This window comes from Podarcis raffonei, chromosome 7 (genome assembly GCF_027172205.1).
Source record: "Podarcis raffonei isolate rPodRaf1 chromosome 7, rPodRaf1.pri, whole genome shotgun sequence".
Lineage (NCBI taxonomy): Eukaryota > Metazoa > Chordata > Lepidosauria > Squamata > Lacertidae > Podarcis > Podarcis raffonei.
Window position 1 is genome coordinate 68140019 of NC_070608.1, and position 144179 is coordinate 68284197.

The 144179-nt window shown below is 43.0% G+C and overlaps 1 protein-coding gene and 1 long non-coding RNA gene across 2 annotated transcripts; one reads left to right on the top strand and one right to left on the bottom strand.

The window, feature by feature from the left end:
• Positions 1-36944: 36944 nt before the first annotated feature.
• Positions 36945-84027, bottom strand: CDH20 (cadherin 20). Its single transcript, XM_053397078.1, has 11 exons — positions 83768-84027; positions 71519-71813; positions 68846-68965; positions 65950-66117; positions 62520-62707; positions 58536-58789; positions 54134-54270; positions 51741-51862; positions 49046-49163; positions 39323-39574; positions 36945-38542 (listed from the first exon to the last, which is right to left on the bottom strand). The coding sequence occupies exons 1-11, from the start codon at positions 84020-84022 to the stop codon at positions 38043-38045; spliced, it is 2409 nt and encodes an 802-aa protein (XP_053253053.1). The 5' UTR covers positions 84023-84027; the 3' UTR covers positions 36945-38042.
• A 37506-nt stretch (positions 84028-121533) lies between these two features.
• Positions 121534-122012, top strand: LOC128417866 (uncharacterized). Its single transcript, XR_008331575.1, has 2 exons — positions 121534-121727; positions 121886-122012. It is a non-coding gene; the product is annotated as an uncharacterized LOC128417866 (long non-coding RNA).
• Positions 122013-144179: the final 22167 nt, after the last annotated feature.

Consider the following 144179-nt stretch of genomic DNA (forward strand, 5'->3'; position numbering starts at 1 on the left):
GAAGTAGAACAGACTTCTGGAACGGATTCAGTTCGGCTTCCAAGGTAAGACTGTAACAACAACAACAACATACTAGCCTTCCAGAAGACCATCTTTAGAGCACTGAAGAACTCAGTTTGATTTTTTTTTAAGCAGAGCAGCATAATATTTTATTAAAAATTAAATGAAGCTTTTCACTAATAAAATAAAATAAAATAAAAATCCTGGTTACCCAGAAGGTTACCCATGTGAAAGTGTTGTCCTTGGGCTGATAAAGCATCCCTTGCTATAGAAAATAAGTGAGTTTAGACTGCCATCTCAAGACATGATCCAAAGACCTCCAGCCCTCCAGGGCCTTCATATTGTCTCCTGCCCAAAGAAATGCACCATCTGTTTCAGAAGATAAGTACAGAAACAAAAGAAGCTGGCCTATATCAAGTGTTCTCTACTCTGACTCTCCAGGGTTTCAGCTCCCTGGAGATGCCCAGGGATTGCACCCAAGTCCTTCTGCATGCCAAGCACCTTCTCTGCCTTCCCCAGCACAGTTCTCTGTGCACAGAATCTTTGCCTGTGTTAAGCTCATCCTCTCCCAACATTTCTCTGGCGAAAACAGGGACGTCCCAAAAGCTTTCAGTGGTGTATTAGACAGCTGAATCACAGCATTAAGCTGTGATAGAGTGGGCGGAAGATTAAGAGTCTTTAAATATTTGAATTAAGTTTTCAAATACTGCTCTATGGCGAGCGATAAATACACATGGCAGACAATGACAACACATTCTTGCAGATCGCTCTGACGCAGGGAGAAAGCTGTTCCCAGATTCACAAAGAGAGTTCCCATGCCTTTTTTGTTTAGTTTGTCTTCATCTTAGTCATGCTACAGGTTTATCCGGACTCGATAATATTTCTGTGGTCTTTTTTTTACTATCTTTGTAATTACTATGTAAATTACAGACTACGCTTGAATGTTTGAAGTGAGGCATTACAGATAATTTCTGGGATGCAGGTCCAGTTTCTATGGCAATCTGAATAATTATGAATTAATTGCTGGCTGCTGTCATGGCGCTTGGCGATAATTCCAAGTTGATAATATTGTTAACCTACAGGGTTATGCTTTATTCATGTCTTCGGTACCTGTCAACATGCTCTCTAGGATTCTTCAGGAATCTTTTAAGACTCCTAATTGGGGTGTTTAAAATAAGATAGTGAAATTATCCCAAAAAAGCAACAAGCTGGCATGTAGCTTGTTTTCTCTAGGCCAGATGTAAGTTTGATGAAGGCACGTGAGGCCTTTCTGGAGTAACAGAGGCTACATTCACACTATACATTTAAAGACCCTCCAAATGTCCCTATTTTCCAGGGACAGTCCCAGATTTCCAAAAGCCGTCCCGGTTTCACATTTGAACCCGGAATGTCCTGCTTTTTTCCTTAGGGATGTCCCCATTTTCATTGGAGAAATGTTGGAGGGTATGGAGTTATGTGACCCCCGAGCCAAGGAGATCAGTAACTATGCAACTTTTATAAGACATCTGAAGGCAGCCCTGTATAAGGAAGTTTTTCAATGTTTAATATTTTATTATGTTTTTATATACAGTGGTGAGGAACGCAGGTGACGCTGTGGGTTAAACCACAGAGCCTAGGACTTGCTGATCAGAAGGTCGGCAGTTCGAATCCCCACGACGGGGTGAGCTCCCATTGCTCGGTCCCAGATCCTGCCCACCTAGCAGTTCGAAAGCACGTCAAAGTGCAAGTAGAGAAATAGGTACTGCTCCGGCGGGAAGGTAAACGGCGTTTCCGTGCGCTGCTCTGGTTTGCCGGAAGCAGCTTAGTCATGCTGGCCACATGACCTGGAAGCTTTATGCCAGCTCCCTCAGCCAACAAAGCGAGATGAGCACCGCAGAGACCTCTGGGAAGAGCCATTGCTCTTGAGATTGATGCAGACATAGACTTTTAGGGGTGTGCAGATAATTGACTTTTAGGAGTGATAGTTTAGAATTGGTGGAGTTGTTCCTTCCCACTCCACAACAGCAAATCCACAAGGGACCCCTGTCATGATCTAGAATCCTTTCATGAAGCGAACCTCCTAGGAAAATTTATGGTCCAGACGTGCATCTTAATCCAGGAGAGACATAATAAAAAATATTACTATCCATAATTTACAGAGCAGTTAGCATGCAATGTGTGTTCGTTCTTATCTTCACAGGATTCCCATGTGACAAGTTAATTTCTCCCTCTATTGTACAAATAAGGAACTGGGGCTGTGAGCTCAGGCATTAAGCCTGTAGGTTAGCTGGAATCTGAACTCAGATTTTGGAGATTAAAACTGTCCGTTTACATGCAGCAGGCTCATATGGGGCAGGTTTTCTTACCATTCAGAATGCAGGTGGTTGTTGTTTTTTCATATTTAAATCATATTTCATATTTCAATATTTCTCTTGACACTTATCTCTGCATACATAAAATGAATTCACCAGGGAGGTTAAGCTAGACTAGAGTGTACACAAAGGGTATTTTGGGGGAAAGGGATTAGAAAAAAAGATGTGGTCTCCCTTGTGATTTTGGTTTTTGTGTAGATTGCAGACTGCAGTTGGCATCTGTTGACTAGTCATGTCACTCTAAGAAACTGAAAATTAAATTTGGGTGCTTGGATTGTTCCTTCACATGATGATCTGAGCCCGCCATTTTTGGTCAGCCCAGAGTGGCTTTTCCTTGCACTGCTGTGGGCTCATAATGTCATATCATAATGGGCTATGGGCTCATAATGTCATATTTTGGACTCACAGCTGTTCATAGAGGCGCAGGTTAATTCTGTGTCCTGGGCAGCTGTCTATCAGCTCCACCTGGTACGCAGGCTGAGACCCTACCTGCCTGCAGACTGTCTTGCCAGAGTGGTGCATGCTCTAGTTATCTCCTGCTTGGACTACTGCAATGCGCTCTACGTGGGGCTACCTTTGAAGGTGACCTGGAAACTACAGCTAATCCAGAACGCGGCAGCTAGACTGGTGACTGGGAGCGGCCGCCGAGACCATATAGCACCGGTCCTGAAAGATCTTCATTGGCTCCCAGTACGTTTCCGAGCACAATTCAAAGTGTTGGTGCTGACCTTTAAAGCCCTAAACGGCCTCAGTCCTGTATACCCGAAGGAGCGTCTCCACCCCCATCATCCAGCCCAGACACTGAGGTCCAGCACTGAGGGCCTTCTGGCGGTTCCCTCGCTGCGAGAAGTGAGGTTACAGGGAACCAGGCAGAGGCCCTTCTCGGTAGTGGCGCCTGCCCTGTGGAACGCCCTCCCAGCAGATGTCAAGGCAATAAACAACTATTTTACTTTTAAAAGACAACTGAATACGGCCCTGTTTAGGGAAGTTTTTAATGTCTGATGCTGTATTGTTTTTAATATTCAGTTGGAAGCCGCCCAGAGTGGCTGGGGAAACCCAGCCAGATAGGTGGGGTATAAATAATATAGTTTATTATTATTATTATTATTATTATTATTATTATTATTATTATTATATCTAAGAGACTACCTCCTTCTCAGGTTTTAAGATAAGGAGAGGGGTCTGTCTCTTGGTAGTTCCACCTCCCTCAGAAGTTTGTTTTTTGGGGTGGGTGGGTTGGGGAGAGGGTGCTGGCCCTGGAGAAGGGATTCTCGGTGGCAGCCCTTAAATTGTAGAATTCCCTCCCTTCAGAGATGTGTCTGGCTTCTTTGGTACATCTTCGATGGAAACAAAAATTAGAATGGGACCACAAGGGTCATCTAGTCCAACCCCCTGCAATGCCAGAGTCTTTTCCCAATGTGGGACTTGAACTCACAACTCTGAGATTAAGGGTCTCATGCTCTATTGGCTGAACTATCCCAGAGTTTCTCGAAGACACAGCTCTTTACCTTGGGCACCCGGGACGTGTGTTTTCAGGACCAACCCTATCTCCGTGACTGTAATCTGTTTTAGCTGCTTTTAGTTCCAAGTGTTAAATCACAGTAACCTGCCCCAGGGACATGCTGGTGAAAGGCGGGCGATAAATTACATACAACTACTGTACCTAAGTGCTGTTTCTGGCTTTGCACTGAGCAGCTGATTTTCTGGGCCTAGTTCAGGAAATGTGCTTATTATCGATTCAACAGAGGTGTTTTTATGACTGTGGCAGTGCGGGGCAAAGTTAACCAAAAGTTAACCCAGCAGTACAGAGGACAGCTCCCTGTTTGAAAGGTTGTTCTACCCAAGTCCACTTTATAGACAGTGGACCATAAGAAGACAAAGAAGACTCTTGAACTGACTATTAACACTTTGCACGTGAGCAGGAACACCAGACACCTGGTCACCAGGTCTTCCCTGGTATGGTGAGATGAGGAGGATGATGATGATGATAATAATAATAATAATAATAATAATAATAATAATAATAATAATAATAATAATGATGATGTTATTATTTATGCCCCACCCATCTGGCTGGGTTGCCCCAGCCACTCTGGGCGGCTTATAGTACATATAAAACATATTAAAACACCAGACATAAAAAGCTCCGGATCATAGCTGTCAACTTTTTCCTTTTCTTGTGAGGAATCCTATTCGGAATAAGGGAATTTCCCTTAAAAAAAGGGAAATGTTGACAGCTATGCCCCGGATACAGAGCTGCCTTCAGGTGTCAAGGGAGGGGAGGAAAAGGCCATCTGCTTCTATTCAGTTTGTGCTGTGTTAAAGTAGTAGTGCTGCTAATAATAATAATCATAAATGAGGAAGCTCTGCTCTTCTAGGTAACCTTTGTTGGGATCTGTCCGTCTCTATTCAAATTACAGCCGTGATTTCTGAATTCGGAGGTTTCCATCACATTTTGGTCTGGCGTGCATAAAAGCAAGTTGCAAAACACCGAATGCCAAAAAGTTAACACGTGTCATAATTTGAGGCCCCCTTTGAGCCTGAGGCACCAGGCCAAATGGCGCTTCTGGCAGCAATAAATAGATAGATAGATAGATGATAGATGATAGATAGATAGATAGATAGATAGATAGATGATAGATAAATAGATAGATGATGATAGATAGATAGATATAGATAGATAGATAGATAGATAGATAGATAGATAGATAGATGATAGATAGATAGATAGATGATAGATAGATAGATAGATAGATGATAGATAGATAGATGATAGATAGATAGATAGATAGATGATAGATAGATGATAGATAGATGGATGATAGATGATAGATTAGATAGATAGATAGATAGATAGATAGATAGATAGATAGATAGTATGCGCCCCTATACCCACAGGTCTCAGGGCGGTTCACAACATAAAAGCACAATATAAAAACACAAAATGCATAATATAAACATGTCAATCAGCCCAAGGCCTGGTTAAAGAGGAATGTTTTTACCTGGCACCTAACGGTGTATTATATTTTGATAATTTGCATCTTGCACCTCATTCTTAGGTTTTTTTAAAATTTTGTATTGATATTATTGTTTTGTTATGGCTGATGTGATGGCCAAACAGTTTCTTAATTAAATTTTAAAATTCTCTCTGTGCTCTGAGGTAAAAAGCGCCAGGCAGACCAACGTAAGTTTCCAAATAAAAGCAGTCATGATTACTGGGTATGGCAGCCATTCTCTCTCCTTCTATTCAGTGATTATATTCTATGTATTGTAAGTTTTCTCTTCCTTTCTGTTGGAATTGCTATTTAGATTCCCCCCTTTTCATTTTTATTAAAGGTTGTTGTAGCTTTTTTAATGGCAAATGGGGGCACAGCTGGGTGCTGCTGCCCTACTTGCCAAGTATAGGATAGTAGTTTAGTTGTCGCAGCACAAAAAACACACACTGGTTTTGCTTGTTTGTTTGCTACAGCAGTACAAATTGATAAATAGCATGAGGTTGTTAGTGGATATTTATTTCTCTTTCACTCTTGCCATTAGAAATGAGTTTATTGTATAAAAACATTGTGGAGCTTGGAAAGTTCATTCTAAAAAGGAACTGGTTCTAGTTCAACTTCGACATGTCCCAAAAGGAACTAAACCAAGTTCAGATTTGTCCCTTTGCAAAATGAACTAGTTTGCTTCAGGTTCAGCTCACAGTTCAATTCGAGTTCATCCAAAGGATCCTTGGTTCAATTTCCTTCACAGGATTTAGAATATTACCAGCAGCTGTGCTGAAGTATAAAACATACTTGATAAGACTAAGAAAACACACTGTGGGATGTGAATTGTTTGATTTGTTTTCCACAACGGTTATGATATTTAAGCTTGAAGGCCCATATTGTTTAAAGCCTTGAAATGTAACATGTAAGAAAAAAGCTAGAAGTTGTTCAAATTTCTACAGCAAAACCAGCTTGATTCATGTTCAGTTCAATTATGGGAACTTCTTTCCGGTGTAGTTCAGAGATTTTTGAACTTCTTCAGTGAACTTTGTTTGAACCAAGCTAGTTCTTTCCAAGCACTGAGGGAATTGACATTATTTTACCTTTTAGGCAGCTTTCTGCCACATCCTTTATTGGAATTTGCATGAAGAAAACGGGTGTCTGAAAGGTTGTAGCAACATGTCTCCCCCCAAAAAAAAACACACCCACCAATGTGGAAAGGCCTAAAGAGAAGAACACATTTGTGTGCTTTTTTGGGTCACTTTTGTGTACTTTTTAACACCCTTCTTTTCACACTGCATGCTGTGTTAAATACACATAAGTCACACACAAGGTGTGGGAAACTCATTTGATTTTGAAGGAAGAGCAACTCTGCCAGGCCCCAGACTAAACCATGCTCCTAATGCCAATTTCTTTCTTTCTTTCTTTTTTTTAAATAAATTTTTATTAAGTTTTCCTTTTGCCAATTCGTCACAACAATGTTTACATATTTTCGATTTTCGTACTTCCACCAGCTCCTCCGACAATCATCCATATACACTGTTTATACACATTTTCTATATTAAATATCGCCAATTGGTATTATCCTTTGCTTTCTATTTCTTTTGACAATACATCTTTAACTATCACAAAGCCTCTTTAAATCCCACTAGCGTTATCTGTTCATCACATATGCTTTCCAGATAATCCGTAAACTTCCCCCAGTCCTCGATGAACTTGTGGTCCCGTTGGTATCTGATTTTCCCGGTCATTTTATCCAGTTCTGCGTAATCCAAAAGTTTCATTCTCCACTCTTCAAGAGTCGGTAGTTCTTCTTGTTTCCATTTTTGGGCCATTAAGATTCTCGCTGCTGTTACGGCGTATTGAAAAAGTTTATAGTCCCTTCTATTTATCTCTCTTCCTGTTATTCCTAACAAAAAGGCTTCTGGTTTCTTTATAAAAGTATATTTAAACATCTTTTTCAACTCATTATATATCATTTCCCAGAAACCCTTTACCTTCTTGCATTCCCACCACATATGGAAAAACGATCCTTCTTTTTCTTTACATTTCCAACACTTATTACATGTTTTATACATTTTTGCTAACTTAACCGGTGTGATGTACCATCTATATACCATTTTCATAATATTCTCTTTTAACGCCGTACATGCAGTAAATTAGGATTACTGCCTAATGCCAATTTCTTGCTGTAAATAGCTTTCCCCTCCATTGCCTGGCTTCCGTTTACCCCGAACAGTCTTTTTTCTTGCAATCAGCATTTCTGAGGGCAAAATAAATAACAAGAGGCAGGCCAGGGGAAGGTTTCTTGACAGAAAACCTGGTCTAGAAGGAGAAGGGGACACAGAGGCCTCAACTTCCTTCTCTACACTAATGAATAATGCTTTCTATGGCCATAGCACCCTCTGCCACATGCTACTTTTACTGGGCCTTCTCCCTAGAGCTGGGTGATATATTGATATATTGCCCAAAACTGGTTTGAAGTCCATATCATGATATTAGTTTCATAAATTTTGACCTGGCAATATATCACAAATCATAGTGTGTATGTGTGCGTGCGCGCGCACACGCTATGCAAAAATCACATTGTGGGGGAAAACCGTGAAACCAACTCTAACCCATCTTTATTTCAGACATCGTGACATGTCAGAATATTGTGATATTTAGCTGGTCATCTATATTGCAACGCTGAAAACCAGGTATCGCCCAGCCCTACTGCTCGCCTCTACGTAGCTCCATCTTTACTTCAGATGTTGTAATACATCAATGTATCACAATATTAAGCTTGTGATATATCGTGATGTTGTAAAATCTTCAATCTAAGGCTCCCTCCAGTTTGGTTTTTATTGTTATAGGTGTATTCTGCAACATATCATTGACTCAAAAAAAATGCATTGGTGGGGGACACATTCTGCTTGAATTGTTGTTCTGCGCTATTTCCCCTGCATTACTGCATTACTGTTGTTGCACTCTTCCCACCTGGATCAAATCTATGCTTCCAGGTGCCATAAGAAAGCTGCAGAGATAGCACAGGACAGTGTGCACCCCGGAAATGATCTCTTTCAGCTTCTGACTTCTGGAAGAAGGTACAGGGTTATAAAGACTAGGACTAGCTGCCTGAGAAACAGTTTCTATTCAAATGAGATTTTGGTTTTAAACGCCGTGTAAGGAATCTCTTCCTGCCAACCCAGCAGTTCAAAAGCACGTCAAAGTGCAAGTAGATAAATAGGTACTGCTCCAGTTGGAAGGTAAATGGCGTTTCCGTGCATTGCTCTGGTTCGCCAGAAGCAGCTTGGTCATGCTGGCCACATGACCCGGAAGCTGTACGCTGGCTCCCTCGGCCAATAAAGCGAGATGAGCGCTGCAGCCCCAGAGTCGGTCACGACTGGACCTAATGGTCAAGGGTCCCGTTAACTTTATGGAGTCTCTTTGGGAGTATATTGTATTTAAAAATGGGGTATCAGAGTTTTTAGGGGGCTAACCAGGTTGGGATAGCTGGGATAGCAGGCTTGTTGGTTTCTGAATGTCTTACGTAAATTTTTCAATTTCGTTGTTCTGTATGGGACAATGACAATAAAGATTATCGTATTGTATCGTTGGAGGAGGTCACTTTTGTGCTATAGTGAAACAAAACCCACACCCACCCACAGTGTGGAACATTTGTGGTATGAAACTTTCAGCAGGAAGCAATTGGGCCTGCAGCGACTGGAAACAAAGCAAGTCTGTCCACTTTTGCAGGCAGAAACAGTATCAAATGCAAGATCACATGTAACTGCCCTGGGATCACCAGGAGCACAAATCATGATAAAGGCACAATAAAACGAATGTCCGGAGGGACCCTAAAACCACTTCTGTAGCTACACGACCAACCCACCTGCCAAGTCACACTGATCAAGAACAAAAAGGGCACCCTTAGGGCTACTGGAGGGGTGGTCCTGCCAGCAGCCATCACAATTCTAAGTTGGCATTGCTGTTAAGCCCTTGCCCCCAGGAAACCGACGCAAGCTGATGTAAGCAGGAGGCAGCTAGCGGGAAATTGCTGTGTCAAACCTGGTCCCCTCTAGGAGGCCAGACTCCCGTGGAGAAGGAAGCACAGGTGTAAGGCAGGCAAGCAGCAGATGGCCCAGCATGCACTGGGCAGGTGGTCTGACGGTCTCCATCTCTGACTTGGGCATGTGTGTTCTGGACACTCTCTTATTCCATTCAAAGCCTCGTTGCTCAGAATTCATTTGGAGTACTGGCTGCCTGTGTGTGTATGTGTGTAAATACATACGATATATAAAGCGATAGTATTCTCCTCTCCCATCACCAAGGGATACAGGCATTAGTGAGAATGGGGATCAGCTGCACGAGATACTAAATTAAGTCTGACTTTTCTTTTCTTTTCTTTTAAAAAAAGCAGTAATAGATATCAGGGGTTGTGCTTAACCCTTCCCAGCCTTAGTCTAACCTCTCCAGCCTTAGTCTTGATGCCTAATGCTGCTATTACCATATTGGCTGGAATATGAGCCGCACTTCTCCCCCGCCAAAAAAAATTCTGACTGTAAAAAGTTAAAGTGCAACTTAAATTCACGACCTTACAAAAATGAGCTTTTACGTTCTCACTGCTGAAACAGACATACGGTAAAACAGAATGGGTGTGAGTGCCTGTGGAATTTTAAGGGAGCGGCTTATATCCGGGTATTGTATTTTTTCTTTTTCTGCCTTGAATTTTAAAGGTGCGGCTTATATTTGGGCCAATATGTTGTTTTTTTTAAATAATTTTTTATTGGTTTTCCAACATAAATTAAACACATTACAATTCACAATACATAGACAAACAAACATATAAACACGTATAATTTCATAACCTCTTTTTCTTAAACCTTATTTCACCGACTTCCCCATGCCTCCCTTTTCTGCATCCCTATTTTAAAATTTTCTTCAGCAACCCCTAATTTCAATTAACTTATAATTCACTTTCTTTAATCCTTCTTCTCTTACCCAATCATTTACTGCTGCAATTCTGTTTTACATTACCCATGACATTTTAGCACTCATTAATTTTACAACAGTTCTTAAGATAAACTTTGTATTTCTTCCAATCTTCTTCCACCGTCTCTTTTCCTTGGTCACGGATTCTGCCAGTCATCTCAGCCAGTCCCATGTAGTCTATCACCTTCATCTGCCATTCTTCCAGCGTGGGTAGTTCTTGTGTCTTCCAATACTTTGCTAAAAGAACTCTTGCTGCTGTTGTAGCATACATAAAGAACGTCCTATCTTTCCTTGACACCAATTGGCCCACCATGCCCAGGAGAAAAGCCTCTGGTTTCTCATGAAAGGTACACTTAAGAACCTTCTTAATTTCATTATAGATCATTTCCCAGAAGACCTTAATCCTTGGGCACGTCCACCAAAGGTGGTAGAAAGTACCTTCAGTTTCATTGCATTTCCAGCATTTATTATTGGGCAAATGATAGATTTTTGCAAGCTTGACTGGGGTCATGTACCACCTATAAATCATTTTCATAATATTCTCTCTTAAGGCATTACATGCCGTAAACTTTATACCGGTGGTCCATAACTGTTCCCAGTCAGCAAACATAATGTCATGACCAATGTCTTGTGCCCATTTAATCATAGCTGATTTAACCGTTTCATCTTGTGTATTCCATTTCAACAGCAAGTTATACATTCTTGACAAATTCTTAGTATTGGGTTCTAACAGTTCTGTTTCTAATTTTGATCTCTCCACCTGAAAGCCAATTTTCCTGTCTTGTTTGAATACTTCATTTATCTGATAATAATGAAGCCAGTCTCTTACTTTAGACTTCAATCTCTCATAGCTCTGTAGTTTCACTTTTCCACCTTCTTGTTCTATAATTTCCCAATATTTTAGCCATTTAGATTCCATATTAAGTTTTTTCACTTCCTTAGCTTCCATTGGTGACAACCACCTAGGGGTTTTATTTTCCAACAGATCTTTATACCGAATCCAAACATTGTATAGTGCTTTCCTAACAATATGGTTTTTGAAACCTTTGTGAGTTTTTACCTTGTCATACCATATATATGCATGCCAACCAAACCTGTTATTAAACCCTTCCAGATCCAAAATGTCTGTGTTCTCAAGAAGTAGCCAATTTTTCAGCCAGCAAAAAGCCGCTGATTCATAATACAGTTTTAAGTCTGGCAGGGCAAACCCCCCTCTTTCTTTTGCATCAGTTAATATCTTAAATTTTATTCTGGGCTTTTTGCCCTGCCAGACAAATCTAGAAATGTCTTTCTGCCACCTCTTGAAACAGTCCATTTTATCCACAATCTGCAATGTTTGAAACAGAAACAACATTCTCGGCAAAACATTCATCTTAATAACAGCAATTCGGCCTAACAAGGAAAGTCTCAAATTTGACCATATTTCTAAATCTTTCTTAACTTCCGTCCAACATTTCTCATAATTGTCTTTAAATAAGTTCACATTCTTAGATGTCAAATTAATCCCCAGGTATTTCACTTTCTTTGCTACCATTAATCCAGTTTCACTATGAAACCTCTCTCTTTCAGCAACTGTTAGGTTTTTCTCCAGTACTTTCATTTTCTGTTTATTCAGCTTAAAACCTGCTACTTGACCAAAATACTTGTATTAACTCTAAAACTCTTTTCGTACTAGTGTCTGGCTCTTGTAGAGTTAATACTAGGTCATCCGCAAACGCTCTCAATTTATATTGTTTAGCTCCGACCTGAATCCCTTTGATCAGCTGGTCCTCTCTGATCATGTTTAATAAAACCTCCAAGACAGATATAAAAAGTAATGGGGATATTGGGCACCCCTGTCGTGTCCCTTTCTCAATAGCAAATTCTTCAGTAACCACATTATTTACAATTAATTTTGCTTTTTGTTCAGAATAAATTGCACCTATACCATTCTCAAAACCTTGGCCTACCCCCATCCCTTTAAGATTCTTTTTCATAAAACTCCAAGAGATATTGTCAAAGGCTTTCTCCGCGTCCACAAATGTTAATACTGCCTTAGTGTTAATATTAGCTTCTAATAATTCCATAATATCTATTATGTTTCTCACATTATCAGATAAATGCCTTCCTGGAAGAAAGCCAGCCTGGTCTTTGTGAATCTCTCCCACCAAAACTCTCTTCAATCTTTTTGCCAAAATGTCTGCAAAAATTTTGTAATCCACATTAAGTAATGATATAGGGCGGTAGTTCTTAATCTGGTTCTTCTCAGTCTCAGATTTTGGTATAAGTGTAATATACGCTTCTTTCCACGATTCGGGTGCCTTTTTCCCCTCTAAAATTTCGTTACAAACTTCCTTCAGCGGTTGTACCAGCCATTCTTTCAAAGCTTTGTAGTATCTGGAAGTCAGTCCATCTGGTCCTGGAGATTTTCCCAATTGCATATTTTGAATGGCTCCCTCTATTTCTTGCTCAGTTATTTTCTGGTTCAAAATCACTTTACTTTGTTCAGATATTTTTTGTAATCCATGTTTTTTAAGAAATTCTTCTATCTCTTTCTCATTCACCGGCCCTTGTGCGTAAAGTCTTCTGAAATAACTCTGAAAACAGTTTCTAATCTCATTTGGTCTGTAAATATTCCTTCCTTCATCCTCTAAGCTTGTAACCATATTTAGTTTTTGTCTCTTCTTCAATTGCCATGCCAGAAGTTTCCCACATTTATCTGCCGATTCAAATGTCCTTTGTCTCATTTGCTTTATTTTCCATTCTATCTCCTGATTCATCAGTTCCATGTACTGCCTCTGATAGAACTTAATTTCTCTCAAGATTTCATGGGATTTTGGCTTTGATCTCAATTTTTTTTCTCCTTCTTTTATTCTTTCCAAAATCTTATCCTTCTTCTCGTTCTGTCTCTTCCTTTTTATAGTGTTCTGCTGTATTAAAAATCCTCGCATAACGGCTTTACTTGCATCTCAAATTACTCTTTTCTCCACCTCTGTTCTCAGATTTATCTCAAAATAATCTTTCACAGTTTTCTGGGCCTTTTTGTACACCTCTTCATCTCTGAATAGGGAGTCATTCATCCTCCATCTGAAGGAGCCAGCTGTTGTTAAGTTCATCTCCATCTTTACGGCATTATGGTCGGAGCAGGTCTTTGGGCAGATTTCCACTTTCTTTATCTTTGGTGCCATCCCACTAGTTACCCAAATTCGGTCAATTCTTGTCCAGGTCATTTTTGCTTCAGAAAAGAAAGTTCCCTCTCTCTCAAGAGGGTTCCTTGTTCTCCAAATATCAATCAAGTCCATGTTATCTGTCATTTCAAAAAAAGTCTTTGGTAGTCTCCCATCCTTGGAAACCACCTGTCTTTGTGCTTTATCCATATTTGTAGAGACCACTCCATTCATATCTCCCATCATAATTACATTGTAATCCAAATAGTCCATTAAGGTCTCATGCAATTTCTTGAAAAACTCTGACTTCCCTTCATTTGGAGCATAAATCCCTATTATCAATAGTTTTTCTCCTTGGACTTGTATTTCAATTGCCAAATATCTTCCTTGTTCATCTTTAAAAATTAACTTTGGGGCCAACTTTTCCTTTGCGTAGATCACCACTCCTCTTTTCTTCACTTTATCTGATGAAATAAATTCCTGTCCTAATCTTTTATTAATAAGTAATTTTCTATGTACCCTAGTCACGTGGGTTTCTTGCAAACAAATCAAGTCCAATTGTTCCCTTTTTAAAATATGAAAAACCGCACGCCTTTTTCTGGGAAGGTTCAGTCCATTACAATTCCAACTTAGAAATTGCAGAGCCATCTTGTTGTTTACTTAGTTGTTCCTCCAACTGCTCCAAGCAGTTGTTCTTCCTCTGTCGGTGCTTTGAGCCCAAATGTTAAATTCAAAATGTCTATTACTTCCTTTGCTTTTGTAGTTTGTTCCACCACTTCCTTCAGGAGGTCCTCCTCGTTTCTTTCCAAAAATTGTTCTTTATCTTGCACTGTTTTTATTTTAATTTTCTTTCCTTTGTAGCTAAAAGACAGGCCTTGTGGAAACTCCCATCTAAATAATATATTGTTCTTTTTCAGCAGATTGACCAAGTCCTTGTAGTGAGCTCTCACCTCCAAAATGTATTTAGGAATATCTTTGTAAATCTGCACATAAGAATCTTCAATCTCCAAAGTTTTTTGAAATTGTAGATTTAGTATTTTATCTCTTTCCTCTTTAGATTTTAAAGTTATCAGACAGTCCCTTGGGTTCTTTCTATTTTGTCTCCTGCCCAGTCTAAAAGCAGTTACTATCTTGAATTCTTCCTCCTTCAAATTTACCTGCCAAAATTCCGAAAACTCTTTTGTAAGAAAATCCACCAAATTATCTTTTTCACTTTCCGGAACCCGTCTCAGTCTCAAATTCCTCTCCTTCCTCTGTAGTTCCAGTAAAGACAGGGCCGCCTCATGCTCATCCAGCTTTTTGCAGACTGGTACTAACTTTTCCTGTGTAGTTTCTGCAGAGATTTTAGCTTCTTCAGCAATCTTTCGAATTGTAGCATTTTCTTCAATTAATTTATTTATAGTCTCTGTATTAGATGTGACACTTTTGGTATTTAAATCTAGTTTTGTTGACAGCTCTGTCAGCTGTTTGGAATTTTCTGTGCTCTGCTTAGTCAGAGCTTCCAAGGCTTCATTTATTTTAACTAATGCCTGTGTCACTGGATCCATTTTCCTGCCCAGCTGCGCCTGCTGGAACTGAGCCTGATATTGAGCCCCTTTTCTTTTGGGCAATTTTACTTTTAGCTCTTGTTGTTATCTCTTCTACTGGGCCACTCATGTCCCAAGGTCATTCCCACGGGAATTGCTTTTAGATGGAAAACTCCACTGACCTGTTCTTTACAGTCTGTTTTGTAACTGTTTCTCCACAGCCCTCTAGAGGGAGCAATCCAAAATCCAAAATACAAAGAAACAAGAAGTCCCCACAAAGGAGAAAGTTAGCAACAAATCTTCAAATATGTTTCCGATGATAAAGCTGTCAGTTAGTAACTTCAATAAAGTCCCAAACTTGTAACAAATAAAGTCCCAACTTTGTAGCAAATAGGCAAAGCCCCAACTTTGTAGCAAGTCTCAAATGACAGTTCTCAATCCCGGTGGCTTACTTAGGCAGTCCTTTCCAAGGAATTAAAACGGCAGAAAATTTTCCCTTCTTTACTTCTTTCATGCAGGTTAAACAGGTTAAATCTTCCCCCCTGCTCCTGCCTGCTGAGGGGGAGGTTCAAATTCAATGTCCGGGTTAAATAATTTTAAGATTATTTTCCGTCAAATTGCAGCTTTTTATTCTCGTTGCTTTGGCTGTCATGCAGTCCGGGAAAGGCAGACTTCCTTACTTTTTACCTTTCCCGTTTTCGGCCAAATTTTCAGGATTATTTCTAAGTCCCAAGAACCTTTCAGTCCTACTCACGGGTATTCAGATTAAATTCCAAATTTCAGGAAGGAATCGGTGCTCTCCGTCCATGGCGACGCGGCTTCACTCCACGGGCTGGGTAGCGACTCTCAGCACCACGCTCACACCCGATGCCGCTCCAGAGCCTTTAAAAAGGCTCCTTTGCAGTAAGGGGGGGCGCTTAAGGTGCCCACCGAGTCTCCGTGTTCACAGGCTTCCGCGCCTGTGATTTTAGGGGTCCCCGCTTCGCCGTAGCGGTCAGACCCGAACTCGTGAAGTAGTCTCCCTCTGGAGCTCAGAGGGAGACCGCCATTGAGCGCTGGCGCCGACCGGAAGTCTATTTGGGCCAATATGATAGCTTTAAGCGGGCGAGGGGAGACTTCTATCAAGGCCAGTAGAACCTTTTTTCCTAATTCCTAATTCCATTAGCCACACGATTTTCATAAAGATCAGCATTGTGAATAGAAAGGATAACTCTCTCCCTTCCCAGTTGTTGAAAATCAGCTACCTCAATCTCCCTGGTTTATTTTCTAATGTTGCATATAGTGTCAAATGCATAGCTGTCAACGTTTCCCTTTTTCAAGGGAAATTCCCTTATTCTGAATAGGATTCGTCACAAGAAAAGGGAAAAGTTGACAGCTATGGTCAGATGGTGTTTAGCCCCTGGGACAGAGGCAGACTTCGGTCTTTCAAATTTCAGGGACGCCCTGTGTGAGCCCAAAATTTGGCACCCCTCCCTCTCATTTTCCATTCTGCTCAATTCACTACATCTTCATTGCAACATCCTGTGACACCCCCTAGGCTTGGTGCCCAGTGTGGCAGAACCAGTTGCGCTACCCTAAATCTGCCTCTGCCTGGGACATTAGGCATTTTCTTCTCTTTTATTATTTGCATTCAATTGAACTTCATACGAAAGGTCAGACTCTTGCTGCTTTAATCTGAAAGGAAGAGATTGATATAGAAGATTGAATTGTACCTCTAATTTGACCTGTGATCTTTCAAGCTAAATGCTTTCTTTGAAGAGCTTTATCCACAAATGAAGTTACGGTGTAAAACAGAAACATTGAAAAGAATGTGGATAGTGATTAACAATCTTAGAAAGATAAATTGATGCACCAATTAACCGGCAGAGAATCTGAGAGTGTTTACTGTCTGGCATGTTTTCTGGGAGCTTTCGTAATGTAGGGGGAAAACCAGATATGGTGACTTAGGGATAGATTTAACTTCTCTTTATTCAAACAGATTACCTCGCATAATGAGATTCTAGTGTTTACGGACTGCAGCGCACCACTATAGTTGAACTCTAACCTCTATCACTGAAACAATCCATGACTGATATTGAGGCAACCCTTTTGGAGTGTTTGCCAAGATCTTGAAAGGATTGAGATCTAAATTGTATATTATAGTTGGGGGGAAGAATTTCTGAACTTTCAAAGCCACACATCCCGTTTGGGTATGTGAGTGAGCGAAATCCCTCACCCTCATTTGGGGAAGTAGAGGGTCAGAACAGTCTACTCAAGGGTTTATATTTCACAGCTTTGCACATGCACCAAGAAAGTGCCCGACTTCATATAGTTTCACAGCAAACAAGAAGAGCTTCTGTGAGAGCCTCCGTCAAAATTAGGGGAGGAATTCAGTGTAGCGCTAAGTTAAAGTCACTTGGTGGTGTACTAGTTGTGCTAGCAGGATCAATTGGGCAAGAGAAGCCATTGTGGCTCTCATGGCTGGTTACTCAACAGATTTCACTAGCCCCAATATTTCCTCTTGTGTATACCCTCCAACATTCCTCTGATGAAAATAGGGACGTCCTATTCAATTCATTGGATCATAGAATTGTAGAGTTGGGACACCAAGGGTCATCTAGTCCAACCCCCTGCCAAAGTTGTGGAGCTTTTTTGGGGAAGATTGTGTGCCTTGCGACGAGGAGTCTGCCTGCTACCCTACAGCTGTGGGGGACCATTTTGGCAGCGGGAATCCTGCACGCGCCAAAGCCACAGCGTCTTACAGATGTTGAGTGCCGCACAGCATTTTGTCACCTCCCCTCAGAGGTGACACCCAGAGAGAACCGCCCCCACCTTGCTCCGCCCCTGGCAGGAAGAATATTTGCCTCTAAATATGGCACATTGATTCAAAATAAATAAAGCCTAATTGGGGAACAGAGGACGGATATACTTGGTATACTTACTGGATCATTTATTTTTTGCATTAGAGCAGGATGCTATGTGGCAGCATCTTTCATGTAGACATTGACTGCACCCATAACCCTTCAGATTACAACAATGTGCTGCAGCCACTGAAAAAAACAGGAATTTTTCATCGGTCCTATTGTACCTACAATGTTCTGAAGTACTGCCATCTAGTGGCAGCACTGAGCTTCTTGGTTTGGAACATTATCAAATTGAGAATCACATGCCCAGATTTCTTTCCTATTTTTATCATCTTCAGCATTTTTACGCAAAAAATTATAATGGAACCAGAGCATTATGTATCTATACAGAACAGAGTGATTTAATTCTGCTATGTATTAATTGGGTTTTTTTAATAGTGCAACTGAGTTCAGAGAAGAGTAGTCTCTGAAGATTTCTAGAATCAGGTTTGCGGTCCCTTTTAAAAACACCAGGGGACATCCCTACCCATGTTAAAGCTTATTATTTTCTTTAAGCATATCACACAATTTTCAACTTACTATGTAAGAGGCCCAGTTTGGCTAACGAAGTACAGAAGGTGATAACTGTTTGTCACACTCACGAGTAGATTCTTTGAAATCAGTGGGTATTAGTGCATTGATTCCAGTTTGTCAACTTAGGCTAGGCATACACTGTACCTTTAAAACACATTCTCTCCCTCAAAGAATTCTGGACACTGTAGGTTATTAAGGGATGCTGGGAATTTGTAACTCTGTGAGGGTTAAACAACAGCACAGAAGGTGCTTCAAATGAGCTTTGAAGTGCGTACGCAGCCAAAGTTGGCTATTACTCTGTAATATGGAACTATTAATTTACATTAAAATGAATACAAAATTAGTCAAAACCTCACTGCGTCAAAAACAAACCAAGATGCATTGGGAAATGTTTTGTTTTGTTATGTTGCATACAGAAATGAGTATCCTAGGATGAAATACATGCCAAAAGTGACTATTTTATGTTAAAACATGTACAAGAACTTGTGAACTTTTTGCGTGAAATTTAAATAAATTCACAGATGGATGCAGAAACTTGGTAGGCAACGGACAAAAGAATGAAACAGAAATAAAAGTACTAGAATGAGCACATGCAAAACTGATGGGGACCAGAACAGTGATGAAAGGACAGTAAACAGTAAAGTATTTATTATTTGTTTTATGTTGCCACGTAGGGGAGGTTTTCTGTCTCAAGTGCCAAAATAACTTGACCAGTTTTGGGTGATATGCACGTTGATTTGTGGATTGGGGGGTCGTTAGCTGCTCCACCCCAGGCAGCAAAATGTCCCAGGCCAGCCCTCGCAAGAACTTCATTTACTTCAGCTGAGCGGGCAGCTTAGTGTTCAGAAAGAGATTCATGTGAGCAGCTGCCCCTCCACTGAAGTGAATGGGGACACTGATGCACAGAATGGGAGAGATCATCAGGGGGTTTGGGCTGGGTGTCCATCAATATGCGGAAGATACCCAGCTCTACCTCTCTTTTAAATCAGAACCAGTGAAGGCGGTGAAGGTCCTGTGTGAGTGCCTGGAGGCGGTTGGAGGTTGGATGGCGGCTAATGGAATGAGGTTGAATCCTGACAAGACAGAAGTACTATTCTTGGGGGATAGGGGGCGGGCTGGTGTGGAGGACTCCCTGGTCCTGAATGGGGTAACTGCCCCTGAAGGACCAGGTGCACGCTTGGCAAACCCTCACTCTCGCCTGGAAATCTATGTCCCCACTGTGGAAGGACTTGTGGATCCAGAACAGGCCTCCACAGTCACTTATGGACTCACTGCTAAGACCGTGTTCATGGAAGACCATCTTACTCGGCCACGAGTGATCACCAAAGAGAGAAGAAGAGTAGTAAAAGGCATAGGGCTGAGCCAGATTCAAAGTCAGAATCAAGGTTAGAGATTGGGATTCTCTGCCATGAAGTAATGTTACTGTGCAGATTGTAGCAAGGGGAAAGAGTCACTCACAGTTTTCCTGAGATTTTCAGGCAATCCTTTCTCATTTGTCTGACAGTGACACCCGTGTCATTGCTCAAAATTTTGACGGCAAAGCTCGGCACAGGAACAAAATGACGTATTGGATTCTCCCACACCACCGAAAAAAAGAGATCACTCCGTCAACCCACTTAGCACCTTATTAACCTTTACCTTCAAGCTGTCCATATGCTGCACACATTTTGCCATATGGTGCATGTGAAATGAACATTTCTCAACTGTAAGTTATATATATGCCAAAATACTCTCCTGCTCTGGAGGGTAGGACACAAACCAATGGATTCAAGCTACAAGAAAGGAGATTCTGACTAAGCCTCAGGAAGAACTTTCTGACAGTCAGAGCTGTTTGACAGTGAAACTGTCTCCCTTGGGAGGTTGTGGACTCTCCTCCCTTGAAGGTTTTTAAGCAGAGGTTGGAGGGCCATGTGTCATGGATGCTTTAGCTGAGATTCCTGCATTGCAGGGGGGTTGGACTAGATGACCCTCAGAGTCCCTTCCAACTCTACAGTTCTTTGGTTCTACTTTTTAGAATCATACGGCTGTACAGCAAATTCCCCCTTTGCCAATGAGGAATTGAGAATGAGAGGCACATTTATTCACAGCATTTCAGTGAATGCATGGCTGAGTCCAATAGGGAGCCTGGGGGACATGGGTACTCTACATCTACTTATGCACACCTGGACATGCAGCTCAGTCTAAAATAAATAAAATAATAATGATAATGATAATGATAATGATAATGATAATGATGATGATGATAATGATAATGATGATGATGATAATAATAATAATTGTCAGGGGCTCAGGAGCAGAAGCACAGGGGAGAGAGGAAATGGAGAGCGAAGGGGAGGAATCCGAGGGCAGCGTAGGGGAGTATGACAGTGACCCGAGAGATTCCATGAGCTTCTCCAGCGAATCAGAAGATTCCCTGAAGGGGGCGCCAATGGTCAGGGCAAGGGGGGTCCCAGGGGGGACGCACCAGAAACAAGGGGCCAGCGGGGACTCCCAAAGCAGCAGCGGGAGATCAGGACCAGCTTCCCCACCAGAGCGTAGTGGGGGGGAAGAGTCACATGTGTCAGGACCAGCGTCTCCTCCAGAGGGGAGAGAAGATGAGTCAGGGCTGACCACACCTCCATCGGAAAGTGGGGAAACGGAGGGGAGGTCAGTTCCAGCTAGCCTCCCCGAAGGGGGAAGCAGTGACAGGAGCAGTGTAACGGTCAGGAGGAAGGTTGCCGGCTGGGCGCGCGCGCCAAGTTCGAATTTACAGGCGCGCGGGACAGCAGAAAACCCGGATTGGGAACCAGGTCCTAAAGCCCGCCGGAGGGAGGGGGAAGACTCAGGGGACTCAGCGTCAGAAGAGTCTAGGAAGGGCGAGACCCCGACGGACAGGCGGAACCAGAGGAGGAGAGAGCAAAGGAAGAGGTGGAGCAAGGCTAGAGTCTTAAACTGGTGTCAGGGGGGAGGAGATTCAGACGGAGCTTCAGCGGTCTAGAGTTTGAGACGTAGGGCTGCACGCTGAGGCTGTGAAAGCGAAACTGAACTTCAATAAAGACTTTCGTACATAACAACGAACCGGCGTTGGTCCTTTGTGAGCTGGGACCTCGGGCAGCTCTGACAGTAATAATAATAATAATAATAATAATAATAATAATAATAATTTATTTGTACCCCACCCATCTGGCTGGGTTTCCCCAGCCACTCTGGGCAGCTTCCAACAAAAGATTAAAAACACATTAAAATGTCAGACATTAAAAACTTCCCTAGAACTGCTAGAAGGCCATCGGAGCTGGACCTCAGTGTCTGGGCTGAATGATGGGGGGGGGAGATGCTCCTTCAGGTACCCTCAAGTACCCTCGCCAGGAATAAATGTATAAAAACCGTAAAATAAAATTAAAAAAATAAAATAAACATGTATTTTGAGAGAGTACGTCCAGAAAAGTGTATTTTGAGTAAAAAAAATTAAAATTTTGGGTTTAGACAGATAACACGTTTATCTAGATGTTAATAATAATAATAATAATAATTTTTAATATCCCGCCCTCCCCAGCCGAAGTCGGGCTCAGGGTGGCTAACAACAATAAAATAAGACAACATTTTAAAATCATTTCATTAAAAAATTACTTCAAATCAAATTGAACCCTTTCATGCACACATGTGTGAGTCAGTAACTGTATATTACAACACTCTGTTCACTATCAAGACTGTATGGGCGGTTGGGGAATGTGCTTTCATGCTCTCCCACATGTGCAATTTGCGCTAAGAAATTACTCAGCTTAGGGAGTGTAAATGGAGTGTGTTGTAATTTGTATATGCATGAATGAAGGTCTGCAGGAATGTATATATGAGCGTTGGCGCCACTTATATTCCCAAGCCAGATGCGCATACATAAAATGATAAATATGCCATTTTACTTCTACCTACATTGAAATGCTCTTTCTTCTTTTAATCCTTTGTATGAGACAATCCGTTGTATCCCCTGGGCACTTATTCATCAAAGCAACTTTAAACTTCTTCTTCAAGATCAAATGGGCTCTTTAATCCATCTGCCCACAGCTCAGTGCGCTATAGAAATTAATCAAAAGTATCAGTTAACATCTGCAGCAGGCTTCTTCCTCTGAAGCACTGTAACATTGTTGTCGTCAGTAATTCTCCAAAGGATAGGGAAAAGGAGAAGAGAAGGGGTGGGTAAGGCTTCTGTTGCCTTTGGCCACCTTTAGCCATTATAATTGGTCAACTCCTTCTGAACTATTTATAGCTAGCTAATTCTTGATGTTTACTTCTCTTTTGTTGTTGTTGTTTAGTCGTTTAGTCGTGTCTTTTAATTTCGTGGCTGCTGTCACCATCTGCAGTGATTATGGAGCCCAAGAAAGTAAAATCTCTCACTGCCTCCATTTCTTCCCCTTCTATTTGCCAGGAGGTGATGGGACCAGTGGCCACGATCTTTTACAAAGGTTAAAATTTGAGTAGGGGAATCAATTGAGTGGGGGGGGGGTGAAAGAATAAGTTGACTGTTGAAATATTAAATCAAATGTTGGCTGAAATATAGTCCAAGCCAGTGTGGTGTAGTGGTTAAGAGTGGTAGTCTCATAATCTGGGGAACCAGGTTCGCTTCCCTGCTCCTCCACATGCAGCTTCTGGGTGACCATGGGCTAGTCACACTTCTCTGAAGTCTCTCAGCCCCACTCACCTCACAGAGTGTTTGTTGGGGGGGAGGAAGGGAAACTGGTTTGAGACTCTTTAAGGTAGTGATAAAGTGGGATATCAAATCCAAACTCCTCCTCCTCCTCCTCCTCCTCCTCCTCCTCCTCCTCCTCCTCTTCTTCTTCTTCTTCTTCTTCTTCTTCTTCTTCTTCTTCTTCCTGGGGCATACACAGGGATATGCATACCCCTAAACCTTTTGTGACTCTAACGGGAGAATATATATATATATATATATATATATATATATATATATATGTGTGTGTGTGTGTGTGTGTGTGTGTGTGTGTGTGTGTTCTCTAGCACGGTGAATTGTCAGTTCTGTTGCTACCCCTGATGGCAGCCTCATTTCCAGTCACAGTTTCCAGAGTCTCAGATGGAAGCAAGCATTTAATGGGTGAAGTAGGAGTTGGAATCTAGCATGGTGATTGGTCTGTTTCGTTGTTACCACCTCCGATGGCGGCTTCCTTTCCTTTCCTGGTGTAATGCATGTTCTTTGTACTTTTGTCCATTTACTGTATTTATTTTTCCTGATCTGAGTCAAAATGAGAGTACTCCTAAACATTTTTTTTTAGAAAAAAAGCAAAGGTCCAATCCAATACATACATATCACTTGTGCCTAAAAGGTAAAGGGACCCCTGACCATTAGGTCCAGTCGTGGCTGACTCTGGGGTTGCGGTGCTCATCTCGCTTTACTGGCTGAGGGAGCCGGCGTAAAGCTTCTGGGTCATGTGGCCAGCATGACTAAGCTGCTTCTGGCGAACCAGAGCAGCGCACGGAAACACCATTTACCTTTCCGCCGGAGTGGTACCTATTTATCTATTTGCACTTTGATGTGCTTTTGAACTGCTAGGTTGGCAGGAGCAGGGACCGAACAACGGGAGCTCACCCCATCACGGCGATTTGAACCGCCAACCTTCTGATCGGCAAGTCCTAGGCTCTGTGGTTTAACCCACAGCGCCACCCGTGTCCCACTTGTGCCGTAGGACATTGCAAATACAGTAAAATGCATATTTGTTGTTGTTGCTGTTGCTGGCATCCATTTGATTCTAGAGACAATGGAGTGCGCCTATGGGGGTGAAACCAAATCACTGTGTTAGCGGTGACCTCCCCGGCGTGCATGCCTGGGAAGTGTGTATGAAGGTCCTGTGCTGCCGGAATGGCAAGACCCCCCTCTTGGATTCACTGATGTGGTCCAAAGGAAAGCAGAGCGATACATTTGGCACCAGCTTGGCTTCAGGAGTTGCCGGAAAGAGGCGTACAAGATGCCATCCATCCATCTTAAGGGGCTCTACTTCCAGATTTGTATAGGTTTTACTCCTTTGACTTTTTTTGTCCCGAAGGTGCCCCACAAGGCAGTGGGTAAAAATGTTTATTAGCATAGAGATAAATCAGATAAATGCACCCTCTGTTCAAAAAGCAATGAAAATTAAAATAAAATTAAACACCTCCTTAGATTTAGCTTGCTTGGATGATGTCAGATAATAGCCAGGTATTGAAAGCGTTATTTATTGGAACAATATAAGCACCAGAGATAATTTTTCTAACTGCAGTAGTTGTAGCCTTCTAGAATCTAGAGGATCCAGTCCCATTCAGAAGGTGTACAAAGCCACATGGGACTCTTCTCTCCACACAGATACAATAGGCTGAATGGTAGTCTTGGCATTCTGAGCATGTGCAACCTGTGGCATGCCACATTTTGTTTACAAACTTTCTGGCCCCATGAAAGAGTGCCAGGACATAAGGGTGAAATGTACGTGCAGAATATTTATGTCCCTTTGTGACGGTGATGCTTTTCTTGCATTTATTGTGATTGGGTGACCTGTGCTCTTGTAGTAGCTACACTCCTTCAGAGGTGGGCTGGAAGGAGATTGCAGCCACAACCGTCACTGACCCTGCCGTACACTCTCCCCAAGTGCTTTTGCCTGGCTGGACTGTGCCCTTGAATTATGATCATGCTTATCATTTGTATGAATGGAGGATGGAGTAATGTGAAGCAGAGTGGGACGTTCGTGTGTAGAAAACTTGTGACTTTTATGAGGCTAGAACGTAGCCTGTCTGTACAAAGGGAGGAGTCACAACTGTTGCTCCTCCCACTTGGCTTTCTGGCCCCTCCCACCATTGGGAATAAGCCTCCAGATACTTGTCCACAAAGGGATATGGCCTTTGGAGTCAAAAAGGGTCCCCCACGCCTGATTTATCATCTTGGAGGCACACCCATGCATTGTTCTTCCCATTCGCAGCTGTTCACCTTAATCACGCTGCCACCAGCTTAACCAAATGGTTAGACTTGATTTAAAGCAACACCCAGCGATGCTGCAACTGCAGCTTTTAGATGGAACATAATGAGAACGAGCCATAATGAGCAAATATTTATGTCAATCATGTGGCGCCTCAAAACAATTTCACAATATCCACTTCACTTCCAATTACTTATACAGCCGAGATGTAACGACGATTGAGTAGCTTCTTGTTATAGGGTAATGATCTGCCGATGTCAAAATAGCATTCGCGGAAATTACTTGTGTTGTGCCAAGTGATTAATGAGATAGGCATAGCCTGTTTCCTCCACTGAATGTTAATGGGTGCCTGAGAATTTTCCCACAGTGCCGTTATTGGAAAGCTGGATTCTGATGGGCTTTTATGTACAGGTCATTTTGCATCACAGCCAATCCGATGCCACGTCCGTTCATTAGGACACTGTAGCCGTCTGCTGCTTAACTTTTCTTTCCTCGGCCTGCAAAGACATAGAGTCTGGATAAAATGCTTCTTAAACCTTGTGTCCGCCAATAAGTCATTCAGCACAATCAGGCTGCTTGATGCGTTTTGCGTTTTGCAGAAGTGCTGATCCAAGCCTGGCGAAGGCAAGATAAGAGAACGTGACCCAGAATGAGAAGTAAGCAAGCAAGTTAATGACACCTGCTAAACAGTCCCAGGTGTTCCTTAAAGCAATGATGGTAAAAGTGCTTTTGAAAGGTTCATGCCATTATTATTATTATTATTATTATTATTATTATTAATTGTGCCACACCCATCTGACTGGGTTGCCCCAGGCACTCTGGGTGGCTTCCAACATATACAGTGGTGCCTCGCAAGACGAAATTAATTCGTTCCGCGAGTCTTTTCGTCTTGCGATGTTTTTCGTCTTGCGAAGCACGGTCAGTTGCAACTGCACCTCTTCAAGCAGTTTTAAGAAAAAGGAAACAAACTCGCAAGACGTTTTCGTCTTGCAAAGCAAGCCCATAGGGAAAATCGTCTTGCGAAGCAACTCAAAAAACGAAAAACTCTTTCGTCTTGCGAGTTTTTCGTCTTCCGAGGCATTCGTCTTGCGAGGTACCACTGTATAAAAACATAATAAAACGTTACACATTAAAAAGCTTCCCTATACAGGGCTGCCTTCAGATGTCTTCTAAAGGTTGTTACTCATCTCCTTGACATCTGATGGGAGGGCGTTCCACAGGGCGGGTGCCACTACCGAGATGGCCCTCTGCCTGGTTTCTTGTAGCTTCACTTCTCTCAGTGAGGGAACCGCCAGAAGCCTTTGGAGCTGGATCTGTGTCCGGGCTGAACAATGGGGGTGGAGGCGCTCCTTCCAGTGGATTTACTCTGAGTAGGACTAACATTGGGTATGACCCATGGCCACTGATCCTTTAGTCCAAGCAGGATTTGGATGTGCCAGGCATTCAGAGGTTGTTGTAAGGGCCCTAGCTGGTTAGGGGCATATGCTGGCTGAGTCCCCATGTATGCCCTCACCTCTTTCCCCAGTGAAGCGGAATTCTAACTACATTCAGTTGGATGTGGTTGGAATCCTCCAGGTGATCAGGAGTTCTACACAATCAGCACCCTTGACTTGGGGGGTGGGGGGAGGATCCTAACTGCATTGAACTGAATCTTCCACCAGACCTTTGCAACAATGGAGGAAGGTTGAGAATGGAGGGGGCTGAAGCTTTTGGGGGGTGGGCACATGCCCCATACAAATCATCTCACTCCAGCAATGCTTCTTCCCCCTTAAATGCAGAAAAACACACAAAGGGTCCATGCATTTGCTTTACGCCTAAGAGAGGCAAGAAGCAAAAGTCTACCGAGAGTTAGTAGTTGAGATGGCTTTGTGGAACCTCCAGGCTGAGAGGTTCATCATCATAATGTCCCACCATGAAGCAAAGATGGGAGAAGGCTGGTGCCTTCTTGACCTCCTTCTCGGCTTCCCATCGGTATCTAATTCACCACTGTGGAGAACAGAATGGTGAACTAGATGGACCTTCCACATAACCCAACAGGACTCTGGGGACATCTGAGGAATAAGACTTTCTCTTGAATAATCAGCAAATCAATTCAACACCAATCCTAAATGTCCTCGGTTGCTATGTATCATAGTTGCTGTCAAACCTGCTTGAATGTGTCACAGCCCTTACCTGCTGCTAATAAACATAGAAATACAGTGGTACCTCGGGTTAAGTACTTAATTCGTTCCGGAGGTCCATTCTTAACCTGAAACTGTTCTTAACCTGAAGCACCACTTTAGCTAATGGGGCCTCCCGCTGACGCCGTGCCGCCAGAGCACGATTTCTGTTCTCATCCTGAAGCAAAGTTCTTAACCTGAGGTACTATCTCTGGGTTAGCGGAGTCTGTAACCTGAAGCGTATGTAACCCGAGGTACCACTGTAATGCTAATTCAATGACAAGATTCTCATTTGTGGCATTGTCGAGTTATGTTGTATGTTGTTTTCAGATCTCCGAAAAGTTTGTCCACAAAGTTGAGGCTTCATTGTGTGAATTCCAGACAACTTGTTCCTGGTTTCTTTCTGGGGAGACCAGATGATGTTGACCGCTTACGGAGCATTCTGATTCGTTTGTGGGGGAGGTTAGATGACGTTTCATCAAAGCAAGAGTTGCCTTGTGTTTCCCAGCACATTTCCCCATCACTTTCCTTACTGCAAAAAGTCTGATCTCTTTAGGAGGCGGGTTTGTTTTTCAGGACCTCCCATTCAACTATAGTTGTGCAACCTGAATATGCTGGTGTGTGATCAAATCCCATCTGAAAAATAATGACAGTCTGTAAGCACCCAGTCTCTCTGCATTTTCTTTACCTCCCAGAGTAGCATGAAAATGTGTTACTGAATCAGACCCAAGAGTTCATCTGCTTCAGCATTCTGACTGTGGCCAGCCAGATGGTCACTGAAACCAGATGAAGTATTTTTTGTGAGCTTGTTGTTCCCGTACCCAGTTCTGTTACTACTCAGCTTATATATACGCTTAACTTTTTTAAATGAACTTTTCCCCTTCATGGGTTGAGAGGCACATTATACAGCTGTGTCTCTTTTAATTACAAATGCCATTTTTTTAAATAAAAAAATAAATCTGCAGTGCCCTAGCAAGCAGGAAAACAGCAGGTGAAGCCACATTTGCTGCGACTGCATGACTCAAATTAGTCTTTTGGGGTAAATGGATATAAAGCAATTAAGGTTGTGGCTGTAGCAGCAATACACGTGTGCCAAGAAAACTCTTTGTGAAACAGATACTGATGAGGACAAAAAAGTGTAAGGTTTGCAGATACTCTGGCCATTATTCCATCTAGCTCAATATTGTGGCTCTCTAGGATTTCAGAAAGGAGTCTTTGCTATCTGTGGCTGGAGATGCCAGAGATTGAGACTTCCTAAGTGTAAGGCTCAGTGCGAGAGCATCTACCTTGCATGTGGAAGGGCCAAAGTTCAATTCCTGGCATCTCCAATCTCTCCCAGTCTGAAACCTTATAGCAGGGGTCAGCAAACTTTTCCAGCAGGGGGCCGGTCCACTGTCCCTCAGACCTTGTGGGGGGCCGGACTATATTTTGAAAAAACATACGAACAAATTCCTATGTCCCACAAATAACCCAGAGATGCATTTTAAATTAAAGGACACATTCTACTCATGTGAAAACACGCTGATTCCTGGACTGTCCGCAGGCCAGATTTAGAAGGCGATTGGGCCGGATCCGACCCCCAGGCCTTAGTTTGCCTACCCATGCCTTAGGCAGTGGTTCTCAACCTGTGGGTCCCCAGATGTTGTTGGACTACAACTCCCATCATCCCTGAGCTCTGGCTTTGCTAGCTAGGGGTGATGGGAGTTGTAGTTCAACTACATCTGGGGACCCACAGGTTAGAGAGATGCTGTCAGTCACTGATGGGCCAATGTTTCTGCCAGTGAATGGTTCCATTGTCTCCTTGTGTTTATGCAGTATGTATTTGTTGATTTTAAGGAATGGCTAGCGATAGTGGTTGGTGATTGGTTGGGAGATATTGTAAGAAGAAGAAGAGTTTGGATTTGATATCCTGCTTTATCACTACCCTAAGGAGTCTCAAAGCAGCTAACAACTTCCTTTCCCTTCCTCCCCCACAACAAACACTCTGTGAGGTGAGTGGGGCTGAGAGACTTCAGAGGAGTGTGACTGGCCCAGGGTCACCCAGCAGCTGCATGTGGAGGAGCGGGGAAGCGAACCCGGTTCACCAGATTACGAGTCCACTGCTCTTAACCACCACACCACGCTGGCGATCAAGTGGGTGGTGTGTTTGTGGTGGAAGTGTGGGAATAGAATGGGATGTGTGCTATTGAATGATAGCCTGGCTAGCTCAGTTGGTTAGAGCGTGGTGCTGATGACTCAAAGGTTGCTTGTTCGGTCCCTGTATGGGACAGCTGCATATTCCTGCACTGCAGGGGGTTGGACTTTGATGATCCTCAGGGTCCCTTACAACTCTATGATTCTACAATTCTATGAGTTGCAGGTACAGTCATACCTTAGTTCTTGAACGGAATCTGTTCTGGAAGTCCGTTCGACTTCCAAAAACATTTGAAAACCAAGTTGCGGCTTCCGATTGGCTGCAGGAGCTTCCTGCACTCAGTCAGAAGCTGCGGAAGCCGCGTCGGACATTCGGCTTCCAAAAAACGTTTGCAAACCGGAACACTCACTTCCGGGTTTGTGGTGTTCGGTAGCCAAAACGTTTGAGTGGCAAGGCGTTTGAGATCCAAGGTACAACTATATTGTATTGTGCAGATATAAGGCGGCATTTGGATGCGACGTGTGTATTAGTTAGTGGGGCAAGTGGGGCATTTTGTGGGCTGGATGTGGAATCGCTGGCCCTAAACATGTTTCACAATGTGCTGCTACGTTTTTGTTTTGGGAGATTGTGTTGCATTGCATTGCAGTTTCACAGTTCCGTTATTGTATTTGTTTTTCATTGCTGTATTTGTTTGTTTTTGGTGAACTGCTTCGAGACTATATTAAGTATTACGCAGAATATATGAATATATTAAATAAGCAAACATCCTATGCGTATTTACTCAGAGGTCGGTCCCACTGTGTCCAAAGGCTTTTACTCCCTAGTAAGCTCGCTTAAGAATGCAGTCTTAGGCTGTAACCCGATGCATGCTTCCCTGGATGTAAGTCCCATTAAACTCAGTGAAATATTTCTAATTATGAGCTTGAGCTGCATATCGTTTCCTAAACCTTCTCCTGCCCGTGATGCAAAAGAAGCGTTTTAGATTCTTCTTGCTTTTACTCTCTGTTGTTTTATTAAATTGTGGCTTGGGAAATTTATTTTAGTGAGGAGTTTCACTTTTTGTGTACTTTCAGATCTGCCTTGCATGCTCTTGCATGTTAATGCTTTGGATAGGCTATGCTTGAATTCTACACACATCTCAAAAAGAAAGTATTCACAATATGGAAAGTCTGCAATTGCACCGCTGGGTGGCACTGTGGTTCAGCAAAAAAACCTGACATTGAAGTTCACCGAGGCAGCGTTTTGAAACAGACTGAAATACACCTTGAGTGTTGTGAGACCAATCTACTTGTACTTTATATGAACCACCTGCTTCAGTTCTGTACTCATGTGGGGTTGCCAAAGGGGAGGTGGTGGCAGGAAACAGATGTGGAGTTAGGTCCAGATGAAAAGGAGCAAGGGAAATATGGGCACTTCAGCCCCTTAGATTTTGGATGATGGATTCAGCATCATCAAAGAGTTTTCTTATGTAGCCTAAAAGTGCTATTCAGTATCCCAAGTGAGTGTAGCTGCTGAAAATAGTCTGTTGGTGGCTCAGTTCTTATGTAATGTTGGGATGCGGGTGGCGCTGTGGTCTAAAGCACCAAGCCTCTTGGGCTTGCCGATCAGAAGGTTGGTGGTTTGAATCCACATGACGGGGTGAGCTCCCATTGCTCTGTCCCAGCTCCTGCCAATGTAGCAGTTTGAAAGCACACCAGTGCAAGTAGATAAACAGGTACAACTGCAGCAGGAAGATAAATTGTAGAGTTGGAAGGGACCGTGAGGATCGTCTAGTTCAGCCCCCTGCAATGCAGGGATCTTTTGCCCAATGTGGGACTCGAACCCACGACCTTGAGATCAAGAGTTTAAGTTAGGAATGTGATGTCCAAAAAGGCCAAGCATTTATTTCATTGAAATCACTTAAACACACACATCTTCTGGTGTGAAGTGGATAATTTTCCTTGCCCATTTCCCTCCCACAATGCAGGCCTGAATCTATGGATCCATCCATAGTCTCATCCAGAAATGTCTGCAGTTGGTTCCGTCACAATCAGTTTCTGCAGGAAGTAACGTATTTTTCGCTCTATAAGACGCACCCGACCATAAGATCCACCTAGTTTTAGAGGAGAACAAGAAAAAAAAATTCTCTCCCTCTCTGCGCAGCGCTTCTCCAGCAAAGTGGGAGGAGAAACAGAAGGGGCTCTGTTTCTCCTCCCGCTTCACTGAAGGGGTGCTGCACAGAGAGGGAGAGCTGTGCAGCGCCTCTCTAGTGAAGCAAAGTCAGAACAGCAAGAGGGATTGGTGCACAGCAATCCCTCTTGCTGTTCTGGCTTCTGGGATAGCCGTGCCAAGCCTCTTCAGGGCAGGGGGAGCGTTCCTCCCGTTGCCCTGTAGAGGCTTTGCACGGCTATCCCAGAAGCCAGGAGAGCGAGAGGGATTGGTGCGCACCGGTCCCTCTTGCTCTCCTGGCTTCAGCGCTAACTGCGCAGCCTGCATTCACTCCATAAGACGCACACACATTTCCCCTTACTTTTTAGGAGGGGAAAAGTGACTCTTATAGAACGAAAGATACAGTATTTATGACGGGGCAATAGTTGTTGCAATCCATTGAGTCTAGGGCTGGCTTTTTCAGTGGTGGCTGCACTACTCCCTCCTAATGCAAGGAAGCATTTGCAGTTCCCTGGAAACACATGATCAACCTTCCCTGACTCAATTTCCCCAGCTGTGATGGCTGGGATCAAGAGGCCAGGGTTGTCGATGCAACACTCATTGGTGTCTGTACACCTGCCAATGCCTGCTTTGGTGCCCACAGAGGCCTTCCTCCTGTCCATTATATCTGTAGAAATGTGACTTTCAGCTCTTTGCATAGCTCATACTCAGCTTTGACTGGACACCAGGAATATTAGATATCAATTGTAATTGGATGCCACCCTTTCCTTCTGCTATGGTCGCCACACAGACTGCACAAGGAGAGGAGAGGGACCTTAGTCTTCGTTGAGCAAGTAGTGGTAGATCGAGTATGTGAAGGATTTTGGGCTGAGGGGGGGGCATGAGAGAGAATGCTGGAAATGAAGCCCCCCGCATCCAGCCCACCTGGTTCCCTCATCTGTGGCAGCAGACATGTCTTTGAGCAACCTTTTGAATCAGCTTGAAGTGGGCTTTAAAAAAAATTGGAAGAGGGGGGGGGCTGAGGAACTGATGGGAGAGATTCCCCCCCCCAAGTCCATCTGCCTTTGCAGAAGCCACTTCTCCTGGCTGAGAGAGAACAGTTAACTCTTCCTGCCTGTTTTGAGGATAGGTGCTTATAGCAGAATGCATAACCTCCTCCCTTTGAAGCACCTATCACCACTTTCTCTGTCTGTCTGTCTGTCTGTCTGTCTGTCTGTCTGTCTGTCTGTCATCTAATGGCTTCACAGTAAAAATGATGCCAACTTTCTTCTTCTTCTAATCTATTTATAAGGTCCTTTGTTTATTTGTGGATGCCTCTGGGAGGAGCTGTTCTCCTGATTTTTTTGGATCCTCTGATGGTACTGCTACTATCTGGAGCAGTTTTGGAATAACGAAATACGTTCCCAGTGCCTCTTGCTAAGAAGTTAAATTATGATGCAACCAGGTTTGTGAGGGTAGCATGCTGTAGTTAAACAATAAAAGCAGTCGGCCAATTCCCCCTCTATATTAATATATTTGTGAATATTTTGTTGCACAGATTCCATGCATATGTTCCCAGAATTCTACTGGAGGAATCACGGAACGTTTCTCATAACAGTAGGATAAATTGCAGTAGCTTGGAACCAGAATGGGCTACTGAGATGTCTTCTAAAAGTTTGGTTATTTTTTTCTTTGACATCTGGTGGGAGGGCGTTCCACAGGGCGGGTGCCACTACCGAGAAGGCCCTCTGCCTGGTTCCCTGTAACTTGGCTTTTTGTAGCGAGGGAACCACCAGAAGGCCCTCAGCACTGGACCTCAGTATCCGGGCAGAACGATGGGGGTGGAGATGCTCCTTCAAGTATACTGGACATGGTGTTATAACGCATTTAAAACTCATTTTCTTTGTTGATGTAGCTGACTCCATAGTCCGAATCATAGGTATAGTCACTTATGATCTAGAGGTTAAGGTTAACCCTACACCAGGCACCCCCAAACTCGGCCCTCCAGATGTTTTGGGATTACAATTCCCATCATCCCTGACCACTGGTCCTGTTAGCGAGGGGTGATGGGAGTTGTAGTCCCAAAACATCTGGAGGGCTGAGTTTGGGGGTGCCTGCCCTAGACAAATCTGGAGTGGAGTCCCTAAGACAGTTGGATGACACCTTGAACACCTCCTTATGGCAACTCCTACAGCCCAGCTGGTGACAAGCGTATTGCTCTGATTTACTTTGGACCACGTCAGTGAGGCCGAGAGAAGGGTCTTGTCATCTGGGCAGCCCAGGACCTCCATACACATTGCCCAGGCTTGTGCCACTCTGGTGCTGCTAACACAGCCGTTTGACTTCATCCCCAGAGGCACACTCCACTGTCTCTTGAGACAGATGGGTGCCAAAAACAACAAGCAGAATCAGCTAGCAGTTAGGCGAGTCCACTGTGCAACAGCGCTTTGCAACCCCTTCCAACTAAAAGTACCCCCGACAAAAAGAGTTATTTTGAGTTGCATTTCTTTTACCATCCCTGATTAGAACAACATCTGTGAGTGCCTTAAGAAGAAGAGCTTATGAAACAGAAGTATCAGACAGCAAATAGAGAATTTGCAGCGCCAGGAGTCTTGAGGCAATTAAGAATATACAACAGCCGCTTTAGCTCCCACTTGGAATATTTTATAATAGCTGTGTTTTCTTCAGCCCCTCTCCCCTATTTCGAGTTGCATAGGAAATGGCATTGTGCAAAATACTGCAAATTGCTATGCTTCTGTACTCAAACATAGTTTCTAGCAGAGGGGAAAATCCTTGTCTGACCTTTGTGTGGTTGCAATTCATTTCCTTAGGGCGAACAGCTGTTTGGTAGCAGTTGCTGCCTTTGAATATACTGATGCGACAGTGTTCTAAAAAACCCCACAAACCCCACACAAAATAAATGGCACACTCATCGTTGCAGTAACTGCAATAACTGAGTCTAGTGAGCCAGAATCTTGGATAGTATAAAAACAGGCATATTGTCAATATTGTGTGACATCAAATGGTTGTTCCTCTGCAACATTTTGTAGAAGGATAGGGCAGAGGCAATGGTCTTCCCTCAAGGCAGCATAAGACTTTTGACAAATCTCATGATGACAAGCGGAGGGGCAGATTGCAACAGCCTTTGGAGTTCCTCTCCCTCTGTAATATTAGCCCCATTCAGGCCTTTAGCCTGATCCTTAGGGGTCTGGGAATGTATATACTGCCCCCATCTTCCTTCCTTCCTGCCATGCACAACCTCCATGTGTTTCTTATTAAGGTGCAAAAGGAGCTTCTATGCATGTCTACCCGGGTGTGTGATGTTACTGCAGTCAAACCAGTAATTCATGTTTTGCCAGAGAGGCACACGAAGGGGCTGAGGCTCACAGAGCTTTCCTGTAAATTTCCTAGAGAGAGCTCTGTGAGATCGCTTCCTTTGTCTGCCTTGGCCAGAAGCTGTAACACTACATAATTCCTGCCTGCCTGGGAGTCCTCCCCTTCCTTCATCATGCTTCCAAGGTGATCACATGTGCATCTCTGAGCCCTGCAGCTCAGACACCTTTTTTGAACGTTCTGTTACTTAAAGGTAAAGGGACCCCTGACCATTAGGTCCAGTCGTGGCCGACTCTGGGGTTGCAGTGCTCATCTCACTTTATTGGCCGAGGGAACTGCCATACAGCTTCTGGGTCATGTAGCCAGCATGACTAAGCTGGTGAACCAGAGCAGCGCATGGAAACACTGTTTACCTTCCCGCTGTAGCTGTACCTATTTATCTACTTGCACTTTGTTGTGCTTTCGAACTGCTAGGTTGGCAGGAGCAGGGACTGAGCAATGGGTGCTCACCCTGTCACAGGGATTCGAACCGCCGACCTTCTGATCGGCAAGTCCTAGGCTCTGTGGTTTAACCCACAGCACCACCCACACCCCTTTTGTTACTTAGGTAGTTGTTTTAAACCCGCCTTCATTTTGCTACTGTAACTGCTGCTTCAAGACCCTAGATTATGTAAGCAAGCACTACATTTGTTTCTTCGTAAAACGACGCGTGTGTGATTATTGTTTTTAACTGGGGGGAAAGGAGTAATACCAGGAAAATCCAGTCTGTCTTAAAGCATCCTGGATTATTGTTTGAAGGTTAAATCAACCTTGTCTTAGCTTCTGAGTTTAAGCTGCCCACCGTAAGAGGCGGCTGTGGGGGCTTCCTTTGTAGCAGAAGTAGCAGCCCTGATGAGGGAGTTTTTGTTGAAGACATTTGCTAGGAGATAAAGAGACCCCGAGGCCTCTCAGCCTTCCGGTCAGCTGCTATTTGACATGTCAAAAAACTGTCATGTTAACTGTGTCCTCCTTCTTCTTTGGCGATCACTTGTAGCCAAGTAAGATTGTCTTCCATAAAAATGAGTCCGTAAGTGACTGTGGAGGCCAATTCCGGATCCACACGTCCTTCCACAGTGGGGACATTGGTTTCCGGGCGGGAGTTGATCACGGTGTGGATTTGCCAAGCGTGCCTTCCGATTCTTTATCCCCCGAGGCTGGCCCTTTCGTTAGACAAACGGAGGTAATTGCTTTAGGTGGTCGGGGCTCTGATGCCATCCCTGCTCAACTCTTGTAGAGCTCTCTAGGCAGGTGTTTATTGTGGGATTGGTGCTCCACATGAATTCCAGTTGTTTTTTTTTGAAGCATCCACATGATGTCACTGCCATCAAAACCTGTTGCCTGCTCATTTGCAATTCTTCCCTCCCTCCCCACAACAATCTTTTTATAGAATTAAGTCCCTCACCTGGAAGTACCCACGGGTGCAGAGAAACTGCTGGTGGATGCAGTTTCCCGGTGTATTTCATATCTACATGCAGTGATTTGCATGCATGTGGGAAGTTTGCAAAACCCAGTGGCCCTTAATCCTCTTGAAATCTGTGGAATTTAAAGTGTTTCACTGCTTCTTTAAATTTCATTGATTTTAGAGGGGCCTGGTTGTTCTGCACCAAATATAGGCCATTAATGGGAGGAAGCAGTGGAACTGAAGTGAAGTGCTGTTTTAGACCTGTGTTTTACATAGGGCATTCACCTATGCCACCTTTTGAAGTGTGGATTGCGTAAGCGTTTTGTGACATTGCATACAGGAAGGAATACGCAGGGTGGGTTGGAGGGGCTGAGCCTTTAAGTTCTTTGGGTCTCAGACACGGTTGATAAAACATCCAAAACACAATCTTTCTATGTTTTTTTCTTTCAGTTTAACTTTTATTAAAAGAGGTTCTAAGGTACTGTACTGTATCCAGCACATTATATTTATTACCAAAATTATTAACAAATATACAAAACTTATATATGGAATATTTATTACATCCATTTATTCCTCTATAATACTGCATTTGTTCAAGTAGGTTACCTACAGTGTAAACTTCCCTCAGTTTGATCTCGCATAGTTTGGGAAAGCCCCTCTTAACCCCATATGGTTATCATATAATTTTCTTTTCTTTATTTGGCTTTCACTGGTTGTATCTGATTTTCACATTTGGCACATGGAAGAAACATCGACAGTGCAAAAAGAGGCATCTGCCCCCTCCCCCGGTTTAATTCTGAGTCAGTTTTTAAAAGCCGAGGAGACTCAAAATACATTAATTTGATATTAGTATTAATGCATATGACACACAGGTCAGTTGTTATTCAAGTTGAGTGCATTCAACTGCTTCCCACATCCCATCGCTCAGACTCTTCTGCTGTGCAAGATTGCAAAAGCCAGGCCCCTTTTTAGGGAGCTGAAGGGCTCTTGCTGGTGACAGAAACCCCCAGTTTCATGTTTTTTTGTTCTATTGTCTTGTGCCTTCTTGAATTTGCCAGAGAGCGACTGCTTTGTAAACTGAGTTGGGAAAGGAGGGCATCCTTCACTGGGGAAGGCTTTCTGCAGACAATTTCCTCAAGAACTGAAAATTACGGGTCTTTGCACCCAGATGCAAAGAACATAATAAGCTGTCATGGGTTTAAAAAAAAAATCTGCAGAAGAGAATAGTGTCATTCTATTTCAGGAGTGCAGCTTTCAAGTGTAGCCATTAAAATAAAGAACCACCCAGGAAATGCTCCCATCCCACCCCTTTTCTTTTCTGTTTCTCGCCGTTTACAAATGTAGCTTAATGTAACTGAGTAAAGCTGATCCAGAGAGAGCTCTTACTTATTCCCACTCCTCTTCTGCATTCTCCCTCAAGCACCATATTGCTATTTGTAGGAGGCCACCTCGCCTGTGTCCTCAATATCTGATTGAGTACAAATTCGGATGGCTGCACCGAGTACCCGAGTAGTACTCTGCCTTCGCCTCTTGGTTACCAAAGGGCCCCGTTCCCTTCTGTGGCGCCGTACATTTCGGCCAGCTTTTTGAAGCGGGGCCCCCAGTCCGTCAGATAGTCGTAGCTCTGCTCTGAGTCCGTGGACGCAGACTGCAAGGAACTGAGCGACTCGGCCACAGAGCCGTTGCCCTCAAACATGTACGTCTGGAGAGAGTCAAAGGGAGGGGCCCAGAGGTCCATGTCAGCTTCGTAGAGCTTGGCCAACACGTAGCTATGAACGCTGCTGTCCACTCTGCAAGCTTGAGGAACGTATCTGGAGAGGCTTTCGATTTCCGGCATCATGTCCTGCCTGCTCTTCAGCACCACTTGGGCCTCCCTCGGGTTCCACAGGGCTGCGATGTCAAAGGCCTCCGTGTCTTCCTCCCCACCCCCCTCGTCATCGTACCGAACGATGTTCTCGTGGATGTTCTCGTCTTCATCAATGATATACGGCTGCTTCCTGTGCCTTCTCATGGACAAGATCAGCAGTACCAGCACTAGAAGGAGCAAGCCAGAATGCAAGACTTTTAGAGCACAGTCAGCCTCCACAACAGATGCTGCCCACCTTTTCCCACCGACCATTCTTGCCCTTGATGTAGCAGCAACATCCATGGTGGCAAAGGACAAAGCAAAACACAAACAGCATGTAAGTGGCAGGACTGGGCAATATTTTAGGATGGATGCACAGCATTAGACTTAAAGCAAGCAGTATTGAGGGAGGCAGATTTTACCCTGGGGGTATCTGCTACCTCATTCTGTGCTAAATGCTAAGGGAGTGCTTGCTGCATTTACCTTCTCAGTTCTATCTAGTTCATGGAAAGGTCAGTTGAGTTTTGCAGATCGCTTCTAGTTCCAAGCAGGCATTTTTTGGAAGGTCTCATTAACACTGTGAACATAACCCAGTTTTCATGAAAAGGGAAATGTCAATTGCAGCTTGAAAAACAGGATGCCCAAAATGCCCATGGCCACTTTCAAGGCCAAACAAGTCACTTGCCACCCCCATACAATGGTGAATTATCGTAGCTATTGCCTAGGGTTATGGTAGCAAAACTGTACCTGCAAGTTGCTGGAACATGCCCTAAATCAAATACAAGTCAAATCAACTAAGAACAGTACTTTACACAAAACGTTAATGAGAAAGCCTTTTCGAAAGCTTGCCTATTTTTAGAACATTGGTTTTATTGGCACTGCATTCTAGTAAGCATGGTAGCCGCTTCCATTGTGCCAGAAGAACAGATGGTGTTACTATTAATTTAAGAAACGATACGTATATTTACCTAGCAAGACAAAGATGCAGGCTAGAATGGCAATAAGAGCTCCTCTACTCAGGCTGACAGGGAGCACATAGGCCTCTGCATTGCAGGACATCACAAGACCCTTGTCATCGCAGCTGCAAACGTGGATGGTTACCGTCCCAGTGCTACTCAGCATGGGGCGTCCATTATCAACTATCAGGATAGGAAGGTAAAAGATATTCTGTTCATGCTGCCGGAAGCCTGATCTCCTGGTTAAAATCCAAGCTGTGTTGTCTAGAAGGCGGGGAGAAATAAAAGATGTCAATATTGATTTGCAATGTAAAAATAAATAAATCAATTGGAGGTAGATGCTATTAAACTATTTTGCTATGGATCCATACATTTAGAATACTATATTTACTTTGGCCTGCTGCTGCTGTGATTACCTTGTGTGAATGTGGGCAGAGGAAAGAAAATGAAGAATGTGACAAAAGGCTAGCTGTAAGATACTAGGATTTGTACACTGACATGCACACTAAATTCAGACCCTTTTCTCTCTTTACTATCAAACTTGTGATTCCACTTTCTCAGATGTTGGAGGGTGTACATTTGACCGAAGTAGAGGGCTTGGGGTTGAGCTGGAGTTTAGCTAGATTTATTGTCAAAGTCTCCTGATGGCTAAGCAGCATGAAAAGCAAACCAAGGTGGTTTCTTAGAGGTTAGCAGCATTTATCCCTTTCCATCCCTTTTATTTATTTTTTTGACAAGCTTAATGTCAGGGCAGGCATCTGGTGCACCGACCGCTATGGAAATTTCCAGGCTTGTTGACAGATTGACAATTCAAGTGCAATGCATTTGTGCCAAACCTTGTTTGCGCACGATAAGATGCCACAGTGATTTGATGCCATAAGTATTGTTTGCAAGTAACATGATGGGATAAGACATGGATGTCAGAAATCTAAGCGCTCTCTCTTTTTTATGTTTCAGCACTGGATAGCGGCCATTGCAGTATTCTATCACTTAAGAGAGACAGACATTCCCCTACCGAATTGGCATGAAAAGTAGGTATCTCTAAATACTGTATATACTGAAATCTACTCTGTTGGAAAATGTTTACTTGTGCCAATTCTCTACCCATACATACACTGCCAAGACTGCTAGCAAAACAACCTGCTTTGGCATGGTCAGGTAATAACAGACACGTGTGCTGATCATAGAAGTCTTGTCCAGAGAGCATAAAGTTACATCCCTTGCCAAGAGTGGGCAATAGTGGTGGTAGCAACCATATAATATGGGTGCTCAGCGCTTGCATACACTGCTGCAGTGACACGGATCCTGACCGAAGGGAACTAGCAGTTTGGTGGCAGACGCATCACAGTGGTAATGCATGACCTGGGCAGGCAAATATACAAATGTTTTTGTGAGCTAGAATGATCGTTTTATGCATTTGAAAATTGATTTTTTTGTTTCTGCAAAGTCAACCCTGGCACTATTGGTGAGGGCCAATCAGTGTATAGGCCTACTTTATAGTGATAGTTATTGAAGAGTATTTGCATTGTACAGTGCAGGGTGCAATCCTACAGGGCCTGGGAGTTCTTGAGTCCATAGAATATTTTGGACCTCTAGGACTTGCCGATCAGAAGGTCGGCGGTTTGAATCCCCGCGACGGGGTGAGCTCCCGTTGCTCGGTCCCTGCTCCTGCCAACCCAGCAGTTCGAAAGCACCTCAAAGTGCAAGTAGATAAATAGGTACCGCTCCGGCGAGAAGGTAAACGGTTTTTCTGTGCACAAGAAGCGGCTTAGTCCTTCTGGCCACATGACCTGGAAGTTGTACGCCGGCTCCCTCGGCCAATGAAGCGAGATGAGCGCTGCAACCCCAGAGTCGGCCACGACTGGACCTAATGGTCAGGGGTCCCTTTACCTTACCTATGAGGGCAGAGGGGGAGATCCTGAAACCAGAGGTCCTCTCTGGTTAGCAGCAAAGGTTTCCACTGCCCTGCCTGTCCTGGGGCTGAAAATGGGGTGGCTTGGTGACAGCATTGAAGACCAGTCTGGGGCCTGCAAGGATCTCTAGGATTCTAAATTCCCTTGTTAAGCCTGACATGCCCCCAAACACAACCAGAAACTATATCAGCCTCAGAGATGGAGGACTTATTTCCCTCCCAGAGGGATAGAATGTAGAAGGGGGGGGGGAGGAGGCACAACCCATCAAGACTTAATAGTGGGAGTTCCACCACAAACTCTCCTGCCCCATTTTTTTGAAGTTTATTTTTATTTTATTTTAATTGCTGATTATAAAGTAATAAATACCAAAGTTTCTATTTTATTCTGACATCTAGCATTTCTAAAACCAAACATTTTCCTGATTCACTGTTCTGAGATCCCCCCCCCATTTAAAAGATGACAAGGGTTCAATTTTTAAATGAACATTTAAGTGCCACAGGTCAGGACCAATATCTGCTCTTGTGACTGATACAATGGCTGTGCTTGAAAACTGGTCTTCAAAACAAAACACAAGGAACAGCAATTCACTCATTGCTGTCACTCCAAATTACACTACTTGTTTACTTGGTGGCGGTAGGAAGTACATCTGATGCTGAGAATTCTCCCCAAATTTCTCTCTCTCTCAACACATTGCCTCAAGGATGAAGTGAGCCTGGATCACCCAATGCTGTAGTGATGGTTTCTTTCAACCTCATCAGCAAAGCATGTTCAAAAAAAGGAAGACAAGGTCACAGTGTGTTCTAGCAAGGCAATGCCCTGGAAACTCTGGCAGCTGTTTCAAAATAACTGATATAGGCAGCTTAGTGCTAGAACATGCTGATGCAAGAAGACACCTCTTACTTACTGAAGTAGATTTTCATTTTGTCATCTAAGGAGAGAAGATCTGCTAATATTTAGAATTTTTCAAAACATTTAATATGCAGATTCCTCTGAATAATTAGATTATTCCTTTGTCCCACCAAATGCCCAGGTTTCTACAATGAACAGGATTGCATTCATATCTATCCTCTGAATTTAAGAGGCAGGGGGCCAGCCCAAGACATTTTGCTGCCTGAGGCAGAGAAGCAAGTGGTATCTTGGGTGTAGTATGCAAGGCTGGCCAAGTTGTTTTGGCACCTGAGGCAGAAAATACCAGAAATGCTTCTAAAACTCTCTAGCAGTTAAAACAAAAAAACCACCCTGTAAATTAATTGTTGTTAATTTTGTTGCCCTTTCTTGACTTCCAAAACCAGCTGCCTGAGGAAGCTAACTTACTTTGCTTAATGGTAGGGCCGGACCTGATTAGAAGAACCCCAAATAGAGGACCAGCTATGCTGGGGAGGGACTGGGTGAAAAGGAAGTGGAGGATCATCATCAGTGTACAGCATGCACAGTGACATGCTGATCAGCCTTTCAGATCATGTACGATATATAATAGAATCACTTTATTGCAATGGGCAAATGCTAAACGGAATAGCGCTCTAACCATCCAAAGAAAAACATCTATGTGAAAATTACATGTCTGCTCTTGTGAAGAAAATATCCTGAACATTTTATGTCGCTTTTCAGCAAGGTGAACTGTGATTGGATGTACCGTATTTTTTGCACCATAACACTCACTTTTTTCCTCCTAGAATGTAAGGGGAAATGTCTGTGCGTGTTATGGAGGGAATGCCTACGGGTGGCATGCCTACGGATTTTCCTCCTCTAAAAACTATGTGCATGTTATGGTCGGGTGCGTGTTATAGAGCGAAAAATACGGTACATGGAAATAACTGGAGGTTTCATAAATCTCTACTCCCCCTGCTTTCCCTAATGTTATGAAGATTGTTTTCACCACTAGGTGATGCTAAAAAAAGGTAAAGGTAAAGGACTCCTGATAGTTAAGTCTGGTTGCGGACGACTTTGGCGTTGCGGCGCTCATCTCGCTTTATTGGCCGAAGGAGCGGGTGTACAGCTTCCGGGTCATGTGGCCAGCATGACTAAGCCACTTCTGGTGAACCAGAGCAGCGCACGGAAATGCCATTTACCAGACTTCCGGGTTAGCTCCATCGACTAATGGCGGATTCCCTCTGAGCTCCGGAGAGAATCGGCTCTGCAGGATCGGGTCTTGCCGCTGCGGCGACGCGGGGACCCATAAAAATCACAGGCGGTGAAGCCTGTGAACCTGGTGACTCGGCGGGCACCATTTGCGCCCCCCAACCTGTGAAGGAGCCTTTTTAAAGGCTTCGGAATGGGGGACGGGGTGAGCGGCGCGGTGCGGAGAGTCGACTGCTTCTCCTGCAGAGTGAAGCTGCATTGCCATGGTCGGAGAGTGCTGACTTCTTCTTTTGAACAATTGGACTCTAAAAGTAACAACCCGTGAGTACTACGGAAATTGGTACTGTAAAGAAAATTTTGCTTTTAAGAATTAGGCACGATTGGGGAAGGTGTAAAAAGGAAGTCTGCCTCCCCGTCTTGTAAACAAGTTAAAGCAAAGACCTGCTAACTAAGGTCAAGAGAACTTTTTCTTCTTTCCTTCTTTGGTAAAAGACTTTAATTTCACGATTTGGCAGTATAAGAAATTTTGCTGGAGGATAAAGAGCTTAATTTTGGGAACCGAAGTGCCACCCTCCCGGACCCGGGAGTGTTCCGCGAGAGAGCCTGTTGATGAGGTACTAAAGAGTTTGACAGCTGTCAAAGTAGCTGTCAAAACGGAAAAAGAGAACTTTGTTTCTGTTGCTTCTGCTGGTTATATATGTTACAATTTTTGTTACAATTTGTTGAAAACAAGGAAGAACTGATACAAACTAGCTGGATTTTTGGACTTGGATTGGAACGAACACTAAGAAACCAAAATCCCTCTAGAGGGGGATTTGGGACATTACAAGAATGGCTGGAGAAGGGAGAATTCAGGCTGAATTGGACAGAGTCTTTGTTCTCTTGGGAAAGTTGCAAGGCCAAATTGATGTTTTGGCTATAAATGTTACAACTCTGGACTCAACTGTAAACAATATCATTGAAACTGATAAGGAGTTGAATCTGGAAGTTTATTCAACTGAACAGAAAGAGAAACTTGACAACTTTGAGAATTTGGAGAAGGAGACATATGTTGTCCCTGAAGAGCTGCAGATGATGAAGGAGGACTTGAGGCCTGACATGATGGTAATGAAGGAAAATAAGAATTTGATGTGGAAAATCTGGCCTGAATTGGAGATTGAAGAAAGGAAAGATCTCCTTATGTGGAGATCCGAAGACCTAAGGATTATACATTTGCTCAAGGTGGAGGTTGGAGCCTTGGGGACATTTGGACTTGAAAGGAGTAAGAAACAAGATTTGGGTTCCACCTTTAAGTATGGAGGACTGGTTGAAAGAAACATGGATCCTGAAGGGCCAGAGCTTCTCCGAGAGTTGGTGTTTAATTTTAAGGACTATCAAAAAAACCAGCAGAGAGGAATTGAGAGAGAATTAAGAGCCTCGGATGTGAGATCTCCAGGCTAAATATTAGATTAAGACTGATGGACATTTGTTGGGGACTGGAACCGGGAAAGGGTGGGGTGGGGTTTGGGAATCCAAAGGGTACATAAGTATAATGTGTTTTGCTTTTATTTTTGTAATGTTTATGAAATTTGGGAAATTTGTGGAAGGGAATTTGGGTCGACTTTAGAAAGAATGTTTTAAGAATATGTATTGATGTATAAGTATTGATGTTTAAGTTTGGATAAGGTAAAATTGGTTTTTTAAAAAAAAATGAACTAAATTAAAGGAAAATAAGGTTAGCAAAAATAAATTGAGGAAATGGATGAAAGAGTAAAAGTAAAATAATAACATGTTAATTTATTAGGTTAAGAATTATGGTTAAGGATTTGCTGAATCAATAATTTGAATTGGAATACAAAAAGGGGAGGTATGAGGAGGTCGGGAAAATATGTCAATGAAAGTAAATTTTGGCGAACTTAATGTGTTTTTTTCGTATTTTTTTTCCTTTTCCTTTTTGACTTTTTATATTCTTACTGTATTAATTTTGAAAATTTTAATAAATATCTTTTAAAAAAAAGGAAATGCCATTTACCTTCCCGCCAGAGCAGTACCTGGCTTATCTACTTGCACTTTGACGTGCTTTCGAACTGCTAGGTTGGCAGGAGCAGGGACCGAGCAACAGGAGCTCACCCCGTCGCGGGGATTCAAACCGCTGACCTTTTGATCAGCAAGCCCTAGGCTCAGTGGTTTAGACCACAGCGCCACCCATGAAATAACTGGAGGCTTCATAAATCTCTACTCCTCCTGCTTTTCCTAATGTTATGAAGATTGTTTTTACCACTAGGTGATGCTACAGTGCTGTTTATTTCTATGCCACCTCATTCCATACCATGCTAACAGCAAATGCAATTCTTGGAGTGCCAGTCCTCTTTTAATAATGATCTATCAGGTGCTTCAGTTTTTGTTGTGTTTTAATCGTTTTCACTAGGGTTTGGTGCTGGTTTTAGTTTGTTTTGCTAGGCTTCTGTTATTTTCTTTCGGGCTATGTATGAATTAGCAGTTTAAAATGCAAGTGAGGCAGTTTTCCCCTGCTGAGTTTCAAGTCGCATCTGCACATGGTTGCATGCACTAAAGAGGGGGTGTGGATGTCCTCACCTGGTGCACATTACCTGTTGGGTTTCCCTGTACCTGCAGCCCCCCCAACTCTTATTCGTGAAGTTGTCTTCTCTGTGTGTGCTGTCACCTGCACATAACACAATGACTGTCTCAAACGCATGCACCTCAGCTTAACTGTGCAGGGAGTGTGTTGCTTACATTTTCAAATCAGATGGAACCGAGGAAAAATGCATCCAAGAGCAGTATGTCTCAGGAAACTACAAGGTAGATATTAACTGTGGCTAATGTTATGTGTTGCATGGCAGCAGTGGAAGACGGAGTAAATGGAGATGTGTGTACATGGCCTTAAGTGTTCTATTGGGAATTTTATTTTATGGTTTATGCAAACGGCTCAGAGAACTTGGCTGGGTGGGCGATATAAAAGCATAAGAAATAAGTAAGTCCGAAATGGCACTATCCATGCACCAGGAGCAAAGTAGCAAATTATACTTGAAATTATTAATTATATATATTGTAAAAAAAGGAAGCAAAACACCCTCAAAACAGGCCACTGATGACTGATCATTCTGGTTGACTTGGACTGGGTGGGGTAAAATGGAATGCAGTATCTTGGAACAGGACACTCCTACGGCATATTATACGGAAGTCCTCTTGCATTCTACTTGCCATTCCAATTGTATGCTCCTCTCTACACATGCAGTTGGAAGTACAGTGGATGCTCGGGTTGTGAACTTGCCTCTGTGCAGGAGGCAAGTTTGCGACCCGTGTATCTGTGCACGCGCGGGTTGCGATTCGGTGCTTCTGCACATAGCGCGATTTAGCACTTCTGTGCAAGCGCCGAAACCTGGAAGAAACCTGTTCTGGTACTTCCGGGTTCGGCGCAGTGCGCAACCTGAAGCATCTGTAACCCAAGGTATGACTGTATCTGCTCAGTGGGTCTGGTGGTGGGTGAGGTTTGTGGCCCACCATCCGGCCTCACCATCCTCTTGCAGCCACACTGCTGCACCCACCCCCTTGGTTGCCACAGAGTTTTTCTGGCCTCCTGCCAAAAAGCCCTTTTCAAATTGGCCTCCCTGTGGGATGGGGGCAAGAGGAGCAGACTGGGACTGAGCAGGCTTTACTCCAGTCCACTCCTAGAGGATAAAAGGGGCCCCGCGCTGGTGCCTGCAGCACAGTCAGCCCCAGAGCGTCACCCACCCAGCTCTTCCTCCAATATTATCTTTTTTCCCAGGCTGACCTTTTTCCTTTCCAGGTCCAGGGGCATTGCTACGGTCGGATTGCTGTTTTTCAGAGCCGTGAAGATATTTCCCCTGCTCTGCAGGTTTTGTCTTCCTGGTAGCAATTGTCACAAATTTTGCGGTTTTAGGCCTTGGGCGGAATCCTTTAGTTCAACAACTGAGGAAGGGGTGTTGTGGTGACTCACCCTTTTTGTGGTGGCAATATCAGGGTTCCCCTTTAGAGGGGTCCTGAGGGGAGTCTCTGACCACAAGCACACAGTAGTGGACCACTCAGCGCCCCTCAGTAATGCAGGAGGGGGCCAGCTGTGTAAACGCAAGTTTTGCAGTGTCCCCAGTGCCGGATTTATGAATAAGCTAAGGCTCTCTTGGGCCCCCCCAAAAAATTTAAAGGAAAAAAACAACCTGGATGTACATTTCCAAAATATAATATAAAAAACAAATGAAATAAAACCTACCGTATTTTTTGCACCGTAGGACGCACCGGACAATAGGACGCACCTTGTTTTAGAGGGGGGAGAACAAGGGAAAAAAATTCTTCCGCTCTCTACCCAGCGCCCCTTCAGTGAAGCGGCAGGAGGCGCTGCGCAGAGAGTGGGAGAATTTCCCCCCTCTTGTTTTCCCGCTCTAAAACAAGGTGCGTTTAAGGTGCGTTCAGGCGGCTACCTTGGAAGCCTGGAGAGCTAGAGGGGTCAGTGCGCACCGACCCCTCTCGCTCTCCAGGCTTCAGGTTCCTTTCGACCTGCTCTTTGGGGCTGGCGGGGGGAAGCCCACCACCAGCCCCAAAGAGCAGGTCAGGGAGCAGCGGAAAGGCGCAGCAGAGAGGCTGCTGCCATAGTCACGCGTCACCTCTCCAGCTGGGAGAGGGTTGCGGGGCTATGGCTTCTTTAGCCCCGCGCACGCTCTCCCGGCTGGAGAGGTGACGCGCGCCTATGGAGGCTCCTGCCATAGGCGCGCGTCACCTGGGAGAGGGTCGCGGGGGGCTGCTTTAGCCCTGCGCGCGCTCTCCCGGCTGGAGAGGTGACACACGGCTATAGAGGCTCCTGCCATAGCCCCGCGTTACCTCTCCAGCCGGGAGAGGGTCGCAGGGCTATGGCGTCTTCGCTCCATAGGACGCACACACATTTCCCCTTCATTTTTGAAGGGGAAAAAGTGCGTCCTATAGAGCGAAAAATACGGTACATACAGCAAGAGTGTTTTGTGTTGTGTATGGACCTATTAGGTCCATAAATTACCATATAGCATATATTCAACACAAAAAACAGTGACAATTTGTTGTTGACAAAGGACAGCTGGACATATAAAGGGCCCCATTACCTTCAGTAGCTTAGGGTCTCATCAAACCTAAATCCGGTCCTGAGTGTCCCCATATTCCCGGTTGACCCTATCTTGCCTCAGACCCCCAATGCCTAAGCTATCTGAAATTTAATAAAGTTGTAGCCATTTTAATCCCAAATATGTTGTCATGTGTTTTCCTTGAACTGAGATCCGGCTTCCAGAGTGAGGTGGGGGACAGCATCTGGGGACGCGAACTCCTCGCTTCTTAAGTACCTAGGAAATGCTGTTTTCTGTGCTCTGGGTGGGTGTGGGGAAAGAGCCAAATCATAACCCCCTAGATTTCCCCTGCAATTCCAGTTATAAGCCTGACCTTTAAAGCATTTTGAGCAGGGTAACATTCAGAGAAGGTGCCCATGAGCATGACAAACAAGGCTTGAATTTGCACGGCATTGGCACATTTCCTCAAAATAAGAGAAACTGTCACTGAGAAATATGTAGACAGGGGGAAATTTCTGGATTAACTGTTCAAAGTGTAAAATAATATGTCATTTTATTGCTGCCCTTAAGGAGCAGGTGTCACTTGGCATCATTTGCAATGGCAGTCTCGTGACGCAGTGCTAAGTCCAAGCCTCCCAAGACCAACTCACTGCAGAAGACGTTAGTTAGCGAAACAAATGGGTGTCCGCTCCAATTACCTTGATTGTCCCTTAGAGTAAAGTTGGGGTTGTTAGCTGCCTCGGGAGCCAAGCTATAGTAGAAGTGCTGTCCCTCTTGTGGGTCGTCCTGGTCAATCGCGCTCACTGTCTGAATCAGCTGTAGGAGGGGAGAGCAAAACAAAGGGTCTGATGAGGGCTCCAGTGCAGGAGAAAGCTGTGTTTCAGGATTGCAAGGAAAAGCCAAGCCCAGATTCATCTTCTTGAGGGAGCAGGGATATATGAAGGTAATCAATATGTTGCCAGAATCAATGGTGAGTGAAATGATTAAAAACAGAATGGGCGAACCTAAGCTGGCTAAAATATGAGAAGGGCAAATTAACATTTGGACGCCCAGGAGACGGAGCATATGCTTTGTGTGTGGGAGGTCACAGGTTCAGTCCCTGGTATGCCTGTGAACCTTCTCCAGCATGCCCCCTTTCTGATAGCTCAGTGGGTAGAGCTTGAGACTCTTAACCTCAGGGTCATGGGTTTGAGGCCCACGTTGGACAAAAGATTCCTGCATTCCTTGTGGTCCCTTCCAACTTTGCAATTCTGAGTCTATGACACTGGAGCTTTGACCTTGGTCAGGCAAGAGCTGCTGAGGTTATGGAGTGGGAGGCTTTCAAGATCTGTCTCCATCTCTCAGGGAGGAAGATCTGAACTAGCCTGTGGCCCTGAGGATGCCCACCAGGATCATAGGACTCCAACCTAAAGAAACTTTGCATGTAACCTAACCCTAAAGGTAAAGGGACCCCTGACCATTAGGTCCAGTCGTGACCGACTCTGGGGTTGCGGCGCTCATCTCGCTTTACTGGCCGAGGGAGCCGGCGTACAGCTTCAAGGTCATGTGGCCAGCATGACTAAGCTGCTTCTGGCGAACCAGAGCAGCGCACGGAAACACCATTTACCTTTCCGCCGGAGTGGTACCTATTTCTCTACTTGCACTTTGACATGCTTTCGAACTGCTAGGTTGGCAGGAGCAGGGACCGAGCAACAGGAGCTCACCCCGTCATGGGGATTCGAACCGCCAACCTTCTGATCGGCAAGTCCTAGGCTCTGTGGTTTAACCCACAATGCCACCTGCGTCCCTTTGCATGTAACCCTAGGAGAGATTATACCTCCTAGACACAACTTCTGCTTCAAGAAGAGCCTTGCAAATCCAAAGGGTTGTACCCAATGGTTGTATGAGCATGAAGGCACCTTGTGCAACTGAACTTTCTCTTCCCCCCTCCTGCCCTGTGCCTCAATACAAACCTTCTTCTGAGGGTCCAAGGGGGGCTGAATGGTAGGGGCTGCCCTGTAATGCAGCTGCAGTGTGAGAGGGGAACTGGCTGGAATTAAGCAGAGAGATCTTGCTCCAGCTCTGCTGCTATGAGACCTCTCTGTTTATTCTCCAGCCTTCTGGAGTTGGGTTTTCAGGCTGCAGGAGGTGTGGGTGAGGGGAAGAGAAAGACTAGTTGGACAGGCTGCCTTGGGTTAGTGCATCCACTGGATGCAACTCAAATACTTGCATGCTGCCAAAAATTGTAAGAGAAAGAGGGAGGTAAATCACTCATTCTGTATTTTCATATGAAGGATGATTGCATGGTCAGATTTGTATTTAATTGCATTTTGGACTGGAAAAGGAGAAAAGAAAAAGTGCTGTTTCAACTTGTAGCTAAATATAAAACAGGACCATGTGGGGACACCTTCACAGTAAACATTAACCACGGAGAATGTCAGAGAAAGGTTAATATATGTGGTTTCTTGCAGATGTAGCTGTGAATGAAATATGCAGAACTGCACTGGGTAGTGAGAAATGAGCTAAAATGGAGTCAAAACAAATTCTCAATAGTTCTTTGGACTCAGGAACACAGGTAGCTGTTAAACAAACTCTGCACCCCAAAGCCTGTGTAATAACCCTGGAAGTGAAAAGGACACAATGATTTAGCTGATCCAAGTTAAAGGGTCTTCTCTGGCATCCTGCTAGTTCACCCACCATTATTCCTCAACTCACTGGTAGCTCTGAAGCAGAAATATTAAGAGTCACTACTATGCTGGCATGGGACGCAGGTGGCACTGTGGGCTAAACCACTGAGCCTTGGGCTTGCCAATCAAAAGGTCGGTGGTTCGAATCCCTGTGATGGGGTGAGCTCCTGTTGCTCGGTCCCAGCTCCTGCCAACCTAGCAGTTCGAAAGCACGCCAAAAAGTGCAAGTAGATTAAGAGGTACCGCTCCGGCGGGAAGGTAAACGGTGTTTCCATGCGCTGCTCTGGTTTCGGTGTTCCACTGTGCCAGAAGCGGCTTAGTCATGCTGGCCACATGACCTGGAAAAACTGTCTGCGGAGCGGACAAACGCCGGCTCCCTCGGCCTGTAAAGCAAGATGAGTGCCACAACCCCAGAGTCATTCGCAACTGGACTTAACTGTCAGGGGTCCCTTTACCTCTTACTATGCTGGCATTGCACAAAACATTAATTCATGGGTCCGAAAAGTGCTAATTTTCTAGAAAAAGAGGTGCCGGAACTCACCATGAATGCCACCCTCTTTCTGTCAGAATGGCAGTCGCACCCACCTGAGTTCTGGCAAGTTCCCCCTGGGAAAAAAAGCCCTGGGTCCACAGGTAGTACCCTTAAATCCCTCTAATTTTGTAAGCTCAGGCTATACAGTGGAGTATTCACACAGAAGATGGTGCAGTTTTTCTTAGCTTCTCTCACCTGTCCGGCTTTGGCATTTTCACATACAAAAGCCTCGTAGAACCTGGAGAATTCTGGAGCGTTGTCATTCACATCCAGCACTCTTATCGTGACAGAAACACTGCCAACCTGCGAGGGGTTGTCTGAAAGAAGGTAGAACGAAGCAAAAAAAATCAGAGTGGCTTGGTCCTGGTGTATATTAATCTTGGTGCCAATGCATTACATTTGAGAGTTGCGGTTGCCCAAGAAGAGCAGGCAGACCTGCAGTGCGTTACAGCACATGTTGAGCTCTTGAGGCTCTGGTTTCGTTACTTGATGTGTCTAGAAGGTTTGAGCCCACCCAGGGATGGCTGTGGGCAGAGGGATGGACCAGATGACCTTCAAGGCCCCTTCCAACTCTGCAATTCTGTGATTCTATAAAATTTTTCTAGTGTGTTTAGAGGAGTACCTAGGCTCCTTTGTACCGTTGGCAAGGAGCTGTATCAGTGTCCCCTTGCACCCATCACTTAAACCATTGGCAAGGAGAAATATTGGTGCCCTCCCCCAAGCAGCGGAGAAGCAAACTGGACAACATTTGGATGGCTGGGCAGGCTCCTAGCCACTCCAAGCCAGAGTGGAGAGGAATGATTTTTGTGCGCACACACAAGCCTGCGCCCTTGGTGAGGGCCAACCTGCTCAGTCCCTAGGAATGCTCCTGAGTCTCTTACACAAAGTGCTTGTTGCATTTATGTATGAAAAATTGACGAGTCAAACGTCTTCACAATCTCTGACTCAGATTGATAGAAAAGTGTTCCCAAAGCACGATTAGTGTTTCCGAAATTGTGAATTACGTAGGTTCATTTTAAAATGCAAACCAAACTAATTTTCTCCCCCATCAGATGAGAATGTGACACAGATAACTTAAAAAAAAAATGACCCTTGTCTGCTGTAATGTCGATTTCCAGCCAGTGTTTCATACACTGAAACTCTAAATATGTACGGGGGCAGAAGGTTTCTCAGAAGTGCCACGGTAGTTCTCAAGCAACAGTGACCCCTACGTTTCGGTACATATCTGAGACCCTGGTAAGCAGCTTTCCCTGCCCTAAACACGGGTTTATTACAAAATTATTTCTAGAGGCCACTAAAAAAAGCAAGCAAGCAGATGGTGATAACAGTCGCTTGCTACTGGCTCAAGGAGGTTTTGAACCAGTGACCTAGAAGTGAAAGGCTCTGAGCTCATTAGCAAATCCCTGAGCCATTCAATCCTTCCTGATAATGCTGCTTTCTACTCTGATAAGCCCTGTAATATTCAGAGCATCTGTTTTTGCTACTAATAGTTCTTGGGGGCGAGAGCGAGTGTGCTAGCTCTTATCTGAACTGCATTTTTTTTTATTTAAAAAAAAAGCAAGAAAGAGAAATTAAACAACAATTCCCTTGAATGCTAATGGTTTGAGTAAACATTTCATTTGCAGACCTCCCTAGGAGCGTAAAAATTAAATGCTACTTTCATTCCCTCAATCAGATGCAAAGCGTGGCTTCCACTGCAGTGCATATAAATATGCATGTCATACAGCTTGTGTAGGCTGAATTCTGGTTGTTTCTTAACTGCAGTGAAGTTATCGAGGAAGCAGTCCTATGCACACGAGGCTGGCATAGAGCGAGCCAGTGTAAAGTTGCACCACATCCAAACCCCACCCTAAGCCTGGCAGAAGGAGAACAAGCCTTCAAAATAAGTGTTCTATGCCAGGTTGCCAAGTCACATGACTGAGTTGAATGGGATTATGATCCAGCCTATGTCTCCTCTCTCTGGTCCCACCCCAGAATATGCCCCCTTTTGGGGACTTACACTGGCCTCAGCTCAGCAAACTTTGGCTGAGCTGAACAAGTTATGCTGGCTTAGGCTGAGCCGGGGTTGAGGTCCGAACCAGGAATTAGCCATCTGAGCCAGAAATCCACAGTGGATCTTGCCATAGGATTGGACCACCCCAAGAGTCTGCCAGAGTTGGTTTTAAGTGCTGGTTAAATTGGAACCCCAGTAAAATACATTTGGAGATAACTGGAGTAAGGAATGTGCTTATACAGTGGTACCTCGGGTTACATACGCTTCAGGTTACAGACTCCGCTAACCCAGAAATAGTACCTCGGGTTAAGAACTTTGCTTCAGGATGAGAACAGAAATTGTGCTCCAGTGGTGCAGCAGCAGCAGGAGGCCCCATTAGCTAAAGTGGTGCTTCATGTTAAGAACAGTTTCAGGTTAAGAACAGACTTTCCGGAACGAATTAAGTACGTAACCAGAGGTACTACTGTATTGAACTCTTGTGTTTCCATGTTAACAAACAATAAAACATAATTGAAAGGAGGAAAAGATGGAGATAAATGTGCAGCAGCCCGAAATGTTGAAACAAACATATTTGCATGGTTTTTGTTCTCCTTACTCAGCTCCACGGCCAGGACGGTGATATTGTGCCATGAAATGTCTTCCCGATCCAGAGGTCTTGCAGTCATCAGAGCACCTGTTGCAATGTCGACATAAAAGAAGCGTCCGGGATCACTGCTTCGATCAATGGAATACCTGTAAAAAAGTATACATTTAGAAGGCATCATATGCAAGGAATAAATCATTCCTAATCAAGGCTCCGTTCAGGTTCATTGGTAATTTTTAATTCTCTGGTTTGCTTCTAGTTCAGACACCAAATTTAAAGCATGGCTTGATAATTTGTTCGATTGCTTTTATCCTATAATAGTTTTTTTTTAAATAAAAACAACAACTAGAATAGCAAGAATAGTCAAAAACAGTTATAACTAATTTTGAAGGTATCTTTTTGGTCTCTCCTGACAGTGAATAATAAATACAATGCTCTGTTGTTCTATTATACTACTGTATAATAGTTATTTTCACCTGATCTGAAAATGAATATAAAAACTGAAAAAGCTGCAGAAGTGAAAATGAATAAGGACATGTTGCAACTTCATATGAGAAAAGGCAAGAGAGTATGAGACTTTCTTTCTTTCTTTCTTTAGTTTAGGAAAATAAATGACAACGAAGATGGACAAGAGTGACGTTTACCAAATTATGAATGGTTGGAGAGCATTTTTTCCTACCCCAGACCCAAATAAGCCAACTGGCACAGCAGGTTGAGGACAGACAAAAATAAATACAGTCATGTGGCATCATACGTGAAGATTCAGCTCTAAGGGTCATACATATGCAAAAATCCCATTTAACCAAAATTATGGGGGTCTCTTCTGTGTCTGTGCTGTCTCCCCTCCATGTGGAAAGCAAGAAGAGGGAAATGAGCAGAGAGAGACAAAGGCAGAATGGATCATTCAAAAGTATTAAATGAAATGGGGTCCACTGCACTGGGGTTCATCTATATTAAAATGTATATCACAGCTTGATTGACTGATGATTTTATTGCAAATCCATTTGACTGCCTGAGTCAGTCTCCCTAACTAGCAATATGGGAATCATAAAACTGGCCTACCCTCTGGTGTTGACCCACTGTTGCATCTGGTAGGGCAGGGACAGATGCAAAATATGTTGACAACATTATATATCTTTAGGCCCTGAACTATCCATGGTCTTTTAGCAGTGGGTGGGAACATTTTAATGCAACCACTACCCCCAGCTCGGTTTGAATGTATCTACGTGGGGTGTAAGTTGCTTTGGGTTGCCTTGGTCAAAATAAAGTGACCATTACATTTAAATAACAACAATAAGTAGAGAGTGCTATACAAACAGTGAGCTGCAATTTGTGACCAGTGCTGCTGCACAAGTGGAGTTCTGCTCACACAATGGGATTCCTCTTTGCTCCTGTTCCTTGCATGACCCCAAAATTTGCCCCACAGAGTCTCCCAACTCTTCAGAGAAGATTTTGAAGGTTTACAGAGAGCTTGGGGAGGGCAGGGTAAAGTCCCATTAAGGAAGCGGAAGTATGTTGTGCAAGCAAAACTGTGTGGGACGCAACCCAATGTGTTCTAATTGTGCAAGGGAAACACGTGGCAAAGGAAACGCAAGGCACACAACGTTGTTGAACTGCTTTCAAAGAAAGAAGTAGCTTTGTTTAGTCGAAGGATAAGAAGAAGGGAGGAAAAATCATCATTGTGAATGCTCTCTCACACTTTTAAAATAAAGATGTATCCCCCGGTCTGCTAGATTTATTAAGGAAAGCCACACAAAAGCTTTAGATTGTGAAATAATGATCTGTCTTGCAAATGCCCATTAAAAAAAATTCTCCTCTGACAGTTTAGGGCTAACTTGTATCTGAAATTGAATATGGCCTTGTGATTAGTGGTGCAACATTAATCACTGGTGTCATGCAGCACAGGTGGAGTTTTTGTACTGCATTCTTTGCACATGTTTGCCTATTATTAATAATTGGTTCTCAGCACTCGAGTCCATTGAACTGTTTACATAATCTCCCTTAGTCATTCTGAATTAATCAGGCCATGCCTTCAGCAATCAGCATCTCCCAATGTGGGCAATCCAGATGTCAAGAAAGGAGGGATAAGAGAATTTGAGAGTTTCTGGTGCGTTCAGTGAGCATTCTCGTAATATGGCCCGCCTTTCCGAAATTCCGTGGACAAATATAGCATTGCCCTTATTTATTGAAATAACCACTGGAATCCCTGAATATTTTCTGGTGGAATTGTGCTTATGGGACGCCCACAAAACCAAATTATATCAGTTATAATTCAGCTGTGTACTACTGGCATATCATGGGGTAAGACTAAGATCTGTTCATTAAACCATCTATAATACTAAAATTGTAAGTAGCCACATTGGTCTATGGGTGGGGAGGGGAGAGAATCTAATAGGGCAGACTAAAATATCAGAGTGGGATGCGGGTGGCGCTGTGGGTTAAACCACAGAGCCTAGGACTTGCCGATCAGAAGGTCGGCGGTTCGAATACTCGCGACGGGTTGAGCTCCCGTTGCTCGGTCCCTGCTCCTGCCAACCTAGCAGTTCGAAAGCACGTCAAAGTGCAAGTAGAAAACTAGGTACCACATGGGCGGGAAGGTAAACGGCATTTCCGTGCACTGCTCTGGTTTGCCAGAAGCGGCTTAGTCATGCTGGCCACATGACCCGGAAGCTGTACGCCGGCTCCCTCAGCCAATAAAGCGAGATGAGCACCACAACCCCAGAGTCGGGCACGACTGGACCTAATGGTCAGGGGTCCCTTTACCTTTACTAAAATATCAGAAATTTGTGAGCAAACTTTCAAGTTCTTTAGAACTCTTGTTCACACTGTCTGTATTTAATAAAACATCCTGTGAAGGCTGTTGGATGCTTCAAACTTTGAGGATTTTACAGGGTAGAGCACAATATTTAGCATGTAGAAAGCCCCAGGAGAATATGTGGAGGTGGTGGTGAGAGACACAAGAGTTTGTTATTTTGAAGACACAGAAACAGAAACGACAGGGGGTTGCCAGACTGTGAAGTGCCTTGATGTGCAAAGTCTGTCTGGGCATCTGATGCAGCTTTGCTAACTTGTAGAAGTTCCCCTTTTTTCCTCCCTGTGCTATCTGGTTATATATTTATAAACGAAGCAAAAATGTCCTAGGCCCTCAGTGCTCTGTCACTCAAAGGAAACGAAACCCCTGGAATGTGTCACCCCCCCCTTGGGCAGCTGGAGAGTGCATAACAATAGATCACTCTGCTCACCAGACTTTCAAGAAAGAGATTCCCTTTATTTCCACATCTATATGAAGACCCACCTATCCCAAATCTTCTTTTCTATCTATAGCCCATGAAGCTTTAGAGAAACTATAGCAAGGGGTGCATATTTGCACACATCCCCTTGGCCAAAGTCTCCTGCTTCGAGAGGAAGATGAGACATTACGGGTAAGACTGAGAGACCTGAAGAAAGGAGAGCACGTTTCCCCTCTTTTCACATGATAAATTATCACGCAATCATTACTCAGTTGCTCTGGACAGTTCCAGATGTCTTTCCTCAGGCAAAACTTCTGTGACAAAGAAGCTTCAGTTTCCTGAAATTTGTGGGAGGCCTAGACTGGGCCACATGTTACGCTGGTCATGTAAACACATACTGATGAACATTTACTGTTCCCAACTCTAATCCTGCGGAAAGCCATCTAATTAGATGTTAATTTGATCCTGACTTGTTTTTAGGAGGTAATTTAATTATTGTTTGATTTTATACCAATGTTATGTATTTGATGTTAGCCGCCCTGAGCCCAGTCTTGGCTGGGGAGGGCGGGATACAAATAAAAATTATTATTATTATTATTATTATTATTATTATTATTATTATTATTATCAGAGTGTAACAGTGTAGAATGGGATTATTTTGAGCAGGGATGACATAAACCATCCTTTTGTTGCCTGAATAGTAAGCTGCAGCCTCCTCACTGACAGAGACTCAATACCATCTGTCCTAAATTGATAATGGTTAATTAACTCTGGATGCACTGGAGAGAGCCAGTTCTTAAATCTTGCCTCTGATTCAGAGAGGACAAGTAAATGGTGATTTTGCCTGTACAAAATAATGTATAGCCTTGCTAGCATCTAAGGTTAAGCATTTATTTGAAACTGGCAGATTAATATTCTTCAGCCTTTTATATGTGTCTGTGGGAAGGGGGGTGTTATTGTTTCGTTTTAATTATTTACATGTTCTAATTCTGTATTTCATTCTGTGAACTTGCCCTGAGATCTTATGACGAAGGGTGGCATATAAATCCTATTAAATAAAGAATAATAAATTTCTGAATCTGCATTACTCCCCTAAAGCAACAAGAACAATCCTAGGAGTTAACATAGTGGATATTTAGGATGATGGGGGGGGGGGGGAGAGAGAAACAAGCAAAGAAAGGAACCTGATGGAGTTGTTGGTCACATCCGGGTCCTTGGCATAAATCATTTGTATGGTGGTCCCAATGTCCACATCTTCAGGGACTTCCACAAAATAAAAGCTAGGCTCAAAGAGTGGGGGCTCTTCCACATCCTCAACGGTGATGTGTACAGTTGCCGTGTCACGGAAGGGGCCCAGGTTCAAGAAGCGCATTTCTAAGTGGGGATTGGCACCCTCCACCTTTAAAGTGTAGCTCTTCTTACTCTCAAAGTTCAAGGGCTGAAGACGAAGAAGAAATAAAGCATTAGAAGACCTCCTCTGAGACTGGACAGAACGTCTTGAGCCATACCACCCAATTCCTTTAAAATAAAACACTTCCATTTAAACTCGTATCACTTACATTGTATGTAACCGGCTGGATGAACATGACAGCCCCACAACTTTGCTGCTTTCATTTTAACAAAATGCATCCCAGATATTATTGTAATAATTGGGTGAGGGTTGTCCAAGCAGTCACAGAGGATAGCGAGGTCTAGCATGTCATCTTGTGCCCCAGTCCAGCTCCAGCAGTAGCCAGGATTGGGCACCAGTAGGTGTCCACCACATGCACTCCCCGCCCCCTGAATCCAAATAGGAACAGCAAAAAGAAGCAGCCTTTGCTCTTTCAAACTCAGTTCCCTTTTTTTGCAAATTAGGTCATTCCAAAGATGTGGAGCTGCTACAGAGAAGACCTACCCACATGCCACCACTTCTTGGGATTCCCTTATGGTGGAATCACCAATAGGGTATCCCCTGTAGAACTTAATTCATGGACAGGTTGATACGGAAGGAGTCAGTCTTTCAGATATTTGGGTCCCAAGCCACTTGTCAGCATAAGCACCATGAACTGGGCTCAGAAATTGACTCGCAAGCAGTGCATTTTTTTTAAAGACTGGTGTTGCACAAGTCAACCAGCTATTCCCACCCACTCTCTGGACACTGCATTCCGCACTTTTTGCAGCTTCCAGACAGTCTTCAAGGGCAGCCCCATGTAGAGTCTGTTGCAAAATTCCAGCCTGGAATTTGCCAGAACATGGGCTACAGTGGTCAGGTTTTTTCCTATTCAGGAATGCCCATCGCTGGTGAAGCAGCCATACCTGAGAGGAGATACTCACTGCCACTGGAGCCACCTGGGCTTCAGGTGACAAAACCGGATCAAGGAGCACTCAGTCCCCCCAATCCCCCCATATACCTGCTCCTTCAAGGGGGTGCAACCCCATCAAGAACAGGCTTTCTGCCCACTTCCTGGATATGGGAGCCCATAGTCCACAGCACCTGAGTCTTACCAGGATTCAGTTTAATACCCCAAACCTAGCTATGTGTGTTATGTGTGTTAAGCACTTTGAGCATATAACAAAAATGTTGTACATAATGCATTTAATTATATTTTAATTGCTATAATTCAGTCAGGGTGAAGCACCATTAATTTTATTTATTTCAATGTGGGAGAGTTAAGCACATGGCTTAGCTATTCCACGGAAATTAGTGACATTCAAATGTATTCCGTTTTGGCTGTTCTTCTAAGTCCTTTATTATTATTGCCTAAACGTTAGAGGGAGGGCTTTATCACAAAGCGAATCCGGTACTGAAAGACAACCGTGCTAACGTCTTCCTTTTGCAGAAGACATTCTTTTTTCCCCATGCTGGTTTTTCATGCCCTTTCTTGATACAGTTTTACATGCGAAGGAAATTGATGCCGATAATTGTACTGCAGTGATACTTAGCGTGCACTTTTTATGTATAACAATAAAATGATAATTGAAAAGAATCTTAGCGGCAACAGCAAAGCGAAGCCTAGGAATGTCCAAAGAACCTTCATAAAAGTGGATCTAGAAATGGTTGCAAGGGTCTTTTAGAGCATTATGAGGCCTCCTGCTGATAATTTAATTTCCAAGAATACAATGGTTATACGCTCTTTACTTTTACATAATGGGTAGTTTAATGCTGAATATTAGGAAAATGGAATCTTTGTAACTGGCACAGATTTTGATCAAAACAAAATGTGTGCTTCTAAAGCTGTCGTCTTGGTTTTAGAGGCAAACGCTATCTTGGAAGAAGTTCAAATCTGTTTTCTGCATTGGGATTTTTTTTTAAAGCACAAATTGATAGTTTATATTTACTTTAATTTTGGGGATTTGTATCTTCTTGAGGAAGGCATATGCTGAATGGAGGAATGCATTAATTAACACAGTCAGCAACAGCTAATCCCAGTTTGCTAGCAAACACTCAGCAGGGAACTATGCCAGTCTAGGAACATGCCTCAAGAACAATACATGATACATGTGTTTGCAGATAGATGATAGATAGATGTATATGTGTGAGTGTATTACATTTTTGGTATTATACTTCAAACATCTTACATATCCAAGTGAAAATGTAATGGCCCACTGAAGCCCGTGGGACTTCACCTGGAAATCTGCTCCACTTCCCAGTGGGGAGGAGTTACGGTGGACCGCGTGGCCACCCACTCCCTACCAGGGGTGGGGGACTTTGTCCCCTGTTGCCTGGGGGATCCTGGCCACGTCAGAGCCCGGCCAGCCAACCCGCTGGCGGGGGGGGGCATGGCCGGGGCCGTTTAAACGGAGGAGCGAACCAGAGGACTTCCTCTTTGGCTCGCTTCCTCAATCACCCACCCTCCCTCCCTATTTTGCAGGTTAGGCAATGGCCCTGCTATGGACTTCGGTTGGTCGCCTTGGTTGTCCATGGGCCTGGTAGGAATTTTTCCACTTGGCAAATTGGCACTGGCCACTTGGTTTTCGCCTACCTCGTGGCAATCATCACAACTTTGTTAGGGTTGCGTTTAGGCATTGTTTGACCTTGTGTGGGGGAGGGGAGGTGTAGCCATCACCTGCCCCTCCATGCTTAAGGGTATTCCGTTAAAGGAACCCAGGGGTGTTGATCTAGTCTGAAGCCCGGCTGGGGGGCTAAGGCCTTGACACAACCCCGACGGGAACACCAGGGGGAGCTTGAGTTGGTTCGCATCGACAGGGCTCCCCCTACCGGCTTACCCTTACTGAACTTCCTGCACAATGGGCAGGAGTCAGATATAGTCAGGTCCAATCAACGCCTAAGCCAATACCGCTCACATTCTGTAATTTCAATAAAGTTGTGGCCAAAATTTGCCCAATAACATAAACCTAATATCCATGTCCTTGTGTGAGTTATTTCCAACGAGGGGGTGGCTGCGGGGTCTCGACACACAACAGCCCCAATGAGTGAACAAGAGATTTTTTCAGACTTCAGAAATAATTAAAATTTTAAGTGAGCAGACAAAACTGAGTAATGGCACAACTGAGACAGTCAGAAGGATGGCTCACATGCTAGTTTATTTGGATGAAAACTATTTGTTACATTGCAGCCACATGCAATGAAGTCCTGCTGGCACGTTTCATTTGCAGCCAAATGGGGCCATTTGCACCAGAGTGCTTAACCTTTCCCCCTAAAACTTTCTCCTCCCAGCTTCTTTTAACCTGGCGTTCTTTTAACTCTGCCTGTGCCAGCCTCTCCCAGAATGGAAAAGATGCGAGAATGCTTTTAATTTGTACAACTGATTGCTTCCCCCCTTCTTTTAAAAACCCATTTTAAACTGATTTACGTTAGGATCCTATACTCCCCAAAGTGAAAATCCAGACAAAGTTGTTGAGCTATGTCTCCCCCCCAAAATCTAAGTTTTTGGCCTTTATTTGAATTTTATAAATTTCCCCCAGACATTTTGCCAATTTCCTGCCCAATTCCCAGATGTATGGCAGCCCTATCCTAAACTCAAGAGTAAGTCCCATTGAACTCAAGAGAGGTTACTTTTGAGTAGACATGAATAGGATTGCACTATCAATGGACTTAGTTGTATTAGTTGTAGAAGTGGTGTGCAAAGTAGTAATAAAAGTACGGTAATTACAATAACAATATTTTATCGCAATGGAAATTGCATTTGCAGTAATGGTTGCACATTGCTGAGGAATGAATGTGTTACCTTTCTCACTGTGATGACACCAACTTGGCGATTAGGCTCGGTGGCAATATCAAAGACATCCAGTCCATCCCCATCCACAAAGCTGTATTTCATTTCAGCATTAATGCCTTCATCCAAATCTTTAGCAAGGACACGGCCCACAGTAGAGCTAACTGGAGCAGACTCCAGAACACTCATCTGATAATGTTCTGGGGGGAAAAAAGTTAATTGTGAAATAAAATAAATAAGTTCACTAATATTTAAAAAGAGAACAATGCTGTCAAAATTAAGCCTTTGCAAGCTCCATGCTGATTTCAGTGGAAATCATATCAAATCATATCAAATCAAAAGGCCTGAAAAATGCCTAACTGGCTGAATTCTTTATGCCCTAAATACATTACAAGACTTGCAGAAATGAAATGAAGTAGCCACTGTGAATAAGTCTATGACAGCACCATCCTAACTATTTCTATTCAGTAGTGAATCCTATTTAATTCAATGGGGCTTACCTCCAAGTAAGCAGAGTTAGGATTGCAACCTTAAACTCTGAAGTTCCTTACGCTGGGCTGTGGAAGCACATGGTCAACTCCAGTGTAGAAAAATCCCAACAAATTTAAATCCCCCTTGCTGAGTTTCAATAGCTCTCTTGACATATCCGGGGCATATTTAAATTGTTCGTATCAAACCATCCGTTCTTCCTGTGGCAAAGCTGATCTAAGAGCAAAACTTATGCATAACCAACAAATCTACAGAGTAAAAGGTTCCCCTTTGCTCCTTTGAATACACAGTAGCTTCGATTAATTCCTTCCTCTTGCAGCAGTATTTATTAACTCAAGAGTTGCACTTCAGACTAGCGCAGCAGGAGGAAAAGGCAGTGTGTAATTCTTTGACTGAAAAGTAAAGTTGGTAGGGACATGAACAATGGAAGGCAACACCCGCCCCCCTCAAATGTAAGTGCTTAATTAATTGATGAGCAGTGTGATATTTTAAATTTTAAAATGAGAGGGAATTTAGAAAGTAGGCATGGAGCTTTCTAGGGTATCACAGGAGTGTTCATTTTGTTCACCATCACCAGTGAAACACGTCAAACATTTCACAAGATAAAAGATGGAAGTAGACTCCAGTCCTCAAGAGCTGATGACACAGTAAAAGCACAAATCTATGACAACAACTCAGAAGTAAGGCCCATGGAATTTAATGAGATTTACTCCCAGCTTTTAAGATGAAACATGATTCTTTGCTGTTGCTACAATGACTATCGTAGGTACCAAACCAGTCTGAAAGTTATCAATCCTGATGAGTAGGGATGGGGAATTCACAGCACTGCAGGTGCTGTTGGACTACAACTTCCATCTTCTCTGACCACTGGTCATATTACTTGGGGATGAAAGGAGTTGGGAGTCGAACAACAGTGCCACAAGTTCCCCAACTCTGATACGGAGGGAAGTTTAGGTAGGAAGTGAAAGTCATTCTGTTGACTCGTACAAGACTCGTTCTAAGATCACCTTCATGAGAAATCTGCTGGAACAGAATCTGAGAGTCCAAATCTGTTGTTGTTGTTTATTAATTATAGCAATATACTTGCAGGTTGAAAGGTTTTATGAGAATCAGTGAATCTTCATAGGAATGTAGCCAGTATCTAGGGACACAGTGAAATCTACCCAGTATTTAGGCTGTTGACTATTTCTTAAACCTCTGAACTGAAGTTGAGCCTCTGTAGCAGCTGTGAAAATTTGATGCCTCCTGAAATGGTTTAAAACTGCATGAGCAACTTAAGGTTATATTCTAATAACAGGTCTGCATCTTTTGGGCCACATTTTGTGCTGCTATGGTTTTCCCAGTAGTGATGTATGGAAGTGAGAGCTGGACCATAAAGAAGGCTGATCGCCGAAGAATTGATACTTTTGAATTATGGTCCTGGAGGAGACTCTTGAGAGTCCCATGGACTGCAAGAAGATCAAACCTCTCCATTCTGAAGGAAATCAGCCCTGAGTGCTCACTGGAAGGACAGATCCTGAAGCTGAGGCTCCAGTACTTTGGCCACCTCATGAGAAGAGAAGACTCCCTGGAAAAGACCCTGATGTTGGGAAAGATGGAGGGCACAAGGAGAAGGGGACGACAGAGGACAAGATGGTTGGATAGTGTCCTCAAAGCTACCAGCATGAGTTTGACCAAACTGCGGGAGGCAGTGGAAGACAGGAGTGCCTGGCGTGCTCTGGTCCATGGGGTCACGAAGAGTCGGACATGACTAAATGACTAAACAGCAGCAACAACAAAGCTAAAGAGCACAAAAACTATTTTATGTTATCAGAAATTTAGTTTGATAGCCTTCATTTAAACATGCAAAGAAATACACCCAAGTAAAGAGACGAAAAAGAAGAAGAGGAAAGACCATCACTCTTTTAGGAATCCTCAGCATCCCTTCTTTGCCTTTGAAGTCTTACTAAGGCTAGCAGCCACTAACGCTTCCCCGTATCCACTTAAAGCTTCATTCAGTACCAATACTGGAACTATCCATTCCTGATTTCTTCCCCACCGTTCGTCTTCCATTCTGCTCTCTTATACTTCCATCAACCCTTTCCTTCCCCTTCCCCTTCCCCTTGTCACACATGGGAAGCTGCCTACCCCTTTGCCTTCATGCCAACATTTCCTTTTGTTCCTCCTCCTGTTGTTCCATCATGGTCCCCTCAAGTCCATCCAGAACTCTGTTGCCAAAACCATTCAACTCTCTGATCACTCTGAAAAGCTCCACATGTTTATCCTTAATCTCCAATACCCTTCGCAGGGTTCTCACTCCCTTATTGCCCTGGTGTAGTAGCCCTATATTCCTCTGCCTGTATATATGCGTGCTCCTCTACCCCCACAAACACCACCATCCTCTGCTGTGTGAAGATCTCCTGTTCCCTCAAATGACTGACCTGTCTCCCTTGCTGTTTCCTTTGCCCAGAACTGCCTTTCCAGATCTGCACTGTTTCCAAAGCCTTCCTCAGAACCCACCTTTTCTGTGAGGTCTATGTGAGCTCTTTAGTTCTTATCCCCTATGGCAACTAATCCTAAGTACTGATAAGTGCAGAATCTTGCCCTGTTTGCCCCTGCCTCCATTTTCTTCGTGTCTCTCTTCCACTTCACGTCAGATGTTAGACTGCAAGCTTCTTGGGGTGGCAATCTGTCTTCTTGATTCTTCAAACCATCATTGTTGTTGTTGTTGTTGTTGTTGTTGTTGTTATTGATAACTAGTAAAGCACATATTTACTGCGCAAATATTTTGTCACATCTTTTTATTTGGGCAACATGCCAGAGATCTGCATATTGTGATGGACACTTATTGTGTGGAAATCTGGGTAGGGACAAAACAGTGCACCAGGAGAAGAATAACCTGGAATTAAGAAATGCCCATTGAGAAGCTCCGCCCCCCGCCCCCAAATGCTGAGACATCGTGGCTGAGACTTACTCTGTGGAAATCTGGGTGGGTTGTCATTGACATCAGACAGGGAAATATTGACTGTGGTCGTCCCAGCTAATCCTCCCAGCTGTCCGCCCATATCTTTGGCCTGGATAATCACTTCATAATATTCTTTTGCTTCTCTATCCATGTTCATTAGTGCTGTCCTAATTAAGCCTATGAAAACAGCAGGGGAAAATAAAGACACACACAAAAAGGCATTTAATTGAATAATGCACACAAAGTAACAAATTTACTAACCCGAGTATTCATTGGGAAATGCTTCCTTTTCAAGACGAAAAACAAAGTTTATTGGGAGCCACCCAGAAAGGCATGCCTCTTTGCAGAATCAGAATGGGCTATACTCTCAAGATACCAGGAACCAGCTGCAACGCTGGTCTGCAGCCATGTCGGTGGAGTAATTTGTCATTCACGGAAGGAATTGCCATGAACAGATCACTCGGGAGTTAGTGAAAGAAGGGCTAGAGCCTAGTTCTTCCTTTTGCTTCATACAGAGATTACAGTAGGAAACAAGTACATCTTGTCTTCTTATATATTCTAAATTTGAGTAATTTGAATTAGCGAAAAGACACATTTTAGGTTGAGAGATAAGGGCATGCCTGTTTATTTTTTCAGGGCTATTTTAATTCTGCAACAGAGAATACAAAATAAAATGTTAAAAACAACCTTTCCTCCTAACATTGACAGCTAGCTGCTACTTCTGCCTTTCTTTCTTTCTTTAGTTATTTCAAATTTCCTTCAGTATTTTTGTTTTAAAAGGGCACCCTGTTGGTAATGAAAATTAATCAGTTATTCATTTGAAAGGCAATTGATTAATCAGTTAGAATCCTTTGAATGGTGTGAAGTTCAAATAATTACTCTTCTGTGGTCATGCTATCATTAGGCGCATATCTGATTTTGTGCTCTTGGTTTTAGAATGCATATTTGCTGTTGCAAACAGGTTATAGCGGTGACTGAAGCTCTAATGTAATTAAACCAATTGTGCATGGCATGCAAAACAATGGTTCAGAACTTCATTATGCTTCTTCAAGAGATGCCTGTGCTTTTGAATGTGGAACATGATGTGTAATTAAGCTAATTGCAATTAGGGATATGCATGCAATGCATGACAGTGAATCGGAGCTACACTGCAAAAGTTGCACACGGAAACAGAGGCAGGATTCACTACCCCATAGTTAACATCCAGGGTTGTTGCAGTTAGTTTCCCTTCCTGAGAGTTTTACTGAAATAGAACATGAGGTGGCAGCTAGGTTTCTCTGATAAACCCTGCCAAAAACGTCCGAGTTCAGTTGCTACCTTTGCTGAATACTATTGCTCATGGTTGTAGAAGAATGGACCCCTAGGGCTAAACCTCTCTGGATTTTTAGGGTAATATTTTATTATCTTGCTTTTTGTCTTTTCCTCAAAGGACCCTGGTGGAATAGTCAATCTCTTTATTTTTATTCTCAACTTAGCATCTGACTTCTTTCTCTCTGGATTTCAGATTCCCTTCTTTAAGAAACAAAGACTATAACAACAAAACAAAAGCACTGTGTTTGGCTTTTAGTGGACACAACACTTGTGGTAGTGACAAAACAACTATTATCATACAAGGCACTGTAATCTTACAAGCTGGTAAATTTTTATAATCATATATAATGCAGTTCGTCTTGTCTACAGTAACTATCATATCTACAGTCTTTATAATTCCAGTCCTTTGATGCTTCAGCTTAACCTTTGCACTTCACTGCATTAAAAGCAGATGCATGTACTGGATTTCCATGCCCAGCCACAGAGTCCCCCATTCCAGCACGCCTAAGTGCTGAGTGATAAAATGAATGGACTCTGCTTAGTGATCTGGCCAGGCTAAGTAGATGGCCATGCCCCGCCCCCCTCCCAGGCCACTGCGGATTGGCTCATTTGAAGGATGGGTTTGGCAGGAACCCGTGAGCCTCTACGGCGGCCGAAGGGGTTGGGGAAACATTCTAATATGGCGTTGTGGATCTGGGCGAGAGAGGAGATGCCGTGTTGGGCCGCAACCGCTGCTCACTGGCAAGACAGAAAGCGGCCATCGCTTGCTGTTTGATTGTTAACACTTATTAAGTCTGTGAACAATCATTCATCCAAGGAATTTACAGGGTTTTGTTTATTAAGCTTCACATCAACACACAAGGTGGCTTAGCCTAAAAGACAGTGAATAATCACAGATCACCCTGGCAGCTGACCTGGATTTGAATATGGCTTCTCCCTCCCAATACTCAACATTGTGGCTATATGGGGCATCCTCACACACTCATAAGAGTGAAAAGTTGCTACGCAGCTTCATTCGCATCTGGCTGACATCAGGTTCACATTAAGTTTTCCAGGCCCTGTTCTCAGTTTAACCCATAGTATGGTGCTGAAACTGTAGTTTTTTGTTTGGCTGGGGATCTTCACCTAGAGATTGATGAGGTCAATTTTTTATCATGTTCTTTCTATTTTACTTTTCTACAGACTTTGATAACATTGACCCTGAGGGACCGCTAATACAGGTCACAAGATTGTTCTCTGAAGCCCATATACAACTGTTAACTTTGCTGATTTCCCCCAACATTCATTCAATTTTATCTATTTTGCGTATTTCTTCATTTTATTTATGTCATTTCCCACACTTAGGATCCAATGCAATGTCCACCGAAGTTAATAGTTCTTTTCCTTTCCATCGCACCAGCCTACAATTGCTGCTGGACTCGACACATCATTTCTCATTCATGTTTTTAACACTTCTTGGTGCTTTATTGAGAAACAATGGGTTGCATAGTCTTTGATGACTTGCATTTTGAAGATGAAGCCTAAGGTGAATACTGAATGAAAGTTAATGGAAAATGTCACATTCTTGGCTGATTTTTCTCTTGAATGAAATTACCTGTTCTGGAGTCCACAGAGAAATATGGCTGTCCTTGGAGAATGCTGTAGACTACCCTGGCACTGTTCCCATAGGTAGGATCATCAGCATCTGTTGCTGTCACTTGGATAACAGAGGTGCCTGACAAAAACAGTGTAGAACCTTGTTAGATTTGTAGCTGTGGAGAGAGGACACAGATCTAACTATGTTCAGTGAATTATAAATGTCCTGCTCTACAGAGTATTTATTTAGGAGCCTGTTCTCTTTCTAATGCTTGAGGAATTTACACACATAGCTCTTAGCACTAATGGGGGTTACAAGTACAAATCCCACCAGACATCATTGGATCAGTAAATAATCTATAGGATAACAGCACTTGTTGGTGAACTGTTAAGACCCACAGGGTGCTAAACTTATCACCTTCTTTCTATTCTATAAGTCCTTCAGCTTTAAAATAAAACTTTAAATCATACTCGGTACTCTGCTACTGAAAAAAAGGATTATATGATGCAGAAGAGAAGAACAATATCATAGGAAAAATGAGAAAGTCCCTTTAACAAACTGCGTTCCAGAAACATCAACGAAATATCTTATGAAATCTGAACAAAGAATCACGACTATTGTAGCAACCAAATTACATCTGGGCAATTAAATTGCATTTATCTAAGTAATGTCATTCCCAAAAGGTGAAAATGGATTGTATTTGCCAAAAAGCTTAATATTTGGGTGCAGAATTCTGAGAGTTGAAAATCTTAATTGGAGGTGCGGTTCTTTGTCTCATTGTTCTTGAAACCTGATGGCCCTGGTATAGGCTTCCTCAACCTCGGCCCTCCAGATGTTTTTGGTCTACAACTCCCACAATCCCTAGCTAGCAGGACCAGTGGTCAGGGATGATGGGAACTGTAGTCTCAAAACATCTGGAGGGCTGAGGTTAAGGAAGCCTGCGCTGGTAGTTTTTATGCATGAATACTAATATAACATCCATGCAATGCTACAAATACCATACGGCATGATCTGGCCAATATTAAGCAGTTTTGAGTCTCACTAGTTAATGGCAGGGTTGGGCATGTTTTAATATGTTTCTTTTCAATTCAACAGGCCTTAAAAATACTTAGCTGTGGCTGTGTGAAGTGGGAGTGCGTATCACTAGTGTATTTCTTGGCATACTTCCCCCCACATTTATCTTTGCAGTCCTGGGGATTAGATTGTTTAAAAAGATATTGTTATATATACAAAACAAGAAACTTGTCTGGTGTATAATAGAGCTATCACACATCCACCATTCCAAAGAACTTGTAGGTTTATGTGGAGGGAAAAAAGCAAATGAAAAGATGGAAAAGAGAAATGACACATTGTAATAGAATTCAAGAGCAAATGCATATATGCTTGGACAATGTTATTGGGAACAGAAGGATGGTGAGAAAAGTAAGAACCGTTAATGAGGATCTATTAAATATATTTCAGATCTGGCTCTTTATATGATAATGATATATTCAATGTGAACGATATTTGTGGCTAGGATTTGAATATTGTTTAATAAACTGCAAAGAGTCAGGAGGTTACATTTTGTGCTATACTTGCTCCTGCAAAAAGACCAATGGATTTCTTATCTCATAAACCTTTCCAAGTTTAAGGTGCTTTAAAACCACCTTTGCCTTTCTCTGATCTATGGGCAGTCAAAGTCCTTTTTAGCTCCAGGTGTAAAATTGGCCAGTGCTCATGACTGATCTAATTTACACAGGCTGATGATGGGCCCCTGGGGACCACAGCACAGCTTGGAAATCAATGAAGCACAAGGCTTGTTGCCACAGGTCTTCATGGCTCTGTGCTTATGGCTCTTTCTTTGCTCTTTGTAGTGGGCATATGAATGACAGGTAGCAAGCAGCACACCTTGGTGTAGCAGCAGAGGACTCCCCTAGCACCGCTTTTACAGCCACAGTCTACAGCAGGCCTGCACAACTTCTGAGCTACACAAGCATGGTGGCCCACTGATCTTCCTATTGCCATCTGTTGGGTACTGTAGGATAAATATCTGGCTGTAGTCCTGTTGCTATTAAGGAAGTGCAAAAGGGGCAACTGGATGAAACGAAATCAAAACCGGTAAACAGTAAACTAGGGAGGGAGGAATTGACCCTGGCACAAGATGCTGCGAGAACAAAGGGGCTCAAATGAAAATTTAATCCATGGGCCTTTCAGAGCAGCCTGCTCAGGAAGCCACCAATATGTGGCTGTTGGGTTGTGTTCACCTTGGTAGGGTACAAGCCTCAACTACAGAATCTGCTGGCAAACAGAGCAATTGTGCCAGAGCTTCTACCTCTGGAGTGGTTTTCCACTTCAGCAATAAACAGTACAAAGAAGCAAACTGCACAGCCAATGGGAGGGAAGTTTCACGAGAAGTTTAAGGGTCATACATTTCCTAGTTTCTTCCCTAGACAGCTAGGAAAAACAGAATATAGGCTGAGGGGAAAACTAGACAGATCAAAGAAGGTTCACTGCCACCTAGGAATCACTATTTTATAACTATCCTACGCTCCACATAGGCTGAAATTAAAATCTAAACTGTAAACCCAGTTCCCGCCCTTCCTTTTGCAATCTTTCAGCTAGGGAGCTGGAATAAAGGCCAAATATTTCTTTAGCATACTTACTGGCTTGTTTTCTATATATTGAAAGCATGTTCTCAAAAGTCCAACTTACCTACTGGTGACATTTCTGGTACCGAAGCAACATATGGTCCATCCAGGAACTTGGGTTCATTGTCATTGATATCTTGGATTTTGATGATAAATTCAGATTCCGGCTCCATTGGCCTGCCAGTCAGTCTATCCAAGGCTTGAGCCCTCAGAGTATACTGGGATCTCTCTTCCCGGTCCAGCCTCTGAATGGCATGGATATCTCCAGTTGCGTCATCAATGGTGAACACAATGCCTGCTCCTTCTCCCGACAGTATGTATTTGATGGATCCATCTCCTCTGTCCATATCAGAATGCAACTGCAAAGAGTAACCAAATGTAGTTGGAACTTAGCTCACAGTATATGTGAAGAGCTATTTAATGCATTTGGTTCAGGACATTTTGATTTTGTGGTAGAGAAAAGCAAACAACTTCTGGTTATCATCCCTGCCACCAACTATCACCATCATCATTAGTGCGCCATGTGTTTTAGTTGAACAAGCTGCTTCTTCCTGCCTTGGTTCTATGGGACAAAGTAAACAGGTTGCAGTCTTGGGGTTTAGTTGAGGCAAAACTCACTAGGAAGAGTAAGCAGGTTTGACGAAGGTCTGTCTTTCACTTCTATGGGGGGAAATGAAGCATTGCAGTTAGGAACAACTTTGTGGTTGGGGCAAAACATGCCCAATACCCTTGTCAGTGTTATGTGGGTCATAGAGCGAGCTGGAAGTAAATCACATCGATCAAAGTTAACTCTTTATTAGCAAAAACACAATCTTCACAGTCTTGGCTAAGTGTCAGGCTTAATGAACACAGCAGCCCATCCCTGGTAGGTTTTACCCCATGAATCAGTTGCTGAGACTGAAACTCCCCATCCCAGCACCACCATTTAAGTCCCCTCCTCTCCATAACTTTTCCTAAGCAATTGGAGACTGCAACTGCATGAAGCCCTCTTCTGGTTCTGGGAGACAGAGGGTGGGAGCTTTCATAACAGAAGGGGGAGACACCTGTGACTCTCCACCAGCCTGACTAATCTCTTCCACTTGGCCTCCTTCCTTCCTCACCTCCTGCTTCAGCTTCTTCCTCTGCCACAAATAAGAGGACAGTACTCTGCAAAGTAGGGCATATAGCCACTCTAAAAAGGACTGTGACTCTACATCCCACCCACCCCACTCCATTTCCCCATGCCACAAAACTTGAAAGGCCGTTAGCTAGTGAACTCTCATACTACACAACACATTTCTTTTTTAATGTCTAGGAAAGAAATAAGACCGTTAGTTGGCCTGCATTTTTCATACAAAAAGCAACTGCTTCTTTGCATATTTTATGATGGCCCCGCACCCCAAATTAATATTTCATTATTAACCTAAGATTAAATTAAAGCAGGAAAGGAGCCTTATGGCAGTGAATTGATTTCATAGAGATTCATGGTGATTGCAGGAGGAAAAAAGACACAGCTGAACTATTAGGAAATGAAAAAGTTGTAACACAGCTACTGTAAAAGAATAGGGCAAGGTAAGCAGCTTGGAACATCTGAATCATACACTCTAGCACAGCTGGTGCAGATGATAATGCACCCTAGAATATTAGAGGGAATTAGCGAATTAACACACTGCATGGCGGCTAATTAGTTCTGAGTAGGCATTGATAATTTGGGAAGCAACAGAACATAGACAAGCAAAATGCAGTATCAATTATCTTTTACAAAAGGCAAGAAGAATGATTCAATTAGTTACAAGTCTGCTAAACACCTTTGCCTTGTGAAATAATTGAAAAATATTGAGAGCAAAATCACCCGAGGCTTAATCAAATGGCTTATGGGACCGCAACTGGCAACAGTAAGAAAAAGCTTGGGAAGATTCCTTGCCTACCAAAACCTGCCTGCTTCTTTTGTTTAACCTCCTGTATGGGAATAGGAAGAAAATAGCCAGGAAACTAGTTGAGCAGGAAAGTCTCACACCCCAATACTTACGATGTGGACTCAGATGTAAATTCTACCAAGGTCTATGGGAGTTGTGTTTTTCAAAGATTGCAGCAGCTACAACAAAACACCAATAACCAGTGCTTCAATGCAACATTTTTCCTTCCTGGAAAAGATCTGGACAATGCGTAATGGAACTGTTAGAGTACTGAATTAGGATAAGAGAAACCCAGTTTCCAATCCCTGCTCAGCCATGTTGTTTTGCTGATTGACCGTGGGCCATTCACTGTCAGCCTAAGCTACTTCAGAAGGTGATTCTGAGAGTTAAATGAAGAGAGAGGAAAGCCAGGAAGTCCTTTTGAGGAAAATCACAATATAAAATGCAATTATTGTGGGTGGAGCATACCCCGGTGCCAGTGATTTGGGAAAACACACACTGTTGGCTACTCCTACATGGCCTTGTGTCTTCTGACATAGTGGCTCAGAAAAGGTGTCAAGCACATCTGTATCCCGCCCTTTCTCGAAAGAGCTTGGAACAAAGGAGTTATTCAATTGTTTTTAATATCGCAACAAAGTAGATTAACCCACACTCTGTGAACCACATGCTCCAGTGGCTCCCATGTCATTAAGGCAGCATCAGCAGGGGCCCTGACAGTGAAATCAGGTGACCATTCAAGCATGATGATCGCTTAAGAACAGACATGAAGGCAGCCTCCTGCCACTCAGTGAGCCAACTGTTGCCATGCTAGGAAATGTCAGGAAGCCAGAGATACGGTAATGCTTATCATGCTGTTTGGCTGGAGGCTGCAAATGTCCGGCTCTCTGTGTTCTTAGAACTGTTGCATTCAGTCAGGTTTTTAGTGACAGGTTCCAACATTATCTCATTGCCGGCTTCAGCACAGTTCCTTTCCACGATGCTTTGGTAGGCTTGAAGTCACCTAGGGGGGACTGATGACATAGCTGCTTCCTATGCCAGCATTGCCTCACCTCCTGGAAAGTGCAGTTTCCCTCTTAGTAGCACACAGCAGCAGAAGCTGTGAGATCTGAATATCAGTAAAACACATCACTTGGGAAGACAGGAGAACTAATGCTAGTGTACTGGAAGAAGCAAAGATCACCAGTGTCGAAGCAATGATTCTTCAGCATCAACTTTGTTGGACTGGTCATGTTGTTCAGATGCCTGATGATCGTCTTCCAAAGCAACTACTCTATTCTGAACTTAAAAATGGTAAGCGTAATGTTGGTGGTCAACAAAAGAGGTTCAAAGACTCTCTCAAGGCAAATCTAAAAAAATGTAGTATAAACACAGACAACTGGGAAACACTGGCCTGTGAGCGCTCCAATTGGAGAACATCCTTTACCAAATGTGTCATGGGTTTTGAAGATGCTCAAATAGGATGAAAGGGAGAAATGTGCTAAGAGGAAGGCATGCTTGGCAAACCCTCACCATGATCAACTCCTGCCCAGAAACCAATGTCCCCATTGTGGAAGGACGTGTGGATCCAGAATTGGCCTCCACCATCACTTACGGACTCACTTTTGAAAACTGTGTTTATGGAAGACAATCTTACTCAGCTACAAGTGATCGCCAAAGAAGAAAAGAAGACTTCTAGGCTGATGCTAGTCTGGACCAACCCTCAGGACTACATTACAGAGTCTCATGGATGCATGTGAGCCATCTGATGGAGTTCTACAAATGCACAAAATTTTTCCATAACTGAGGAAGTCATGCTCATGTACAATGGAAGTGCTTCACTGAAGAACAACCTAGAAGAGTAAAATGGCTGGTATAAAATGTGATTCAGACAGTCCCACCTCCTAGTCTCAGCAGAAAAGCAAACACAGATTTGTGTGGCCTGTCTAAGAGAAATGACTAATATGCAGCAGAAATTCCCCTTCCCAACCAGGATGTGGTTCCCTACAACAAGTAGAAACTTGTTGGGAATTTTAATTTTGCCTGGTTAGCTGCTATGCTGAGTGGCTGCCCTGTTGTTCATAAATACATATTATAGCACACCTGATGAGGTTCTACTGACCCTTGCTGCATCCAGGTCTTAGGGCAGGCCTGTTGCAAGGTACCTTCACACAGTGAGTACTATTTCCCAAACCCATGGGATATTTCAAGCTTGTTAGGCCCAATGCCAGTGCCCATTATTTTAGCTAGGATGCCCCTTAAAAACCTACTATGTATTGGAAAACGAACAAACGAACAACTCCACTATCTGAGTGGTATTATAGGATCCAGAATAGCTATAATCTATAAATTAACATGTGCAAATTGAATGTAAATTCATTAGGAAATTGGTCTCTAGTGTCCACCAGTCTAATCAATCTTGATGGTGGACTTTTGAGCTGATATTAAGGCCTGGGAAGGTTCATTTGGGTTGCTAGTTTGATTGTCTAGATGCTGGCACCAGTCCAATTTGTGAGTGCTTATGTGTGGAAGTATGCTGGAAGTAAAGGCAGAATGGATGCTCAGTCTTTTGCATCACATCTAATAATAAGCTACCATATGACAGCTTTCTATGTATTCTTAGAAGAGCACACTGCCCAGAATACATGAAATATAGAAAAGGACGTGAGAGGTAAATCCATACCAGTTGTACATTATGGAAACACAGCATACCAAAGAGATGTTGAAAAACACACACCAAGCAATGTGAAAGAAAAGAATTTTGTACAGTCTTATTTCTATAGTGCTAGAATAGAATAGTGCTAAAAGTGTTGGATAATTTTCCTGATTCAAAAAATAATAATGGACTGCACCTCGCCTCTTTTCTGATCAGCCTGTTCTGTGTAAGTGGGGCTTTAATGAATGCAAGAGGTGAATGCAAAGTTTTACCAAGCAGAAGGCCTGACCTTATGATTCAGTGAATCTTTGGGGAATGTTGTTCTTCCTAACCTGTCAACATCCTATTTTGGCCTACATAAAACCTGCTCCTGCTTTTATTGAATTCAGAAGATGTTGTGTAGGTCACAGTCTGAATCAGCAATACTGCAGCTGTGATTGAGGAAACATATTAGAAAACTCCATATATTTCTGTTTAGCTAAGGAATCTGTTCTAAGCTCATTGCCACTGCAATGAATGGATCAAGACGACTAAAATGTCGAAATAAGAAAGGAGAATCAGCATTTTGCTCTCAGGGTTGAAGCGTAATATGAGGTCTGTGTTCCAAACAAGAAAGTTTGGTTGAGTTCAGGCAGAATGAGAGTAGGTGCTTAAAAAAACACCACCACCTTTGGCTTGCACCTTTCCTTACCGGATATGCTGCATATGAAAATCGAAGGTGGATTAGGAAGTTGCCTTATACTGTGTCAGATCATTGATCTGTGTTAACTCAACTAGCAACAGCATTCCAAGGTTTCAGACAGAGATGAAATATTAAACTAAGAATCTTCTGCGTACAGTATCTGTGCTTTACCATCAAGCTACTTCTCTTTCTACCATGCTTCATGTTTGCTGTTGTATGAATTTAATCTGCAAATGGAACCACTGAGCATTGTGTTTGGCCATCAGTAAGTGCACAGCTTTGTTCATGGGGGAGGAAAGCAATGGATATATTCAGAACTATAAGTTCAGCCAAGCAGAACTGGCTCTAAAGTTCAAATCTTAATCATGAACATCTGGGCTACAGTATCAAGTAACAAAGAGGAGCAGGTGCAAGGCACAGATGGAGATCTGTATTCCATTCCTAGATTTAGATTTGCCATCCTCTTCCATAACAGAATCCATGATAACTTTGGACCTGACAGTGAGGGAAATGGCTGTCCCCAAACCACCCCCACCCCCATGTTTTTATGATGATGTCTTATGTTTATGTTAAGCACTCCTCTCTACCTTCTATGAAAATAGGGGGAGGGAAACATTGACTGCAATGATGTCACATCATGCATCTTTTGAACCAAGCATTACCAGCATGATGTGGGTTGGTGGCAGCAACCGTGAGTCAAAATGCCAAGTGGGAAGCAGTCTACACCTGAATACTAGATCCTAGGGCTAACAAAAGGGAAAGGCCACCATGTCTTGCTTAGGAGTGCTGTATCATTGCTGTTGGAGACAAAATAGTAGATTAGATGGGCTCAAGTCTCATTCATCAAGGCAATTATTATATTAAGGAATATTTTGATAAAATGAAACCAGGGCCGTCTTAAGCATATCCAGCGCCATGGTGCGAAGATCCCTCCGGCATCCCTTTCCAGAGTTGCCGACCTTTTTTTAGGGAGGACAGCACTGCTGGCAGGGAAGAGGCTGGATGTGGTGGCTCCTGGCTCAGCTGGTCGCTTCGTGCCATGGTGGCCATGGCAGACGGAGGCTCTGGGCATGGCGCTGCTTTGGCGCAGAATGGCAGAGGCGGGCGAGGGCGGTGAGCTGATGCCGGGAGGCACTGCGCCCAGCCTCCGCCTCTTCCCTGGTGCCCTCCAGAACTTGGCGCCCTGGTGCCCTGCGCCACTAGGCTCTATGGGTAAGATGCCCCTGTATGAAACTCAAGGGAGAAATGCGCAAACTTTGTCTTTCTCTCTGTCTTTCTCACCTTCAGTTGTAACTATCAAGTGTGCTCCTGCGCCCTTGGAAGTGCCATAAACATGACTATGGGGACGGGAGAATGTCATTATTATTAACAGAGATGAGACAGGACTGGTTTTTTCCAAGTGCCTAAATACACTACCCTACATCCTGGTCCACTAAAACTACTGCAAAACATATTACAAAGGGTGCTGGAAATTACAGCCAGGGAGAGCTGTGCTCACAGTTGTTTATCTCCTCATTGCAAATTCATCCCATTTTGAACCAGCAAACTAAACTGCAGTAAATTAGCCGGCGGCATAGACGCAGGCTGTGAATCTGTGGTGCTATATAGCCACACAAGATACATTAGAATACAAACTGCCCCGTGTGTAGGATACAGTGCCTTACAATTAGCGATGACTTTGCAGTTTGGAACTGGAGAGCTTGCAATGGTGAACTTGTGAATTAGTCCCTGTACTAATTAAGCTCAAACTTCAAGAAAGTTCAGGCTTGGCTCCTAATAAGCGCACGCTGTTGCCATAACTCTCTCACATCACAGCTATCTGTTCTCTTTGCCACAAATGTGGCAGGCATTACCTGAAGTGACCGGGAGAGCTTCATTACTTCCTGTCATCTGAAACTGAAATTGCAGCATCCTTGGGCCATGAACCCATGGTCCATTTTCCAGGGTGCTTCAGAATTTAGAAAGGGCACCAAGGCACCCTGGAACCTGCATGCCCCAGCAATTTTTCTTGGTACCATTTTCCCTCTTCTCCTTTGCCCAAACTGTTGTTTAAAATGATTGACTGTGGAAATCCACGTGACTTCATGAGTATTTATGACAGTATCATGTCAGATTTAACTTCATGGTATTATTGACAAAATTTTATGTGTTGTGGGTAAATTGAGGCCAAAGGTTGAGAGGCAAAGGAGGCAGCGGCAATGAAGGACACTGAACAGCAGCACTGAAACAATAAGAAAGTGTTTTATCAAAAAGTGGGTGTGCTTTTTGAGGATGATATATGATAAGCAGCTTTGTATCAACTGTATTTTAGAAGTATCAAAGCTTTTAGGGTTAAATTCTTTAGTGCTGAATGAAAATGCTGGCAAAATAAAAAATTGGATGAGCTTCTTTACCAGTATTAGCAAACGCTCTTTATTTGCATGCACAGGTATTGCTACAAAATGGCAAGAAAAGCTATGTTTGCAAAAAATAAATTCATGCATGCTTATCTACAAAATTGCTTGTTAGAGCAATTCTGATTCCATAGTAGAGTCCATCTGTAAATTTTTTAAAAGTCAGTATGACACACCACACACACACACCCTAGAAAATACTTGAACTTTACATATATAGTAGTTTAGAAGGTTTAGATGCTGCATCTTAATAACTAAAGCAAATAGACACTGCTGATCTGCCCCAGAACAGAATTTAAAATCAATGAGACCACTTGGGAAGTAATCTGAGGAGAGCATACGATGCATTAAGAAATATGGTCAGATTTGTCTTCTTGTACTGAGAAACTTTAAAAGCACTGTATGTTCATTTTAACCAAGCCAGCCATTGACACTACTGAATGCATCCAGATAAATTAAGAGTTTTGCAAGTTCAGAGAGGGCTCTTTCTCCTGCCACCTGAATTACTTTTAATTGGAGTCACTAAGGTTGGGACTTGGGATTGATGTGTAAGTATGAAGCCACTGTACTGGGTGAGGCCATCAGCTCATCTAATTCCCCCCCCCCCCAGCCATGCAACCTGAAATCCTTGTAAGTGGAGGAGCCAAGATTGAAACGGGGGTCTTATGTAATGTCATTGAGCTATGGCAACTCCAATATATTATGCATGCAAAGCATATCACTGAGGAACTCTGGGAGTTCTCATAGGGTGCATAGAGTTCTCTCTCTCATGTACAAAGACACACAGTTCTCTGGGTGGAGAACAAGAAAAGCATTCTGGTATATCCTCACATAACTTCACTAAATATAATTTTTCTTTGGGGGCGGCACCAGTAAAGGATGACTTCCAGTCTGAATGATTTTGCAGGCTCCAAAAAAACAATTCCACATAGGCAAATCCCTCTTGGCTTTCCCAGACCCAAGCCCATGCTTAAAGTAGCTCTTTGTATCTCATCCCTTGCATACTGATAGTATATAAATAGAGAAACTACCATTTTAGTTCATATTCTGATCCCAGGATGTGCAGATAATAAGAGTGCAATGTTTATTAGATTATTGTTCTGGCAAACGTCAAACAAGAATGGACAATGAACGATGTAGGTTCTAGGGGCATAGTTGTTATAAGAATAGAATGATGGGAAAAAGTAATTAAGCATGCCAGTGTTCTACGAGACAAGAATGGAAGCTGGTAGACTTTGATGTCAAGAAGGTACAAACTGAAGCTGTCTGGCAAAAAAAACCTCCAAATGCATACCCTGGCTTTCCTTTGACCAAAACGTCTTCTAAGTAATATAGGAAACACAGCTAAGTGTGTTTTCTCCAGGTCTCAAACAAAGTTAAGGTGGAAAATTATTCTCAACTTTGCATGTAGCCAAGAAAAGCAATATTGTTAAGTAATATAACTGACTTTACTTTACTGTCATAAGAACGCAGACATTCATGAAAGACAAAGGCAGACGAGTGATTCAGGCTATCACATATTGCGTTTATTTTTCGCTGCCTGCTAGCCATTTGAGAATTCCCCCCACTGCCTGTTTTTATATAATGTGCCACTGAAATTACATTTTGAGTGTGTTTATACTGCTGTTCTAAGTTGGAACTTAATCCATGACATCCAGACTCAAGCCAACTTGAATCAAAAGAGCCATCACAGATGGAAAACAAGAACAAAAAGTTGAAAGCTTGAGTTATAGGCATGAAGAAGTCATTCTAAGGAGACACACATTCATGCTGTACCTGTTAAAAAAGTCACTTAAGTAATGCGGACTCCAGAGAGAAAAGCCCTGATAACACCAAGGAAAACTGAACAAAAACAGTGTACAATTGAAAAAGAAATGAACAGAAAGGTTTTTACTTTCTTACATTAGGCCTTGTACATTCAACCAAAAATACAGGGGCAAAGTTCCCTCAGAAATACACAGCAAATCAGGATATTTACCTTGGTGAATATCATGTGGTCCTGCTAAGCCACACCTGCAATAGTCCCCCTCTTGGCTAGTTGACTTCAACATTAACCAAATTAACCCTTCAACCACAGAATGAGCCTCTCTTCTGCATCTCCAACAGTACCTACCTACTGAATCCATGGGCGGGGGGCTATTCAGCAAGTGCAATGTCAGGGGGTGGGGCTCTTTGTGGGGGGGCACTCTCTTCTCCTGTTCTGCTCCATGTGGAAGCTATTCCTGTCTGCATGCTCTGTAACATCTAGGACAGGCACATTCAGCTTCCAAGAGACTGCGGTCTACTCCGGCTGTAAATAAACTGGCAGTGATCTACCCATTGGATTGACCAGAGTTGTTGAATTTTTGGGGGAGGAGGCTTCACCAATGATGTTGAGCTTTTTTTTTGGGGGGGGGAAGGAGGATCCCGCAATCGACCATGATCGACCACAGACACATCACGATTGACTGGTTGGACATAATAATATAATTATTTATTATTTATAGCCTGCCCATCTGGCTGTGTTTCTCCAGCCACTCTGGGCGGCTTCCAACCGAATATTAAAAACACAATTCAGCATTAACTGTATAATTACAGTAAAAACACAATACAGCATAACATCCCTGATCTAGGACAACTTGCCCAAATTGGGATGTCAATACATTATGAGTTTCCCCACTTTTGCTGTACATGGTTGCCTGCCCCTGCTAAAAGACAGGGAAATGCAAACTGCAGTGACATGAGGACAGTGATGAGCTATCCCAAAATATGTTGTCTTCTGTTGCAACTGCACATTTAATATAACATGCCCACTTGTGCTGTTGCAACTTCTTTTTCCCTCCCTGCCTCCCTCCCTCCCTCTCCTAAACCAATCCCTTCTGTATCAATATAACCTGCCTATGTTCTGAACCCGGAGCTCTTCCTATAAAGACAGCCAGAGAGTTTGTAAGGGTGACATCAATTACACCAGATAATTGTTAGTGCTGATCTTTTGGAAAAAGGCAAATCATCGATAGCCTTTCAAAACAGACATTATTCACAGCTCAAGGTGACACCCGTCGGAAGCTCTTAGGAACTGAAATAAATTAGGTGTCCACCGATACACCGCCTGAAGGAGAACAGCCTGGAAAACCTGTGTGGTGCCAGATCTCCTCTTCTTCCAAATTCCACCTCAAAAACCACCTCTTGGGTGGAGACTTTGGCTTAGCCTCTTAGTCCTACCCCAGAGCCAAAGCTAAGTGCATTTGTGCATACCCATCTTTTTACCCTCGTCAGTTCCAGCAATCAAAATTTAGATTGGAAGATCCTCAGGAGAAGTGTGTGTGTGTGTGTGTGTGTGTGTGTGTGTGTGTGTGTGTGTCCTATTATATATTTGCCTAAGGCAGCAGTTTGGCACTGCAGACTACAGCGGCACCATCACAGCAGCAATGGAGGGCTGCAGTGGCAGGCGGCCCAGGCGAGCCATAGGGTAGCTCCTCAGCAAACATCCTGCTCTGCCACCCACTGCCATCACCACTGCCCACCTCACCAACGACAGTGTTTCAGCCTCAGCAGAAGGGGGAATGTGGAGGGAGAGCTGCCTTGGCCTGTTGCAACTGTCTCACCTGGGCTGCCGGCTGCCACCCATCTCCACCTGATATGTAGGTCTAAAGGAAGTGGTGTGGGTGGGTTTGTTTGGTTTTTGGCAAAATCTAATGGGAGCAGGTGGGAGACTTGGCAAGATCTACATGGATTTGGAGGCTGAGGAGGCACTTGAAATGTTGGGGAAAGATTGGGGTGGTAGGTAGAGTTCACACTCCTTTGTACCCCTGACATCGAAGGTGGAAAGGAAAAGCAGGGGGAGGGTCACCAAAGATTGTAAGGGTCAGGGCAGGCTATGCAACCCTTCCCGTTTTCAATCTCCAATGGGAGTTGGGCACGGCAATGTGACAATGATGTGATGTGATTGACATGTGGTTTGTTCTGCCCACCTGTCAAAGTTGGCCCATTGGGTACGAAACAAAAATGTTCCCCATCCCTGGTCCAACGAGATAGTGGTGTGGGATTTGATGAGAGTTGGGTGGTCTGCTAGCAGGTAAGGCTGTAGGTAAGGCTGCTGAGTATCCTGCCTCCGTGACTTCCCACACTGTGGAATGGAAACATACACCATCATGTGATAGACAACAATCTCATGACTGAAAACACGGAGCAGGAATCTTAACAGGCATAGCCCTGTGTGTGTGTGTGTGTGTGTGTGTGTGTGTGTGTGTATCTATATACGTATATATCTGAAAGGAAGCAGGGATAATACCTGAAGGAGCATTATCACACTCAACATTTAGCCTGGACACTGAGATCTAACTCTGAGGGCCTTCTGGTGGTTCCCTCACTGCGAGAAGTGAAGGTACAGGGAACCAGGCACAGAGCTTCCTCAGTAGTGGCACCCACCCTGTGGAACACCATCCCATCAGATGTCAAGGAGATGATACCTTTAGGAGACATTTGAAGGTAGCCCTGTATAGGGCAGCCTTTTAACGTGCAATGTTTCATTATGTTTTTATATATGTTGGAAGCCACCCAGAGTGGCCGGGGGAACCCAGTCAGATGCGCGGGGTGCAACTACTGCTAATAATAGTGATGGTGATATAATAATAATAATAATAATAATAATAATAATAATAATAATAATAAATACTACATACACATTTTTGTTTAATATAGTGACACCTTGATCCCCCCCCATGCCACTTACCTTTCCCACATACAAAGGATCCGTTCCAGTGTATTCTTCCAAAACGAAGAATTGGTTCCACACCCAGCTCCTCTTCATTCGCAGATGCAGAAGCAAGTTGTCCGAGAGGCTGCCTTCTTGGCCTTTGCTGGGTGGCCTGCTGCTCCCAGATAACACAGCCGTAACGAGGTTCATCATTAAGCAACAACTTAAAGATATACTGAGTCCGAGCCACTTCCTTGCTCTGTCCATTTTACACGAAGTTCGCGTTGCCATACCAGGGTTGTTTCCAAAAGTTGGAGCCGGGTCCTTTAAAGCATCCAACAGAAAGGCCCCTGAAACTCCCAAGCGCAGTCTTTCAGTGCTATGAAGCCAGCCACGTTAAGGACAGTAGTTTCCTGTGAAGTAAGAAAACAAATAATAATAATCATCATCATCATCATCATTTATTATTTATACCCCGCCCATCTGGCTGGGCCTCCCCAGCCACTCTGGGCGGCTTCCATAGAAACAAAAAATACAGTAAAATATCACACGTTAAAAACTTCCCTGAACAGGGCTGCCTTAAGATGTCTTCTGAATGTCAGGTAGTTGTTTATCTCTTTGACATCTGGTGGGAGGGCGTTCCACAGGGCGGGCGCCACTACCGAGAAAGCCCTCTGCCTGGTTCCCTGTAGCTTTGCTTCTCGCAATGAGGGAACCGCCAGAAGGCCCTCGGCGCTGGACCTCAGCGTCCGGGCAGAATGATGGGGGTGGAGACGCTCCTTCAGGTATACTGGACCGAGGCCGTTTAGGGCTTTAAAGGTCAGCACCAACACTTTGAATTGTGCTCGGAAACGTACTGGGAGCCAATGTAGGTCTTTCAAGACCGGTGTTATATGGTCTCGGCGGCCGCCCCCAGTCACCAGTCTAGCTGCCGCATTCTGGATTAGTTGTAGTTTCTGAGTCACATTCAAAGGTAGCCCCACGTAGAGTGCATTGCAGTAGTCCAAGCGGGAGATAACCAGAGCATGCACCACTCTGGCGAGACAGTCCGCAGGCAGATAGGGTCTCAGCCTACATACCAGATGGAGCTGGTAAACAGCTGCCCTGGACACAGATTTGACCTGTGCCTCCATGGACAGCTGTGGACACCAATCCTACTGTTCAAGTTTCTATCAAGGAATTTTGAGAGCATAGTTTCTTTCTTTTTTTAAAGAAAAAAGGGTGGGGGTGGAGAAAGAAATATGTTTCATGCAGTATTTAATCCCTCTCATAAAACTGTGATAACAAGTTAATCCTCTTCTAAAAAAAGAAGGCTCTTTGCTTATAGCATGCATACTACACTCCCAAATGAAGGTAATGTTTGATTAGCTAGAAAGGAAGACTCTGGCGGTATGCTAAGGTAGGTGCCAGATCTCACTATATAATTGATTGGCTTGAGTGAACAGAACATTTTTGAGAGAAATATTTATGACCAGACAGCACCGGCAGTATTTCGAAGGAGGATTCACTTCATAAAAGTTATAATAGGTACCGATTTGACTCTCTTTTCCCCCTCCCACTCAGCATCCTTCTGCAAAATTCTGCATGTCACCTCACATGTATATGCATGCACACAAATATTACAGACACGCTGCAATGCTTTGATTCAATTTTAGCAGCTGCAAATTATTTTTCACTTTATTCTTTTAGCACCCAACCTTCCTCTGCTTCAAGCCAGGCTTCACACTCTGCTGCCTGCTCTCTGAGGAGTTGGCCACCGCAGCTAATGTGACATTTCTAGAATTCTGAATAGCCAGTTAATCATTATATCTGTCACAAAAGGTCTCAGGATGCTGATAGCCACATGCTACCGTAGCATATGCCTCAGTGAGTCAAGCGAACAACTTTTTTCCCCCTTCCACCTTGAGCCTGAAAGACTCATTTAGACCAAGGAATGTTGACCTCCATCAGAGGAGACTTTCTCATCAGTCAAAGATCTTTTGTTGTCATGAAGTTAGATTAGCTGGTGACCTCACTCAGGCCATGTTTTGTAGCAGTCTTTTCTTCCCCTGTTTTGCTAAGTTTAATGAGGTGGCACTGCACTTCGCTACTCTTGTCAGTGCAGTTAGCAAACATCCTCTGTGTGTTTCAGATGTTCATTTTCGGGAGGGGAGGGCCCTTTGTGTCCTCTGAGGGCAAGTGAATTCTTTACAAAGCCTAATATTGATCTTTTTTTAAAAAAAGTCTTTAAAGCCTATTACGATTTCACTCTACTCTCCGTTGTGAAATTAGGTTGCTGTTTTGACAGACCGCTTAATGTTTTTATCTAGAGATGATGATTTTTTTTGAATTAAAAAAACACCCCGAACGCCCCATATACGCAGCAGGAGGTGCAGCCAGACTCATCAAACTCATAACAGAAACAAGGGCTATTATGAAATGATTATGCTGTGCAAAAAATATGTAAATATTAGTGGAAACTTGTGAACATCCACAGATCTAAGCTACTCCCCACAGCCTCTCTGTATCCATTTCCCTCACCTCCCAGACACACAACTCTTCCTTTCAAAAACAGATTGGTATCTACAGCAGGAGCTAGGAATCTTGAGGGTGTACTCAATGCTAATGTGAAAGTAGTAGAGGGGACATGTTTTGTTTGTGTGCACCCAGAAGCACCTATCTGACTGGCTGTTGTTTAATGCAGAACTGGAAAGGTCCGTAGGCTAGTTGGACAATAAAGTTGGTATATTTTCTCTCACACATCCCTGATCACACTCAAGTGCATATGCTCATCACTCATCCTATTGTCCCTAGGCATTATACTGCTTTTTACCACAGCATTCCATGAAGGGTTCTCTGACAGCTTCTATAAGCTATTAGGTGTCAGGAGAGAGACACACAGAGAGTCCAGATGTTGCCTTGTCTCCTCAAGTGACAGCCAAGTCCAATGTCTAGAGAGGAGTTGATTGCAAACAGTATTGAGCATGGCTGAATTTGTTTTGTGAAGTAATTCTGGAACAACTAGCTTGCATTCCTGGATGCCACCTGGAATTCTTCTCCTCTCCTGCTTCATGGGTGATTGATGAAGATCTTACAATACAACATTCTGTCTGTGACTCAGGGTGAGAGTTCTGTATGGTGGCATGCAGCAGAATTTGTGTCCTGGATTTTGAGGGAGAAAGGTAGAAATGTCCAATCTACAGACTTTTTGAGTAAGCAAGGTATGTTGAGCCATGCGTGCATGAAGTTTCAGCTTTCTATCTGTTGTGAAAGCGCCTTAAGAATTTTGATATTCCTGTCAGCGATGTGAGTCAGTGAGTTTCACAGATTCCCTTACTGACAGCACTATCAAAATTCTTAAGTATGATGATACTGATACAGCTATGGATATCTAGGCTGCTGTATTTCATCTCCTGTGGAAATCTATGTCAAAACTTCCATCAGCTTTGATGGACCCGGACTGTTCTCTTTGTGTTCCCAACAGACACTTGTTCAAAGGTTTGCAATCAACCCTCCTACTGATCCCCATGGCAAAATGATCTTTGAATATGAGTCACCAGAGGTTCTGCTTAAAGTCATCTTGCAAGTAGTCTTGTTTACTGAACATCTGTGATCGTCAGCAAAGCTTAGGATAATAAAGAAAACAAATGATCAAGCATTAAACTCATTCTCACTGGAAACAGTTTGCTCATGCCAGTAAAGTTAATTGTAAGATCATTCTCTGTGCATGAATCCTTATGCAGCCAGAACAGCACCATCCCTGCACAAGAGGAGCGAATCAGCACGGTTTTCAAAAGTACAATACTGTATCTCTCTCTCTCTCTCTCTCTCTCTCTCTCTCTCTCTCTCTCTGGGGACACAAACAACAACAGAGCTCAGTGAGGATTGAGCATGCTTTGTGGGTGTGGAATGCTAAATACCTGTTGTGGGAAAAGATGGGAAAGTAGGGGAGAGGGGGAATGAAATCCAGGATAAGGGCATGACTGGTTGGCTGGCATCCTAAAGAGCAGCTGCCAGCTTCTGACATCTCCTCCTAGTCTGCTTCCTCTGACCACTCATTGCTGTCCCACCACCAATCCCCTGGCTGTGAGCCTTCTTCCCTTGGGGGTTCCCTGGGGGTCCCCCATCTGGTGCCTCCCACCACTCCTCGGCATCCAGCCAGTCCTGCTATTTGCTGGAGCACTTGTGTAGTCCAGGGCCTGGCCCCAACACCGCCCACCAATGAGGGTGAGTGGACTTCTCTAGTGAATTAATTTATGTACCATTACAGTATAAGCTGGGGATGCGGGTGGCGCTGTGGTCTAAACCACTGAGACTAGGGCTTGCCGATCAGAAGGTCAGTGGTTTGAATCCCTGTGACGGGGTGAGCTCCCATTGCTCGGTCCCTGCTCCTGCCAACCTAGCAGTTCAGAAGCACGTCAAAGTGCAAGTAGATAAAGAGGTACCACTCCAGTGGGAAGGTAAACGGCATTTCCATGCGCTGCTCTGGTTCACCAGAAGTGGTTTAGTCATGCTGGCCACATGACCCGGAAGCTGTACCCTCAGCCAGTAAAGTGAGATGAGCGCCGCAACCCCAGAGTCGTCTGCGACTGGACTTAACTGTCAGGGGTCCTTTACCTTTACAGTATAAACTTGGAATATCGTGGAAACAGGGATTAACACTTTACTAATTTTTCTTTGTAAAACAAAGAAAATAAATGCATTTTACTAAATAGGATAAAAATAGCACAAAACCTAGCCCCCATGACAGCTCTCCCAGCAGCAGCTGTTCTGCCATTCTAGAGATTGGGGAAGAATGTGAAAGGGTGGCAACGGTGGGGATGGGCTTTGCCATAAGGGAATTATTGGATTATGGGAGCCAAGGATCAGGAGTTATGGCTTTAGCCCTGTATGTTCGAGTCCATTAACAAAGTTGCTCCCCATGAAATCTAGTTGCTGACAAGGCCAATCCACCGAAAAGCGCCATAGAAACAGCAGCAGCACTTAACACCACCAATATTTCTCAGCAGGGAGAGGAAAGCCTTCAATTTTCCTGGAGGTCATCTAGATTAAGGCTGAAATCCTATGCACATTTACCTGTGAGAAGCCCCACAGTGGGGCTTGCTTCCAAGTAGACATACATAGGATTGCCCTATTAAAATACAGTAAGATATACATTTTACCATACATTAATAAAAAGCCTTACTGATTCCTTAAAAATAGAACCTGCCTTCACACAAAAAGAACTGCATAATTTTTTTTGGCATTCATCAAGAGGAGATCTTATTGGAAAGGGCATAAGTACACATTGGTTTTGATTAACTGGATTACACAAGCCTTTTGAAAATCATCTGTCTCGTGTGTGTAGTATTTGCTTATTCCTTCCAAACACCCAGTAGTTTGTCCATGGCATGTTAATGCAGACTGGTGCAGTAACTTGGAGGAGAAGCTTTCAGTGCTTCGGTGTGGATGAGATGCAGAGTACCCAACAGCCTTATAGGATCGTGCTCCTTCATCAGTATTATTACTATTTTTAGTTGTTTTGATTAATTAGCAGAGCAAAGGTAAGATGCACTCTGCATGCATGCATGATTAATATAGCCATTTAGTTAGGTAGTAAAAAGCAATTATAGGTCAATACATACACTCTTATAATCAGTTGTTTTTTTTTAAAAAATAAAGGCACTCTTTTGCATTTATGCTGTATGGTAGAGGATGAATTAGAGCTTTGCTAAGGGAGGGTGTGAGGGATGAGCAGCATCAGTTCCTGCAGTATTTCCAATTTGCCCATTTTCAGCAGATCATTATCACATATCTTTTGGACTGGGAGGTCTGTCATTATATAGAATTGAATCTAACCATTAATGATAATCCATGCCTTATTTGGTATGGGGGGGAAAGGCATATTTTTAATAATTTTTTTGCAGTTAGCAACGCGGTAATTTTTTGGTGCAGTTCGTAACTGGAGTAATTTTGCTCAGCTGTACTGTTGATATCCTCTCTCTCAGTCCTGCCACCATCACAGGAATGCTTGGTGGGTAGAGGCGGTTCTAGGGGGCTGTGACCAGTGTGGTTGCATCAGACCCAGAGCAGACTTCGCCACTATTACTCCAATGGAAGGCAAGAGATTTTGAGTGCAGTTCTGTGTATGAAAGCTATTTCCAGAAGGGAATCAGGAGTGCCATATTGGAAGAATCATTTCAGTTCAAATACTCTTTTAAGCAGCTTGAGGGGTTTTTTTTAATCACAGCCCCATCCTCCTCAGATAAATGCATACATTTCATATATTTAGGGTTGACATTATACAAACACAGGGTGATTTATAATGAAGTATACAGTATACTCCATTATGAATCACCCTGTATATCTAGGAGCAAGTCCCACTGAACCCTATAGGGATGACAACTAAGTAGACATATATAGGATTGTGATGGAAGTCCCCACTCAAATGTTAACAGAAGCCACCAGTCGCACTGGTTATATATTCCCCCCCCCAAGTGCCTGCACTTGCATCTCAACAGAACTCCCCAAAATTACCTCCACACCCAAGTCTTTCTACCCCCGCCACATCAACACACATGCATTCTGGCAAAAGTGGGTGGTATTCTAGGGTAGTCCTTAGACTAGACCCATAGAAGTTAACAGAAACGATTCACTTAGGTTCATTAATTTCAGTGGGTTTTCTCTAAGAAGGACTTGTTGTTGTAGTTTAGTCGTTTAGTCGTGTCCAACTCTTTGTGACCCCATGGACCAGAGCACGCCAGACACTCCTGTCCTCCACTGCCTCCCACAGTTTGGTCAAACTCATGCTACCAACATAAGAAGGACTTAGCTGAACACAAAGTTAAATACTCCAAACATAAATAAAAAGCATGGGGTGGCGGCAAAGAAAACTGTATAGGATAGCAGAAAAGATGTCCAGGAGTCACTTAGTCACTGGAAATATATTGATATTATCGTTGGGGACTGGACAAAGCTGGACCATCCCTTTGGAGGGGTTTTTTTTTGGGGGGGGGGAGGTGTTGAGAAGCTTGGCAGGGCTATGACCCTTTTTGCCTGTAAGAATGAGGGGTATCCCTTAAATGCTCCTTTGCCCCCAGTAACCAGTGTCCCTGTGGTCTCTTCAGTACAACAACAACAACAATAATTCTGCTCTAGAGGGTACGACACAAACCAAGAAAGGAGATTCTGACTAAACATCAGGAATAACTTTATGACAGTCAGAGCTGTTTGACAGTGGAACAGTCTCTCTCGGGAGGTTGTGGACTCTCCTTCCTTGGAGGTTTTTAAGCAGAGGTTGGATGGCCATCTGTCATGGATGCTTCAGTTTAGATTCCTGCATTGCAGGGGGTTGGACTAAATGACCCTTGGGGTGGTCACCTTCCAACTGTATGATTCTATGGTTCTTTGATTCTATGAACCTGCCCTTCACCCTAAGGACCCAGGGTGGGTTGCAACACTAAGACACAACATGAAAGACAGTATAAAACAATTTATAATCACAGAGTGATTCGATCTAGATAGGTCTCCAGTTGCACAAGTGCTGGACATCCTTTAATTATATGAATAACCACTTTGATATTTAGGGAAAGTTTGAATGTTAGAACTATCTCAGCTCTATTTTAGTGATTCAGGGGGCGGAGAGGAGCAGAGTTATTAGTTTGTTTTTGTTCTATTTTTTATTATGTACTTTGTGTGTTTTTTATCTTGTATGTTTGTGTTGTGAACTGCCTTGAGATTGATGGATGAAGGGCAGTGTACTAACTAGCTAGCTAGCTAACTGAACAAACAAACAAACAAACAAACAAACAAACAAACAAACAAACATGAATGCTTTTAGAAATGCAGATAGCAGTTGCAGAAGGGCGCAATCAGGTTGGGGCTGTGTTGTGTGGTGGTGGTAGGGAAGATGGAACAGGAGTTGTTCAAACTTCCTGATGAAACAGTCTTCCCAACAGTCCCACCTAAAGCTGCTCCTCCAAAGCTGCTGACTGTATCAAGAGGGAATCTCCAATTGCTACCTGAACTTGAATACTTCCCCTGGATCTGTGTGCAGAACATTATGGGCTTTGGGGTGGCTTTGCGAGAAAAAGCAAGAGGGAAGGAGAAGGGGTTATGTGCTCGGCTGAGTCAAGGAGGAGAAAGAGGGATGCAATCAAATTTATAAAATTGCATATGTATGTATCTATACTTAGATTTGATTTTTATATATATTTACATAGCAAGCAGTTTCTAGCTGCGCATTCCCTGTTGCAGGAATACATTAGTGGAGATTGACTTCCGTGTGTAATGACTTCTTTTAAAAAGATTTTCCTCTCCCATCCTTATTCTGCCTTAAAGAAAGCAAACAGCTTGGTAATGAACACAGTAGGAAGAAATTAAAGCAGAGTGCAGAGTATGCTTCAAGTGAGCTGTTTATTTTGCCTTTTAATTTGTTGTGATATTTAAAACTGAGAGCAGGGGGTAAGTACTTTTCTTCATTAAAGGGCTTAATTTTCATGCTTTCTTTACTTCTGCAGTTGTCCTACTTACTCTTCAATGCTCGCACCATTGTCCTGTAATTCTAACCTGGAAGCAGCCAGAGCTCTGGATGGGTAAAGGAATCAATTGCAATGTTCCATGCTTTTGAATGTCACCAGTCCAATCCATCCAATCAGGATGGTTCTGAAACTGTGTATTATGTCTCATCCAGAAGAATAAGGAGTTTGCATACACTGCCCTATCTCACTCTGCTATGCCATAGGAAAAGCTGGTACTCCTCACACCAAATTCCAGGTAAATTCACAGATCAGTGCCACTTTCTAGGTTGGGTTTGCGAAAATGAGCTCACCAGTAGCTGTTGGAAAATTGGGGGCTGGGGAAGTTTTGCCAGATATATCTTACAGTACTTGTCATCTCCAACTCCTTGAAAGATTCCATCAATGGTATCTCTGAAAAATTTTACACATGACTTGGGAAGACAGGCAAACTAATATCAGTGTACTGGAAGAAGCAAAGATCACCAGTGTCAAAGCAATGATTCTTTAGCATCAACTTTGTTGGACTGGTCATGTTGTTCAGATGCCTGATTATCGTCTTCCAAAGCAAGTACTCTATTCCGAACTTAAAAATGGGAAGCGTAATGCTGGTGGTCAACAAAAGAGGTTTAAAGACTGTCTCAAGGCAATTTTTAAAAAAATGTAGTATAAACACAGACAACTGGAAAACACTGGCCTGCGAGTGCTCCAATTGGAGAACAGCCTTTACCAAATGTGTCATGGGTTTTGAAGATGCTCAGACAGGATGAAAGGGAGACATGTGCTAAGAGGAAGGCACGCTTGGCAAACCCTCACTATGATCAACTCCTGCCCAGAAACCTATGTCCCCACTGTGGAAGGACGTGTGGATCCAGAATTGGCTTCCACAGTCAATTATGGACTCATTATTAAAACCGTGTTTATGGAAGACAATCTTACTCGGCTACGAGTGATCGCCAAAGAAGAAGATTTCTGAGTAAAGGAAGCTTTCATGAAAACCTGAAAGTCCCATTGAACTGACTGCAATCCTGTGAATAATTGCTCAGAACTAATTTAACTAAGGGCTCGTACACACTCCTACTTGTCCAATGCATAGAAAGTGCAGGTCAAAGAGGTTTCCTGCTTGTCCTGTGCTTTCTTTCTAAGCAGTGAGTCCAAGTGGTTTTCGTTTGCCCTGCCACTTGCAGTCTACTACTGAATCAGAGCGAACGTCAATCTGCAGGAAAAAACCGATTGACTCCCCCCCGCCCCCAATTAAATGATAAACAGAAAGTTTTCCCAGGCAAAGTGACAAGGACAAGCGGGACAAGATTTGGCAGATGGAAACTGGCCAAGAAGAGATGGTGTTCACCCTTCTCACATCAAAAAGAACTACCTGGCAATTACAGATGGCACAGTAGGGCAGAGGCACTTACCTGACCTCCTGGCAGGTGGGTCGCTGCTGGTTACTGGGAAGGAAAGGTCAGTGCGGCGGAAATTCTCCTGTCAGTGTCCTTGCTCGGACAGCCCCTCCCCACTGCCTCACTCCTCTTGGTAAGCAGCAGCGACTCACCTGCTTGGAGGTCAGGCAAGCACCTTCACCCCACCCATGCCAACTGCTCTTGCTGCCTGGTGATCTCATTTCATCGGATACAGGAGCCAGTGTGGTGTAGTGGTTAAGAGCGGTAGTCTCGTAATCTGGTGAACTGGGTTCGTTTCCCCGCTCCTCCACATGCAGCTGCTGGGTGACCTTGGGCTAGTCACACTTCTCTGAAGTCTCTCAGCCTCAGTCACCTCACAGAGTGTTTGTTGTGGGGGAGGAAGGGAAAGGAGAATGTTAGCCGCTTTGAGACTCCTTTGGGTAGTGATAAAGTGGGATATCAAATCCAAAACTCTTCTCTTCTTCTTCTAAATGTCTTGGCTGGATGGATGCTGTACATTTGTGTGAGTTTCTTTTTAAAAAATGTGTCCTGGGGCATTTGTTTTCATTACTGAAAGAGACTGGGTTTTAGGTTTTTAACTTTTATATATATATATAAAGATCCTGGAAAAATACAATGAAACTTGACAATGCACCATATGGTGCATAAACATTAACTCAGAATACAATCCAGTGTCACAAAGTTATAACCACAGATCAGTCAGCAGGCTCTCTTGGGACACATCAGCAACTCATTTCACTCAACATTCAAAGCATTTCATCTTTCTTTTTCTTTTTTTAAGTGGGGGGGGGGAGTGAGTGAGGAAGAACACCTCTTACAGAATAACAGAAAAGCTCTGTCCTATAAATCCCAGAGGAATACTGACAGGACCATATGCAGAGTATTGTTTCTCTCTTCTTAAAGGTGACTCGTGCAAAGCCATGCCAGCAACTTTCATAAGGTGAGAATCTTCCTGCAAACTTTCTCTAAAAGGGCACTAGATGGGAAATATATACCACATTTCTTGTCGTTTAGTCGTTTAGTCGTGTCCAACTCTTTGTGACCCCATGGACCAGAGCACACCAGGCACTCCTGTCTTTCACTACCTCCCACAGTTTGGTCAAACTCATGCTGGTAGCTTCGAGAACACTGTCCATCCATCTCGTCCTCTGTCGTCCCCTTCTCCTTGTGCCCTCCATCTTTCCCAGCATCAGGGTCTTTTCCAGGGAGTCTTCTCTTCTCATGAGGTGGCCAAAGTATTGGAGCCTCAGCTTCAGGATCTGTCCTTCCAGTGAGCACTCAAGGCTGATTTCCTTCAGAATGGAAAGGTTTGATCTTCTTGCAGTCCATGGGACTCTCAAGAGTCTTCTCCAGCACCATAATTCAAAAGCATCAATTCTTCTGCGATATGCCTTCTTTATGGTCCAGCTCTCACTTCCAGACATCACTACTGGGAAAACCATAGCTTTAACTATACAGGCCTTTGTTGGCAAGGTGATGTCTCTGCTTTTTATACCACACTACAATGAACCAAATTTGCAATTCATTTGGCTTATTCCCACCACCGAAGTGAATTCAAAAGCATACACTTGCAAAACCCAGCATTCACATAGCATCTTAAAGCCTCATTTAAAACCTCCACATGCATTAACTTGTAATCCTCAAAACAGTTCTGTTAAGGTAGAAAGCTCTCCCTTTCCCAACCTGGTTCCCTTTAGAAAGTTTTAACTACAATTCCCACCAGCCCCAGCCAGGATAGTTAACAGTCACGGACAATGAGAAATAGTCCAACAACATCCAAAGGGCACCAGGTTAGGGGAGGCTGAGACCAGTTTACTTATGAGATTGCCTTACTCCACATGTGGCCACTCATCCAATTCAATCAACGGAATTGGCACTACTACAGGTGCCACGAAATACCTGTTCCGCATTTGCAAGAACTTGATCGTTCTGTGTGGCAGCACCTGCACTTCGGAACTCCCTGCCTTTTGAGATCAAGCAGGCACCTTCACTGCACTCTTTTCAGTACCTGCTAAAAACACTCCTGTGCTTACCCAGCCTACCCAGATGCTTAGAAAGTTGAGGTAATTCTAATCTGTTTTGGTATTGTAACTTTTATTATGTTTTGCAGTATGGCTGCAAATTTTTCCTAGATTCTGTTTTATCTTGTGCAAACATATTTGATGCTTTTTACAATCATGTAGTATGTACATTTTATGAAATAAAACAAACAAACAAACAGTTTCCAGGCAGGATTTGTTTTGTCAACTGGTTTGCTTTACATTGCTGGTTGTTAATGTACTGCACACAACTAAGACAGGTAAATGTGTGTAAGGAGGTTATCAGCCTTGTAGACTTATTTGAAAGGCTGAACCAGAATGCTGGTTTTCCTGCAGTAATGCAACACTATTTCTTCCCGGAGATCATGCTCTGCAAATCAGGGACCAGAGGTGGGGATGTTTGCTTCATCTCCTTCCCTCCCTCTGAGAATGCCCCCCTCCCTTTCTGCGTTGGCATTGACTATGTCTTAGATTTTCATTCTGTGCAGTGACACTAACAGAACTTGAAGTCGTGGTTTCAAGTGGCTTCATGAAGGATGGTTATGAAAGAACCTGGTTATTGTTCACCATTTACATCTTGCCTTTCTGACCTAAAAAGGGGGCCTGAAGGTAGCTTACATTTAAAAACAGAGCAGCATCTATTATTAATTGCTGAGTTACATGACAAGAGCAGAAAGCATTAAAAACAACAGTGTAACAGAACTAACCAGCAGAAGGGAGGAACTTGAGTCCAAACACCAGGCAAGATTTTAAAAAATGTCTTCACCACTTGCCTCATGAGCCATGATCAGGATTGGTGCACATGCAATCTAGGCTGGGGTAGGCAACATGATGCTCTCCAGATCTTGTTGGACTACAACTCCTGTCAGTCCCAGCCAGCATGGCTAATAGTCAGGGATGATAGGAGTTGTAGTCCAGCAACACCAGAGGGCACCATGTCATTGGCTGCAACTGTTCTTAACCAGGGCTTGTTATTGGATATTGGGATGGTTATATGCCTGACACTCAGAGAAGAAATAAAGACCCCATTACACGAGCCTGAATGCTTTTGTGAAATTTACATTACTTTTGGCTACCTTACATTAATGCCCAGAAAAACCAGTCCAACGGAATACAACACAACATCTTAAACTTTGGGCTACATGGGTTTACATGTGGCAACCCAATGAATCATATATGCAGCAGGAACCTCTCCCACCATTGGTTGCCTGTCTCTCCACCCAGGCCAACAGGAAGGAGATGTGGGCAGAGTTTACAATGGGTCTTGAGTATGACAGAAGAAGCCATTGCTGCATCTTCCCTCACAATTTCACAGCTGCTAAAGTAGGGTTACCAGACGTCCCCGGTTCCCAGGGACAGTCCCCGGATTTGCAAATCTGTCCCCGGACAAATTGCATCCCCGGAATATCCCCAGATTTGCAAATCTGTCCCCAGGAAACATGGCAGTGGCAGCCTCAGCAGCCTGGAGCCAGCCTGTTAGCACAGTTGGCTCTGGCTGGCTTCAGGAGCTGCTTGCTGCCATGGTGCCCAGCATTTTTCCTGCGCCACGGCAGCGAGCAGCTTCTGAAGCCAGCCAGAGCCAACTGCACTACCAGGCTGGCCCCTCCTGGGCAATGGCCGCCCGCCCGTGACCCCCGAGCCTCCCCTGATCTGTCAAAACAAAGGGGAAAGGAGATCGGGGAAGGCTCAGGAGTCACAGGCATGTGCTGCGCCATTGCCCAGTTTTTTAAAAAACCCTCTGTGCATTTATGTTTCACAGGGTGTGAAAGAAGGACTTTGCACCTTTATACAATACGCATGTGTGCTTGGGCCCAGGGTCTTTTGCCTCACCATCCCCACTACTGACTACCTGTTGCTACTCAGCTTCAAAAAAATAAAATAAAATAAAGTGTCCCCGGATTCATTGAAAAAAATCTGGTAACCATATGTTAAAGAGAAAGAAAGGTTCTCTGGGTGGCAGCCCTGGTCTCAGATCTGCTAACTACCTAACGTTTCTGGGAGGGGAAAGAGTGTGTAAGAGATGACTTTTATTTCTGAAACTGTAAAGCTGCCAAGAGTTTATCCCCATCTCATAACCTGCAGGTACAAGCGAGCCTTCAAGTTGTGCAAATGTATTGACTTTTTATTTTATGCATTTACATTTATATGTAGGGCAGGTGCAGGGAACGCAACGCGAGGTTTGATGCCAGTTCATCCTGTAATGCTTGCAATATGTGGTAACCCAAGAGCTAATATATCTCTTCTTGGTACTGACATTTATAACGGCTAGCTAGAAGTGACATCTATACTATCCGGTCCTGACCTTGCTGATTGCCTCAACTCCATGAAGGAATACTATTAGCTAGCAAGATAAAGAACATTTTCGGCTGTCTGTGAAATCAAACCAGGAAAGGAAATAAGAGTCTTTCGGTGGATGTATAACTATTTGAGGTGCTACTGAACTGTCTACCTTGTTCTTATAACCAGGCTTCAAAGGACCTCTGGGAATATGAAATATGAGTCCATGGCCTTCACAGCAGTCGTTCTGGCTAAAAGAATAAAGGAAAAAGAAATAAAGACACCTCCACACCTTTTGTCCTACAACGGTCCAAAACCCTACAAAAATGATGATCTCGGAGCTTCAAATGCCACCTCAAAATTTATGCATGTTGCTCCTTCAGCTCAATGGTGGCCCCACTCTAGAAGAAAACTGTGAGGTACCATACAACTGACCAAGTAAGGCTGCAAACTATAAGAACTAACGATGTACTTCAGTGTGATTATGCCACAATCCAGGCTTATTTTTATTGCCAAAGATAAGTACTGTACAGCCTTCTTGTCTTTCCCCCCGAGGCCACTCAATATATATATACATATGCCGTCTGTGTGGATTTGTTGTTGTTACAGCACAAGTGTTTTAAGCTGGGACTGCATGAAGTTTGTTCACAATAAATGTGTGTTCTCAATAGAATAGTTTCCCAATATACTGTATTTTTCTGTGTATAAGATGCCCCCATGTATAAGACGTGATTGGTGGGTGCTGCAAGGTCAGCTGGCTATTGGCTGCTGCAGCAATTGGGCAGGCGATTAGTGTTTGCTTTCGGAACTCCACATAAAGAGAATGGGAGGAGATTGCCCACAGTCGCTGAGCTTTTTTTTGGGGGGGGGGATTGCAAATCGCACTCACATCAGCGAAGCCACCAATCGTCTGCATACTTGCCGAAAGCAAACACCAATCGCTTGCCCAATTGCTGCAGCAGCCAATAGCCAGCAGACCTTGCAGCACTTGCCATTCACCCGCAAAAGCGCCACTGACAATATCCTGCTCGTGGCAGCCACCAATCGCCCGTCCCACCTCTCCAGTATCTGTGTAGAAGACGACTCCAAGTTTCTAGCATAATATTTTAATAAAATAACCTAGTCTTATACACAGAAAAATACGGTATAATGTAAACAAGGTATTGATGTATATACTAGTTGCATGAGAACATGGAACATCAAAGCAATACTGTGTGGATCATTGCATTCTTTCTTTTCTAAAAAAATGGCATTAATTGCATTTTCTTCCAAACACAAATCCAAAGACAACCACATAGTCACATTCTTCAGCTCCTTTCAGGTGACTGGCTGTTGGGCTCCAAGTGTTTGATGAATGGGCTTGGGTGACGCTGCACTGCACACCACAGTTACACACTTCATTGCATGTCTGCAACTTGCATAGACGTGTTGGAATTTAAGGCACATCTGTATCTGCAGGTGTGTGATAGAAGGTGTTTATGGCGGTGGGATAGAGCCTGCCATCACCCCACCATACAAACATTCATTCAGTAGGCCTTAACATCTGCACAGAGCTATGCTCTGAAGAGTATGTGAAAGCTAGTCACATTAACTGGGGGTGACTGAGCTCAGGATTACTAATTATTTTAGAATTTAATTTGCACTGCAGAATTAGTCACCCACTTTCTACTCAGAACTGCCCTGTGAGTTAGCTTATACTGAGAGACCATGCCTGGCCCTGGGTCACTCAATGAGCTTCATAGCATAGCAAAAAATTGAAAACAGCTCGTTCCCTCACCTGTTTAAAACTCTTCATTCTCCGTAGACAATACTGAGTCAGATGAAGCAACGTTTGACTTAGCATAAGGCACTTTCCTACTTATAAACCCATCAAACAGTTTAGTTGCCCCGACACTAAACTGGGGGACGTGGGTGGCGCTGTGGGTTAAACCACAGAGCCTAGGCCTTGCCGATCAGAAGGTCGGCGGTTCGAATCCCTGTGAGCTCCCGCTGCTCAGTCCCTGCTCCTGCCAACCCAGCAGTTCGAAAGCACATCAAAGTGCAAGTAGATAAATAGGTACCGCTCCGGCGGGAAGGTAAACAGCGTTTCTGTGCGCTGCTCTGGTTCGCCAGAAGCGGCTTAGTCATGCTGGCCACATGATCCGGAAGCTGTACGCCGGCTCCCTCGGCCAGTAAAGCAAGATGAGCGCTGCAACCCCAGAGTCTGCCACGACTGGACCAAATGGTCAGGGGTCCCTTTACCTTACACTAAACTGGGTTCCAACAACAAAGAATCTGAACTGTAGTGATTGTTGTCTAATAGTTCATAGGATTTCACAGAGCTAAACAAAATTTGCTGGAAAAATGAAACATGCACAGACTAAATGAAAAGCTGTCAAAAAAGAATGTGAGAATATTTCTTGCACAGTAGTCTACTTAGCTGAGATTTTCACCATTATTGTTCTCTATTTGTATACTTCATCATCATTTATACACTTTCTGCAACTATTTTTTTAATGTTTCATATTTGAAGATTTAATAGAGTAACCCTATGCATGCTTACTCAGAAATAAACCCAGCTGTGGAGTTTATTTGCGGGCAAGTGGCTATTGGATTGTACCTGTACTTGTACTTACATTTTTCTACTATAGCATTCACTAGAAATATAACTGGATAGTAAATTAGCTAACTATAAAAGTGGCCAAGAGATGACGCGTGCATTAAACCAATCTATGTACCGAATAAAATGGTACTACTGAAGACACAGATGGATTTCACAGTGGCAAGCTGGATTGCCACAAGAAACAAGGGCACAAATAATGTGTTTTTGAGAGTTGGAAGGCAGAATGACAAAATGATAACACCATCATTACCTCTGATGTACACACTCATTTATTTTGTCCCATTGTTACCTCCAGTCAAAGAGGGTTTACAAGTATCTGAAGCATTAGTACAACATATAAAGCCTGATTGATTAGAGATAACAGCTCAGTGAGTAGGCATGGCATGGGCAATAATGACCTCACACATTCTATCTTCAACTCTCTACAGCCCCAGTGTCTTCACAAAAACAATGTAAGGATGTAATAGAAATAGCCATGCCATTAACAAGTACCGTATTTTTCACTATATAAGACGCACCTTTTCCCCTTCAAAAATTAAGGGGAAATGTGTGTGCGTCTTATGGAGCAAATGCAGGCTCCTTGGCTTCAGCGATGGCAACACGAAGCCTCCAAAGCGCAGAGGGAGAGCTCCCCCCGCATTCCGGAGGCTTTGCGTTGCTTTCGCTAAAGCCGCCTGAAGCCCCCGGAGCGCAGCAGGAACTCCCGAAGGCTTGCGGATAGTTGCCTGAAGCCTGGAGAGCTAGAGGGGTCGGTGCACACCGATCCTTCTTGCTCTCCAGGCTTCACTTTGCTGGAGAGGCACTGCACAGTTTTCCCTCTCTGCGTAGCGCCCCTTCAGTGAAGCGGGAGGAGAAATGGAAGGGGCTCCGTTTCTCCTGCCACTAAGCTGAAGGGGCGCTGAGCAGAGAGGGGGAGATTTTTTTTCTGTTCTCCCCCTCCTATGGTCTGGTGCGTCCTATAGAGCGAAAAATACAGTAGTTTATTTGAGCACGTATAAATATATCAGTGGTACTGATGATAAGAAGACAACAGATTCAAGTTTGAAAGCTGGCACTAAGATTAATACAGAATATTCTCGTTTTCTTTTAACAAACCATTTTCCATCAGACTCAACAGCTACAACTTCTTTTGTTTCTTTCCCACAGGGTGCAACATATTCCTTCACCTGTGTTTTAAAATGTGGATTAAGGGGGAAAGCAACAAACACCTCCTGTTCCATTGTGACTGCTGCGAGCTTCTTTTATTCGGATGGATGGATAATACGTAGACAGGCCTCTTAATAATTGCCCTAATCTTCCCTAATGTATTGCCAGTAGAAATGAATAGAAAAAGTCTATAGTGGACATTGTATCAAGACTTCTTTGTTTGAAAGGTAAAATGCCCTGATTTCTGAAATCTTTAATTGAATGGCATGGGGTTTTTTTTGGGGTTTTGCCTATAATTAATTACAGCTATGGTGCCTTTAATGCCCCTTTCAGAAAACATTAGTTCCTTGTTTGTCACCTAGTGGCTTGCTTTATTTCTAACAATTATCATTGTGTTGCGTGGAATGCACTCTGGACATGTAATTGTAATGTCTGGATCACTGTATGCTGCCTTAATGGAGTATTACAGTAATCCTCAGTGTGATCATCTTTATTAGACAGCTGTAGCATTTATTCAGAAAAGATTCCTTCCTTTTCCAAGGGCTGGCTGAGAATTCTGAAAGATGAGCTGAAAACTCCTAAACACAATCTTTTCCTCACAGCAATATGAAAGTATGCATTATGAAAGCACTGAGTTTTTAAAAAACCACACATGTATTTTATTGAATGTTTGACATCCCACCCACCTCCTCTAAGTAATATGAACTAAAAGCAAGCAGTTTCACAACATAGCCTCTAACCTGAGTATCAGAGTATCAGAGAAGGTTTTTGGAAAAGCGAAGTCCCATTGAGTTCAATGGGGCTTTATTCTACTCAGGAGATTCATGGGATTGCAATCTCTTTGCTATGATCTTAAACTTGCTTGTTCTTTGGTGCTAAATTTTGGAAATGTCTATGAAACAGAGTTAGGATTAAAGTGCAATCTCCATTTTCACATGTTTCCAACAGCCTGTAACATCTGAATTGGGCCTCTTCTTTAAGAAATAAAAGTAAGGGTAAAGGACCCCTGACGGTTAAGTCTAGTTGCAGATGACTCTGGGGTTGAGGTGCTCGTCTTGCTTTACAAGCCAAGGGAGCCGGCGTTTGTCTGCAGACAGTTTTCCCGGGTCACGTGGCCAGCATGACTAAGCTGCTTCTGGCGCAACGGAACACTGAAACCAGAGCAGTGGTACCTATTTATCTACTTGCATTTTTTGGCGTGCTTTCGAGCTGCTAGGTTGGCAGGAGCTGGGACCGAGCAATGGGAGCTCACTCCGTCATGGGGATTCGAACCGCCAACCTTCTGATCAGCAAGCCCAAGAGGCTCAGTAGTTTAGACCACAGAGCCACCTGCATCCCTACTCTTTAAGAAATGCTATGTCCCTGATTATGAAATATAGCTCTTGCTCTGACTAGCAAATTGTTCAGATGAGCAAAGGCAAAGAGGGGCAAAAGCTGCAGAAAGATAGAACAAATTCATTCTATCTCTTCAGGACATTTAGAAATCATGGGGATTTGATTAATTTATATGCCAGTAATGATGTTCAAGTAATAGTAGACTGACCTTGATTGAATATCGTAGGCCTCATAAAAAGAACTTCCATAAGGGTATGTAAAGCATTACAAGAAAACAGAGTTGTATCTTCAAAACAACAACACTTGTGTAAAACCTCTGGCAATAGTCTTATCCTTATTTCAGTTAAGGCCTGCAAGGCAAGGGCTCGGATTAGAGTTGTGCTTCAACAAAACTACTTGAAATCAAGAGGACAAAATATCAGGCTTCCTTTCGCAAACTTGCTATGTTTCTACACGTAGATAGTTTCTTGTGTGAAAGTATCAAAATATATAGCACCTTGCCTGCGCTAGCTTCAAATAGTAAAATCAAGACAAAGTTGTACTTGCTAATTCTGCTGATTATACTAATTTGCTGAATGAGGTGCAGCCTTACGTGCCAGTGGATTCACAAGATCACTAACCTTTCTCTCCCACAGTTAATCAGTCAATTGTAACCTTACTGTGTGAAAATGGGTCTAGACCAGGGGTCTGCAACCTTTAAGACAAAAAGAGCCACTTCGACCCGTTTCCGAAGGAAAAAAAAAAGGGAGCCGCAAAACTCGTCATTATAAAAATAACTTTTTTGTCACTTTTTATTATTATTTCTTTGTTTGACCCCTCAGAATTACTCCTCCTCATAGAAATAAACGTTAAATTAACAAGTTACCTTTTTTTGTGTGTGTGTTCTTCACTCCCCTTCAAAACAGTGACTAGCGTACATGCCCCCTTTCAATGCAGTGACCAGCGTACATGCCCCTTACAATGTAGTGGGCGGGCAGGCGACGTCGGGATGGTGCGTGACTAATGCATGCACCGCCCCCATGCGATGTCACAGCCAGTACAGCGCCCGCTACAGTGGGGAGTCTCAGGGCGCACAATGCGCCTCCTCCCCTCGCTAGTATCCGCCCCGGAGCCGCGGCAAAGGTGTAAAAGAGCCACATGCAGCTCCGGAGCCACGGGTTGCAGACCCCTGGTCTAGACAGCAGCACTGGTATTATCTAGAATGTACTTATCTCAGTATTTGACTAGAAGTGAATCAATATATATTTCTGTACACTTCTGTCTCTCAGATATGAAAGAGCCTCCTTTTCTTCTCAATCTCTCATGGAAGTTGGCACTGTCAAAATATGAAAGATGGGCTGCAAATCACACGTAGTACTTAACTATGTTCATTTACTTGATGATTTTTAGCGGATGTCTACAATTTGTTACTGTCAATAGTCTCTCTAAGTTCAAGTTATTATAAACCACTCTGAGAGTGCAGTGATAGGGTGGTATATAAATACTTCAAGTAAATGATAAGCAATGTGTTATACAGGACTTTAGAAATTTCTGGGATACTTCACAATGCATCCACGTATGTCATTTATAAATGGCTGTGTGTGAGAGAGATAGAAGCCATCACACACAACAGCACCTCAGGTTGGACTTTCGCATCATGCCTCAGGGACCATCTTATCCAATGGAGTCCATTCACATATTCAGCTGCCATATTCATGACCCTCACAATTTCTCACCATTTGGTTGCTGACTGTGTGAATCAACTCCATTAACACACACGTGTGTCTGAAATGATCTGAAAGTTCTGTCTCCATTGCATGATCTGTCTCGGCTCAATCATACATGCAAGGCATCATCATTAGTCAACTGTTTATACATACAAGCTCCTACTGGATTCCTTTCTTAAGCTCCCTTCCTGCATTGTAAGCCTGCATACATGTCTCAGTTCAATCCACACCTGCATTTTTAAGTGCATAATCCAAATATTGAGTGGTCAGAAACCCAAGTGATGTGTATATATGTGTGTGTGAATCAACCCTCAGGGACTGCCTTCTCAGGCTCTGTGCCCCGCTGGTTTTATAGTCCAATGAGAATGGTCCCTTGATTGGATCTTCTGTTTAAAAATTAGGAACTGGCAGAGCACATCTAACGACCTTACTGGTGAGCTCCTCCTAATTCTGCAATTATGTCATACCCAAAGCCTGGCCCTAAATATCTCCCAGTAAAAAAAAATGAAACAAAACCAAGACTAATCTAATTGCAAGTTACATTTTTATGTTTTGACCAGGTTTTAAAATTTCTGTTCGTTACCATGAGCTGAATAGGAAAGTGTAGGAATGAACACAAAAATAACACATTGAGATCTAAAACATAAGTTATAGGAAAGTAAAACATTTCTCTGAACTGTTTTATATTTATTTCGGTATGTCAGGACCAGACGAGTGTCTAACATTTAATTAGCATAGCAGGGCTCCATTCAGTCATTGTAATTTGTCTCTCTCTTCAAAGAAATACATACATTGTTATAGATCCCTCTTTTCTTTTGCTATGAGGCATATATCAAAAGAGCAAGCACACTTCCATATGCAATACCATATCAGTCTGATTATATCCTACATAACAAGACATGCCCCAAGATAAAATAACACTCAGATATTTATTTGGAAGGACTACTTTGATGTTAAGTGAGCTAAATAATTCTTTAAACTCAAAAGGCAAGATGGAGAATTTTTTGTGTCATTGCAATCAATCTAAATCTACAGTAGAAGTTTTACAAGTTTTACAAGAACTTTTACAAGTCCAGCCGTTACAACGTAATCCAGTTGGGATCTTCTTTTGTCCAGTCCCTGTTTTCTAAAGTGCAACCTGTTCTGAAATTGCCATGCATGCTTCTAGGAGATTTCAAAAGCATCCTGAATGAATTGGTGGCAGTGGAAAACTGAAGAAGTATGGATACTTAACCTGTGCTCGTACAAGTGAGACTGAAGGAACCCAGAATCCCATAGAGTGGTAAAGAAGCACTTTTTCCCACCATCATGCATCTTCCCAGACTACCCTGTGGATATTATCTGGTTGGTTTGGGGCCTTTCGTATGAGGTGAGGCTGATATACCAACTGCTGCCCCTCCTGGGCAGAGAGAAACTAGCCACAGTAACCCATGCCCTGAGTTTTGGAACAGCACAGAATGTGGTTTATGTAGTGAAACAGGAAGGGGGATTGAACAAAACGAGAACCTTTGTTTCGTGAGTGGGAGTGCCTTTCTACTTGCACAGGGACTACTGGATCTCAGCTTTTTGGCTTATCTAATTTGATTCCTATATATAGCCCCCTAGCACACCAAAGCAGAAAGACTTTGTCCCAACCACTGACTGTTAACTTGCCTCAAATTCCTCCATCTGAATTGTAAACGGAACTGTGGAACACATACAGGCTGTCTGAAAGTATGGAGGAACCTCCATTTAAATAATTAAGCTCCAATTAATTCATGTTTTAAATTTCAGAACTTAAAGTGATCATAACACAAGAGTTTCAATTCAGGTATTGTTTAGATAAAAAAAGGAAAATTAACTCACACTTAACTTTTCAAACCGTAACAGGAACTTAGGCATATTGGTTTAGGCACAGCTAACTTTGGATGAACATTTTTGTGTATTCTATTGAAATAAAGTTTTGTAGCTCTGAATTCTGCATAAAGCAGAATACTGTATATTATGACTTCACTTTGCATATTAAATATTATTTCTGAAGCCAAAGGATATTACCATATGATAATAGATAGAAATATCTGTTTTAGTTGACTATTTCCTCTCCAAGAAAAATTTGAATTAAAAGAAATGACGTGTTGAAAAGTTCCAGAAGTTGTACAGTTTTATTCTTAAAGCTTTTAGAACATTTAAGGCTGCAGTTATCTGCACACACTTACTTGGGCACAAGACTGATGGTGGAACTTACATTTGAACAAATATACACAAACTCAGCTTCCATGAAAGTTTTTTTAAAAAAGGAAAACTACCTGCAGCTTCTTTTGGATTTTATATCCAAAGCCATTTATTTCTGGACAGCTGGCAGAATTTCAGCCAGTTGCCTTCTGGAAAAAGGGGGGATTCAGAGCACATCATGCCATACAAAAATAGCATTGTATCATACCTTCCTTTTTCTTTTACTCATGTCACTGTGTTGGCCTTTCCTCTGAGCTCCTGTCACTTACTGCTGCAGCTGAGGTTATAGGTAGATACTTCATTCAACAGCTTCTCTGGCAGGAGCCTCTGCAATTCTCTCCTTTTATCATCACACTGTAGCTTTAACCCATAGAAGATATATATATATATATATGAGAGAAAAGATAGAAAAAGAGTGTTTCATTTGTAATTTAAGATTCTGCCTTCTCTCGGGCAGGAAATATAATCTTGAACCTACAAGAGAATTTTTATTCTGATTTTTTTGGGGGGGCCTCTTTTTCTGCTTTAAGCACTAGATGCTGAATACAGCAAGGCCACAAGGCAAGGTATACAGAAGCCATTCACAAGGAAGATGCTGATGATACACAAGCCACTCGGATGAGAACAATAGGACACCATTTTATGACAAGATGGTCCGGAATGAATAATGCATGGATGAGGATAACGGCTACCCGCCTTGACTTGAAAAAAGAACAAACTGGGGCATCCCAAGAACTCTTGATGCAAGCCCGTGAGCCAAGTTGAAAATAGCTTACACCACTCTGCATTTCGCTCATGATGAGACAGCAGTAGCAAACTGTTGGACTGAAAACTGTGCAGTAGTTAGTTCTGCAGTCAGTATAACAGAAAAGCCCTCTTGCAGTATAGGAGACTAGATGCAGCAGAGGCACTTCGCCTCTGCCGCTAACAATTGTGCAAAAAGGGGAAAGTCAACGCATGCAACTTTTATCACCCCTTCCTGAGAAGATGCACATATAAGGATTCGGCCTTTCCCAAATCTATTGAACAGAACAACTCAGCCCTCTAAGTGCATTTGGCCATTCTTCTCATGTATAAAAAACGTACTTACCAACACACAGCCCGAAACAAGTATATGCTTGTTTCTGTGGCTACAATTTAAGTTGCATTATTGTCAGAGGAGTAGGATGGGGGCAGGGCGCGGACCGCCCCTAGTGTCATCACTGAGGGGGGTGACATTTGGCATGATGCCCACCCGCGACTCCCTAGCCTACCTCGAGCCGTCGATGTGTGTGTGCGTATGGGGAGAGGAGGTTTGACAAAAAAATTCTGCACCGGGTACCACCTGACCTTGCTATGCCACTGATTATTGTCCAGCTAGCCTACTTCGCTAAATGTAGCATTTCAGCTGAACTGCCTTTCAAAGTGTTGTTAATTAAGTAAGGCTCCCTGAGAAATCTCTCATTAACAGCAATGTGGACTGAAATGGTTTGCTCCCCTCCAGGCTCTTGGAAGCTTTAACAAACCAGCTACTAACATCAGCATCAAACTTTATTTCATCCAGGCTTTTTCTTGCTTGTTTTTGGGTAACTGCTGCATAAAATTCTTTCCCCAGCCGGAATCATTGCTGTTTGCACAACTTGACCAAGGGATAAGTCAGAGGGTCAAGTCACTAGTGGTTTCCCACTGAAATAGTTTGTTTATAGGAAGAGCGAGGCTGTACTAAGTTACAATGGCACGAAGCACTGTACTGTTTTAGAATAGTACAAACTCCCCACCCCCCGGAAAGGGTACAGTTCCAATGCTTATCCTTCTAAACAAGGTGCCTGATTGAAGTTTCACTTGTCACGTCAGAAGCTTTTGGAAGAGGTCACTTTCCTAGTGAGGTATATTCTGTTTGTTAGTTTTCAGTTCACATCACTGATTTTCCTTTGAAATGTATGTTATTAGCACAGTGGGGGCCTGTTATTTGGATGTCATGAACCTAACTTTGACATCTCTCCCTAACAACTGCTTTTGGGATGTCATATGGCTAGAACCAATTGTCAAACTTGCTAAACACAGAAAAAGTAAGGAAAATTCAAGCAGAAACAGAACAAACTAAGAATTTTAAGTGATTTCACTGGCAAAACCCTTTCCCCCACTCTTTTACTTAAGAGCTGAGAATAAGAAGAAGAAGTGGGGGGGGGGGGAGCTCTAAAGGAAAAACCTACCCTTGTCATCACACTTTTTAACAGCACTCGCATGCCAATTTAAAAAGAACTGCAGCCTCAGCGATTTCTTAAATAACCTGTTCCTTTCTTCATAATCATCCAATATATTTGCTTCACCTTTTGACTATTTCAAGGCTTTTTAATAAAGTAAAATACTTGGATTTTGCCAGAATTATATTTTAGAAAGCTCAGAAATATATTATCCTTACATGCGCTTTTAAAAAGATTGAATTAATGTGGAATTCTGATTTGTTGAAAGAAAAAAAATTGGAAGAAGCCAACTTGTAGCCTGCCTTCCAAACAGACTTTTCTTCTATTCACACTCTCAAATTAATCTTACAGTAACCTTTATCAGTAATAATAGAATAATTCATTTATCTATAAATAACATACAAAAGCATTACAGTAATCTACGGAGGTAAATACACAAAACGGATCCTACCCTCATCGCGCCAGCTCACAATTTGTGCTCATCTCTCCAATTTTGGCTCTCCCTTGATAGCTTTTATTCTTTTCTTTTTAAGGTTCTCCTCTCTCTTTCCTTCTCTCTCCCTCCCTCCCTCCCTCTCTCTCTCTTTTTCCCATTAGGATTCGAATGGGCTGGTTCTTTAGCCAATATGTCGATACATGCCTGAATACACTTGTAGAAAAGCAGCTTCTCCTTTTGTTTGGGTTCTGTACGGGTGAGCGTCCTTCCACACCAATAGGCAATGGCTTCCCTCACAGTGGGAACTTTCCAATAATTGCCAGAACAAATTAAAATGAAGCTTATCTGTTCCCTTCCCCTTTCAGTTGGAAAATGGGGGAAACTGAAGAACAAGCCCAATTTTAACTGGTAACAATATAGCGTAGAAATAGATTGGATACAGCTAGGGCAGAGTCATGTTGTGGACATGCTGGTTTTTTCCCCCCATGGGTGAAATGCTGTTGCATCATGAGCAAATCAAATCTACAGTCTCTGCAATCTAATGAAGAATATCAAAGTGTCCTTGTAGGTTAACTAAGAATCCACCCATTCAAAACTGTCTAAGGCACCCATAAAGGGTTTATTATTATTTCATGTAACATGTGACTTCAAACAGTGTACTTGAGGGCTTGGCATATTTTACTATGGGAAAATAACAGCGTGAAGGCCACAAAGGGACAGATTTTGATACTATAATTATGCTAATTTTAGAACTGGGGCCCTTGTCATGAAAAATGTTAGCCATTCAAATAGGCTTTTGGGTGTAGCAGGCAAAAGCAACACTACTATATTCCCAGGAGCAAAAGGCATTTGGTATTTCTGTAGCTGTGTTATTGATGAGTTCTTTATTCTTGTTTTCTGTTTACATGCATGTTAATACACAAATACATAAACTGTTCCTCCCCAAAGAGAACCAATTACCTCATTTACATGCTACTGTAAACCATAGTTACAAAAGAATTACAGCTTACCATGAACGAGGAACACCTTATTTAAATAACTTCTGCACCACTTCTACTTTGGGCAAGTGGGAAGGATACAGACACCCATGCTTGCCTAGCAGTACGTGTGAACTAGTGCTCATGGGTTGCTTCCTTTACAGATAAAACATGACAGAAAAAGCCAAGGTTTTGTTCTTGGCTTCCTCTTGTGAACTGCTTCAAGTGAAACAAACAATGAGTGCTGGAACACGGCAGACACAATTTAAGCAGCATAAGCAAGCACTCTGGGGTGTATGGGGTGTTAGGGGAGGAGTAATTTTATCAAACAACACACACACAGAAAGAAATTAAAACTTCTCCAGAACAAGAGAGATGCTCACTCTCACCATAAATTAATGCCTAGATATTGCAGACATGCTGGAGTGCATGTGGTGTTAGGGGAGGTGGGGGACATGTCGTGCTCCTTCTGGAGTAGGTTTTCCACCTTTGGTCCTCACCCTGCACTCAGCTCCCATTTGTGGCTCCTAGATAGAAGCTGGTAGCTTGTGGCAGTAGCCACACCCTGGGAATGGCCAGCTAAACCAGGTTGGGATAGGTCGTAAACCCTCAGTGAATTGGGGGCTTGTCTATCCCCTGCAATGTGAAGACAGGCTCTGGCAAATTGAGCAGACGAGATCAACGGTGGGTCCAAAGGTCAGGAAGGCAGTTACTGCATGTGCTGTTGAGGGAAATGAAGGGCAGATGGGGCTCATTGACCTGGGAAGAAAGCCCATCTAGGAGAAAGAAAACTCTGAGCTTAAACCTCCGCTGCCTTGCAGCTATACCCATTCATGAGAAAGACTTCAGGGGTAAACCCTGAGGAATAATCCATATCCACTGCCTTACGGGACAAATTTGGGAGAAGAAAAGGGCACTTTGCATGCCTCCTTCCAGCAACTCCTGTGGTTGCCAAATGTATTGCTTTCCTTTCCTTTGGAACAAATCAGTGAGACTGAGAGAGGGGTCTCTTGTTGTCTGGGCAGCCCAGGACTTCCATAAACACTGCCAAGGCTTGTGCCCCAGAGAAGTCACTTCGGTGCAGCAAAAACAAGAGGCAGGCAGCAGTTATGAGTTATAAGTTCAACCTGATTGGCAGAAGGTACGAGACCTACAGGCTGCCTTTGTCACTGGGAGAGATCATCGTGTGTCACTGGTCAGTTACTGTCTTCCTTAAACCAGGCAGCCTCTGGTCAATAAAGTGCCAACCTGCTACTAGGCTTGTTGGCAGACCAAGGTGTCTGCAAACTTGACATGAAGGCTGGCAACATGAACCCTGTTTTGTGGGATTCCCTTGCAGATGATAGCAGGGCCCGGAGGCAGAAAATCAGGTCTGGTATCCAGAGCAGTGACCAGCGGAGGAATTAGTGCAGAGAGAAGAAAAGCCATGGTGCACCTGTAGCTGCAAAACCAGACGCCTTCATCTGTCCCACCTGCAATTAAAATATGTACCTCCCATATTGGACTCCACAGCAGGCACTGCAACCTTCCAACAGTTTGACTTCACTGCCAAAGGCGCACTCTTCCATTGTCTCCCGAGACAGACAGCTGCTAACAACAACAAACAAGCGCTTGGCTTGATCATGCTAAGCCATATGGCTCACTGTTACATGAAGATGGGGCTAGTGACATCATGTGGAAGTTATTTCAATGAGTTCTCCCCTGGTGTCTGTTTTTCTATCATTCCATCCCAGCCAAGAAGCATTTTCTTCTTCCTTGATTAGCACTTCCTGATCTTGTGAGTTTAAGCACTCTATTGGCAGTACAAACAATGGCATGACTGCATATTTTTCCTCCTTCGATGACATTCAGTTCTACATTACCACCCTCTCGTAGTAGGCCATACCTTTGCCCAATTTTCCTTAGATGCTAGAAGACAGTTCTGAGATAGGTAAGGTTACTTTGGGAAGTGATAAAGAGTTGCTTAAAGGTAAAGGTAAAGGGACCCCTGACCATTAGGTTCAGTTGTGACTGACTCTGGGGTTGCGGTGCTCATCTCGCTTTACTGGCCGAGGGAGCTGGCGTACAGCTTCCGGGTCATGTGGCCAGCATGACTAAGCCGCTTCTGGCAAACCAAAGCAGCGCACGGAAATGTTGTTTACCTTCCCGCCAGAGCGGTACCTATTTATCTACTTGCACTTTGATGTGCTTTTGAACTGCTAGGTTGGCAGGAGCAGGGACCGAGCAATGGTAGCTCACCCCGTCGCGGGGATTCGAACCACCGACCTTCTGATTGGCAAGTCCTAGGCTCTGTGATTTAACCCACAGCGAAACCCGTGTCCCTTTAAAGAGTTGCTTACAATTTGCAAAATAAGTAGTTCAGGACATGGCAAATATATGCCCCTTTAGGAAGAAGTACATATTTCCTTTTGTAGTATTTATGGTAGGTATCATATCATCTTTATACTGATGTTGGTGTGGCCACATTTAGGATATTGCATACTTTTCTTGTTTATAATAATGCTGGGAAATTATATAGAAAAGAGGCAGCCGAAATGATACAAGGGGTTGGAGTAGCTCCTCTAGGAGGAAAACATTTCAGCTTTCTAGGTTAGGAAATAAGAAACTGCTTTATACCAGGTGTGTGTGTGTGTGTGTGTGTGTGTGTGTGTGTGGCATTCGGAAAACTTGTATATAATTATATTATTACAACATAATCATATGCATTGTTAAGTAAATATTATTACAGCACAACTGTACTCATTGTGAACTACTGCAAATATTTATAGCCTGCTTTTCTGTTGAAACAACATCCAAAGTGGCTTATGAACAAGTCTATAAAATGGCAGCAGAAGGAAAGTTCAAATGGAATCAAAATCAGCACAATAATAGAAATTATAAAAAGGCAGGCAAGCAAGCAAACACACACACAAACACAAAACACTAAAGGTCTTGGTGAACAGAAAGGGCACTACAGTAGATGTATTTTCTAAAAGACAGAAGAGTTGGAATTCCTTTTACTTCTCATGAAAGCTCAATACTCAAATGATACAGTTGCTACTCCCTTAACCTCAGTTTATAGGAGTAACTGAAGACAGAACTCTAATGCAGGTCTTAAGTTTTAGGCAGGTTCATATGGGAGAAGATGGTCTATTAAGTATCCTTGCCTCAAGTAAATTAGGGGTTTAAAGGTTAAACTAGCACATTGAATTGAGTCTGGAAGTGCAGTAGAGGCAAGATCACATTTTTAAAGATGGGTGCTGTTTGGTTAGATCTATCTAGGAGAGACTGTAACTGGAAAACCAGCCTAAGCCAATGGATGGCCATCCATGCCACAGATACCATCTGGGCATCCAAATTAAGGGCCAGATCTAGTAGCACTCTTAAATAAGAAGCTTATTCCTTAAGGAGACGTGCAACCCTGTGCAGAATTAGTAATACCACCTCCTGAAACTACTGAACTGTTAAATAGCAGATCTCTGTTTTGCATGGAAAGATTTTTTTGTATTATTAGCCCTCTTCCAGTCCAGGTACATGTTCAACGCAATAGCATCCCACCTGATTCTGAAGTAAAGGAGAAATACAGCTGCTTGTTATCAACATAGACACCTCAGCCCTTCTCTCATCTCCCATTTCATACAGATATTGGATAGCAGAGGCAACAGCACGGAACCTGCTGAACACAATAGCAAAATCCAAACTAACGTCTGCCAGCCCACCTTCTTGTTGTTGTTTAGTCATTTAGTCGTGTCCGACTCTTTGTGACCCCATGGACCAGAGCACGCCAGGCACTCCTGTCTTCCACTGCCTCCCGCAGTTTGGTCAAACTCATGCTGGTAGCTTCGAGAACACTGTCCAACCATCTCGTCCTCTGTCGTCCCCTTCTCCTTGTGCCCTCCATCTTTCCCAACATCAGGGTCTTTTCCAGGGAGTCTTCTCTTCTCATGAGGTGGCCAAAGTATTGGAGCCTCAGCTTCAGGATCTGTCCTTCCCGTGAGCGCTCAGGGCTGATTTCCTTCAGAATGGATAGGTTTGATCTTCTTGCAGTCCATGGGACTCTCAAGAGTCTCCTCCAGCACCATAATTCAAAAGCATCAATTTTTTGGCGATCAGCCTTCTTTATGGTCCAGCTCTCACTTCCATACATCACTACTTGGAAAACTATAGCTTTAACTATACGGAGCTTTGTTGGCAAGGTGATGTCTCTGCTTTTTAAGATGCTGTCTAGGTTTGTCATTGCTTTTCTTCCAAGAAGCAGGCGTCTTTTCTACCACCTATCAATCAGGTAGGGATGGCACTACCATAAAACTGTACCCTCTACCCCCTTCCTGGACAGGTGATCCAGAAGTGTACCATGGCGAAACAGAATTTAAAACTACTGACAGAGCCAAGACCACCAACATCACTTCCTGATGTTCTCCCTTCTCAGGCGATTCACTGAGACAATACAAGCAGACAATAAAACCAGATTGAAATGGGTCCAGATAATCAGTTTCATGCAGAAGTTATGGAGTTGTGTAGCAACCATTCAAATACGCTGTCCAATTTGAGATAGGTTGTTAGCTTTTATAATCATCTACGTCCAAATCAGGCTCTATAAGGAGTACGGACACGACCCTCCTTTTAAATGATGGTGTTTTCACTGCGAAATAACTTCAATATGTTTTATGGGGAGCACTTCACAAATGGAATCAAAATAAATAAATGATTACTCCTGCTCATAATGAGGCAATAATTACCTCTTAAACACAGCTGGTTATCTCTCCTCAATTACATGAGATCAATTAAGAAGGAAAAAGTCATGTGGACAAGTGGTAGACTGCATCCCAGGGATGTAGCGGTAAATTCTGAAGTGCAAGCATGCCAATCCCTGTAGCAATGCCCCTTTCTAAGAACATACAACAAAAATGCATTTTGACCAATGCATACCTTGTGGTTTCATTACCAAGCTATCTTTTTCTCACACCCCTCCTCCTGGTTTGCTTTAACATCCAGCCTGATGAAAAAACCCGGTTTTCTCACTATTGTGTAACATTTTGGGTTGGTCATAATAAAGGGGCTTTGGGATTTTTTAGGACCTATAGCAATTGTATGCTGATGCAATTAGCCTCTTCCTTTGTTAATAATAATAATAATAAATTTTTATTTATATCCCGCCCTCCCCAGCCGAAGCCGGGCTCAGGGCGGCTAACAACAATCAAATAATCAAACAATCAAATAAACCAACATTCTAAAAATATTTCATTATAAAAATTAATTAAAATCAAGTTAATGGCAACCATTAAGCAAAACTCTGTGCAGGTTGCCAGAGGAGGGAGTCAGGCTGCACCCTGACCAAAGGCCTGGTGGAACAACTCTGTCTTGCAGGCCCTGCGGAAAGATGTCAAGTCCCGCAGGGCCCTAGTCTCTTCTGACAGAGCGTTCCACCAGATTGGAGCCGCAGCCGAGAAGGCCCTGGCTCTAGTTGAGGCCAGCCTAACCTCTCTGAGGCCTGGGACCTTCAGGATGTTTTTATTTGCAGACCGTAGGTTTCTTTGTGGGGCATACCAGGAGAGGCGGTCCCGTAGGTACGAGGGTCCTAGGCCGTATAGGGCTTATTTGGTGGGTTCCTCTGTGAGAATTCGGCATGCAGAAGACTAGCAAATAGCACTCTAAGAGATGGCATCATTGTCCCTGCTGTGAACTAAGTGGGGACTCTTTGTCCCTTCCTGTCCCTGCTCTACAACACCACTGCTGTATGTCCCCGAGCAATTTGTCCACATCCTCAGACTACTATAACTGAAGCTCATTTCTGAAACCTGGCATTACTCAGTATATAAATAAAATACTACCACTAATTGAGAGTTGCACCCAATATTGGTCTCGTCCACTGTATCTACCAGAGTCTGTCTCCACAGGCAGGGGAAGTCTCTAACTCTCCAAGGGATTGAGACCAACTGGCTACCCTCCCTTAGTTTAGCTGGCCAGTCGAAGCCTTTTCCCATGGTGTGGCCATTGTCAAATGCTGACAGCTTCTAAGAGCCACAGGTGAGAGCTAAGTGAGAGACCTAAGTGGGGAGAAGCAAAGGTGGACAAAAGTGTTGTTGTTTGTGCTGCTAACACAGCAAAAACAACATGGGAGGCAGCACCTATGAGTTACCAGTCTCTGCGGCCACAGCAGGTGCTGTGATTCTCCAGTGGTTTGATTTCACCCCTGGAGGAGCACTCCATTGTCTCTCATGACAGATGGGTGTCAACTACCGCTACTACTAACACTTTGTTGTCTCAAGCTGCCCGATATACCAGGAGGCAAAATGGGCTATATTTAGCAGGAAGAGGGCACTTTAAAGTGGTTGGGTCAATCACCCAAGTCATCTGCTCGTTCTACAGATCAATGTGTGCTTTGACAGAAAAACTAGTTATGCCATCGCTGAGGACTCGAGACACCAACTTGATTGTTGCATATCAGCTAACTGAGAGACAAATCCCTGTTAAACAATGAGAACAACTTTTAAAACCCAGTGACAACTTTTGCTTAAACTAAGCTTCTTGGTACACTTTATGTCAGTGGTTTTCAACCAGTGCGCCATGGCACCCTTGGTTGCCTTGAATGATGGTCAGGGGTCCTGCAAGCAACACTGTCCTCTGTCCTTCTTTCCTTCCCTCCTTCCTCTGATGCCCTCCCAAAGGCTTGCACAGCTATTTGTTGCAGCAACCTTGGCTACAAGCTCCCCAGGCGAATGGTGCCTTTGGGGCTGGCCAGGGGGTGCTTCCCAGGCCCCTGTGGGGCAATGTGAGGAGGCACCTCTATTTGGGATGGGGGAGCAGCTCAGATACCAGGGGCAGCAGCTGCAGCTGTCCAGAGAACTCCCAAGGAGAGGGGAGAGGAGGCTGAGGGAACACTCCACAAGGGAGGGTGTTAAAAAGGGGGCATGGGGCTGCCAGCTCTGCAGGCAAGGGCTTCTGAGCCCCTAAGGGATGCCACAGAAAGAATGCAGTTGGTCAAGGGAGAGATGGACTCAAAAAGGTTGAAAACCTCTGCTTTCAGCAACTGAACGAGGTGATCAAAATGGACTGTACCATTTCAAATAGCATGTGGGGAGATACCACTTTTGCATACTTCTCCTTGCACAAAACTCTTAGCAAACAGGAAAACAGAATAGCAGGGAGAAAGATTCCAGCCCTTCCATTTGCCTTCTGTGCTCTGTTTGCAGATATTTTAATATAAGGTAGGATCCAAACACATGATCCTCCCAGAGGTACATTCCACTCTAATATCTCTGCAGTTTATCAGCTTACACTTCTGCGTGGGTATACCACAATCATGTGTAGAAAGCAGCAATGCTGGAAAGGCTTCTGTTGACAATAGTCAGTGTAATCACTAATACAGTGGTACCTCTGGTTGTGAATGGGATCCGTTCCAGAGGCCCGTTCGCAACATGAAAAGCCCACAACCTGAAGCGCTGTATCTGCACATGTGCGCGGTGCGATCTGGCGCTTGTGTGCATGCGCGAAGTGCAATTTAGTGCTTCTGTGCATGCGTGAGCGGCGAAACCCGGAAGTAACCCTTCCCGGTACTTCCGGGTCGCTGTGGGACGCAACCTGAAAAAACGTATCATGAAGCAAACGTAACATAAGGTATGACTGTACTTGGTAACAGCACTCGACAAATTTCACCAGGAAATATAGCCTGTTTGGTAGATCACATAAATTGGCTTAGTTCTTTCTTCACCAAGCCATACAATAAGGTTGGTTTGGGAGGCAGCCCCTCCTTCATCCAAGCACTCTGCAGTATAGAGACATACAAGGACCAAGTCTTCCTTTTCACTATCATTTGCAATTCCACAAGGACACTTAGTTTGACATTTCTATCAAATCTATTTGCATACCGGATGGGAAATAATGCAATGAAACTCAAACAGCTATGAGGGAAATAATCTGAAGAGAGAAATAGATCACATTAATTAAACTATTAAAATTTGATCCTAGCCACATTCTCTTTTATGTCAACACACATAAAATTTAGGCACACTCTTAAGGTGCTTTAATATGACACTTGGATATTAAGCGCTATTATAAAATTACGTGCTTTTTATCTAGCTATAAATCTACACTTGCCTTAATTAATGGTTACAAAATATACAATATATGTATTGTATAATCTATTAGGAGAATTCTTTTTCCAGGCAGAGAAATTAAAAAAAAAAAAGGTAGTTAAAAATGGCCGTTGGTTTAAGCTAATAACAGAGGAGTCCTATGGATATCTAGTCAGTCATGTCCCAATGAATTCAGTGAGTCTTACTCTCAGTCAATTGTGTCTAGGGCTGCAGCCTAAAGTACTTTAAAAGAAGGATTTCCCCTCTAATAAGGGTGAAATCCTATGACCACTTACCTAGGACTAAGATTGTAAACCTACACAGCATTACCTGGGAATAAGTCTCATGAAACTAACTGAGACTTCTGGGATAACCAGCCTCATATAATCAACATGCTTAAGTCTAATTGATGCATGAAGAGGTTAATACCACAGAGTAAGCTGTCCAGCCAGGCTTAGCTATGTCCACTTCGGTTCACTTGGGAGGAACTAAGTAATCAAGCCTTTGTTCTTCTCAGTCTATCTGAGAAGCTCAGCATGTGAAAAGGTTTGAGCTGGTTGCTTCAGCTCAACTGCACGGCTCTCACAAGCCAATATTGTGTTCCTTTAAGTATAATATTGAAACTGTCACCACTTTGTAACTAAGTTAAGTTTTACTGCCTGTGCAACTTTTCTGAAGCACATGAACCTGACCTTTGAGGAGTTTGTAAGGAAACCATTTTTTAACTTACCAAATGTGTGGTCTTTTTCCTATGTAGGGGGAAGAGGGAAACTTTGGAAAGTAACTTTTTAAGGGACATTGCATTATAACTGAGAAAAGAATTGTCCAGTATGATCATCATCTATTGCTTCATTACTTCCAAGGAGGATTGGAACTTTCTCAGGAAAACTAAATTATGGCTAGGGTGTTGGTAATTAATGGCTTTTAACCAGCTTTTACTGTTTTCTACCAAAAAAAGAGGATAATCAAAATTGTTCTAATAGACTAATGAAAATAAATGACCAAACCTTATTATGAAATTTGGCAATTCCTTTTCTCTTGGAATGCTATTCCAGCCACTAACAGAGCACCTCAGTTGCTAAATGCATGTCTTGGCCTTGACCACTTCAAATCCACATGATGGAATGTTATCATTATGAAAAAAGAAAGAATTGCAATACACAATAAAGCTAGCACGTCAGGAAGATGGCTAGGCTAGAATCCTTCTTCCCGATATCCAGTTTTCGCTGTCCATGATTTACTTTTATTTTTTAATTCAGAGACAGTGTTCGTTCATGTGAACCCACACTGGCAGTCTGAACTGGTACAGTTCAGACACAGATTTATGACCTCATATGCTATTTGTGAGAACAAGGCCTCAGTGAGGATAATGAATCAAATCAAAAGTTTTTTTCTCAGGGCTCCAATTGGAGGTCACGAGCTCCCAGATCATGCACATACTGAGAAAGTTCATGTGCTTGGCAAAGTGTCCAAGGGCTATGTGCCACTTTGTAGTGGATTGTTGGCGCTCAACTATATAATACACACAAAACTGACATACGTCAGATAACTGAGGTATATGTATGTAAAAATCTCTGACATTCCATTAATTCCTCCCCTGTTGGATGAGAAGGTCTCTTGTCTTAGGTGTTAATTTTTTATTATTTTAAACCCATTTCCAGTTGTTTTGTACTTTTTTTAAAAAAAAACTTTTAGCTGGTTTTATGATATGACTAGCTATCACCTTCAAACATATGTGTAAAAGGAGATTCATAATTAATAATACGAGCAGACAGAGAATTTTGTTGCACACGTTAAAGGGGATTTCTGCCGATCAAATCTGATGTGATATGCACTTTGTGCTTGTTTATTGACCAACAAGTACACACACACACACACACACACACACACAAACAAAATACTTGGAGTACAAGAATGGAAGATGCAGAAGTTAAATACACAGATGTATAAAGAAGAAAAAGGAAGTTTGAAAGCAAACTGTGAAGAAAAAAAATTGTACTGAAAAGAACAGAGACACTGGGAACACTGGTGTCTTGTTGGGGCAACTAAAATCAAACTTTGAAGACAGCAGACAGGAATATACAAAGCTGCTTTATGCTGATCCAGATGTTTGCTGAGCTAGATGCAGCATTGGCTACACTGGTGGGAAGCAGGACTCTGGGGTTTCAGGTGGAGGCTTACCTGGAGATGCTGAGACCTTTTGCATGCAATGTATGTGGCTTCATCACTGAGACATGTACCTTTCCTGGGCAGATGTAGATAAACTGCTTTGATTTTGATTGAAAAGTTCCAACCAATTCCTTACTGTAAACTAGGCATGGCCAAACTTGGCCCTCCAGCTGTTTCCCATCATCCCTAGCTAACAGGACCAGTGGTCAGGGATGATGGGAATTGTAGTCCCAAAACAGCTGGAGGACCTGCCTGCTGTAAACTGTCTTCAAACCACTATTGCAACAGTCTCAGACCCATCAAATGCAAAGTATTCTGGGTGCCAAAAAGAATCAACCTGGAATGTGCACAAAATGTGTTCATTGTTTTAATATCTCCATCAGCAGGCAGAAACCATGTGGAATACTTAACTACACTACAATCTTTCTGTCACCAGGTTACACAATTTTCATTTCCCCAGGGATTGTGTGGCTGTCCTCAGTCCTACTTCAACAGTTTTGTATTATTTTTGTTTGAAGGATATTATGCTGATTTCTTATATCATATTTTTATGATTGGACACTGCACTGGGCATCACAAGAAGAAGGGTGGTCTAGAGTTCTTTTAGGTAAATAAAAATAAAGATCCACTGAAAGCTATGCAAAACTACTATTAAGAAGACCACTGCTGAGCAAGGTTGCAAAGTAACAGTAACATAGCTTTCATTGTCACACGTCATCCAGCTGGGTGACTTGCCACAGGTCTTTGGTGAAAGCATATCTTTGAGGGGAGTTCGAAGACAGAGAAAGCAGAGGGAGGCAGACAGAGAGTCAGGGAGTTATTGCATTAGAGAGTTACTGCATAACAGAGTTATATCATTAGTTAGAGTGTCATTTTATTAGCTAGAGACTTACAGTGTTAGAGAGCTGTACTGATTAATAAGAGAGGGAACGGAAGTGTACAGAAAATCATTGTACCTTTTAAAAAGTAAGTAGAATTTCTTAGTGGTTTCTGAATTTTCTATCATTATCCGGGAAGGTTCAGAATCACAGGGGACCATCCCTCCCCAGGCTGGATTATTTTCAAAACATTGTTGTCAGGCCAGTTTAAATGCTTCAGGTGATATGGCTTGCCTTTCATTTCAGGGGCACATTCAGAATGAGGACATATCCAAGTTCTGGAGGATGTTTTGACAAGATGTTATCAGTTCCTCCAGCTCCTTTGCTGCACTCTCTGCAAGCTGCTCATGACAATAAATTCATGTCAAGCCTGGAGGTGTCGGCTGCCTTGAGTACAGTGCAGTGATACAGAGCATGGAGACATTACAGTCACAGTTTCTCAACTTTTCACTCCGTTGGGTTGCAAAAGCTTTGGGAACTCTTAACAAAGAGGCATGCCAATGATGAGTCATTTAAAGCATGGAGGATGTGTTTCTTAAGCAAAAATGAGCTTTGCAGAGATGAAGGAGGAGGCAACCAATGTCAGGCATTGCTGCCAAAAGTGTAAAGTCCATCCCCTGGCCTGGAAGAATGAGCCTCAAATTCATTTCATTTTTGAGCAGCCCAGTGCCCTGGAGATGGATAGGGCTGGCTCTGAATTTTCAGGTGAGGAATTCTCATCTGCGCTGATGGTGAAATGCTGTGAGGCCAGTGAGAATCTGGCTAATTGGATAAGAAGGAGGTGTATCTCTGATTCAATAAGGTTTCAGGGGCGGGCAATGGCATTCTTTTTGAAGAAATGAGATAGTAATGTCTCTTCACTTCTGTCCTTCCCTGTTGTTTCACGAGCAAGGTCATTTGATTCATCCATTCATTTGCCACTGGAGGTCATGGGCGCAGTTGGTGTGTGTGTGTGTGTGTGTGTGCGCGCGCACCAGGTGGTCAGCAGCCCCCCCTAAATCAAGTAAATAAATAAAAAATACTTAACTAAAAGTAGAAATAATCAGAATGTTTGAAATTGAAATGCTCACTGATGTCACTTGGATGATGTTGTGGACATTCTAGTTTCACAACTGGCAACCCAACTGAGCGATAGACATGTCTTCCATGAACTGACCAATCGTTTCACAGGTAGCTCAGTTCTAGATGCTTCTAATAGCTTCTGGCGTTTTCTACTTGAGAGCGTGCACCTGCAGGGACTATCTAGGAATGACTGAAAGTTTCCCACAGGCTATTTATACTGCAGAAAGCCCTCAGGCTTCAGTCAATGATATAGTTCAGCTTATTCAGTTTATTTGCAAAATACAGTCGTACCTTGGAAGTCAAACGGAATCCATTCTGGAAGTCCGTTTGACTTTCAAAACATTCAGAAACCAAAGCACGGCTTCAGATTGGCTGCAGGAAGCTCCTGCAGACAACTGGAAGCTGCTGAAGCCGCACCGGACATCCGGTTTCCAAAAACTGTTTGAAAACTGGAACATTCGCTTACGGGTTTTGATCATTTGGGAGCCGATTAGTTCAGGATCCAAGGTGTTTGAGATCCAAGGTATGACTGTATGCTTGTTAACCACATGAAAGGTACTCCCTGATGTTAATTTTTTTAAAAAAAAACATTCTAGTTTTCAAATGACTGAAGATTTTGACAGGTTTTTCTGAGCATTTGGGGTCAAAAGAAAGTAATTCAAAACATTTCATTCTGAATCTGCTAGACAGAGCCAGATAGAGGATGGTGACAGGGGGGTGTCCCCCCCCACAACATTTCACTAATATCTTCATTTTTATGTACACTTTCCCATAATATATGCATTTTTGCAAACATTGTTTGGATGGAGAACTGCACCAAAAATTCAGATAAGTGTGATTTTCAAAGGTTAGCTGTGTTTCAGTTCACATAAGAGTTTCTGAAAGTGTGAAATTGACAGCTCAGGCTTTAAATGCACACTGAACTGAATTTTCCCGCCATTCCCTACGTATGACTAATATCATGCACACACTTGTCACAACATAAACCTTGTCAAAAGAAGAGAATGAAGATGAGATTGTTTATTACACTACCTTAATACACATAAATGGAAATGAAATTGTTGTTTTCCTTGTTGTCCTAGTCATTTACCATGAGATCTAACAACTTTTATTTTTATTTTTTTCCTAAAGAGGTTTTAGAAGCCCTTTTGGTTTTTAAAGCACTGGAACCAGATATCTCAAAGTGCCCAAAGATTAGAGAGTGCCACTGTCTGTTTTGGGTGTAAAGGGCATATGAAAACAATCAAGGCATGCTTGGTGCACTAAAATTCCAGGTTGGCTCAAAATACAACATTTGGTACCCGGACTAAAGCACAAACCTCTGTCAAGCCTCCTGACTCCTCCCAGAATGGCCAGAAAGTGGAGAAACAGGACCAATTGCTATTTTTCTTGATGAGGTGTTGGAGTAGCTGACTCCACTTCTGAAACATTAATTCTGCAGTCATGTACAAACTGAAATTGCCATTGAACTCAGTGGGACTTACTTCTGAGTAGACATGCAAAAGATTCCCCTGTAAGTCTAACTGGTGGTATGCTAACAGCCAACTCCGTGTGTGTGTGTGTGTGCGCGCGCGCGCGCGTTTCTAATGTAAGTAATTTAGCTACTGCATAAAAAGATATGACCACCCCACAGGCGACTTTGTTTCATGGTTGTGACTCCTGCTCCCTGCCCTGCAGGTCTTTTTCCAACTGGCCTGGGAGGGCAGAGTCCTGATTGACTCCAGCTAGGAAAGCTACGGCTGCTGAACAGACCCTTTGGCTGGCGTATTGTTTTGGGGGTAGTGTTGTGGGGAGAGAACGGTTGTTGCTGTTATTGCTATTCCTTTTTGTGTCTTAGTTTTAGATATGATTTATGTGGAAAGTGCTCAATCTGGACATGTTTTATTTATTGTTTATGACTACAGTGGTACCTCGGGTTACATACGCTTCAGGTTACATATGCTTCAGGTTACAGACTCCGCTAACCCAGAAATAGTACCTCGGGTTAAGAACTTTGCTTCAGGATGAGAACAGAAATCGTGCTCCAGCAGCGCGGCAGCAGCGGGAGGCCCCATTAGCTAAAGTGGTGCTTCAGGTTAAGAACAGTTTCAGGTTAAGAACGGACCTCTGGAACAGATTAAGTTCTTAACCCGAGGTACCACTGTACTTTTGTTATGTTGTAATTGTGTATTTTTTATGTTGTGAGCCACCTTGAGCATGGTTTGAAGTATGGAAAAGCAGCACAGAAAAATAAATAAAATAAAATAAAGGTTTTTCCCGATGAAGCTTATCGTGCTTAGGTTACTGGGATTCAAGGCAGAGGAAAGGGGGCAACAGTATAGCATTGCCAATCTTTGTTGTACTGGTCATGTTGTGCAGATGCCTGATGATTGTCTTCCAAAGCAACTACTCTATTCCGAACTTAAAAAATAGAAAGCGTAATGCTGGTGGTCAACAAAAGAGGTTTAAAGACTGTCACAAGGCAAATCTAAAAAAATGTAGTATAAACACTGACAACTGGGAAACACTGGCCTGCGATCACTCCAGTTGGAGAACAGCCTTTACCAAAGGTGTCATGGGCTTTGAAGACACTCAAACTCAGGACGAAAGGGAGACATGTGCTAAGAGGAAGGCATGCTTGGCAAACCCTCACCATGATCAACTCCTGCCCAGAAACCTATGTCCCCACTGTGGAAGGACGTGTGGATCCAGAATTGGCCTCCACAGTCACTTATGGGCTCATTGTTAAACCGTGTTTATGGAAGACAATCTTACTCGGCTACGAGTGATCGCCAAAGAAGAAGCCAATCTATGGTTGATTGCCATAGTTGATGTGGCCTCTTTCATGCATGAGGCTTGGGGTAATTTTCCTCATCCCCCAAAAGGTTATGCCCCAGACTACTTGCCCACACTTAACACTGGCTCCCAAGTCCACACTTCAGAACAGTTTCATCAGAACAGAATGAATTACTACATTTCCGATTTCTTTAGACATTGTATTCCGTTTAGTTACTCAATCAATCTCAAGTATGGAGGATTTTTTCTTTTTCTAACCATACTCATTCTAGCACCCTCCCCCTTCAAAACAATGGTTGCATCCGGGGGAATTCTCTCCTGTCTCTCACACAGACTGCAAACAAATAAGTGGAAACGTGTGATCACATCTTATGCTTGCCACCACTTGAATGAAACCCTTTGACCTTGAAAAAAAATATCTGTTATGACTTGTGAATTTCACACAAAAAATGATTGTGTTTGTAAAGCAGTCTGGAAAGAAGCTAATTTCCCAAATGAGGCCTATTGTTTTAGATTATTTTTTAACGTCTCTGGAGAAAGGCAAAACTCAAATTCAAATCATTTTCATTACCACATGATGAAAGCGTAATGAATTTTGAAAAGTTATAAAAGATTAGTTCAACGCAAGTCCTGAAAGCCGGATGCGAAGTTTTGTTCAAAAACATGGTGATGATGTGCTAAAGACCACGAAGACAAATCCCAGTTTGCAAAACAGATTTTGTGACAGTCAGAAACCCAGCTTTTTAAAAAACAACAACAAACCAACCCCCCCCCAAAAAAAACCCATACTATGGAGTTTCCAGCTGCATGGTCAATTTTGAGTCATCTTCTATGTAAAGAACGGAAAGCTCAACTAATAGTTGATTAGGAAATGTGTGATGGCTTTTTATAAGTAATTTATTCTTCAATCCAGATTTGGATTGCAATGAAGGTAAAGGGTTAGGATGGAAGTCAACACTGTGCTAATATGTTCATTCTGTCAGCGCAAGTCTTTCTGCTTGCTAGATGGAATGATCTCCTTTTCCCCATGCACTGTTCTGAGGGGTCCCTTCACCTATCCAAGCTGATTTCAGGGCATAGAGGAGGGGGAAAGCCCCAGTGAACTAGCAGGACTCATTGCATGGATGCCAGTTAGCACAACTATTTAGTTTGATACAGTCCTTAAAGACCCAGTACCTCGCCACACACAAGGATTCCAATCCAGATCAGGTAAGATAATAAAATAGACCATTCCTAGTAGAGCATTTCAAGCTGCCTGATATCATCAGCTGAGGTGACTTTTCTGACTTCCCCTGTTGTTCATATCATGGTTTGGGGAAACCAATTAAAAATCACAGGCTAGCAAATGACATGGCTATAAAGCAAGGTTGAGGAATCTGTGGCCCTCTGCTAGACTGTATCTAAACAATGGCTCCCATCATTCCTGACCACTGGCCATTCTGACTGGGGCTGAAAGAAGTTGAGTCCACAAACATCTGAAAGTTCTGCATTCCTGGTATAAATGTACTGTATATCTTCAAACATGGCTTCCCCCCCCAGAATAGCACATTTGTTATCATAAAAGCTCAGTAGCAAAGTGCTTTTGCAGATTGTGCCACACAAGTATCTTCAAGGAATACTTCCAGCTTGACTAAATTCCCACTAGCTTTCCAGTGACATATGTTTTTCTAATGATATTTCCTGCTGCAAGCTATGCATGTTTGTTTTCATGTGAAACTCATCAATAATTCTCTTATTCCAAATGTGATTGGAATTAACTGTTGAACAAGGCGGTCTTCTGAGATCTGCCCTGGGAGATTTTAAGCATGAGTGGTTGCATCAATGGCAGATACAAGTTTACCACGAATCAGTGCTGTTATTGCAAGATTAAGTTGTCTTCTTTGGTCTGTACAAATCTCACTAATATGCAACTTCATTAAAAAAAAATTCTCCCATTTTACTTTTAACAGGAAGGAGTGAATTTTACAACTCAGAGTCAAACTAGGAGGCTATTTTTAGTACAAAATTCTTCACTACTCTATAATGAATTAAGAGATGAAAGATGCAGATCAAACCAATAGTGCTTTGAGAGGCTTCTGAATGAGATTAACCAAAACAGTTAGAAGTCCACCAATATAAAGGTAAGTTGAATGACCCTTGGATGGCTAAATCCAGTCTAAGGCAACTATGGGGTGTGGCACTCATCTCGTTTCAAGCCAAGGGAGCCAGTATTTGTCCACAGACAGCTTTCCGGGTCAGGTGGCCAGCATGACTAAACCGCTACTGGCGCACAGAAGACCATGATGAGTGCCAGAGCACCGTTTACTTTCCTACCACAGCAGTACCTATTTATCTACTTGCACTGGTGTGCTTTCAAACTGCTAGGCTGGCAGAAACTGGGACAGAGCAACGGAGCTCACCCGTTTGCGTGGACTCAAACTGCCAACCTTCCAATCATCAAGCCCAAGAGGCTCAGTGGTTTAGACCACAGCACCACCCGTGTCCCTAATATATGAGTGGAAAATGGATGTTGGATTCTGTACATGTTAACTGAACACTCACGGTTATTGCAACGCCTGTCAGGGCTGATTAGCTATTAGCAATAGTTAAATCACTTATTTCTGAAGTTTAAATAAGTGTCTTGTTTCAAATTCCCAAATCTCAGCAGAACTACCCAGCATTATCAAGTACTCACATAGATATTTGATGGATCTGTTCCAGGAAGCTGTGTATTTGCAAGTCCGTATATTTTTAAAAGTGCATTTACAATTTTTCAAAAAATAAATAAATTGCTTAGTGTCACGGAACACAGTGAAACCAGTGATCTATATCCTTGGTGAAGCAGCAGCAAATTGCTACAAATAATAGCATTGATTTTACACACTATTATCAAGCAAAAATACTGTTTTTAAATAATTTTTATTTTTAAAAGTGAGGGCCGCTTGCTAGCATATTATTAAAAAGGAATGAACTGAAATTCTGGAGACAAATTTCTGTTGTGACGCTGGCTTTTTCTTAAGGTAAGCCACTGTGTTAAATCTGCCCTATGCTTTCAAGCAATCAAAAAGTGATGACCACTGTGGTCATCACCCAAAGCCTAAAAGACGTCCGTGAGAATGAGCAGAGCTACTCTGCCCTCTTTCTCCCAACATGCATCAAGCACCAGAGTGAGCCAACTCAGTTTCTGTGCCAAAATCAGGCCTGGAACCAGGCGGAAATGGATCTAAATAGCCAGTTATTTGAGAGTGTCTTGAAGCAACTCTTCCACCTTGCCCAAAAGGGAATATCTGTGATCAATTGTTTTAATCCTCAGGATCCCATGAGGGTTAATAATAGTAATACTAATCAAGATTTTCTTGGTTTACAAAAGTACATGCCTTGTCTCTTTCTTCAATGAGGGCTTTTAAAGTATACCTGAAGGAGCGTCTCCACCCCCATCGTTCTGCCCGGACGCTGAGGTCCAGCGCCGAGGGCCTTCTGGCGGTTCCCTCATTGCGAGAAGCAAAGCTACATTAGGTCCAGTCGTGGACGACTCTGGGGTTGCAGAGCTCATCTTGCTTTATTGGCCGAGGGAGCCGGTGTACAGCTTCTAGGTCATGTGGCCAGCATGACTAAGCCACTTCTGGCGAACCAGAGCAGCGCACGGAACGCCGTTTACCTTCCCGCCGGAGCGGTACCTATTTATCTACTTGCACTTTGACGTGCTTTCAAACTGCTAGGTTGGCAGGAGCAGGGACCGAGCAATGGGAGCTCACCCCATCACGGGAATTCGAACCGCCAACTTTCTGATTGGCAAGCCCTAGGCTCTGTGGTTTAACACACAGCGCCACCTTACTTAAGATTCCTTAAATGAACTGCAGAACTGCTGCAAGTCCTGGATAAGGTTTGCCACTTTGCTTAAGAGTTGAGGAACTCACGAAAAGCATTAGCAGAGAGAAAGTGTGACTGTATCACAATATCTGATGCCCACTTATTCCCACACCATATAGGAGTAGGGGGCTGGAGTTCATCTAAGTGGGGTCCATGGAATGGCTCTTAAACTTCTTGAGGAACATTTAGGCAACGAAAAGTCCAGTCTGATCGAGAAGAGAACAGCTTTATTTTTCTATATTTTTTAAAAGTAAAACTAGAATGTTACCCTTTTCACCTTCAATCCCCTTCACATTTATCATCTATCACAGCAAAAATAGGGACCCGCAGCCTGAAGGGGACTTCTCTGTGCAGCTGTAATAGGTGGAAGTAAATAATACATAATAAGCAGCAGTTCTCATACAGAGGCATATAAGCTATGCTACCATTTCTCTTTATTTATAACTTCAGCAAGCCAGATATCCCTGTATGGTTTCTGGTTATGACCTTTTCGTGGTGACAGCTCTAAAAGACATTTTGAATAATTACCCATGAGGAAAGATCTTTGTATATGATTTTATAGGCATCCTACAGTGAGGTGATCTTTCACAGAATCTTCATTCCCATTCTAAAAAAACCCAAAAAGCAATTAATGATTCTCTTTAAGTTTGGGCTGAAAAATAATGTACAACTTTAAATTCATGCCAACCATTTCTTTTTGGGGTGCTGGGCTCCTATTCCAACTCTCAAATTATCTCAGCATTGGGAGTGATGAGAGTCTTTGAAGGATGTTAAGTGCAACAGGATAACTTTTCAAAAGATGCAGGAAAGGTCAGATTAAATAAGCCACAATCAAACCAGCTAAAAAAAAGAACCCTTATTAAATTGTGTGACTTGTGGTAACAGCTCTACACTGTTATCCTATGAATGCCAAAGACTAAACATGAATGTGATACATTCATGTGGGTAGCTGATGTACCAGATCATCATGTGACTCAGCCAGGTTATGTTAAGGGGAATGTGAGTTGATCAGTTAATGTGCGTAAAAGCAGCCATTGTGTACACTTTAACAGGCCTCATGAAGAAGGTGCCACGTATTTCTTCCATGAAGATGGAGCTGTACACATTTCCTGGACAGTATACATAATTCCCAGCAGGCCTTGGGGAATGTGTTAAATATATAAGAGCATAAAATGCAATGTTTGTACGCACTGTGTTTGAAAACATTTTGTAAAGAGAAGTTTGCATTAGGCACAAGAGGTTTCATTGTGGCAAAAGCAGCAGCGAAGGTTGGATGCTTCAGTTTCAATCTTTCGGCTAATTCATGACTCATCCTGGCATCAGCAATGGACCCGCTGCAACAGCAGTAGTGGATAAGTTCCATGATGGTGAACAAGAAAGTTGGGACCAGAAAGAGAGAAAAAAGCTTATTGAACTGAATTAAGGATTTAAAGAAGACTGGACCTCGTTGCTTGTTTGTTTAAGAGCAATGTATTACTTTGTATTTTGCAATGTTTTAAACTGTTCTGCAGTAAAGCTTTCAAACTCATTCTTGTGGTGGTGAGCAAATTCTTTTCTACTCTACGCAAGTCCTCCAGAATGTAGCAACTCCTCCAGAATGTATTGAATTTTGTACACTCTCTCACTGTTATGCATAATCTCCAACTGTTATGCATAATCTCCAACAGGCTTTGTGGAATACAGATATGTAGACTGCATTTTTGTACAATCTGTGGGCAGTATGCACATTCTCTGATCAGTATGCATAGCCTCCAATTTTAAAAAAAAATATTTATTGTTCAGACGTGCGAACTGCATGCCTTGGGCTACATCCTGGCACACTGCCTGATCTTACACAGCCCACAACATACCTTCCACTCCCAATTTATCAAACAAACAGCAGGAAGGGAGTGGGCTCCAGATAAATATTATTTATTATTTATTCAATCTATATCCCACCCTTCCTCCAAAGGAGCCCTTTTATTCTGCAGCCCTTTTAACTACTCTCAGTTGTTCCCCAGTCAGGTGAGCATAATCTAGGAACAAATTTGTAAACAAACAAGACTGCAATTCTATATGCAGTTACCTGCAATAATTTCCATTGAATTCAATGGGGATTGTTTTTGAGTACGGTAGTTGAAAAGGATTGCAGTGTAAATCTTCATCTCAGCTGCACCTCAGCCAAAGTCTGTTACTCCCCCCCTCTTTCTTTCTTTCTTTCTTTCTTTCTTTCTCTCCTCCCTTTTTTTCAACCCAGCTTCTGCTGCACTCGTTCTGATTGGTTGCTACTTGCCTATCTTGTGCCCAATAAACTCTTTACTTGCACTTACCCTCTTTGCCTTTTTGTTAGACACTTCCTGTCTCTTATGAAGAAAGGTTCTCCTTACTTCCTTTGCCTGTTATCCCTCTTGAACAGAACACACACACACACACACACCCAGACATAACTGGGAAACGTGTTTCAAAAAAACATTTCTGTTCAATACTTCAGGAAAAACGTGCCCCCCTAGATAGCTCTTTAGGGCTGCCCTGTGTTAAGGGTGATGCCACATATTCCAACTGGCTGTTTGAAAAGTTTGTATGTGTGTAAACCTAACACCCTCCAAATAGCAATAGCATGCATGTTTAGCTCTAGTTATGCTTTTGTGAGAAGCCACTGAGGTGATGGACTACTCATAATTCATTTCATGAATTTGGCATTATTGCCTTTCTGGATTAAGGTCAAGCCTAGGTGGATGTAAACCCTTTTAATCCACAAGAGAAATCCCAGATCAATATGCCTTCTTCATTTCCCTGCACTTTCAGAATGACAGAACAGAGAATAGGACAGAAGAAAAGCAATTTATCCATAATACCCATTACTGACAAAGACACCTATATTCATGAAAAGGAATCTGCATGAGGCAGGTTGTATTCAATTATTATTATTTTTATTTAAAAAATACTTTGATCACTGAATCCCTAGTATAGTGATTCTAACACCAACACACACATTTCCAGAAGAATGTTACCCTGGAACATTAGAGAAGCGACTCTGTGAAATTCAAATAAAATATTAGTCTTTGAAAACTTAAAGAGCTTCAAACCCTAGTCACACAACCTTTACCATAACTGATCAGATGTATTAATGACTTCAGCAATTTATCGGACCATAATTCAAAAGCATCAATTCTTCGGTGATCAGCCTTCTTTATGGTCCAGCTCTCATTTCCATACATCACTACTGGGAAAACCATAGCTTTAACTATATATTATTTTGTCTATATACACATAAAATGTATGCCTCTACCTAAATTCAAAGCACCAGCTTTGTGTATGCATCATTTTGGCTGCTCCAGTGAAGTTAATGGAGCACAGGAGTTAACTCGTAGGGGCCAAGGGGTCTTTGGCTCCCCCCAATAAAACATTTGAGAGGGCTGCATCTCCCCAAAGTTGATGGGTACTTACCAGCCTCCCCCAATATTTTGTTCAAGTTGACACCCCTGAAATAGACACATCTGTACAAAAGTTTCACATGTGTGTTAGAAAGCACACAGTGCTCTGGAACAGCCACTTGAATCTGATATGTTCACCTCTAGTCAGTGCTTCCCTCCCAGCTGAGCTGACTTCGTAAGACCCCAAGTTCCCTTTAATTAAGATACTGACAGGTATGCTTTGCCTGAATTTATGCCAAACGATTTATTTAATCTCCTCCTTTTATGCTTTCCCATACCAGAGAAATGGGGGGGGGGGACCTAAATCCTCCCATGACAGGAATTCCCTGACTTGCTTCATAATGATATTGAAGACCATTTTTTAAAAGTTACATTTTAAAAAAGGAAAATATAAAATAAAACACAGAATCATAGAGTTGGAAGGGACCCTGAGGATCATTTAGTCCAACCCCTGCAATGCAGGAACATGCAGCTGTCACTTACGGGGATCAAAACTGCAACCTTGGCATTATCTGCACCATGCTCTAACCAACGGAGCTATCCAGCTACTAAAATTCACATGCCTAGGTAGGCTTTGCTGGAACAAGGAAGTTTTTAGCAGGTGTTTTCTGAAACAATGTGAGGACCAGAACTGAGTCGTTCTCTGAAGTCCACATTTTTCTGAATTGTGGTATAGCTCTCCAGCCATGTATTGTGAAGAAAATATACAACAACAAAGTATGATTAAAATGGATATATTAGTGACAATCATATAATGCATTATATTAGTGGAGATTGCATACAAAAATGTGTGCGTTAGGGCAAATGTGCAAAATAAGGGCTGATGAGGGTTGGGGGGTTTTTTTTAGAATTCAGAGAACTGAATTTAAGAATGGGGAAATGAGAAATTGAAATTGACAAATTTGCCCATATCTAATGGGCAGAGAGCTCCAGAGCATAGCTGACTCCAGACTAAAAGATCGACTTATTTTAGGTGTGGAATGAATATTATATGGCACTTGTAAAAGTACCAGTTCTGCAGTTTTAAGCCATCCAGTGGGCACATGTGGCCACACAGGTAAACTGGTCCCATGCTCTTGAGAGCGTTGAAGTACATTGAATCAGAAATGGACCATACATACCTTGATTTGCCCTGAACACCCTGTGTGAACATAATATTGCACTTATTTACCCAACCACTTGTAGCATTATACCACTGTGGTACCTGCAAGTGCCCATATGGCCTACGGCACCCACTTCTTCCATTGCAATTAGGCTTGAAAAAAGCCCCATTGTAGCCAATAGAAGGGTGTTTTTCCAGACTAATTGTAGCCCAGGGGATCTTTTTGGGTGGAGTGTCAATGCTGGTGGTGGGCAAATAGTTCTCTCCCCACCTGTGACACCACCACCCTATCAAAAATACCTCCTACATCAGAATTAGGCTTGAATAGTACCTACGATAGTGAATACTCTACTCTCTCAAAAATCTGTATGGCACAGTCATTGCAATTATCAACATAAAAACAGCAAGATCTCAGTTCATTGTGAGTAGACACAGCTTTCTGAAAAGTAGCAGAAGGTCTCGAAGTGTACACATTATTTTCTGTTTCTGAATACAGTATATGGGGCATCTCCCTATAAGTTTCATTTTTTTCTGTCTCATTTTTCAGTTAAATCAAAACTGTGAGCAGTCATTTTTCTCCCTTTCATTTCTATCATCTTTGAGGTTTTTTTAAACAAACAAACAAACAAACAAACAAACTTTCTCCTTTTTTGTCTGTTTAATAATGTACTCATTAGCTCACCTTATTACCTCACTGTATTCCAAACTGTGTTCCTTCAGGCAGAAATAGCTAAAGAATGCCTGATACAGGTTAGAAAATAGTCAGCTTTCAGGCAGCAGGCCTGTTTTCTCATCCTGCTGTCTCATCAGTACTGAAAAACCTACTTTTGTTAAGAATTCTGGTTGTGCTTTGCTTTAATTAAGTCCAATAGCAACATGTCTTGAGTCAGATGGCTTGTCTTTAAGACTCTAAAGGCACAAATATAGAGCATTATCCCATTCTTTACATGAAAATAAGGATTCAGCATGAGCTAATTAAAAATAAAACTAGGAAAAATTCAATTCGGTTAAACATGGCAGGATAATGCCAGGAATCAATGGTTTTACCATTTACCATCTCATTGTACATGTGTCTTAACTTGCTTTAATCGTATTCCTTAACAATCTTACTTCACCAATAAAATATGAAACAGAAACACTGACTTAAAGGTCATAATAAATAACAAGATGAAAGATGAAAAAAATTTTTTTTAATAATTCCAGTGGCACCTTTAAGATCAATTAATAGCCGTCTTATTGCAAAAGAATTTTAGAGAAGTTGCTGAATTACAACTCATTACCAAACTAAAAACTATGGAGAGACCTGGTCTGAATAGAGATATTGGATTCATGTCGCATTACACATACTAAAGCTAATTTTGGTCATCTATCCCTTTAAAAATCCCTTGCCCTTCCCTGTGGAACCAACTGCCCTAACAGTCATCAACATTTATAAGGTTGAAGCGACAAAGTATCTGACAAAGTGTGTATTACACATGAAAGCTCATACAGTACCTTGAAAGCTTATATTTAGTCTATGACAGATCAACACGGCTATCTACCTGAAACTGACTTAAAGGAATAGTTTTCATGATTATAGTACCATCAATCCAGCTGCTTCTTTTACCAACATATTATCTGCACTGGGTGCAACATAATACTGAATATAGACATGCACCTGAGTGCATGGTATAGTAGTGCGAAGAAAGAAAGATAAAAGTTCAAATGTGCATGGTGTAATGCATGAATTTTCAGCTCAGTCCTGTAATATCTTCTCAAAAGTAGGTCCTGTGAAGTTCAATAGGACCTAATACCAGGCAAGCATGTATGGAATTGCAGCCTCAGTCACTCAAACCAAATGCTCCTGGCTTTTTTAACTTGATAAAAACTAGCAGTTGCATCTCTCTTTCTCTCACACACAACCTACAATTTTTGCTCCCTCCCAAAACAAAACCCACATTCCAATTGTTACACGACTTTTGGGGAGCAGAGGGGGGAGGGAAAGTCATTTTCGTGGCATAAAATGAGCTTCATTTTTAAGAAAAGGATAACATAGGAACAGAGGAAGCTGCCATGTCTAATACGGAAGGTCGGAACATATTCTAAAATGTCGAATCTCCAAGATTTATGGGTTTCAAAGTGTTTCAAGGTCGATATAAATCCAGAAGGTTAAAAACTATAGTGGTACCTCGGGTTAAGAACTTAATTCATTCTGGAGGTCTGTTCTTAACCTGAAACTGTTCTTAACCTGAGGTACCACTTTAGCTAATGGGGCCTCCTGCTGCCGCCGCCGCCACACAATTTCTGTTCTCATCCTGAAGCAAAGTTCTTAACCCAAGGTACTATTTCTGGGTTAGCGGAGTCTGTAACCTGAAGCGTCTGTAACCTGAGGTACCACTGTATTCCATAGCACATAGCACACTGGCTATTAACCCAGATCCTGGTGAGTTAACTGACATCAAGCAAGAATTCTGTGCTTTTGGACATAATAGGAACATGGCAAGCTGCCTCATACAGATTCTGGTGATTCATTCTAGGACTTTCTCTATGCAGAGCACATGCTGTGAGCTGCATCCCTTCCCCAGAAATTTAAATCTAACAATGTATGCATTTCATTTGTCCACCGGCTCTAAACATTTGGAGCTCTCATGCACTTTTCTATGTCACTATTCATACTCCCCCCCTTTTTTTTGCAGAAGACTGGATTCATCAGGAAGGGACAGGATGCAAGGACTAATCTCATGGAATAAGTAAATTAAATACAACGTTAGATGTCAAACAAGTGTGCAGCGGGAGAATATATATAAGCAGAAAGACAAACAGTCTCACAGACTGAGCTGGATTTACATTTTGTTTTTGTTCTGAAATTGAAAAGGGAGGGAGAACACCTCTCTAGACATAAAACTGACAGGTGCCTGGGCAGCCACGGCTGATCGCAGGTATCTGGTGCAGGTCTTCACGTGCATGTACCTTTCAAAATTAAGTGATTATGACACTGAATGCTGAAGTATCTGAACTGCACAGTAGAGTGGAAAGCAATTATTAGCTGTAAATATGAATATCTGCTTGCCATCAATTTATGCTAAATGCTAAGGTATTCTGAGATATTTCTATGTCTGGGCCTCCTCTTGGAGCAATAATAATGAACTTTAACTTTCTTCTACCAGTCAGATCAAATTGGTAAACAGGGGATCTCAGAGAGGCATTGTTTATTTTGGAGCAAAATGCTAGAAAGTGAGATTTCTCTAATCAGCAGAGATATGCCTTCCTTTGCAGGGGGAAATAGGTGAGGCGGTTACTACTTTGGAGCAAGGCGAGCTTGACTGATCCCTAAGGTTTGAAAAAAGGTTAAGGCCAAACAGATTTTAAGATCTACAAGTTATTATACTCAATTTTGTCACGCATTTAAAAAAACTTCTGCTTCAGAGTCTATCATGAAATATAAATGAGAATTTTCATTTATTGTTTCATGGGCCAGTAATTTCTTTTCATTATGATTGTTTCTTTAATGTCAAAAACTCTGCCCATGATTGGGTGAACACAGGCGCTTAATGAGTCAGTGTGTTTCTATATCTGTGCCTCCTCTGAGAGCAATAATCATCAACTTCTGCTTTCTTCCAATCAGTCAGATCACAAAGGCAAACAGTGGATCCCAGAGGGCCACTGCTTATTTTGGAGAAAAATATTAAAAAGTGGGATTCCACCCCCACCCACCCCCAGTTCAGGCTAACTTAGAAAGCTGCACATCACATAATGGCAATATAATATACACCCCGCCTGACTTCATCACAGCACATAATTTAATATGCAATAAATTAGTAATGCAAGTGCTTAACAATACACACCACTTATCACACAAATTAGCAAACCACATTAGCTGATCCACTGCGTTATAAAATAAAAACTTGCCTGTTAATTCAATAAATGCATGCGCTCACCAAAGGCACTTTTACATACAGGAAACAGGTAGAAGTACTCCAGGACGCCATTCCCATTCTTATGTTTTTGGATCGGATGGTGAACCTAACTCTGTGCGGGAACAAAATGGACTTGAGAGGAGCAAAGCAGTTGTGAGCTGCTCTCTAGCAGCCTACATATTTGTACAGTCCTGGGAAGCGACAGTTTGGCTCATAGGAGCCAACTCCTAGGGGCTGAGGGGTCTTCAGTCCCCACCCCAATAAAATACTTGAGGGGGTTAAGCCTTCCCCATTGTGGATGGGCATTGGCATTCAAACAGTGTGAATGCACCATGTGATGTGATCAATTATGTGGGGTAGGGCTTAAAGGTAAAGGTAAAGGTACCCCTGCCCGTACGGGCCAGTCTTGACAGACTCTGGGGTTGTGCGCCCATCTCACTTAAGAGGCCAGGGGCCAGCGCTGTCCGGAGACACTTCCGGGTCACGTGGCCAGCGTGACAAAGCTGCTCTGGCGAGCCAGCGCAGCACACGGAACGCCGTTTACCCTCCCACTGGTAAGCGGTCCCTATGTATCTACTTGCACCCGGGGGTGCTTTCGAACTGCTAGGTTGGCAGGCGCTGGGACCAAGCAGCGGGAGCGCACCCCGCCGCGGGGATTCGAGCCGCCGACCTTTCGATCGGCAAGCCCTAGGCGCTGAGGCTTTTACCCACAGCGCCACCCGCGTCCCGGGGTAGGGCTTACCTAAAGGTAAAGGGACCCCTGACCATTAGGTCCAGTCGTGGCCAACTCTGGGATTGCGGCGCTCATCTTGCTTTATTGGCCGAGGGAGCCGGTTACAGCTTCCAGGTCATGTGGTCAGCATGACAAAGCTGCTTCTGGCGAACCAGAGCAACGCACGGAAACGCCATTTACCTTCCCGCCGGAGCGGTACCTATTTATCTACTTGCACTTTGAGGTGCTTTCGAACTGCTAGGTTGGCAGGAGCAGGGATCAAGCAACGGGAGCTCACCCCGTCGCGGGGATTCGAACCGCTGACCTTCTGATTGGCAAGCCCTAGGCTCTGTGGTTTAAACCACAGCACCACCCATGTCCCTAGGGCTTACCTACTACCCCCCAATCTTTTATTCAAGTTGGCACCCCTTGGTTTAGCCTACTGTGTTGTGCAAACTAGGCTCTGCAAAGAAGATTCAGGACAGATGGTTGAACTATGGAACTTGCTCCTATGGAGGCAGTGATGGCCATCAACTTGGAAGGCTTTAAAAGAGGATTAGACAAATTCACAGAGGATAAGGCTGTCAATGGCTACTAGTCATGATGACTATGCTCTGCCTCTGGGGTTGGAGGCAGCAATGCTTCCAAATGCCACTTCCTGGAAACCACAGGAGGGGAAAGTGCTCTTGGGTCCAGCTTGTGGGTTTCCCCACAGGCATCTGGTTAGCCACTGTGAGAACAGGATGCTGGACTAGACGGGCCATTGGCTGATGCAGCACTTATGTTCCTATCAATATAGGTTGGGTTTTTGGTCGCAAATTTGAGGGTACCTGTCTATTTCAGATGCACTGCTCCTTTTTGCAGTCTCTGCAAAATCATAATAATAATAAATATTTTTTTATTTATACCCCGCCCTTCCCGGTTCAGATAACCAGGCTCAGGGCAGCTAACAACGAATTTAAAACACTTAATTGATGCAGCAGAAAACAGCATAAAATACAGTATTAAAAAACAACAACGTGAATAACAATAAATTCAGAATTTAAAAATCAATTTGGGGGGAAATCCATCCAATAAACATTAGATCATCACCAGGGCTACCTGGCTAAATTAGTCCTATTTGGGCCAGCGAGGAGACCAGGGGAGAATTAGCTGTGGGATCCCAGAGTGGGTAATCTTTATGAAAAGGGGAGGGGGAGGGAAGGAAGGGGAATAAAAGATCAGGCTAAGATCAAATTGAAAGCCAGGTAGAATAGCTCTGTTTTACAGGCCCTGAAAAAGGAAGTTAAATCTTGTAGGGCCTGGTCTCATGGGACAGAGCATTCCACCAGGTCAGAGCCATCACTGAGAAGGCCCTGGCCCTGGTGGAGGATAGTCTGACTTCCTTAGGGCCCGAGACCTCTAAACTATGATTATTCATGGACCTTAAGGTCCTCTGTGGGACATACCAGGAGAGGCGGTCCCGTAAATACGAGGGCCCTAAGCCACAAAGGGCTTTAAAGGTCAAAACCAGCACCTTAAACCTGACCTGATACTCTACCAGGAGCCAGTGCAACTGGTAAAGCACTGGGTGAATATGCTCCCATGGCAGGGACCCCGTGAGGAGCCTCGCTGGAGCATTCTGCACCCACTGGAGTTTCTCATCTTACCACTCAACTCTTAAAAGCGGATGGAATCTTTCTGAATGCAGTGCATGCTACACCATAATGGACTTGTGAGCGATGTGCTCCTAAGAAAGGCAGGGACATAGGGTAGTAGTGGTAACAGCATCACAAGACCCAAAATGTTGAGTTCAGCATGGGCCAAAGGGTTCAGCTGGTACTAGCTGCCATTCAGGGCTCGCTCTGAAAGCCACAAGCACCATAGTACAGTAAACTACATGATGTCATCAGCAAGGGACAGCTCTGTAATTAAAGCACTTGAACAAGTCAGGTCTGCCTCAGCTCTCTTAATAGGATGGGTGCAAGAATAGTGAAGTAAGAACAAAGAACTCGAGAAAACTTTTGAAAAACAAATGCCACACAGTATTTAAGCAAATTGACTGAATGCTTAAACCTGTTTAATTTTTGAATCATCTCATTTCATATAATCTACAAGTTGAAACAGCTGAAGCATAAAATGTGTTTGAAATTGAACAAGTTTAAATATTGAGTCAATTTTGTCACAAATGTGTTTGCATATTAAGGCATTAAAATGAATTCCAGCTCCAATACTGAGCTGATGAAGAAAGAGCTGGACCAGGGGAGTGGGGAAAAAATGATTAAGGGCAGCCAATAAAATTACCAAACATCAAATGCCAGAAAACCCCAGAGTTTATTTAATCTTAGCAAGGCTGCCCAAGCAAATGAATAAGAGGAAACTCAGTAAGGCAGCATATAAGCAGAAGCTGACAGTAGATTTGATATCATGAAATACCGAACACTCAGCTCCAGAAAGTTGGATGCATTTCTCAAAGGATTCAGTGTTTAGTCTTCCGGCAGAGCATCAAGCTGGGAAAGGTAGCAGGAAAGTCCAAGTATTCTTCCAACCTTCAGAAAGTAGACTTGATGGGAGGCTGCATGCAACTAAGTTCTATTTCCATTTGAATAGTCAAACATATTAGGGAAAGGGCCATAATTTGCTGGTTTGGCATGTATTTTGCATACACCGCCTTATTCAACACTATTAGGGCTGGCAAAGATCCCCCCCCCCCCCGAGAATCTATCTGTACACAAACACATGTGCTTGACTGAAGGAGTTTTGGATTGCAACCATTAGTCCAACTTACTAGGAACTTATTACACAGTCACAGTTAGGAATTGACAAAATCTGTCTCTCCCCACCCCCTCAGTTTCTTGGGTTTTTTTCCATCTTAAGTTTAGTTTGCATTTATTTTTAATGGTCCTCACGAAAATTCTTGCCTGATACATTAGTGTGCATTTTTCTACAATGACTCTTTGGTCAAGAGCTGTCCAAAGGTCATGGAGAATGAGCTGGATCACACTCCTTCCCCCACCTCTGTCCTGGCAAATGTCATCAGCCAGACAGGGCCAAGACTGGTCCTGAAATAAGACCGAAATGAATTCAGGTGTTCAGTTTCCTCCAAACATGCCTGAAAGTGGGCTGCCACCACCTTGGCCAAAAAGTCACCAACAGGAAATAGTTGTTAAGCACTTCTGGTTCTAAAAAAAAAGGCTCCCTTAAAAAGGGAACACACATCACTTTCTTCAAGGCAGATGGAACCTATTCCAATGAAACATTAATCGCTCAAAGCAAGCATGAATATATGCATTTTTATGCACACTTTCCCTAATACATGCATTTCTGCACACATTATTTGGCTTGACTATTGCACTGCAAAATTCAGGGAAGTGAATTTTTTTGACAGAGCTGCATTTTAGTCAGTGTATTATTTCAGAAATGTGAATTGGATAGGTTTGTATAAAACTGTGAACTGGCCCAAATTTCTCCCTCCATCTTTAGAGGCAGGAGAGGACTATTTGGGCAGCTGATGTGGAAGCATGTCCTAGTGCTCATTTTATCCACAATGGTCTTCATAGATGCCCTTTTAGAAGATGATGCACATGTCCACCCAGAGCTACCAGCCAACCACACAAAACAAAATGAACCATATTAGTTCAAGTTCAGCATCTCTCTCTGATTTCTCATATCACATATTCCCTTTAGAGAATGTATCCTGCAGTTCAAGAAGAGTATTGGTTTCTTTTTCTGGTGGACAAACTGGTACTATAGTCTGGAAAAAAATCTCAACACATGCAATCATAATTTAATAAATATAATAGATATAAATATTGATATGAGCATTTTTCCTTGCCTCTCCATCACACATAAAGCAACATGCACATGTATGTTTCAGATAACTGAAGTGCCTTCTGTTTAAAGGTTGGGGGACACTATGTTACCATTCCTGCTTTCTTGACTTGAATAGGATAAATTGCCATGGTTACCTCTTCCACATTGTTAAGACTTTGAAATACCATATTTTTTGCTCTTTAAGACTCACTTTTTCCCTCCTAAAAAGTAAGGGGAAATGTGTGTGCGTCTTATGGAGCGAATGCAGGCTGCAAGAGGGATTGCTGCTTTCACTGCGCTGCGATTCCTCTTGCTGTTCTGGCTTCTGAGATTCAGAATATTTTTTTTCTTGTTTTCCTCCTCCAAAAACTATGTGCGTCTTGTGGTCTGGTGCGTCTTATAGAGCGAAAAATACGGTACATCTCTAGTTCACTTCACTTTTCCAAGTGCAAAGCTAAACTCTTAACAAATTTAGGAAGACTTTTCATAAGGATACTAATGTGTCCCCCCACCACACAAAACGAAGAAGCTCTTTTGAATTTTCTTAATGCCTCCAGCTTCCTTCTATGCCTGCCTAAACCAACAGTTGCAGCAAACCTCCAAATCAACAGCCTTGTCAGAAGGAATAATCTAAAATTAATGTGCGCTTGTCGACACGTATTACCACTCCTGACAAGGATGCTTTGCCTGCACTGGCTACAAACCGACAATCTTTCAGAAGCTGTTTGCTCATTGCCAAGGTCTAACAGCTGATAGAGAGCAGAGATAAAGCAGGGAGTCTGATTTCAAATGATAAGCACAATGGTTCCTGACACGTAAGACTCTAAGTGAATTTTCAGAAGCTTTTCAAACTGCTTACTCCCCCACCCCTCTTATCATTGTTTGCCTTATTCTCACTGGTGATTGTTATCTCATTTATACAATCCACTCAGAAGAACCATCCTGATCAGTTTTCAACATCTTTGTTCAACTTGCCGGGATTTAACATGAATAATCCAAAATATGGTAAGTCTCAGATTGCACAGTCTGAATTGTTAACTTTATACATTAGCTTTATACTTTATGTTTTAGCTCTGTTTAGAATTCAAAATAAATATTTGCTGGGCCAACAACTGGAAGCTGAACCACATCGGTGCCACACTGCAGAGCCATTGATGCAAACTGAATTTCAACTACAGTTATGAAGGGTACAAAAATAATACATTATACTGATAAATGGGTCAAAATGTTCACATTACAACATGTTTAAAAATAGGAAAATGGGTATATGTGAGAAAATAGCATGTTCATGAAAGCAAAAGATTAGTTCATCTGAAATTAAATCATAAACCTAAAAAAAAAGTCCCCAGGCTTTTATATGTTAACACATAAAATGATGATATTCTCATAATACTCATTAAAAGTGAAGAATATCTTAGTTCGTTCTTTGTTAGAACAAAGCACAACAATCACTAGGACTATTTATGAAATAAATAATTCGTAAATAATTGCATGTTGCTTTAGGAAAGAGGTAGCAACACAGTTTCTCATATATGCAATTTACAATAGCATTTTTTCCTTAAGGAGCCCAAATCATCATCACCACCACCACCACCATCATCATCATGTGAGATAAATATTAGCCTCATAGTATATGCTTAGCAGTCTAGTTAGTACATGAAGGGGTTAAGACCATAAAGTAAGCAGTCCTGCCAGACTAGGTCATGCCTCTTCACTTTGGGAAGAAGGATAACCAAAGCCTTTGTTCATTCTCTTCCACCATTTGAATCTGATCAGAAAGGACGTCTGAGCTAGATAGAATCTAATAATCATCATCATTTTTATACCCTGCCTATCTGGCTGGGTTTCCCCAGTCACTCTGGGAGGCTTACAGCATATATAAAAAATTGTAAAACATCAGACATTAAAAATTTCCCAATACACAGCTGCCTTCAGATGT

Bases quoted from the DNA above. Each gene is read 5' to 3' on its own strand.
- CDH20 (XM_053397078.1), bottom strand. From the start codon at position 84,022: ATGGCAACGCGAACTTCGTGTAAAATGGACAGAGCAAGGAAGTGGCTC. The intron at 68,966-71,518 runs GTAAGTTGGACT...TGTTTTTGTCAG, and splicing joins ACCAGAAATGTCACCAGTAG to GCACCTCTGTTATCCAAGTG. The intron at 58,790-62,519 runs GTAACACATTCA...CTTCGTCTTCAG, and splicing joins GTGTCATCACAGTGAGAAAG to CCCTTGAACTTTGAGAGTAA.